This window comes from Triturus cristatus, chromosome 1_1, assembly GCF_964204655.1.
Source record: "Triturus cristatus chromosome 1_1, aTriCri1.1, whole genome shotgun sequence".
Lineage (NCBI taxonomy): Eukaryota > Metazoa > Chordata > Amphibia > Caudata > Salamandridae > Triturus > Triturus cristatus.
In genome coordinates, this window is record NC_140579.1 from 20,671,172 (window position 1) to 20,815,350 (window position 144,179).

The following is a 144,179-nucleotide window of genomic DNA, read 5'->3' on the forward strand; positions in this document are numbered from 1 at the left end:
TAGATGGTGCCAGAGAGGGCACAACTTTGAGTCCAAGCAACTCCGAGCAGACGCTTGGGGCGCTCTCACAATATCAAGCATTCGGCCACAGGCACCTTGAAGCCATGGAGGATTCGGGTCCATGAAGTGGCAACTGTCCCACTTCCCCAGTGGGTCCCAGATTCTAGGCTTGCTCTCTGCCAAGCTGTGTGCGCTGCCATTCTCCATTCACATTACACTCTGGACCTCTCCCTAGCAGTGGCGCGGCATGGCGTGGCGTGGTGTGGCGCGGCATGGCGTGGCGTGGTGTGGCGTGGCGTGGTGCGGCGTGGCGTGGCGTGGTGTGGCGTGGTGTGGCGTGGCGTGGCTTAGTCAGTGAGATTTGGGAAGGGAGGGAAGGGGTGAATCTCAAATTTCCCAGCTGAAAAAGAAGTGGACCACAGGGTAAAGAGGTGAGAGGACCACGGTTTGTGATGAACTGTTCACGTGTGGAGCAGGGTCCGTGCTGGTCTGCAGTAGGCGGGCCCCTGTCTAGAGTGGCGCAGTAGGCACAAACAATGGGTTGGAAGGATAACCGAGTAATTGCCAGTGGTTAGACTATTTGCAAGAATTTGTCAGATTATCTTGTGGGTGTTTGATTGCCAGCAGTATGTCTGAAAATCCGAGACTAGCACAGATTTCCAAGTCTACTCCTGCCAATGTTTATTCATTCCTAAAAATAGTAAATTTGCTTTCATTTAGGGAGAACTTTTATGGAAACGATTTACTACTTTTTTGGTAAACCGGTCACTATATATATTTAAATTCCCGATCTAAAAAATGAACAAGTTAAAACCTCTTAGTGAGATCAAGATAAACCAACACAGACATAGCAGATCGGATTAGCGACCCCCAGACTTAACTACCAAGCCAAGAATGCATTCTATATGGTGGGTGTCACATGCCAAGCACCCCTCTTAAAGCTCCACCCCTCCTCCCCTGAGGTCAGCTGCCGCACATGCAGTTTAAGGTGATTGAGTAGTGCTTTGGAGCAGTGGCATTTTGAGCTAAGGCAGCTGCCCCAGGTCCGCATGCTGCTGGAACTCCCTGTGACGCCTCGACCTGATTCCGTCCCAGAAGGAAAGGCCACAAGCTGCCTCCTTCCATCCAACATCTGTCAGACTCGTCACCTGCAGCTGGATCCACCAGTGTCTCGGTGAAAGGTGAGCTCTTCCGCCCAGCGCTGCCCGCTTCCTTGCAGTGCTCACAAACTACACGAGCAACATCCTACGGAGTACAAAGTTCCAGGGACCATTTCATTCTCTGCTGCCTCAGCCTTAAACCATCCGCCCCACGCGCCTTCCAGTCTAGAATCAAAGGGGCTCCTCCACCAGTCTAAGGGGGCAGCGCCTTGGGCTTGGCAGGTGAAAGGGCAGATACAGGGGCACAGCAACCTTACATACGCCCACCTTTTCTTCATGGCTACCTCCCCTTGTCTTAAAGTGTGTTCTGGCACTGGCCCCCTAGTTCCATAGGGTAACCTTTCAGAAATACTCTTTGGCTACATTTCTAAACACCACCCAATGGGATCAGTCACTGGTACCCAAATCTAATATTGTAGGGCAAGGGTTGGGGGCAACGGGGAGTGTAGTCTTCCCCTGGGCTTTTTGGGCCATTGGTGCAGTCCACAGGGTTTTAGTTAGTTGACAGGTCAGCAGGGACCGGTGGGAGGAGTTTAGGTTCTATTAAAGGTGAGGTTGGGGATGGAGACGACCTCTTATGCTGTTCCCCCACACCCTGGGAGAGCTGTCCAGGCATTTCTGGGAGGTAAGTCAGATGCAGTAGTGTACTAATTGTGCTAATTTAGCTTGATGCTTCCTTTTGGTTACTGTAGTTTACACTCCTTGCCAGTCCCAGTTCCCTTAGCATAAGTAGGAGATGGTGTGCGTGGGGAACGGGCAATTCTATTATGCCATTAGCAGAGCGTGTCCCCGCTAATACTACCATTTTGCTGAATAAACTTCCATAGCTATCCATTCCGTTACTAAACGGACACCACATGGCTCTGCCGGTACTCACCTGTTCTAGCCAGACACACAAAAAAGCACATCTCACTCAGGGGCGGCTACTGCCAAAATGCAGGGTGGGGTGCAAATAACTATTTAAAATAAAAAAAAACTGCCGCTCCCGTCCCACTCGTTGCTCCTCATTTCCTGGAAGACGTCCTAAGGCTCCAAGACACCCCACCCAATCCAGACGCTGCTCTCATGCTATGAGAGCAGCACCAGGATTGGTCGGAGCAGTCTGGTTAGTCGCTCACTCAGGGACTGAGAGCCTGTGCTATTTCTCCACCCGGCTGTACAATACCATGGGTTGGAGAAATCTAAGTGCTCATGTTGGCTTGGCCATCCTATGACGGCTGGCCAAACCGGCATTCACACTTACCGTGCTGCTGTCTTTCCATAGAGGACAGCCTGGCCCCGCCCGACCTAGACTCCGTAGTATCAATCAATCAATCATTTGTAAAGCGCACTACATACCCGCGAGGGTCTCAAGGCGCTTGGGGAGGGGTGTGCGCTACTGGTCAAGCAGCCAGGTCTTGAGTAGCCTCCTGAAGGTCAGCAGGTCTTGGGTCTGTCGTAGGCTCAGTGGGAGGGTGTTCCAGGTCTTGGCGGCGAGGTGGGAGAAGGATCTCCCGCCGGTGGTTGTCCTTCGGATGCGCGGGACGGTGGTGAGTGCGAGGTCAGCGGAGCAGAGCAGCTGACGGTTGGGGACATAGAAGGAGGGTCGTCTGTTGAGGTTGGCTGGTCCAGTCTTGTGGAGTGCCTTGTGTGCGTGGATGAGGAGCTTGAAGGATATCCTCTTGTTGACGGGGAGCCAGGGCAGGTTTCTCGGCTGTCTGTGAAAAATAGAACGATAATATAATTCTTTTATTGTTGCTTCATATTTAGTCTGCAGTGGGGCGACGCTCTTCTGCGACTACGGAGGAGCCCCTGCTGACCTCACTTGCAGCACCTTAATTATTCATGTCTTGAAAACTGTAGGCGAGTCGAAACCTCCCTTCCGGACTGGTGAACCTCATACCATTCTGCAATGTAAGCCCCTGCTCCTCCAGACTGCACTGGCATCAAAACTGCACAATGCAGAGTCGATCTTCTGTGAGCCCATAACCCAAGAGCGAGAAAAGACTGTAATGTTTGAAACTTTAATGTCTATAGCAGATGGGGTAATACATAGGGATGTTTCATAGATGTGCTTGCTTTGATCTCAACAGTCTCGAAAAAGTTCCTTACAAAATGTCACATAAAACTCAGGATTAACAAACAGTTTAAATCCAAAGCTAACCAGCTGGGTTCCCAGCATTTCCTAGAATCTTTTCCAGGATGACAGTTTCAGGAGGCCATGTATTCCAAAGCCATAGCAACAACACAGAGACACACCTGAAGGCGGTGCAACATAACCATAGCTTACCCAATGTAAGTGCACAAGACACCTTTAATAGGACCCGCCCATAAGAAGCTAATTACACAACATAGAAACTCTGCCTCCCAATATAATCAAAAGAAGTATTAATCCCTACCATTAAGCCTCCCTGGGTCCCCCCAAAACCCTCACCCAATCACCCCCTCGAAAGTTATCTTAATCTCTGGAACCATCTGCCCATACTCGTCTATGGGTTTTCTCTTTACCCCTCCCCATCTTGCCCTCAGCCATCTTCCCTCTCAGAGCAGTCGAGTCCAGTTGCAGGTCGGGGCAGGGCTAGTTGCCTCAGGTCAGAGGGGCAGTTGCCGGGAGGCCTCTGGAGCTTGTTGCGTGACTGTAGCTTGGAACAGTAGGTCTGAAAAGGAGAAAGTCTAATCCCATCTTGGTGACAAAAAACGTAAGATACACAAACTTTACTTAATCTTGTAAAAGCTCTCCAGACGCCACCGCATAACACCTCACCCAGAACCACCCGTAATCATTTCCTGACTGATCCATTTTAAACTGCTTAAGCCAAATACTCCGAAAGCCTGCACCCCCATTCATTTACACCAAACCTCATCACCCCCTTAGTGGTATTGTATCATCCGTAGCTCTCTCAGTATATAGAAGAGCGCATGAGGGCAGCTTGACTTCATGCAAAGTACACAATAATCTATCGTCCCAGCTTGCCCAAAACACCTTATTAATTGTTTATCAAAAAAATAATTTAGATTTTGCTTGTAGTCTGTTACATAGATATTTGCAGCCAACATGTTTCATTCAAATTTAAACTTCTTCAGGGCTACATTAAAACATACATATTTCATTCACCCCTTTGAGGTGGGGTTATGTCCTGGAAGTCCAAGCCGCCACACCTCAACCATCACCATTTTCTTGCTTGATGTTGGAAGGCAACCACAACAGAGCGTGTCCGTGGCTGCTTTCGAGCACCCTTCTATCGCACCGCGCCCTGGTAAGGTTTGCGTTTCTTCCTATGAACTGTTGGTGCCACCCATGCAATTGTCATGTCTTCGTTGCTCATGCTGAAGTGTACACCTGTCAGTGAAATCACATTCTGTTTTTCCGTTCAGTGTGCAGTACAAACACTCTCCTGCACATTGGTTTATGAGCGGTTTACATTATTATGCACATGGTACACATCAGTACGGGGCTGATGGCCTGGAAGTTCTCTTTTCCACCACCCATTCTGGGGCATTGTCTGTACCCTTTTCATTCCAATGTAAAGCTTGAATTTACGCCGGGGGGGCGTGGCCAGCCGGGCAACATGGCGGACGCGAGCGACTGAGGCTCCGACCGTTACCTCCTAGCAATCCTGTAAATAATCCTGTGAGGGGGCAGATCGTGGCTGCTGGACACGGGCCTGGTGGGGGGCAGTGACGAGGAGTCTGCGCCGTCCAGCGGGCGGCGATTGCGAGGCGCCGTGACCCGGCGCGGCCCAGGAGGAGAGGACGCGCGCGGTGGCCTGCGAGGCGGGGCCGGCCGCTGGAGCCTGCGATAGCACCGGGAGGCGGTTCGAGGAAGGCGCTGCACGAGAGGTCTCTTCCCCCCCATGGACGGAGTGTCCTGAAGGCTGCGGGCTGACGTCACCTGAGGACGCGGACTGGCGGGAGCCCCTGCCGGGTGCTGCGGTGTTGCGGGTGGCCCAGACGAGGTGGCGCGCAGCGGAGTGCAGCGCCCTGGGCTGCATACTGGGGGCCTGCTGCGCCCTGTGGAGCGATCGGCGGCGGAGCACTGTGGAGCTGCGGCCCAAGGGGACGACGAGATCCGGAGTGAAGGGGGAGTCTGCGGCCTCGAGTGGTGAGGGCCGTCGCCGAGGTCAGGACAGCAAGGTGAGCTGAGGCCTGGGGCCTGCGCAGGTCCCCCTGATGCAGTGAGCCCGCAGTGACTGTGTGCGAGACGTGCGGTGAGGAGGACCCTGAGATCAGGAGGTGATGTATGGTCGCAACCGAGGGGTGCAGAAGCGCGCCTGGAGTGCCCGGAGAGTCCGGAGGCCGCGGCGTGGGCTGCCCGTTGCTGATTCTGAGGCCTGGAATAGACAGAGGCGGACGCCATTCCGTGGGAAGCGCCATTTTGTGCGAGGCCGCGGTGGCGTGTGGTGTGCCGGACACTGCAGGGATCGCCAGGAGACACACAACGGAGCGGTGGGGGCCCCCCCCCCATGAGACTGTGAACCGGGGTGCTGGGCGTAGAGACTGAGGGAGCTTGGCCCCTGCCGCGAAGCTGGCTGGCGGGGCTGCCGCGCTTGGATTGCCTAGCGTTCCAGTGGACGTAAAGCTGAGACGGCACAGAACGAGTGAGCCTTGGCACACAGCGGTCTGCTGGCGGGCACCGGTCGGGTGTACCTGGCAGGGCCGGAGCGGGACTGGATCGGACATCGGCCGGTCGACGCATCGGGGGACAAGTAAGGTGGTGCGATGCCCTGAGGGGAAAGAGGCAAACAGTTCTATGCGCCCCTTGCGGACTGGGGAATCTTACTGGTGTGCTTCCTCTCTGGAGCCTGTTGCTTGTGCGGGCTATCCTCGGTCCTCTTCCTGCTGTTTGCGGCCCAGCAGCTGGGCCCTGGGGACTGAGCAGAGCTCCGGCGCTCGCGCAGAGCAGAGTGCCGGCGGGATTGGAGGGCCCCCGCCCGGTAGTGCATACGACGCCTGGGGACGAGCTGTGAATGCCGACTGCTCAGCAGTACGCGATGGGCCGACTTCACGACAAATCGCAGCAGGGACAGCTACGTGCCGGGAGCCTGGACCCCACGCAGGGCCGGTCAGGGGGAGACACGGAGCCACAAGCGGTGGCCCTCTCAACTAAAATGGACACCTTGCTCGTGGCCGTGGAGAGACTTGGCACTACCCTGGACCAAACAAGGGAGTCCCTCGAAACAAGGATTGACAAGGTCACATCAGACTTCACCCTCCTTCACGCTGATCATCGTAAATTGGCCGAGAGGGTAGCGATGCACGGCCAGACGCTTCAGGAGCTCCAACCTGTTGCCCAGAGTCATAGCGCAGCACTGCAGGATGTGCTGGACCGGGTCCATGCGCTCAAAGATAGGATAGACGATGCGGAAGGACGCTCGCGGCGCAATAATATCCGCACAGTGGGTCTCCCGGAAGGAGTGGAGGGTAGACACCCGAAGCAATACGTGGAAAACTGGTTGCGGGATCTCCTGCCTCAGGGGTGTTATCTCAGCACTTCGTTGGGGAAAGGGCGCACAGGGTGCCGGCGCAGAGGCCCAGGCCGGGGGCCAGGCCCCGACAGTTTCTGTTCAAGCTCCTCAACTACCGGGACAGGGATGCGGTTCTGAGTGAAACCAGAAAGTCCGGCGACATGACAGTGGGCAGTAGCCGAGTCATGCTATTTCCGGACTACACCGCAGCCGTACAGCGGCGCAGAAGCAACTACATGGCGGTGAAGCGACAACTTCGGGTGCTGGCGCTACCTTACTCCCTGCTGTTCCCGGCCCGCCTACGAGTGGTAGCAAAAGAGGGGACCCGCTTCTTCGACTCCCCGGCGGACATGTGGGACTGGCTGTAGGAGTCGGGGCAGTGGGCGGGGGCGAGGCCCACTGGTTCGGATGTTGACGGCCACCCAGGGAGACGATCCAGAAGACGTGGGCGTCGGGGAGCACGACAGCTGGCGCAGCCGGGACCGGTGGCACCTAGCCCGGAGAGAATAAGGATGGAGCGGCAGGAGGCGCTTGAGGCGGTGGCGACGCTTGGAACATCACCTGCCAGTGGTCGAATGGAGATTTGTACGCACAGTGCTCCGGGAACGAGTAGGGCGTCGTCCCCGTCCACAGTGGTCTCGGAAGATTTGATTTTGCCAGTGGTGACCCCACAGACTGCTGACCTGATTGTGTGATAGGATGTTATAATGTTAAAGTTTGGGCAGGGACTACGCATGTTAAGACCAGGCCACGTGCCTGCCGTGGCATAGTGTTGTGTGGTTCTGGGGCCCTGGGACCTACTGGGGGGGATGTAGGACTAGCGCTGGGAGCGCCTGGCCTCGTGGGGGCGGGTTGCACATGGCGCGCGCCACTAGATGCCACACCTGCGGGCTCCTTCCGCTGAGACTTGCACTGGGCCTGCACAGCAGTTCAATTCTTGACACGATGCTGCTCCTCCTTCTTCCAGTGGAGACAAGGGAGGGGAACTAGTACCAACAAGTCGCTACGATCGCACAAACCCCATCAGACACCACACTGCAATAGCCTAATATTACTTAGCATTCCTGAGGTTTGGACGGATGCCCCGTTGGGAATACGCCCTATTTGTTAAACTGTTCATAATAGTTACACTGTTTACATGGCAGCGCATTAACATGCTCCCTCCGGACTGTGGCCCACCCCCCCTCCCCTGGCGCGGACACTTTGCCCCCAGCCCGGCTTGCTCGACTAGCTTTGCGATGACGCACACTAACGTTGTGACCTGGAACATACGGGGCATGCACACGCCGTCCAAGCGTTACTCCATCTTTTCCTATCTGCAGCGACACTCCGTTGGGATTGCCCTCCTACAGGAGACGCATATGACCCAGACGGAACTGGGCAGGCTCTCTACGTGCTGGAGAGGGCAAACTTACGGCACCGTTTACTCGGCGCACGTGCGGGGCACGCTGATCTGGGTGCGAGCAGTCGTCCCTTTCGATTGCAAAGAGGTGGTGGTGGATCGGGAAGGCAGGTACACGTTAGTGCGGGGGAAGCTGAATGGTCAAGAGATGTTGCTGGGCTCGTTATATGCGCCTAATGTGGATCAGGCCTCCTTTTTAGTGCGATTGACGCAGCTTCTACACCCTTATGCTGGGAGGAGACTTTAATATGGTGTTGGATGTCCAGTTGGACAGATCCTTCCCTCTCCTCCGTGCCACGGTAGCAGAGTCCAGCGACCGGGCACTGGGGGATTGGCTCACGCACTGGTCGCTGCAGGACTTGTGGCGCATACTCCACCCGAAGGATAGGATATACTCTTACTATTCAGCAGTTCACCATCTGCACGTACGGTTGGACAGGATAGTGGGCTCCCGGTCATTGCTCCCGCTTATCGAGCAGTCGGAATACCTGGGGCGGACAATCAATCAATCAAAGCATTTATAGAGCGCACTACTCACCTGGAGGGTCTCAAGGCGCAAGGGGAGGGGGGTCAGCTACTGCTCGAACAGCCAGGTCTTGAGCTGCTTCCTGAAGGCGAGGTGGTCCTGGGTCAGGCGGAGGTGAGTCGGGAGGAAGTTCCAAGTCTTGGCAGCGAGGTAGGAGAAGGACCTTCCCCCTGTGGTGGCTCTTCGGATGCGGGGGACGGCGGCGAGGGCATGGCCGGTCGATCGAAGCTGGCGTTTGGGAGCGTAGAAGTTGAGACGGCTTTTGAGGTATCATCGCCTTGGTTGTGTAGGGCTTTGTGTGCGTGGGTGAGGAGACGGAAGGTGATTCTTTTGTTGACCGGGAGCCAGTGCAGGTTTCTCAGGTGTCCGGAGATGTGGTTGCGACGGGGGATGTCCAGGATGAGTCGTGCTGAGGCGTTCTGGATCCGCTGGAGCCTCTTCTGGAGTTTGGCGGTGGTTCCGTCGTAGAGGGAGTTGCCGTAGTCCAGGCGGCTGGTGACGAGGGCCTGGGTGACCGTCTTCCTGGTCTCGGTGGGGATCCACCGGAAGATCTTTCGTAGCATGCGCAGGATGTTGAAGCACGTCGAGGAGACGGCGTTGACTTGTCTGGTCATGGAGAGGAAGGAGTCCAGGATGATGCCCAGGTTGCGTGCGTGGTCTGTAAGGAACTTTTTCGAGACTGTTGGGATCAAAGCAAGCACATCTATGAAACATCCCTATGTATTACCCCATCTGCTGTAGACATTAAAGTTTCAAACATTACTCTCTTTTCTCTCTCTTGGGTTATGGGCTCACAGAAGATCAACTCTGCATTGTCCAGTTTTGATGCCAGTGCAGTCTGGAGGAGCGGGGCTTACATTGCTGAATGGTGTGAGGTTCAGCAGCCCGGAAGGGAGGTTTCGACTCACCTACAGTTTTCAAGACAGGAATAAGTAAGGTGCTGCAAGTGAGGTCAGCAGGGGCTCCTCCGTAGTCGCAGAAGAGCGTCGCCCCACTGCAGACTAAATATGAAGCAACAATAAAATAATTATATTATCGTTCTATTTTTCACAGACAGCGGTTACTGCGGAGTCTAGGTCGGGCGGGGCCAGGCCAGGGCCGGACTCAGAACCAAAACTGGCCCTGGCAAAGTCCTCGGCCGCCCCCCTTCGCCCCCTACATGTGGTTGGGGGTGCCGTTGAGCTCTTTGCCAGCGCCGGTTTTCGGCCGATTTTGTTACAGGGACGATTTTGCATCTATGCTGCAAAAACGGCCCTGTAACAAAAACGGCCCCCAGGGGCCCAAAACCTGCCCCCACCCATGTGGCACACCGGGGGATTGCCTGGTGCCCGCTACGGCCAGTCCGGCCCTGGGCCAAGCTGTCCTCTATGAATAGACAGGAGCACGGTAAGTGCGCATGCCGGTTTGGCCGGCCGTCATAGGATGGCCAAACCAACATGAGCACTTAGATTTCTCCAACCCATGGTATTGTACAGCCGGGTGGAGAAATAGCACAGGCTCTCAGTCCCTGAGTGAGCACCTAAGCAGACTGCTCGGACCAATCCTGGTGCTGCTCTCATAGCATGAGAGCAGCGTCTGGATTGGGTGGGGAGTCTGGGAGCCTGTGCTGGTCCTTGGGACGTCTTCCGGGAAGAGAGGAGCAACGAGAGGAGTGGGAGCGGCAGGTGTTTTTTTTTATTTATGTAATTATTTGCCCCACCACCCCCCTGCATTTTGGCAGGAGCCGCCCCTGGGTGAGATGTGCTTTTTTGTGTGTCTGGCTAGAACAGGTGAGTACCGGCAGAGCCATATGGTGTCTGTTTAGTAAGGCAAAGGATAGCTATGGAAGTTTATTCAGCAAAATGGTAGTATTAGCAAACACACACTCTGCTAATGACATAATAGAATTGCCCGTTCCCCACGCACACCATCTCCTACTTATGTTAAGGGAACTGGGACTGGCAAGGAGTGTAAACTACAGTAACCAAAAGGGCGCATCGAGCTCTCGTTCCTTTCTTTCGTCTGTGAATATCTTCGCGACCCCAGACATGGGGTAACAAGGATAGTCCAGTGATACTAAAAGAGAAAGCTGCAATACAGTCCATGTGGCACTGTAGACGAAGATTAAAGGAAGGGGATTTGTTCTTGTGTCGATTCATTACAACTTCACATATTAAATGTAATGCAAGACATGTTCTTGTTGCAAACTGAATGTTCACCCCTGTATTCAAAGTCAAAAGTGTTTCTTTTTTAATAATCTAACCATCTTGTTAAAGATAATATTTTGCTATAACATTTTTTTCCATTTTGTCCTGCGGTCAAGTACTAGAGCCAGCATGATGTATTACCGCCAATGAGACATATTGATGGCAGCGCCTGCAAAGGGTAGCCATTTTACATTGCTGTTATTTTTCTAATACGTGTTATTTATTAAATGTGCATTGTAAAGCTTGCCAGGGACCCTGAAAAGGATTATGCATTTGGTCCATGTTAAAGATCAGATCGCTGCCAGGTAGGTCATGGAGAGGAACGTCAGGGGAAGCGGACGGAACTCCTAACCAATGCAAATAGCAGACACCGTTGGACCAGTAGGGTTTGAAGACCATCAGTTTGTGTTTTCCATAACAATTCACCTCATTTTCAAATAAAGACACAAGACTGTACAAGACTGGTTTGTTTTTAATAAAAGTTGTGTAGCTTTGCTCCATACAATTGCACATTGTCACAACCACGCATCATGTAGAAAGAAGGGGGTGGGGGGCGGGACTACCAAGAAGGCTGAACATACACACATTTCTCCTCAGCAACAAATTCTCTCCACAAGCCTCAAACTGATACACCTCTAAAAAAAATACATCGCACCCTACAGAGATACAGTGCTCCAAGTATGAGCATGACACACACTCCTGCAGGTGATTTGACGTAACTGTATCGTGGTCAGGGATACCTTAATTTGGGATTTTACCTCTGAAATGAAGGAGGCGCTTTATGTGCTCTGCTTAGATTTTTGACAGTAGAAAACTTTCGAACATTGGATGTAAATTTCTAAAACCGTACGATGATGTGGTGTTGGTCAGTTTCATACCACTTACCACAAACTAGCACAGTGTTGGGGAAACCCCAAAAAGGTCCAGTCTCCTAAATCCCCAACTACCTTCTTTCCAAATATTAGCACTTCTGTTACAGACATCAAGACTCGCCTACTACATGCCTACTGCAGTGCAAGCTACTCACCTTGGGGCTAAATTTTGATTGCTTCATTTGTTGGAGATAAAAATTAATTAAAACACCTGTAAACGTGGGAATCGGAGAGACTTTGAGGCCTTGGGTTGTCCTTCCTCTTTAAATCTTGCAGCAAAGCCAGGTATTTCCAGTTCTGCACATGAAACTGAGAGCAGTGCATGACCAGCACCTCAGATTGTATGACACGTTTGCATACATGTACAGTTTTCCAATGCAAAGAATGTTAAGCAATCTGCATTTCAGCCTCACAACAGGGAAGGATTCAATCATGTGAATCTGTCAAAGATACCAAAGCTGGAGACATGTAGCTACAAATCAGTAACTTTTCTTCTCTGATGTCAACATGCTATGGCCCAGGTGTGGCATATGTCCCTCGTCTCTGTATCCCTGACACTGATAGGCTAAACAGAGAGCCTTTTCAGCACATTGCCTAATTTTCACACTCTTAGGGGAATTCTGTGTTCAGAATGTGGCAGAGTAGCAAAGTAGACATCCTGCCTCAACTATATTTCTCATCTGTGCTGACTCAACCGTCTGCAACAAAGGCGGCTATCCAAGATTTCCATGGCAGTTGTCCCTTAGGTGCTGTTGATGGAGGCGCTGAAGGGCCTTCTCATGGGTAGGTGACTGGGTAACCATGCACCTTGAGCACCAAAAGGGCCACGAAGTACAGAAGTATTGTTTCTAGGCTATGTTTCTCATTTCAACCAGGTTCACCCATTGTTGCACTTTCGAAAAGTGTAGAAGTGCGTGATCTAGGGCACTGCCTGGAAAAAATGCATAACCACATGCTCAGACAGCGTATTTTTGGTCATGTGAGTGGTATAAAAAAAACGAGCATCGCCAGCACTTTACATAGCATTTCATTTTTAATTTTCCAAGAAATTGAATCATTAAGCAAATTTTTCTGGAAATGGGAGATCAGACACTTGGGAGTTTAGGTGGTCTTTTAGGGCAGTGTGTGGCAAGATCATACCTCCTTCTGTAGGTGCACATCTCTCGGATGGGCTGAGGTGGACACGTTTTGGCTCCGGATGGTCACATTTTCCCATGGGGAATGAAAACCTTCCAGATCTGTTCCTTCCTTTGCTGCAACATCCCATTTTGGGATAATGTACCAACCCCCGTGCATTCACTGGAAGGCGATGCATGCCAACACTTTGTCCATGAGCAAACCAGCAATGTTGAGGGCTGGGGCGTATAACTGCTCGGAGACAAACCTGAAAGCATTCAGGCCCTACAGTGGAGCAACAGAGTCTTATCAGTCACAATCGCCAATAACATTAATATTATACCTTGGATTAACTCCATTTATTCTGGACTGAAAGACAGAATCTTGGTAAGAATCTGCACTTAGGGGTATGAGCTTCTAAACTATTCCATTTGACAGCATAAAGAAAGGTGAAAGGATGTGATTTACTGTTCTGTTATATTAGAAGAGTAATTTGTTCTTATTTATCTTGAACCACATTGTCAGCTTGTGGTCCAAGTCAAAGCTGTTTCTCTATAATGAGCTCCGCTATGCACACATATCGTATACGTCAGAGAGGCTTTGGCAATAGTAATTTTCTTCCATTTTGATCTACAGTCGAATGGATCAGCTAACTTTTTGTACTAAAGCCAACGTAGATACGAGATTCTGGTGCCACCCAAGAGCAAGTGTTTTTTTAATCTCTGGGCACTGAAGCACTGTTTCAGGTGCACATGTACTGCATGAAAGGGGTATAACAAATGCCTTATCTGACTTCCTAAAAAATACTTTAAACTTGTTGCATATTAAAATGCACCGCAATGTAGAGGAACTTGTTCCTTATTTAAAAAACAAAAAGAAAATAATTTGCCACCAAGTATGGCAGACAAGCAGAAACTACTTCAATCAGACTGACCACAAGTAGATGTGAACACACCAATCGCACTGGGCAACAAAAACACTTTCTATTAAGTAAGGCACTTAAGGGCTTATTTAAAGTTTGGCGAACAAGGTACCCCGACACCCACTTTGTGAGTACCCTGTCCACCAAACGGATGGTCAGCCCGCTCCATTAAGAATCGGCCATTGCTGGAAACCTTACACCGGTGGACTGACGGCATTTGAGCTGTTAGTCGAACACCTTTTGGCCTATTTGAGCAGACGGCCCAATGTACTTTTCCCCCTGTTTGGGATCGTCTCTATTCTCCTGGCAGTCCTAAACAGAAAAAATTTAAAAAATGTTGACCTCCCCATCCTGGAACAATAGAGTTTTTAATTGCTTGGGCTTATCAGATAATATATTATAATTGAAAACAATTAAGTCGGCTTTGAAATTGCTTTATACTAGGCTGTCCGGGTTATACAGCTTTCTGGAAAATAATTCTATGCCACACGGTAAATTTGTCTGTGAAACACTTTTATGCAAAAGGTTAAATTAAGTTTCTTTTTCCAAATAGTGTGCTAGACTGCTCTATAATGTTAAGAATCAGGTGGCATGTTCCATCACTCCCATTGCCAGGGTGAGTGGTGCTAAATATAAGAATTCTTCTAGGAATAGGTCTACGGCTCTTTCCCATTCACAAAGAGGGAACACTCTTCGCACGCGTTTCGATTACTTATGGAATATTTCTAGTTCTACACATTTGCCCATGGTGGGATTCTGCATTCACATAACATTATCCAAGATAGTCTTTTTTTTTAATAATTCTGTGTGAAGACACCTGTAATAGCTGCTAAACCTATTGTGATTTCAAACAGTAGCAGTGAAAACGACATCTTTTCTCTACAAAAGGCAACCGTGTGGTGCGTGACTTTGAACATACGACTACTTTTCCTCTCTTAGGCGGTTATCCTCACTCTGAAAAAACAGATTAGTTTTCACAACGAATTAAACTCGGCAAAACTGCTCTGAGGAATCGTTTGACTGTTCTAACAGGAGGTGCATCAGGTGGTCCATGTTTGGGCTTATGCCACTATGTGAGGACCATGCAAGAATCTAATTCTGACACTTCTTCTGCGAGATAGCACCATTTTCTCTATATCAGAGTAGGATGGTCAGTCTCCGAACTGACCATCTTCAGGCGTTTGGCATACTCTCTAGTAACGCGACAAGCTATTTAAAAGACGTGCCGTGATTTCTCTTCGTGTCCTCCCAAACCAGTTCTTCGAGGTACCGAATACCCTTCCCTGAGTGGGTCTCCTGCATGGGAAAATCAGTTCTGTGGATTGCTTTACTTCTTTTGTTACTTTTTGGTGGGAAGGACCTTTGGGATATGAAAAAAGTAAGGCACTGCGGTCTCTTGGAAAGGAAAGCTTCGCAGAACGGCGGCCTCAAAGCTCTTCGTGTATCCGCTCCTTGTCTTCGTCGCTCTTCAGCTTCAGCTCCTCAGGAGTGATCTTGCCGTCTTGGTTGCGGTCTTGGTTGCCAAACATGTCTGCGATGGACTTGTTATGGTCGGCTCCAGGCACCAGGCGGCCTTTTCCTTCAGCCACTTGGTTCAGGATAAATGTGGAGAACTGCAAAGGAAGGAAAGCAGGTGTTTAGGACAGGATTCGAGCCAAAGCCGATGCAGCACAATAATAATGTTTTCTTTTGTGGAGGTGAGTGCTGAATGTATCGGCGTTATTAACAGGCGGCGGTCTCACGTCTTCAACAATGCGCATTAAAAGGTTTTTTAAAAGGTATCTCTGAATACTGATTATAGCTTCTGGAGGACTTCTTATGGTCTTTTTATCTTGATTGGAATGTATTGCAATCTATTGTGTTATAAACTCAATAAAAAATATATTTAAAGACAAGTTATAAGGGTTAAAGGTTGTGCAGTCACTTTATATAATAATGCAGAGAAAGGAAAAGGAATAACCCTTCCCAGTCACCTCCTCAATGGGAATCTCTCCATTCTTGTCCAGATCCATGGCCTCGAAAAGGGTGGCGGGGGGATCTTCCAGCCAGACGAACATGTACCCGTCGGGTACACCTGCTTCGGTGTGGAGGAGTTCAACTTCGAAGTGGAGCACAGCGCTGCCGGGCACCCCGCGAGCTGTGGTGGTCAGAGGAGGACACCATGCGATTAGACAGCAGTGCATATTACTTATCCTACGTCGTCTCTTACACTGTACATCATTCCATCCAAACTTCTACTAGTGTTTCTTTGCACTTATTAAGACTTCATTGTCCTTATAAATTATTTTTAAAAAATACAGCACTTCAGTTGAAATTGCATGAATTAAAAACAATATAAATACGAACAATAAAGCAATTAAGATGTACCGAACAGCCTTAAAACATGCACAATGGACACTCCCTCATATCAATGCATTTTACAAATTAATTTAATGGACAGTCCAACTGTAATAAAACAATAAAGAGACCTCACTTAACATAAATATTCAAATACATAATTGACTGTACATAGGCCTGCTTCTTTAAACAATGTTTTTAAAAGTTTTTTTTCCTTTGGTGTAAGAGTAAAGGGGCACAAAGGTGAAACACATACCAATTAATGTAGGGACCTTTTATCACATTATGAAGCCTGGATATGTATTTAACATGTAAACCTTAAGTAAAAGTCCCAATCTAACAAGCATTGGCATAGCCAATAGGTCTCGCCTTTAAGTCCTTATAAGTGTTCAGTTGAGGCTGGAGGCAGTGCGAGTTTCTCACAGCGCCCTTCTGTGGGTCATAAAGGAGTTAAGAATACATGCTCATCCAATCATTGGCCTCTCTGCAGATTGCACACAGGAATGGTCATGTAGCCCAACTGGAATTGTGATACTATGCAAAAGCTGGGGAAAGAGGTACACAGCAGCTGAAACACTGACACTGCGAAAATAAGTGAGTGCCTGTGGTGTGTGGGGACGGTGAGGTGAAGGAGATAAAAGGAAGTACATGCCGGAGAGGGTGAAAAGAGGGTGCTGAAGAAGAAATAGAGGAGGTGTGAGCTATGCAAATAGAGCATTTCTCATAGATGTGGGGTGTAGGCAGGGCTTCAAGTGGGTCGGGTCCTTCTGTGTGTCTAACCCGGTAGTGATTTAAAACGGACATTAAAACTTTGATGATTAATTGGCTTTTTCGAGGCAGACTCAGAAATTAAAGTCAATGAAGTTCGTTGCAGAGGGTTTTTCCCGAGTCAGTGGAAGCTATACAGCTTCTAATTGGGGGAGCCTCCCTACTTTTTTACATTTATAGTGAAAAGGTAGTGATTAGGTATGTCACTATTATCACTTGAGTGTAGAGCTAAGACCATAAGTCTGTGATCTTCAAGACAACTCAGTGATTTTCACTCGGCAAAGCAGTTTGCAAGCCGCGTATCCCATGTGGAGTGCGTCACGTACTAACACTTTTACCAGCTAAGTAACAGCCCACCGCATAGTCTTCCAAGTAACATTCTACTTACGTAGCTAACTAGAAAAGTTTCATGAGTACTTGTATATACCTCTTCTGTAAGCATTCCGGAACGGATTCTCAGTCCAAAGCTGACACAAAAGTAGGCTAAGCTTCAAAGGCCTCTAGAAACAAGGCCCTACTTTCTATTCCAACGAGACATATATGGCTCATCGAAGATATCTTGAAGGAGTTCCATTCCTATAGCACTGGTATATCTTACTTTTAGTCAAATGCAAACTATGTGTTCTGCTCAAAGAAAACTTATCAGCATGATTGGTATCGCAGTGGAACGTCCCAGGCTCTAGCTGGCAGCTCTCGGATAAGACCCCAGCTCACGGTTTAGCATTGCCGAGCTGCAACAAAAAGAACTGTTGTAAACGCAAGTGGCTGAAGATCAGATTCAGCTAGCTTGCAGAGCATGCAAGGAAGCGATGAAGGCAAGCATCGTCCGTTGTATAACGCAATGCTACCACTAGATCACAGCGCTAAACCGCACCCCTACTCTAGTTGAATCTACAAAATCACTGGGAATCACGCTTGATAAGAACCTAGACATGAAAGCCCACATCAAATAATTGGCAAAAAGTGCCCGGTTTCACCTGAACTATATTAGAAAAGTGAAACCACTCATTTCTACGGCGGACCTCAAAAAGGCGGTCCCGTCCTTAGTTATTTCAAGGATTGAATATGGACGTACTACTCTAGCAGGTCTATCAAAAATGTCCACAGCACCACTAAAAGCATGTCTAAATGCGGCCGCAAGACTCATTGCGGGATCAAGAAAATACAACCACATCTCCCCTCACCTGAAAGCATTAAACTGGTTACCTTAGGAAGCCAGAATTCAACTAAAACGAATAGTTTACCTGTCGGTGTAGTTTTGCAGCTTGAATATCTTTCTGGATTCACTATGCTGTGCATTATTCCGCGATCTTGTGGTTGGGTCCGGATTCGTAGTCTTTTCTTTGTTTTTTTTTTTTGTAGCCCAGGTGGGCGGCGACGACCCACCATTTGGTGCACCTCCCGTGACGTCGTCGTGCTTCTTGCGGAAGTCCCACCTTTGGGGCGCCATCTTCGGGTTCTTTCTTCCCTTCCTTTTTCTTTTTTTTTTTTTTTTTTTTTTTAACCCTATGCGATTGATTAATCCTTCTTGTCCATTTTTCTGTACGTTTTCATTCCTTTTGATCTTTTCCATTTTACCCCCTCTTCCTCCAGCCTCATCTTCCTGGCGGAGGTGGGTGGGTTCGCTAGTGAATCCAGAAAGGACTTCAAGCTGCAAAACTACACCGACAGGTAAGAAACTATTCGTTTTGCAGCGTGAATCTTTCTGGATTCACTATGCTGTGCATAGACTTTGTAGCGGTTTTCCTAATTTTGTGGCGGCTGGGTGGTAGATGAGCGTTGGTCGTTGAAACGTTTTGAAGCACCTTCTGTCCAACCTGTGCTTCCTTGTTCATCTGAATGTCCACGCAGTACTGTTTCGTGAACGTGTGCACAGATGCCCAAGTTGCCGCGAGACATATGTCCTGGATGGGCGTGTTCGCCAGGAAGGCAACGGTGGCCCCCTTCTTCCTTGTGGAGTGAGCCTGGGGCCCCTCCGCTAGCTCCTGTCCAGCCTGTTTGTGGCAGAATTGAATAGTGAGGGCAATCCATCTAGCGATGGTGGCCTTAGTCACTGGCCTACCCATGAAGCTAGTGGCAAAGGACACAAACAGCTGCTTCGACTTCCTGAGATCCTTGGTTCTCTCAATGTAGTGCATCACCGCTCTTCTTGCGTCGAGGGTGTGCAGGGCCTTTTCTGCGTTTGAAGTCGGGTTTTGGAAGAAACTTGGTATCTGAATACTCTGATTCATGTGGAACGCCGACACCACCTTGGGCATGAAGTGTGGGTCCGTCCTCAGGACTATTCTATCCTTGTGAATCTGAATGTAGGGTTCCTGTAGTGTTAGTGCTTGAAGCTCGCTCACCCTGCGTAGTGAGGTTATGGCCACCAGAAAGGCCGTTTTCATCGTTAACATTTGCAGTGTGGCCTTGTGAATGGGTTCAAACGGTGTCTTCATGAGCTCCGTCAGAACCACGTTGAGATTCCATGCTGGCGGCGGCAACCTTTTAGGAGGGGCAATTCTTTTGGCTCCTTCCATGAATCTCTTCACAACCTGCGAAGTGAAGAAACTTCCACCCTTCTCACCTCTGGTGTAGGCTACAATCGCCGCTAGGTGTACCCTTAGGGAGCTCGAGCAGAGGTTACTCTTTAGAAGGTGTGTGAGGTACCTCAGTACTGTTGAGTCTCTTGTCATTCTGTTTTGAAGGCCCTTCTTCCTGCACCACACAGTAAATCTCTGCCATTTCGCACTGTAGCATTTGCGTATAGTTGGTTTTCTTGCCTCCCGCAGCACCCGCATAGTGCTAGGAGGCAATCTAAGGTGAGCGAACTCTAGGTCTTCAGGAGCCATGCCGCCAGGTTGAGGCTCTCTAGCTCCGGATGCAGGACCTCTCCGTTTTGCATGGAGAGCAGGTCCCTTCTTCTCTCGAACCTGTGGGGATTTCCCTGTGCCATTTCTTGAATTTGTGAGAACCATGTCTGCCTTGCCCACTGCGGAGCCACTAGGATCAGTCATGTTGCTGGTTCTGCACTTGTCGAGCACTCTGTGCAACAGGGGTATCGGTGGAAAGGCGTAGGCAAATGTCCTCGACCAGCTTATCCATAGGGCATTTCCTTGGGATTGCTGATCTGGTTGCCTGGACGCGAAGCTTTGGCATTTTGCATTTTGGCGTGTTGCAAACCGGTCTATTGTGGGAGTTCCCCATCTCTGGAAAAGCTTCTCCGTTTCCTGGCCATTGAGCTCCCACTCGTGCGATGCCGAGGTCTGCTTGCTTAGCCAGTCTGCCTCCACATTGTCCTTTCCTGGAAGGTGAATTCCCAGTAGATCTATCCTGAGAGGTATGGCCCATCTCCAAATCTCCTGTGCCAGAGAGGGAACGACTGTGTCCCCCCCTGCTTGTTGATATAGAACATTGCCGTGGTGTTGTCTGTTTGAACCAACACCCTCTGGTTGTACAGGTGCCTCTGGAATGCCTTCAGGGCTAGCAGGATGGTTTTCAATTCGAGGTAATTGATATGGCGTACCGCATCTGCTGGAGCCCACAGACCCCTCACTCTGAGGTTGTCCATGTGCGCTCCCCACCCCTTTTGCGATGCGTCCGTGGTAATGGTCATTGTTGGGTTTGGTGGTGTCAGGCTTCTCCCTGCTGTCATGTTGTCTCTGTTCCACCAAGTCATCTCCTCCTGCACTGCGTGCGTAACAACCACTAGATCCTCCCAACTTCCGTTTGCTTGTGACCATTGCTGTTGTAGCCATTCTTGGAATGGTCTCATGTGCAGGCGTACATTCGGCACCAGCTGGATACACGACGCCATCATCCCCATCATCTTGCTCACTGACCTCACTGTCAGAGCTCGCCCCTTCTGGTAGAGCCGCGTCTCCTTCAGTAGGGCATCTGTCCTCCTGTCGCTGGGCACCACTGTGCTGTTCAGGGTGTTGATTTTTGCTCCCAGGAAAATCTTCACCTGCTCTGGTTCCAGCGAGGACTTCCCCCAGTGAATCGAGAACCCCAGGTTCGTCAGAGTGTCTGTCACGCGTTTTGCGTGTCTCTCGCACTTCTCGCGTGTGTTTGCCTTGACCAGCCAGTCGTCTAGGTAGGGGTAGACATGGATCCGCTGCCTTCGTAGGCGGGCCGCGACCGCCGACAGGCATTTTGTAAAAACCCTTGGCGCCGATTTTAGCCCGAAGGCCAGGGTTGTGAACTGGTAGTGTTCCTGGTCGATGTTGAACCTTAGAAGGCCCTTGTTCCTTCTGTTTATTGGGATGTGCAGGTAGGCATCCTTGAGGTCCACCGTGACCATGAAGTCCCCGTCTCTTATTTGGGGCAGCACCTCCTGCAGCGAAGTCATTTTGAACTTCTGCGTTCTGATGAACTTGTTTAGGTATCGCAGGTCCAGGATGGGTCTGAGGTTTCCGTCTACTTTCGGGACCACGAAGTAGTTCGAGTAGACCCCCTTGTTGCGTACTGTGAATGGCACTGCCTCTATGGCTCTTTTTTCTAGAAGTTTCAGGGTTTCTTCTCTGAGTAGGGCCAGTTCTTGAGCCGATCTCTGCCTTCCCTTTGGTCTTTTGTTTGGAGGTCTTTTCTCCAAATCCACGCAGTATCCGTACTGCATGACGTTCAGTATCCACTTGTCTGTGGTTATACACCGCCACTCCTGAAGGTAGAACCTCAGTCTTCCGCCTACTGGTGTTGGATGCTCGTAGGCTTTTGATTTTTCTCTCCCCCCTGATGTTACTGTACTGCGCCACACCCTTGGGGGCATGTCGAGGGTAGGCGTCCTCCTGCGTGCTGAGCCACTTTGATGAGGGTTGGTCACCACCTCTCCTCCTCTGGCCACGTACGTTCCCTCTCCCGCGAAAGGACTGGCCCCGAGGTTGGTACTGCCAGTTTTGCTTCTGTTGGCCTTGTTGTCCGTGACTATCACCCTGCTGACCCTGCTGGAACGTCTGGTGCGACGCTCCCTGCTGGCTTCCTCCCCGACCGTAGGGTCTCCTAGAGGGGTTGCCTCTCCTCATCCCCCTTTGCTGTAGGGCCCCCATGGACCTCGCCGTTTCGTTTTCTTTTTTCAGTTGGGTGAGTTTCTCGTCTACTGTTGCTCCGAACAGTGTCTCTCCGTTGAAGGGGGTGCTAAGGATGTTGTTCTGCACCTCCGGTTTGAATCCCGAGATTCTTAGCCATGCATGTCTTCTCTCGGTGACCCCTATTGCCATTAGTCTTGCCGAAGTCTCTGCCCCGTCCAACGCCGTCTTTATACAAGAGTTGGCGATGTTTTTACCTTCATCCACCAGGTGGGAGTCTCTTTGGCGGTATTCTTCGGGGAGGTGCTTTACTAGCTCCCCCATTTCGTCCCAGTGCTGGTACTGGTGCCTATTGAGAAGTGCATTGGAATTCGCCATGCGCCAGTGCATTGCGGCGTTCCTCTCGACCTTTCTTCCTGTGAGGTCTATCCTCCTGCTTTCTTTATCAGGTGGTGGCCCCGAAGTTGCTGGCACGTTGGCCCTTCTCCTGGCCGTGGAAGCTATGATGGAGTCGGCAGTGATACTACCCTTGATGTAAGGGGGGTCCAGAGAAGAGTGCTTATACTTTTTCTCCGTCCTGGGCGTGATCGAACGGCAAGTCGCTGGTTCCTTAAAGGCCTCTCTCCCCTGATTCATCACACTTTGTAGCATGGGAAGGAATTGGCTCCTCGTCTGGATGGGGAGCAGGGTCTCGAGGAGGAAATCGGCTTTCGGCCTCTCCTCGTCCAGTTTCATGCCGAAGGCTGTCGCTGCGCTCCTGACCACCATATTGTACACCCCGATGTCGTCGGGTGGCGAAGGCCTCGAAGGGTACGTGTCTACGGGCTCCTCGGGGTTTTCGGTGTCGAGATCCTGCCATTCGATGTCGTGGCTGGTTGATGGCGCCGAGCTGTAGAACGACTGCTGTTCTTCTTCCTCGGCTTCGCCTTCATAATAGGTCTCGTCTTCCTCGTCGAGATCTCTCGGCAGCCCCTCGGTGTCGAATTCGTCCTCGATTTCGACGACGTTCGTCAGTGTAGCCGTTGGAATTTTGAATTCCTTCATCTTGGCGTCGAACTCCTTCTTCCTTTGAAGGATGTTCTCCATTTCGGCCTCGAGCCGCCTCTTCTTCTTCTCCATCTCGGAGATGCTTTCGGCGTCGACCGCGGGCCTCTTCGACGAAACTTGCGTCGACGCCGACCGGTCCTTTTGCGTCGAGCGCCCCGTTTCATGGGTTGTCTTCGACGATCCTTGCCTTTCGGCGTCTCTCGGCTCCAGGGAGTCCTTTTCGAAGGATCCGCTCGGCCTCTTGTCCATGGTTCCCCCCTTGGTCGTCGAAGTTTTCGGCGCCGGGGCTCCCTTCGTGGACTTTGACTCAGATTTTCTCGAGTCACCCTCGGGTTTTCGAGGTATTTCCGGGTGTTTTGAGCTCGACGATTCTCTTACCTAGTCTTCATTTTTCTTGTCGGTCTCTACGACCGTGAAGTTTTCGGGTCCCTCGGCGACGTTGTCTTCATCGTCTGTGGAGAGGCCCAGATCGTAGAGCGACGGGGCCTTACCCTTGCCATCCATGCTGGCGTTGGCTCTTCTCTGTCGTTCTCTCACCCGGAGCGTCTTCGGCGCGAAGGCTGAGCAGGCGTTGCAGTCCTTGCTCTGGTGGTCGACCGGTAGGCAGAGGTTGCAGACCGGATGCTGGTCCTTCTGCGCGAACTTGTGGTGGCAGTTAGGGCAGAACTTGAATGGCGTCTTGTCCATTGCGCTCAGGGCCTCTGAGTGCGCATTCTCCAAGGGCGTCGAAGAAACAGGCGCAAAACTTCCTTCTTCGCGCTCCTGATGTAATATATTCTTTTCCTGTGATGTCTTCGTAGTTAGTTATCGACGAAACTCGCTTTTCCTTCTTCTTCCTTCGATTGTAATTCTGGAGCTTCCCGATGACGATCCAGACCCAACGGCGGAAAAAAGAATCTGAAGATGGCGCCCCAAAGGTGGGACTTCCGCAGGAAGCACGACGACGTCACGGGAGGTGCACCAAATGGTGGGTCGTCGCCACCCACCTGGGCTACAAAAAAAAAAAGGAAAAACAAAGAAAAGACTACGAATCCGGACCCAACCACAAGATCGCGGAATAATGCACAGCATAGTGAATCCAGAAAGATTCACGCTGCAAAAGTATATTTTAATTCCAATTGTTGGTTCTAAAATAAAACAAGCATATATTTTTATATATAAACCATTGGCCTAGAGTTCAGTTATTGAGTGTGTGAGACCATTTGCTGACTGAGTGTGTGCAACAAATGCTTTACACTGTCCTCTGATACTGCCTCACTGCTCGACCAAGCTACCACTTTAGAGAGTAAGGTTATATCTAACTTTAGCCTCTGCCAAGCCTCTGGGGACTGTGGACTCTGTACACCCTGTACCTATTTGGGAACAGTATATACAGAGCCACTTTCTCACAGTGCGTCCCCAGAGGTTTGTGAGTTGGCGCGCTTTTTAGCATTTGAAACTACTAGAGAATCCAAAGGCACTTGTCCCTTAATGTAAACATGGTCTTCAGGGGCAGGTCTATATATGTTGTCATTTCTAGGGTTAAGAATCCTGGCACGTACGGGGTCTTTGAACACTTCAGGGGCATGCTTAATGACTCCCTTGATCATCGGTAATATTTGCACTGTCTTTTGGGACTGTTTGAATGTATCTAAAAGGAAGTCCTCCTCTGCTGTGTCTGAGTGCATTGTCACGCCGTGATAAACGGCAGCCCTATTAAGCAATTGTCCAAAACAAATATTATCGTCTGGGGGAGATGGTTTTGAGGGGTATGGCTGGGGGCTTGGGAGGTCTGGTAGATCTGTTGGGACAAGGTACTCCCAATCATCTGGTGGTGGGTCGTCTGGGTCTGTGAACGTGTCATTAGGGTCCCCCCCCACCCCTAGGTCATCATCATCATCATCATCATCATCTGGAGGTGGTGTATGTGGTGGAGAAGTCACAGGCAGAGGTGGTGTAACAGATTTAGGGAGAGGAAGTGGGTTAGATGGAAGTACAGGAGAAGGAGGCATAGGAGATATAGCAGAGTCCTTCTTCTTCACAGGCACTGGAGGGGCATGTGCTGTGTCTAACTTCCTCTTCTTGCATGGCACAGCTGTGACATGTCCTGTTTCAGGATTAATATAGACCTTTTTCTGCCTAGGATCGATAGGATCCGGATGAAAAAGTTCCTCTTCCTCGGTAACTGCTTTCGGTGTCGATTTTTTCGGTTCCGAGCGGGGCTGGTGTTGAGTTTTATGGTCTTTGGCCTTGGGAGGCGTGGTAGAGTCCTTAGGCCTGACTTTCAGTTCCGAGGATCTTGGTTTCGGAGCCGAAGCGGGATCTTTAGGCTTAGAAGGATTCAAAGACGGTTTATCCACGGGCCTCGAGGTTTTCGGGGCCATTTGTCTTTCGATGTGGAAGGCGTCGGAACCGATTTCGGAGCCGAGTGTTCCTTTGGCTTCGGTGCCGAAGGCGCCGGCGGGACGATTATGTGAGGTTTGCTCAGTCCTGAGCTACCGGAAGGCTTATCTTTTTTCTCTGGAGGCGGGGCTTCTGAAGTGTGTTTTCGGTCGCGACTGGGGCCAACAGGTGAAGTCTTGACCAGTGCCTTCGGTTTTGGTGGTGGGGTTGGGGTAGGGGCAGTAGTACTCACTCGTTGACCAGGAGTGAAGGGGTCATCCGGGCCTTCGTCGAAGATGTCCTCTGGTTCCAGAGCTGATCTCTGCGCCATGATGTGTCGTTGAGCCCTTCGATCTCGAATAGTCTTCTTCGATCGAAAGGATGCGCAGGCTGGACAGCTGGACTCGTTGTGTTCTGGTGAGGCACAGGTTGCAGACCTTATGATGGTCACTGTGCGGGAGCTTTGCTCCACACTGGGGGCATTTCTTGAATGGTGTCCTTTCCATGAGCCGTAGACCTTACAGCGTGGATAGGCCCAGCGGCCCACGTCGACGACCGGAATTGAGCCGATGAAAGGCGTGTCGAAAATAAAGATGTTCGAAGTCAATCCAAAGAGTTTGTGGAAGTTTTGGCTGTCAAAAAAGTTTGAAATGGAAATTTTGAACCGGAGCGCAAAAGCTGCATCCGAGCCCAATGGCGAAAAAAACAATCTAAGGATGGAGTCGATACCCATGCACACTATTGTCCAAGGGAGGAGTCACCTATCTCGTGACTACAAAGACTTCTTCCAAGACAACAACAAGGTGCAAGCATCCGAGCCCAACACCAGACGGCGATCTAATGCAAGTGTGTGATCTGCAGCACATATGCCTCGAACAGTTGATTTTCATACTACACACAGACCCCCAAAACAAAGTTGTAGCTCACGGGATGATAAGTAAACAGTACCCACGTGTGCAGTGAGGCAAATCACAGGCTGAACCCAGATGCGTGTAACAGACTGCTATGGGAGCAGCAAATTAATTTATAGGGCGGTAGCCATTCACAAAAACAACAAGCCGTGCCGAGTGCAACTGAGTTCATAAACTGAAGAAGGTGGGGCAAGGTTTGTAGGGCATGAGCTCAAAATGTACAACCAGATTCGAGATATTCTGTAGCATTACGGGCCAGGATCTCAAGCGGACGAGCACATAAAGGCAAAACCCGATTGTTGGACCCGGCCTCGTGGCGTGGTCCCGAACCCTCCTACCAGACTAAACGGGGCTACCCGAACCCTTCGGGGTCCCCCTGGATTGTACCCCGCTACCCTCCAGCTGTCACGACGCGACTCGCCCCCGGCCTCAGTCCCCGTGAAGCCCTGACCTCAAGGTGCCAAGACCTGACCGGAGGGGGTCGAGTGGCCACTCCACAGATTCCGGAGGAGGAGAGTTTCGATGGGACCTCCAGCCGTCCCCCCGACGCCTGGTTGCGATCGCCCTCCGGCCTCCCTGGGCGCTGGCTCCACCCCCCGCTGGGTGTCTGGACGCTCTTCTCCCGGTCCCTCCGACCTCCCCAGGCGCGAGGGTCCGGACATCAAAGGGCTCCAGACCTATATCTGGGGCAGCCCAAAACCAGGACGGCAGTTGTATCCTGGAGTCGAGAGCCCTGCTGATCGGATCGCGGCTGACCCTACGGAGAGAGACTCATTGCCTGGAACTTGGAACTCGAGCCCTGCTGACTGCGTCGCGGCTCCCCCTTGCTGAGAAGAAGACCCTCACGGAACCATCGGAGCCCTGCTGACCTCGTCGCGGCTCGACCTCGAAGAAGTAACCATCGGAGCCCTGCTGACCTCGTCGCGGCTCGACCTCGCAGAAGTAACCATCGGAGCCCTGCTGACCTCGTCGCGGCTCGACCTCATCGAGGCAACCCTCCGAGCCCTGCGGACGACGTCTCGGCTCCCGGAACCCCCCCCCAGCTCGAGGATTGAGAGCTGAGCGCAGGGTGTTCCCGTACCAGGCTGGTACTGAGACTGTCCCGCTACCCCGTCCCTGAACGACCCCGAGACTCTTTGGGATCCCTCGATCCGCCTGTAAATATTGCCACAGAAACCTGCCTTTTACTACCGATAAAGACTTGTGAGAATTGATACCCTTGTTGTGTCCATTTTTGGTGGTGGGGGTGCTTGGCTGATACGATCCTAGGGGAAGGACCTTGCCCAGGAGGCCTCTCAGTGGCGCTCGGCTACTTTCCTACGGAACGGTGGCTGTCGAGGTGGTCAGTCCGACACCCTCTGACTCCCCGGAGAGCGCCCTTCTAACACCGATGCAGAGTCTCGTGAGGGTTACACAGGAGGACTAGTGCCAGAGTGTGGGGTAAGGGAGTTGCAAATGTGAAGGTGGGCCGAGATGAGAACCTGTGGCTTGCAGGTAAGACACCACACATACTTCTATGCCGTTGGCACACCCACTAACTGAACTCCACTGCCACTGCTGACAGACTGAGACGAGGGCCTGCGACAACTTCCACTTACCCCCATACTCGTCTCTGCAGCAGGCGCAGTTCTCGACCAAGCCATTTTACTGAAATGGGAACCGATCATTGATGGGAAACAAACTCTCGCTCACTACATACATGTATGCAGGTGCTGTCACCCTCCAAGCTGTCTTGCTGACAGGTGGCACCTTCGGCCACCACTCGGAAGCCCATCGCCCACCACACAATAGTATGCACGCACACCACAAAGGAATGCTAGTCCAATTCATGCTTTTGCTGAGATGTGAATGCCTGGCCAGCAGACTACACAGATTCGGGGCAGGCGCAGTAACGGGCATGCCCTGTGACGCCACCAGTATGATCTGTAGTGCTACACGCAAGCACATAAATACATCAATCCATTAATTAAAAATAATTACTATTATCAGGATAATAATGGAGGGGTGACAGATTGTAGGTATAGGGAGTGAGCGATCAAGGGATCAAAAAGAACAGGAGGAAACGAGGGAGTGAAAAAGAGGCAGGGGAGGTGGGGGCATAGGAGAGTGCATGTACACCGCTTCCGCCGCCTCAGCAGAGCTCCAGATGCTGTTACTGGTCCCTTCAACATGCCTGCGAGAGATGGCCGTGACAGCGCTGAGCTAGGGCTTGGCGGCGCAGGTGGGACCTATATCTGGACGGCGGACCCGAAGGGGCACCTCGGAGAAGTGTGTCAGGCGTGATGATGAATTATAAAAAGTGGACTCCTGAGCGCTAGAGTCAAGCGTCAAGCGCCTCGACGCAGGACAGCTCCTAGAGCACGCACAGGGACTCCAAACTACGTGCGGGTGAGTATGACAGTCTGTAAAGAACCTACATATCATTTGGAGGAGCAGTTTGGGATCACCGCGTGGTTGTACAAGCTCCTGACATATACCTGTTCGGCGCCTCGTCATCGGTATGAGCGCTAAACACAACAACGTCATCCAATAAATAACACCAAGAGAACGGTGTGTCTGAGAGCGTCGCTGCAGAAATCTGGGGGGCACCTCTTTCCTAGGGAACCTGGGCTGCAAGCACCCCGCAGTGGAAGTTTGGGACAGAGTTCTGTCAGTACTCGCCTTGGAGACAGAGAGCGGGGAAAGGGAAGGAAAGTTTTAACTGCTTAAGGAAAAAGTGCTGCCACGCGAAAGGAATGTGAGCTATGCAGCTGGCACCCGTGTCTTATGTACAGAATGATGCCTATGAGTAGTATGGATCCAGCGTTTAGGTGTCTTTGGGTTTGATGTATCGAAGGGTTTTACCCATTCCGTCTGTGTGAAGAAATGCGTTGAGACACTGGTCTGTTAATCAAATGATGAACTTCTTTCTTCCGTTTGTGAAATTCTTTGAATTTGTGATTGCCTTTTTAACAACAACAAACGCTCAATTAAAAAAAAGAAATTCTGCAATCTTTGGATAGATTCCCATCTTAGAATGCAGTCTCAGGCCTGGCTGCTTTCCATATCTCACAGCTGGTGACCCAGTTGGTACATTGCTTCTAGACAAAGGTACCCGCCTAGCTGGTGTATAGACTGTAATTCAGCCTAACGTCCTGAATGATTGTGTGTAAATAAAAATAACTGTGTTCCAAAAAGATCAAACTGTGGACCTACAAGCCCCTGAAAATCCCCATGAGAGAAGGATCCTCCAACAAGTTCCTTTAGAACATCTCTTTTCTTGAACTGTTTCTTCATAAATTGTTAGTTCTCTACAGCACTACCCCTTATCTCACAAAATATAGCCTCCAGTTACCACCGTAATGGTCCGCCGGTGCAGCGTTATCTTACGCAAGCACCTGAGCAAACTTTAGTGAATCTAGGCACAAGTTTATCTACTGGACATTTGTAACCGTAAACCAAAATGAACCTGAAAGATCTTACCTCCATTCTCGCCATGGCCCAGATGTGGCGGGATGATGGCGGTGCGTCGCTCCCCTACACACATGTCCATCAATGCGGTGTCCAGGCCTTCAATCACTTTATTTGCCCCTAGAGTCACTTCTTGAGCGTTTTCATAATCGTGACTGCAACCAAAAGAAGGAATACGTTTAAGACCATTCTTCCACCCACTTTTATCCAATTATTTTTCTATCACTGTCTCCCAAATTACGTGTTCGGAATGGAATAGTGAATTGGATTAAAACAAATGTGGCAAAGAAGGCTGTCTGGCGCATTCTCTATAATCTCGGCAGGAAGTATTTGTTTTGTTTTTTTAAAGGAGTGTGTGGTGATTCAAGACTACATTAGTCGAAGCAATGCACCAAATGTGCTCTGAACTGAGATGTTGCAGTTCAAACCTCCTGCATTGGCTTGGACTGCACTATAAACCTTTCGTAACTCAACAAATTCGCGACAAGAAGTGCAGGGACACTGCCCGTGATAAATACTTATTCTTCAGAGATAGGAACATATTGGTACAAAGATTTGTGTGGCTAAAACGTATAGTTTGAGAATGTTTCAAACTGTGTGCGAAAACTAACTTCATATAAAGTCAGTCTATGTGAGCCATCATTTGACTGTATTTTTGCAACTCAAACAGCCCCAGCATATCATTGTTATATATGGCGGTGGATTCTTGTTCCTTGACAAAGGCTTCCCTGGACCACCGCAAAGGGCTGAGGGAGAGCAACAAGGATGTAAAGAAAGAAAGAGCCTGGAGGGAGAAAAGAAAGAGCCTGGAGGGAGTAAAGAAAGAGCCTGGAGGGAGAAAAGAAAGAGCCTGGAGGGAGTAAAGAAAGAGCCTGGAGGGAGTAAAGAAAGAGCCTGGAGGGAGTAAAGAAAGAGCCTGGAGGGAGTAAAGAAAGAGCCTGGAGGGAGTAAAGAAAGAGCCTGGAGGGAGAAAAGAAAGAGCCTGGAGGGAGTAAAGAAAGAGCCTGGAGGGAGAAAAGAAAGAGCCTGGAGGGAGTAAAGAAAGAGCCTGGAGGGAGTAAAGAAAGAGCCTGGAGGGAGTAAAGAAAGAGCCTGGAGGGAGTAAAGAAAGAGCCTGGAGGGAGTAAAGAACAAGCGAGAGGGAATGAGGAAGCGGGTGGGACTGGCCTTTACGGCAGCCAGACAGTGCCCGCCGGACTGGTCTCAGAGGTTAGTGTTAAGCCTGTTTTTTTGGCTGTTTATGATCCGCTGGGCCGGTTTTTACTAGTGCTTTTCCTGATATTTGAACAAGCATTGCCTGCAACAGGCTCAAATCCTAGTGGTATTTAACACCTTGCTCAACCCCTACACAGCGCGTCTTTACAAGTTCAAAACAGCACTGACTTACAGACATTTAGCTGTCTAATTCACTAATGGGGACCACTTTTATTTTGGTGTCAGGGCCTTTTTTCTGTCCTCCCAGTCTGACCCTGTGAGGAAGGAACCTTGTGAATCACACCATCCTCTTCAGAAGGTTTGATGTCATCCTTCCGGGCAGCAGTGTCTTGTGGCTAGCTATAGCTAACTTCAGGCATCTGGTTGGCGGTTGTCAAATGGGGAGCAGGATAATTCCATTTTTGGGGACAAACTCCAGACCAGCCTAGGAGAACAGAGCCCCTCGACACCCGCAGATTGTAGGAGGCCAAACACACCTTGGACGGCCAACTTACGAAGAGAAGAGCCGCGTGCCGTCCAGCAGGCTGCAGTTGTAATGGTACTTGACGAAGTCGCCCTTCCGGCTGGTGACGTTGCAGTCCTCCGGTTTGTGGGTGACGGTGATCTCAACTGCGTCCGTTGGGTTGTGGAAATCGATGACATGAATGTCGAAAATGAGGACGGCGGAGTGGGGGATCTTCTCGCCTAATACAGGATGAAGAAAAGTTAATAGATGCACGTTCCATGTTTGTTTTCCTATGAAGATTTATGCATGGCTGTTTATTCGCTAGTCCCAGCAGTACACACACAACAATGTGCCATGAAAACAACAAGGCCCTCCCTCTACGTGCACATGAGCGTGCACCAAGGAAACAAGCATTGGCATTGCCAATAGGTCTCAGCTTTGGGACCTTATAAGTATATAGCCATGCAGCATATTATCCTGGGTGCTAAACTAAGAAGTTGTGAATTTCCATTTGGTTTAAGAAATAATAAAACTTGCTTAGAACAGGGGGAGCGGACCAGTCACATGCATGTGGTTTATAAAGCATTAATAGCATTTAGCAGAATCACTAGTACCACCAGGTTCAGACCCTAGTTTCACCGAATGTAGCACACCCGTTTGATGACCTTTACAGAAAGGCGCGTGTTTGTATAGTACATTAAAAGCAACGTTATAAAAAATGTTTGTCACATTGTAGCACTGTGGTTTTTCTTTTTTTTAGAACAGCAAATACTGTAAAAAAAATAGAACAGATTGGGCCTAGTTTAATCGCTATAACTATATTCATTCTGGTATGTTTGAATATCAGCTAAGTAGTTCATTTAAAAAGCATTTGCCCTTTGACCACCTAAGCCATGCCAGCTGTTCAAGGGGTGACGGGTATGTGGGGGGGGGGGGGGGTGCGAACAGCAGTGGTCCACTGTAAAGGAACACAAGGATGGTTTGATAATGATAATTTTTTTTTATGTTGTGCTAGTGTGCTAGGAATCGCACTTGAGTCGCTTCTGAGCGCTGTAAAGTTACATTTGCCCAATTTATGGCGCCCACTTCAGAAGCATGAAATTGCATTGTTGGGATTCGAACACAGCAGGTAGTCAACTGCGATGGTTCCTACAAGTACATAATATAACTGCACCTTCTACACAAAATCATAGCTATGCCCCTCCCTTCTGTGCTATGATTACTTGGAGAGAAGAGTTAAGCGGCTGCCAGAAACCAGGCCAGGTAAAAAGGGTGCAGCATCATTTTGGATCACGATACAGCGTTCGGGAAAGACTCCATGACAAAAGGCTTCAATCAAAGATGTGGCATTGGAAGGAAGGGATTAGATTCAGCAGAAACTGCTCATCATATAAGCGAAACTCACAACTGATATAAAGAAAATATTTTCAAAGATAAAGAAGAGTAAAGCTTGGGTGCAGTGAACCAGCAAGACGGCAGTTACAAAAGAAATAAGCGCGGGTGCCTCGCGCAAGTCAGGGGTGGGTGGGGAGGAGTGCGGCTGAGAGCAAGCAGCGTTTCCCTTGCGGGAGCGAGCGCGATAATTGCTACCATATGGTGCTGCTCGCTCCCGCAATGGAATCGCCAAACGTGCACGTGTTGCCATTCTAAGCAATGCAACGTGTGCACGTTTTTGGGGCAAAAACGGAATCGATTACATGAGGTCCCCTCCTATGCAGCGCATGCGCGCTGCGTAGGCGAGACCTAAAAACATGCTTCTCGATAGATCAGGGGTGTCCAAAGTTCACACAGGAGCAGGCTCGGCAGAAATGTTTGAGGGGTCCCGAGCACAAACTGTCACGGGGCTCCTTTCCAATTTACAATCCAAGAAACACCTAATTACATAAAACGGATCACTTGGGAAGGACACAAGACGCGCCACCTGGTGATGTGGCTGCATGAAGACACAGAGAAGGAATAGGTGAAGTGTCACTTTTTTGTAATTATTATTAATAAATGTGTGTTGGAACAGAAGCACGCAGGTCACAACTGAAGGGGGGCGGAGTAAAGAGCCCGGCTGCCCTGTGCCCTCCCTTGTGACTGTCTAGTCCAGGAGGACCGCGGCTATGACAGAAATTCAGGATACCCACAAAAGATATATTCACCTACAATTAATCTAACAGTGATTGTGCTTAAATAGTGGCACAGCGCCGGTCTTTTGGGCTAAGAGTGACACGTCTGCTGTCAACTGCCAGATTTCCCACCTCTCCCGCATACATAGTTACAACGAAAACAGCTCAGGACGGATGGCCACGGTGTGTCGCTGCTGCACCATATCTTTCAGCTCTCTCGAAGGACCAAGGGACAGAGACGGAGCAAAAACTCTCTCAAATTCAGGAAACAATGTGGCCCTGGTGATCGGAAGCACTCTCGGCTTTACTCATAATGTAGCATTTACTCCAGCAGTTTCATTAAATTTTAGCAGTGTTAATGTCAGGTGCTGCCGTTTCCAAATCCAGTGGTACTCAAGACTGGGGATATGCAGTGGAGTGCGGCCATGGCAAAAATCCCACCAGTGACCAGTAGTTCTCATAGATGTCAGCAGCGAGCGCTTATCCAGCTGTGACATCTAACTGGCTAACACAGTACAGACAGAAGAAACTGATTTTGGTATTGTACGTATTAGTGGCAGCCAGACCAAAAGGTCTGACATCATAGCGCTAATACTGGCACGAGAGGCTGGCAGCCAGTGCAGAGCCTAAAGGTTTGTGACCAGACAACGAGGCCCCAGGGCGAATGAACCACAGCTCTGAGCATGCTCTTTACTGGGCCTCCATCCTGCCCATCACTATGTCCCTGGACACCTTTACCTCTGAAGGACACTGTAGGAAGGTGGATATCTGACTATGGTTACCCCCAACTTTTTGCCTAGTGTCTAGCTGGTTTTTCGACTTAGTTGGCCTGAGATCCTGCCATTCAGGGTCTCAGGCTGTCTGCTCTCTCTTTAAAATGGATTCCATGTACCCTAGGTACATTCCCAATTGGTAAGGATCACCTTATTGGACCCTGTACAGTGTACCCTAGGTACCCAGGGCATAGGTGTACCCTAGGCCTCCCAGGGGCTGCAGCATGTATTATGCCACCCCTGGTCTGGCCTTCCAATCAGACACAACTGGCTGATCCCTCAGCTGGGGCAAGGTCGTGTAATCACCCCTTGCTTAGGTGTAGTATTCCTATACCTAACTTACATATAGACACATGTGTACCTATCAGTCACTCCTATGGCAGGCCTTGACAATCCTGGAGGCAGAGTGCTTGGTAACATGTGAGATGGTGCTCTAGCATGAGCTGAGCCTGTCTGCAGCTTTCGGAACCATGTCCTTATAGCTGTTCTATGATATAGCCTACCATATACTCTTAAAGTGCCTTATAATCTTAGACGGTTATGGTAACTATGGTTGGGCTGTATCAAAACATGTCGTGTAAGGTGTCTAACACTTTGGAATAATACCCCCATACCATTTCTGGTGATGAGGATATTATTCCTCCCTTCTAGAGGGAGAGACATGTTAAAATCATACTTTGCTGTGTAACCTCTGACCAAAGCCTCAGCATCACAAAATGGATGCTGCTGCCACGACACAAGTCTGACCTCCTGCAGCTGGGAGTGATCCCAGCCAGGGAGGCCTGGACAATAGGTTTCCTGCTTGGGGAGGTGCTAGCACCTCCCCAGACAGCCTTTAGTGTATTGGGGCAGGGTGGGCTGAAAGGAATGAGACATGCCTGGGGCACACAAGGTGTTCCTTGCATAGTCCAGTTCAAACCGGTGCTGGGGCACTCCAGCCCCAGCTCTGGCGCGAAACTGGACAAAGGGAAGTGGGTGTAACCACCCCCTCCCAGGTCCCACCCATAAGGCGTGACCTAGCAGGTATCCCAGCCCCCCAGATTAGTATAAGAGTGGGAGTTGGGCCTCAAGACTTGAGATTATCCTGAACCTGCAAAACTGAACAGAAACTCTGGACCTTCGACATTCGACGAAAGAAGAAGACTGAAGAATCTCCCTTGTAGCCAAGGAGTGGCTACCCTGTGCAAACAGGCACCATCAAGTGACTACCCTTTGCTTTGTGAAACGTTCGACGAGGAACCGACTGCAGAGCCCGACCAGAGCCTTGATTTCCAGACTTCTCCGACCCTCATCCACATCTGCAGCAGAGCTGAGATCCGTGGAGGCGACGAGCGACGTGGGACCGGCTACCTGGGAAAAGTGGCTAGTAACTTACAGCGCAGCTTCTGAGGTACCCTCGAAGTTGTGCACCGGGGATTGAGAAGCCCCAACCCCAAGCACCATCTGCACCGAAGACCAGCCCCCCACACTCCACGAGTCCTGCGTGGGGCCCTTCAGCATTTTCCTGCTTGCCGCGTCTGTCCGGTTGCTTGCCCGCTGGCTAGTGGCCTTTGTGACGACGCTCCCTAAAATCTTCTGCGCTGGTTTGGCTCCTCCAGACTGGCTCCCGCTTCTCTGCAAAGAAGAAGCACCCCAGACCTTCCTGGTCTGCACCAGAAGCAAGTCCCTTGTTCTTCGTGGGTTCCGCTTGCCAAGGCTTGGTGAGTCCTAGTCCAACTTCGACGCCGCCGACAGCCAGAGCCTTCGTGGGACAGCTCGCCTCCTGGTCCTGGTCGTCCTCGACGCTTCCTGGTCCTCCTGGCTCCAGCGACAAGCTTCACCTTCCCCTGCAACTCTTCACGACATCGCCTGGTTCCTTCCTGGTTCCACGTGGTCACTGGCTAGTGACCGTGACTCTGTCCCCTCTGCTTGCAGGTTTCTTCTCTTCTTGATCCCAGGCTTGGGATCCACCGGACACTCTCCCCTGACTGCCTGTCAGCATCTTTCTTCAGGCATCCATAGGAGTCGACGACGAAAACGACGCATCTTCACCCCTATGCACCCGCAGCCTGTGGGCTAGGTAACTTGGGTACTCCGGTGCTCATCAGGATAGTGACTATCCTAGTGTCTAGTTTTCAAGTCTCAACTTCCTAGCTACTCCGGAAGCGTCCTAAATCTATCTATTTCTAAACTGTAACATTGCTATTGACTTTTACGCATTACGCGTGAGTGTTTCCACTCTGCACACGAATCCCGTGGGCCTCCCACTCCCTAACTAACGCTAGTGTAGTGTAGCCCCAGCGATTCCCTAGGCCTAGGCCTATTCTATTTCCGTGACAGTGGTTCTTATACCACTTATTTAGTATATGGTTTGCGTGGCCCCTAGGGCCTAACTGTATTACTTACCTGTGTGACTTACTGTATGCATTAATAAGACTGTGTTGTACTTACCTCTAAACTCATAAAGAGTGCTGAGGGTTTGCTTAGAATAAATACACTTTATTTTATATATATATATCTGTTGTGGTGTCCTTTCATTTGGTATTCAAGGGATTATATATGGTATCACAGCTGGCTTCACATGCCATTCAGAGTTTAGCCTAAGACTGCTCTTGTCCATGCTACCACTAGGATAGCTGGTCTATAAGGTTGACTTTACAACCAATCACCATAAGGGTATTTGGACTGATATAAGGTGTACACTATAACTAGTGACATCATACATCAGGCCAACTTCTCACATTGGTGAGCAGCGGTTGGGATCTGAGCTTGCTGTTGTAATACCATTATAATCTTGAGATACTAAATTGGAAGATCACACAGATATTGTCTAGGTACATATAACATAGTTTAGTATACTTAAGTCCTACTGGACTTAGTGGTTGTAGGTTGAAGGGAGTAACACACCCTGACTACAACTACTAGAGAGGTTTAGTAGAAACAACTAGTGTAGGTAGGTGCACACACCACACCCTCACTAGAATCATGCCCCTGGATGGAGATCACACTGATGCTCCCTCAGGAGAGGAGAATCCTAGACAGGTTCCCTCTAGGTATGATGCATTCACATTCCAGGAGATGAGACACTTGTGTACCTCCAGAGGAATAAAACAGGGTGCAAACCCTACCCTTAGACAGCTAGTGGAGCTTCTGGAGGCCTATGATGCTGAAAGAGCTGCCAGGGATGGTGCCATAGCTGTAGATAGGGGTCTACCCACCACAGAGGAGTCAGATGGGCCTTCAGATGGGGAGGTAGACAGCCAGGGCCAAGTAAGGAGACTTAGCCAGGCTAACCTAAGCTTACATGGGAGTTTGCATGGGGTCCCCCCATACAGACCCCCAAGTAGGTTTTCACAGAGAAACAGGAGGGACAGATCCCCTTCAGTGGAATCCATCCACTCCCATGTTTCTAGCATCTCTAATGTTTCCTCTCACAGGGGAATGAGTTCACCTGAGAGAAAGGAGCATAAAGCCAGAATGAGGGAAGCTAATCTGAGGATTCAGAGGGAAGAAATTGCCCTTGCCAAAGAGAAGCTTGCTCTGGCTAGAGAGCAAAAATTGTGTGGGTCAGAACCCACTGGTGGCAGCAACATTCCTAGAGATAGGGATAGGTCTTATGACCATAGAAACCTAAGCAAGATAGTCCCCCCATATCAGAATGGGGATGACATCCACAAATGGATGACTGCTTTGGAGAGGGCCTGCAAAGTACAGCAGGTACCCCAAAGTCAGTGGGCAGCTATCTTGTGGCTCTCCTTTTCTGACAAAGGTAGAGACAAGCTCCTCACAGTCAGTGATGAGGATGCAAACAATTACAAAGTCCTGAAGAGTGCTCTGATAGATGGGTTTGGCTTAACCACTGAGCAATATAGGTTGTTGTTCAGAGACACCCAGAAGACACAGACACAGGACTGGTCTGATTTTGTGGATTGTGCCACTAAGGCTTTGGAAGGTTGGTTGACTGGCAGCAAGGTGCAGGACTATACAGGATTGTACAACTTGATTATGAGGGAGCAGATCCTTAGTAATTGTCAGAACCAGCTTCTCCATCAACACCTGGTAGACTCAGATTTGACCTCTCCCCAAGAATTGGGAAAGAGGGCAGATAAATGGGTCAGGACCAGGATTAGGCCTAAAAATCAGGGTGGTGACCAAAAGAAAGATACCACCAAGCCTCAAGAGAAGGGTGGGGATAAAGCAAAAGAGAAATCTTCCTCAGGGCCCCAAAACTCCACACAGGGTGGTGGGTCCCAAGCTCCCTCCTCTACCACTGTTAAAAAGCCTTACTGCCATGTGTGTAAAACACCTGGGCATTGGAAAACTGACAGCAGTTGTCCACAGGCTAAAAACAAAACTGTTCCTTCAACTACTCCTGTCACACCACCTATTACTGTCAGCAGTAATCCCCCAGGTGGTGGGAGTGCCCCCAAAAATTTGGTTGGGTTTTCTTGGGGAACACAGGGGGATCCTGGCTTAGCCAATTCCCCTGCAGCAGCTACTCTTGTCTGTGATGGTGGCATGGGGTTTGCCAACTTCACTGCCTGTCCCAACACTTTGGGTAGGTACAGACAGGAACCCTACATCAATGGTAGAAAAGCTGAGGCCTACAGAGACACTGGAGCTAGCATCACTATGGTGGCCCATAGGCTAGTTCCCTCTGAGCAGCTTTTGCCTGGTTTCTCATACCAGGTAACTAACATTGATGGCAAACAGAACAGTCATCCCATGGCAGAGGTATGTCTCAGCTGGGGAGGTGTCACTGGCCCTAAAAGGGTGGCAGTGTCTCCAACCTTGCCTGTGGACTGCTTACTGGGGAATGACTTAGAACTCTCAGCTTGGGCTGGAGTTGAACAAGACACCCATTCCAAAATGGTAGGCCTTTCCAAAAAGGGTAGTGGGGTTGTGCCAGTCACAACCCCTGTCCAAGTAGCTTTCCTCCCTGAAAGGGTTGGAAGGGCAGTGGTAGCCACAGCCCAGGCACAGACAGACTTCCCTGTAGAAATTGGCAGAGCTGTGACAGTCACAGCTCAAACACAAACTGAGTGCCTTCCTGAAAAGGTTGGCAAGGCTGTAATGGTCTCAGCCCACACTCAGACTGATATAGGTGTAGTGAAGCCTGAAACTATGGATCACTCCACACAAACAGAGAGTAGTGGGGAGGAAGAAAAGTCTCCCTCTCCCCAGACATTAGGAAAAGGTCAGCCTCCTCAGGGATCTGACCTCACCCCTTGTGAAGGAACTGCCCCAGAGGTAGCCAGGCCTGGCCTGGCAGAGCCTCTGATGTCAGTGGCCCCTTCCAAGGTGGGACCCAGTCTGGTGCAGGTAGCCTGCCTCTCTCTACCCTGCCTCAGTCAGCCCAGGGCTGCAGAGGTCAGGGAGGCCAGTGGACCCCAAGAGGGCCCCTGTCCCCAAGAACCCCCCCTTCAAAAGAATGAGGATTGCCTGGTTAGTTGCCCTAGCCAGGTGATGGGTAAAAACATTCCTGAGGGATCCCCTTCACAGGTAGTTAGGGACCTCCCCCAGAGGGATTCTGTTGGGCACAGGCAAACCTGGGACCTTAGGGCCCCAAACCTGACCTGTCCCTCCAGTAAGCCCACAAAAGGGACCCAGCCTCCAGCTTTAGGTAGCCAGAGGCTGACCCTGAGAGCACAGTGCAACTCAGTTAGAGAAAGAAAGGCATCCATGGTGGAGGATGATTGGAGGAAGCTGAGGCCTCACTTTGAGGACACTCACTTCAGTACTCCATCTCAACACCAGCCTTTTTCTTTGCAAAGACACACCAAAGGTAGAGATTCCCTATGGTGGAGACCCTATGATATCTTTAGGATGAGGGATTGCTTAGTGGACCATGAGACAGGGGGTAACCATGCCAGTGCTGGTTCTTCCTTATATGGCCACTCAGGCAATAGAGGCTTACCTTGTAAAGGCCAGCCTTATCTCCTTTCGTTTGGGGGGGGGTTGTGTAGGAAGGTGGATATCTGACTATGGTTACCCCCAACTTTTTGCCTAGTGTCTAGCTGGTTTTTCGACTTAGTTGGCCTGAGATCCTGCCATTCAGGGTCTCAGGCTGTCTGCTCTCTCTTTAAAATGGATTCCATGTACCCTAGGTACATTCCCAATTGGTAAGGATCACCTTATTGGACCCTGTACAGTGTACCCTAGGTACCCAGGGCATAGGTGTACCCTAGGCCTCCCAGGGGCTGCAGCATGTATTATGCCACCCCTGGTCTGGCCTTCCAATCAGACACAACTGGCTGATCCCTCAGCTGGGGCAAGGTCGTGTAATCACCCCTTGCTTAGGTGTAGTATTCCTATACCTAACTTACATATAGACACATGTGTACCTATCAGTCACTCCTATGGCAGGCCTTGACAATCCTGGAGGCAGAGTGCTTGGTAACATGTGAGATGGTGCTCTAGCATGAGCTGAGCCTGTCTGCAGCTTTCGGAACCATGTCCTTATAGCTGTTCTATGATATAGCCTACCATATACTCTTAAAGTGCCTTATAATCTTAGACGGTTATGGTAACTATGGTTGGGCTGTATCAAAACATGTCGTGTAAGGTGTCTAACACTTTGGAATAATACCCCCATACCATTTCTGGTGATGAGGATATTATTCCTCCCTTCTAGAGGGAGAGACATGTTAAAATCATACTTTGCTGTGTAACCTCTGACCAAAGCCTCAGCATCACAAAATGGATGCTGCTGCCACGACACAAGTCTGACCTCCTGCAGCTGGGAGTGATCCCAGCCAGGGAGGCCTGGACAATAGGTTTCCTGCTTGGGGAGGTGCTAGCACCTCCCCAGACAGCCTTTAGTGTATTGGGGCAGGGTGGGCTGAAAGGAATGAGACATGCCTGGGGCACACAAGGTGTTCCTTGCATAGTCCAGTTCAAACCGGTGCTGGGGCACTCCAGCCCCAGCTCTGGCGCGAAACTGGACAAAGGGAAGTGGGTGTAACCACCCCCTCCCAGGTCCCACCCATAAGGCGTGACCTAGCAGGTATCCCAGCCCCCCAGATTAGTATAAGAGTGGGAGTTGGGCCTCAAGACTTGAGATTATCCTGAACCTGCAAAACTGAACAGAAACTCTGGACCTTCGACATTCGACGAAAGAAGAAGACTGAAGAATCTCCCTTGTAGCCAAGGAGTGGCTACCCTGTGCAAACAGGCACCATCAAGTGACTACCCTTTGCTTTGTGAAACGTTCGACGAGGAACCGACTGCAGAGCCCGACCAGAGCCTTGATTTCCAGACTTCTCCGACCCTCATCCACATCTGCAGCAGAGCTGAGATCCGTGGAGGCGACGAGCGACGTGGGACCGGCTACCTGGGAAAAGTGGCTAGTAACTTACAGCGCAGCTTCTGAGGTACCCTCGAAGTTGTGCACCGGGGATTGAGAAGCCCCAACCCCAAGCACCATCTGCACCGAAGACCAGCCCCCCACACTCCACGAGTCCTGCGTGGGGCCCTTCAGCATTTTCCTGCTTGCCGCGTCTGTCCGGTTGCTTGCCCGCTGGCTAGTGGCCTTTGTGACGACGCTCCCTAAAATCTTCTGCGCTGGTTTGGCTCCTCCAGACTGGCTCCCGCTTCTCTGCAAAGAAGAAGCACCCCAGACCTTCCTGGTCTGCACCAGAAGCAAGTCCCTTGTTCTTCGTGGGTTCCGCTTGCCAAGGCTTGGTGAGTCCTAGTCCAACTTCGACGCCGCCGACAGCCAGAGCCTTCGTGGGACAGCTCGCCTCCTGGTCCTGGTCGTCCTCGACGCTTCCTGGTCCTCCTGGCTCCAGCGACAAGCTTCACCTTCCCCTGCAACTCTTCACGACATCGCCTGGTTCCTTCCTGGTTCCACGTGGTCACTGGCTAGTGACCGTGACTCTGTCCCCTCTGCTTGCAGGTTTCTTCTCTTCTTGATCCCAGGCTTGGGATCCACCGGACACTCTCCCCTGACTGCCTGTCAGCATCTTTCTTCAGGCATCCATAGGAGTCGACGACGAAAACGACGCATCTTCACCCCTATGCACCCGCAGCCTGTGGGCTAGGTAACTTGGGTACTCCGGTGCTCATCAGGATAGTGACTATCCTAGTGTCTAGTTTTCAAGTCTCAACTTCCTAGCTACTCCGGAAGCGTCCTAAATCTATCTATTTCTAAACTGTAACATTGCTATTGACTTTTACGCATTACGCGTGAGTGTTTCCACTCTGCACACGAATCCCGTGGGCCTCCCACTCCCTAACTAACGCTAGTGTAGTGTAGCCCCAGCGATTCCCTAGGCCTAGGCCTATTCTATTTCCGTGACAGTGGTTCTTATACCACTTATTTAGTATATGGTTTGCGTGGCCCCTAGGGCCTAACTGTATTACTTACCTGTGTGACTTACTGTATGCATTAATAAGACTGTGTTGTACTTACCTCTAAACTCATAAAGAGTGCTGAGGGTTTGCTTAGAATAAATACACTTTATTTTATATATATATATCTGTTGTGGTGTCCTTTCATTTGGTATTCAAGGGATTATATATGGTATCACAGCTGGCTTCACATGCCATTCAGAGTTTAGCCTAAGACTGCTCTTGTCCATGCTACCACTAGGATAGCTGGTCTATAAGGTTGACTTTACAACCAATCACCATAAGGGTATTTGGACTGATATAAGGTGTACACTATAACTAGTGACATCATACATCAGGCCAACTTCTCACAGACACTGGGGCAACATGCACTAATATAGCACTTCTGGGCACTCTGGTGCCCATCCCTGTGAGTTTTGGTGATGTCCTGTTGCACAGCCTTGGAGTCCTCGTGGGGTAATGCTCTAAAGCCCTTTGACTCTCCGGTCATGGTGGCAACAAGCTGCCCATCCCTCAGGGTGATGGAGGCAACAAGCTGTCCATCCCACAGGATGATGGAGGCCACAAGCTGCCCATCCCACAGGGTCATGGAGGCAACAAGCTGCCCATCCCTCAGGGTCATGGAGGCAATAAGCTGCCCATCCCACAGGGTCATGGAGGCAACAAGCTGCCCATCCCTCAGGGTCATGGAGGCAATAAGCTGCCCATCGCACAGGGTTATGGTGGCAACATGGAAGCAACAAGCTGCCCATCCCACAGGGTCACTGGTGGGTTCATGCTGCCAAGTGCTCGTGGTTATACTGGCGTCACGCTCTCCAGTCAGCTGGGTATTTCCATGTTGGCCATATCTATCAACTACAGACAAACTCCAACCCCAGCTGGCCACCAGTCCGTCCGAGCTACTTTCTCTTACTACCTGTGTTGGCGATGAGCGGAAACATTGAGCGCTAATAAGGGTCGCAAGGGTACCATGCTGCCCAGTCCCTGGGACACAGTGGTACGATGCCGCCTTGAGCTCTAGGTTTGGCAACAGGCTGCCTACCCTTCTAGGGAATGTCATCCATTCTGAACATGGGCCACCAAAGGGGCCAGCCCTGTGGAAGTTGGTGAACCTTGCTGTTCAGCTAGTCATGATAGCAAACCCATGCTACTGCTTCTTTAGAAGGAATGGACCAACCAACCGACCAACCCGACCCACCCCACCCACCCACCCACCCAACCCAACCTACCTACACACACACCCATGCACCCATCCATCCCACCCTTACCTGCGCCTTCCTCTCCGTAGCCAAGATGTGGAGGGATAACGATCCGCCTCTTCTCGCCTATGCACACGCCCTGCAGACCTTGGTCCATGCCTGGGATAATGTACCCCATTCCGATGTAGGTGTTGTACGTGGTGTTCCTCGAGTAGCTGTGGAGTACAACAGATGTCATCACATTAGATCACTTACTGCAGATTAAGGACACTATTACTTACCTGTAACCAGCCTTAAGCCAGGTTCCCTCCAGACCAGTTGCGGCATGGTGGGTAAAAAAGAAAATGCTCTGGAATGTAGCCCTAATTGACTACCTTTGGCAGCGTTTAATTGAAGCAGTCCATCCATTACTTTTGTTTTTTAAGTGCGGCACCTTAAGTGCAATTGGGTGTCCAGGGCAGTATTATACATTGTGCCTCAGGGGCGCACCAGGCATGTGCGCTCGCTTTGTGCGTCCCTAGGACACAATGGTATTACAGAAGGGGCCGCAGACACTTGTATGTCCCCTTCTGCAATACTCATAGCTCTTGTGCACATGAACCTCAGAGCTATCATGAGAGGGCGTTGCCTCATTTGCATGGGGGCGTGGCCCCGTGTAAATGAGGGAATCACTTTTCCTCTGAGTCCGTGCTGTATTACAGACGTGGGCGCAGATGCAAAGATACCTGTAGGAGACGCACTGAAAGTGTGCCACAAAAAGGTGGCACACTTTCAGTGCGCCTCCTATAGGCAGCCCTCCTGGAGGATAATAGGTCCCATGCCCCCCCAGATATTCCCCTGCATGGGGGTGCAGTCACTCACTGCATCTGCCTGCAAGGGGATTTCTCTCCCCTCTTGAAAGCACGGGCGGCGGGCTGCCTGCACTGTGAGGCACAGAGCGGCTGTGACGCAGCGGCCCCGTATGTCACTTGGAGGTGCTGCGTCCAGGGCAGCTCAAGTTCGCTGCTGCCCTGAGGGCAGCGCGTGATCCATAATAGGAACACTTTCCCTGCTTGCGCCAGGTGCATCTTTTGAAAGGTGCGCCACGGCACAAACAGAGAAAGTGCACCATACATATATATATATATATATATATACTGCCCCAGATGTGGGCCTCCCTGTTTGCTTGACCTCCTTGAGGTGGTCGAAGTCGGCTGGGGCCGGGCTCGAGCTGCCCGTTTATCCAGTCTGGGCAGATCCGGGGCTACCTTCTCGGTCTATACTATTCCCATTGGAGCATGACTTAAGCGAAGTTGCATATGGCTGGTCTCTGAATAGAGTGCCACCGTGGGCAAAGAGCGAAGGCCTGCAATGTGGGCCTCAGTGATCCAGTGGCAGAGATTAATCCATGCCTTTGTTCCTTCCACTGACCTGATTTACACCCCTCTCGCCCTCACTCCTGGACAATTGTAAAAAACGTAAAGAAGAAGAGAAATTGCTGTGATGACCAGATATCTGTAGTGGTCACACTGCTAGACCAGAACTGTGACTGGAAAATTTTTTCATTTTTATTTGCATTTTCTTTGGGGGCATTTACTGCAGGCTGCCGTGCTTTGAGAAAGCACTTTTCAACTGTACCTGGTGAGGTTGTTTGGGTACAGAGGTTCCCATGAAGGGTTTATTTTTGACGAGTAAAGCTCTACTCTGTTTCTATGCATAAGTTTGTCAAGTTGTGTTGCTCAGCAGCAGTTTTCCCACAATGATGTCTGTTCCTGCTCAGATTGAGTGTTGCTAAAATTCGAATTGCAGAAGTACAACAAAGGAAAGAACGGCCAAGAAATGTGAAATCATTTTGAAAGCACAAGACACTGAAAACAATATTGCCTCAAAAACCTCAAACACTGGGAACCACTAAACAAGGGCCTTGATGACCATTTATAGAAATGGGTATACCTGTGGAGAGGGGTGCATATTTATACAGGAACACACTTCCAGTTTACACATTTGTTCTAAACATATACTTAAATAATGCACATTGTATGTGTGAGAAGCTGGGATATCCCATCACCATTTTATATTCTTAGAAATGGGTCTCCATTACAGAAGTGCGTCCCTGCTCCGAGCATCTATACCGGCGACACCTCATCCCTGCACTGAGCATTATGATGTCGACACTTCATCCCTGCGCCAAGCATCTATACCGTCTACACTTCGTCCCTGCGCCAAACATCTATACCGTCGACACTTCATCCCTGCGCCGAGCATCTATACCGTCGACACTTCGTCCCTGCGCCGAGCATCTATACCGTCGACACTTCGTCCCTGCGCCAAGCATCTATACCGGCGACACCTCATCCCTGCGCCAAGCATCTATACCGTCGACACTTCATTCCTGCGCCAAACATCTATACCGTCCACACTTCATCCCTGCGCCAAGCATCTATACCGTCTACACTTCATCCCTGCGCCAAACATCTATACCGTCGACACTTCGTCCCTGCGCCGAGCATCTATACCGGCGACACTTCATTCCTGCGCCAAGCATCTATACCGTCGACACTTCATCCCTGCGCCGAGCATCTATACCGGCGACACCTCATCCCTGCGCCAAGCATCTATACCGTCTACACTTCTTCATCCCTGCGCCGAGCATCTATACCGGCGACACCTCATCCCTGCACTGAGCATTATCATGTCGACACTTCATTCCTGCGCCAAGTATCTATACCGTCTACACTTCATCCCTGCGCCAAGCATCTATACCGTCTACACTTCATCCCTGCGCCAAGCATCTATACCGTCGACACTTCATCCCTGCGCCGAGCATCTATACCGTCTACACTTCATCCCTGCGCCAAGCATCTATACCGTCTACACTTCTTCATCCCTGCGCCAAGCATCTATACCGTCGACACTTCATCCCTGCGCCAAGCATCTATACCGTCGACACTTCATCCCTGCGCCAAGCATCTATACTGTCTACACTTCATCCCTGCGCCAAGCATCTATACCGTCTACACTTCTTCATCCCTGCGCCAAGCATCTATACCGGCGACACCTCATCCTTGCGCCAAGCATCTATACCGTCGACACTTCATCCCTGCGCCGAGCATCTATACCGGCGACACCTCATCCCTGCGCCAAGCATCTATACCGGCGACACCTCATCCCTGCGCCGAGCATCTATACCGTCGACACTTCATCCCTGCGCCGAGCATCTATACCGGCGACACCTCATCCCTGCGCCAAGCATCTATACCGTCGACACTTCATCCCTGCGCCGAGCATCTATACCGGCGACACCTCATCCCTGCGCCAAGCATCTATACCGTCTACACTTCTTCATCCCTGCGCCGAGCATCTATACCGGCGACACCTCATCCCTGCACTGAGCATTATCATGTCGACACTTCATCCCTGCGCCAAGTATCTATACCGTCTACACTTCATCCCTGCGCCAAGCATCTATACCGTCTACACTTCTTCATCCCTGCGCCAAGCATCTATACCGTCGACACTTCATCCCTGCGCCAAGCATCTATACCGTCGACACTTCATCCCTGCGCCAAGCATCTATACCGTCTACACTTCATCCCTGCGCCAAGCATCTATACCGTCTACACTTCTTCATCCCTGCGCCAAGCATCTATACCGTCGACACTTCATCCCTGCGCCAAGCATCTATACCGGCGACACCTCATCCCTGCGCCAAGCATCTATACCGTCGACACTTCATCACTGCGCCAAGCATCTATACCGTCGACACTTCATCACTGCGCCAAGCATCTATACCGTCTACACTTCTTCATCCCTGCGCCAAGCATCTATACCGGCGACACCTCATCCCTGCGCCAAGCATCTATACCGTCGACACTTCATCACTGCGCCAAACATCTATACCGTCGACACTTCGTCCCTGCGCCGAGCATCTATACCGTCGACACTTCATCCCTGCGCCAAGCATCTATACCGTCGACACTTCATCCCTGCGCCAAGCATCTATACCGGCGACACCTCATCCCTGCACTGAGCACTATAATGACGACACTTCATCCCTGCGCCAAACATCTATACCATTGACATTTAATCCCTGAGTGGAACATCTATACAGTCAACACTCCGTCCCTGCGCCGAGCATCTCTACTGTCAACATATCATACCTGCACCAAGCGTCATACTGTCGATCCTTCATCCCTGCATCGAGCATCTATACCGTCGATCCTTCATCCCTGCACCGAGCATCTATACCGTCGACACTTCATCCCTGCACGGAGCATCTCTACTGTCGATCCTTCATCCCTGCATCGAGCATCTATACCGTCGATCCTTCATCCCTGCACCGAGCATCTATACCGTCGACACTTCATCCCTGCACGGAGCATCTCAACTGTCGATCCTTCATCCCTGCACCGAGCGTCATACTGTCGATCCTTCATCCATGCACGAGCATCTATACCATCCACACTTCATCCCTGCACCGAGCGTTATGATGTCGAAACTTCATCCCTGCGCCAAACATCTATACCGTTGACACTTAATCCCTGCACCGAGCATCTATACTGTCAACATATCATACCTGCACTGAGTGTCATACTGTTGATCCTTCATCCCTGTACCGAGCATCTCTACTGTCTATCCTTCATCCCTGCACCGAGCATCATACTGTCAACATATCATACCTGCACTGAGCATCATACGCTCGAGCTTTCATCCCTGTACCGAGCATCTCTACTGTCGACAGTTCAAGCCTGCACCGAGCGTCATACTGTCGATCCTTCATCCCTGCACTGAGCATCATATAGTCAAGCCTTCATCCCTGTACCGAGCATCTCTACTGTCAACACTTCATCCCTACACCGAGCGTCACACTGTCGATCCTTCATCCCTGTACCGAGCATCTCTACCGTCGACACTTCATCCCTGCACCGAGCATCTATACTGTCAACATATCATACCTGCACTGAGCATCATACAGTCGAGCCTTCATCCCTGTACCGAGCATCTCTACTGTCAACACTTCATCCCTACACCGAGCGTCATACTGTCGATCCTTCATCCCTGTACCGAGCATCTCTACTGTCAACACTTCATCCCTACACCGAGCGTCATACTGTCGATCCTACATCCTTGCACCGAGCATCTATACCATCCACACTTCATCCCTGCGCCGAGCATCTATACCGTCGACACTTCATCCCTGCACCGAGCATCTATACTGTCAACATATCATACCTGCACTGAGCATCATACGCTCAAGCTTTCATCCCTGTACCGAGCATCTCTACTGTCGACAGTTCAAGCCTGCACCGAGCGTCATACTGTCGATCCTTCATCCCTGCACCGAGCATCTATACCGTCGACACTTCATCCCTGCACCGAGCATCTATACTGTCAACATATCATACCTGCACTGAGCATCATACGGTCGAGCTTTCATCCCTGTACCGAGCATCTCTACTGTCAACAGTTCATCCCTGCACCGAGCGTCATACTGTCGATCCTTCATCCCTGCACCGAGCATCTATACCGTCGACACTTCATCCCTGCACCGAGCATCTATACTGTCAACATATCATACCTGCACTGAGCATCATACAGTCGAGCCTTCATCCCTGTACCGAGCATCTCTACTGTCAACACTTCATCCCTACACCGAGCGTCATACTGTCGATCCTTCATCCCTGTACCGAGCATCTCTACTGTCAACACTTCATCCCTACACCGAGCGTCATACTGTCGATCCTACATCCTTGCACCGAGCATCTATACCATCCACACTTCATCCCTGCGCCGAGCATCTATACCGTCGACACTTCATCCCTGCACCGAGCATCTATACTGTCAACATATCATACCTGCACTGAGCATCATACAGTCGAGCTTTCATCCCTTTACCGAGCATCTCTACTGTCGATCCTTCATCCCTGCACCGAGCGTCATACTGTCGATCCTTCATCCATGCACAAGCATCTATACCGTTGACACTTCATCCCTGCACCAAGCATCTATACTGTCAACATATCATACCTGCACTGAGCATCATACGGTCGAGCTTTCGTCCCTGTACCGAGCATCTCTACTGTCGATCCTTCATCCCTGCACCGAGCGTCATACTGTCGATCCTTCATCCATGCACGAGCATCTATACCGTCGACACTTCATCCCAGCACCGAGCATCTATACTGTCAACATATCCTACCTGCACTGAGCATCATATAGTCGAGCCTTCATCCCTGTACCGAGCATCTCTACTGTCAACACTTCATCCCTGCACCGAGCATCTATACTGTCAACATATCCTACCTGCACTGAGCATCATATAGTCGAGCCTTCATCCCTGTACCGAGCATCTCTACTGTCAACACTTCATCCCTACACCGAGCGTCATACTGTCGATCCTTCATCCCTGCACCGAGCATCTATACCATCGACACTTCATCCCTGCACTGAGCATCTATACTGTCAACATATCCTACCTGCACGGAGCATCATATAGTCGAGCCTCCATCCCTGTACCGAGCATCTCTACTGTCTATCCTTCATCCCTGCACCGAGCATCTATACCGTCGACACTTCATTCCTGCACTGAGCAACTATACCATGAGTACTCAAAAACATTTCCAGGGGGCCAAAGAGTTTGGCCTGTTGTGTGAGCAAGGGCCACAGTGATGCCAACAGGATGGCAGGTGGGGGCAGGGGGGGGAGTGGTAATGTAAGGCGAGCATAGGGGAAGCAAAGCATGTACATATAAAGGATGAATTGGACATTGTGAAATCAGAAAACCTGGATAAATTGCGGCTTCCCCAGTTGACCAAATTGTGAATAGGCAAATGTTTTATTTCACTTTGCCTACTTTTTCTTCATTATCATGTATAAGAGGACCTCAAAATATGACTTCAGGATGTGCGGTGCATAAAACCTTCTCTTGTGTTTAATTTGATCAACTATAATGTTGTCCATTTATAACAGCAACCCAGGTCACTCACAGGGTGAACATAACTGACATGCCTCTCAGTTCACAATTTGCATTGTTACCAGGGTTGGAGGGAAGCACGAATGTTTTTAAAGTCATGTTTGCAAACCATCAGTTTAAAAAGAAAATACTTCTCAATGCACTGGTATAATCTGGTGTTCTAAGGGGAAACTCTTCGGCAGGTTAATGAAATACACTTTTAACATTTTGCAGAAAAGTTATCATATTTTTTTTACACGTTTGTTGCTAGAAGTCTTTGAAAATGATGTTGTTCCTTAGGTTAAGCTGTAAAAAAATGCTTGTCCATTTATTTAACATCTTTGTAATGTTAGGGCTGATTAGAGTGAACAGCAGCCCAGTGCTTCTGTTGACCAGGGGGCCGCACCTAAAAGGTCAGGAGGGACACAAGCGGCCCCGGGCAGTACTTTGAGTATCAGTGATCTATACTGTTGACACTTCTTCCCTGTGCTGATCATTTATACTGTCAACACTTCATCCCTGCGCCGAGCAGCTACACTGTCAAGGATTCATCCCTGGGCCGAGCAGATACACTGTCAAGGATTCATCCCTGCGCCGAGCAGATACACTGTCAAGGATTCATCCCTGGGCCGAGTAGATACACTGTCGAGGATTCATCCCTGGGCCGAGCAGATACACTGTCAAGGATTCATCCCCTGCGCCGAGCAGCTACACTGTCAAGGATTCATCCCTGGGCCGAGCAGATACACTGTCAAGGATTCATCCCTGGGCCGAGCAGATACACTGTCAAGGATTCATCCCTGGGCCGAGCAGATACACTGTCAAGGATTCATCCCTGGGCCGAGCAGATACACTGTCAAGGATTCATCCCTGGGCCGAGCAGCTACACTGTCAAGGATTCATCCCTGGGCCGAGCAGATACACTGTCAATCCTTGCGTCGAGCATTTATACTGTCGACGCTTCATCCCTGCACTGAGCATCTTTACTGTCGACGCTTCATCCCTGCGCTGAGGATCTTTACTGTTGACGCTTCATCCCTGCGCTGAGGATCTATACTGTCGACGCTTCATCCCTGCGCTGAGGATCTATACTGTCGACACTTCATCTCTGCGCTGAGGATCTATACTGTCGACACTTCATCCCTGCGCTGAGGATCTATACTGTCGACACTTCATCCCTGCGCTGAGGATCTATACTGTCGACGCTTCGTCCCTGCGCTGAGGATCTATACTGTCGACGCTTCATCCCTGTGCTGAGCATTTATACGGTCAACACTTCATCCCTGCGCTGAGCAGCTACACTGTCAAGGATTCATCCCTGGGCCGAGCAGATCCACTGTCAAGGATTCATCCCTGCGCAGAGCAGATACACTGTCAAGGATTCATCCCTGGGCCGAGTAGATACACTGTCAAGGATTCATCCCTGGGCCGAGCAGATACACTGTCAAGGATTCATCCCTGGGCCGAGCAGATACACTGTCAAGGATTCATCCCCTGCGCCGAGCAGCTACACTGTCAAGGATTCATCCCTGGGCCGAGCAGATACACTGTCAAGGATTCATCCCTGGGCCGAGCAGATACACTGTCAAGGATTCATCCCTGGGCCGAGCAGATACACTGTCAAGGATTCATCCCTGGGCCGAGCAGATACACTGTCAAGGATTCATCCCTGGGCCGAGCAGATACACTGTCAAGGATTCATCCCTGGGCCGAGCAGATACACTGTCAAGGATTCATCCCTGGGCCGAGCAGATACACTGTCAAGGATTCATCCCTGGGCCGAGCAGATACACTGTCAATCCTTGCGTCGAGCATTTATACTGTCGACGCTTCATCCCTGCACTGAGCATCTTTACTGTCGACGCTTCATCCCTGCGCTGAGGATCTATACTGTCGACGCTTCATCCCTGCGCTGAGGATCTATACTGTCAACGCTTCATCCCTGCGCTGAGGATCTATACTGTCGACACTTCATCCCTGCGCTGAGGATCTATACTGTCGACGCTTCATCCCTGCGCTGAGGATCTATACTGTCGACACTTCATCCCTGTGCTGAGGATCTATACTGTCGATGCTTCATCCCTGTGCTGAGCATTTATACTGTCAACACTTCATCCCTGCGCTGAGCAGCTACACTGTCAAGGATTCATCCCTGGGCCGAGCAGATACACTGTCAAGGATTCATCCCTGCGCAGAGCAGATACACTGTCAAGGATTCATCCCTGGGCCGAGTAGATACACTGTCAAGGATTCATCCCTGGGCCGAGCAGATACACTGTCAAGGATTCATCCCTGGGCCGAGCAGATACACTGTCAAGGATTCATCCCCTGCGCCGAGCAGCTACACTGTCAAGGATTCATCCCTGGGCCGAGCAGATACACTGTCAAGGATTCATCCCTGGGCTGAGCAGATACACTGTCAAGGATTCATCCCTGGGCCGAGCAGATACACTGTCAAGGATTCATCCCTGGGCCGAGCAGATACACTGTCAAGGATTCATCCCTGGGCCGAGCAGATACACTGTCAAGGATTCATCCCTGCGCAGAGCAGATACACTGTCAAGGATTCATCCCTGGGCCGAGTAGATACACTGTCAAGGATTCATCCCTGGGCCGAGCAGATACACTGTCAAGGATTCATCCCTGGGCCGAGCAGATACACTGTCAAGGATTCATCCCCTGCGCCGAGCAGCTACACTGTCAAGGATTCATCCCCTGCGCCGAGCAGATACACTGTCAAGGATTCATCCCTGGGCTGAGCAGATACACTGTCAAGGATTCATCCCTGGGCCGAGCAGATACACTGTCAAGGATTCATCCCTGGGCCGAGCAGATACACTGTCAAGGATTCATCCCTGGGCCGAGCAGCTACACTGTCAAGGATTCATCCCTGGGCCGAGCAGATACACTGTCAATCCTTGCGTCGAGCATTTATACTGTCGACGCTTCATCCCTGCACTGAGCATCTTTACTGTCGACGCTTCATCCCTGCGCTGAGGATCTATACTGTCGACGCTTCATCCCTGCGCTGAGGATCTATACTGTCAACGCTTCATCCCTGCGCTGAGGATCTATACTGTCGACACTTCATCCCTGCGCTGAGGATCTATACTGTCGACACTTCATCCCTGCGCTGAGGATCTATACTGTCGACGCTTCATCCCTGCGCTGAGGATCTATACTGTCGACACTTCATCCCTGCGCTGAGGATCTATACTGTCGACACTTCATCCCTGCGCTGAGGATCTATACTGTCGACACTTCATCCCTGCGCTGAGGATCTATACTGTCGACACTTCATCCCTGCGCTGAGGATCTATACTGTTGCCGCTTCCTCCTTGCACCGAGCATCTATACTGTCGACGCTTCATCCCTGCGCTGAGGATCTATACTGTCGCTGCTTCATCCCTGCGCTGAGCATCTATACTGTCGACGCTTCATCCCTGCACAGAGTATTTATACTGTAAACACTTCACAACTTTCCACGAATGATAATCAAGCTGAACCATAGCATGCATTTTCCCTTCTAGTGGATATTCCGTTCTCATCACCCTGTAGTGGTAAAGCAATTACAACCAACGTATTTGTGCATCTCTGATGTGAAGGCATTCCGGGAAAGTGTGTTCAAAATAGATGGCATGACCAACCTTCTATGAGATAATGGCATGACCACCCTTCTATGAGATAATGGCATGACCAACCTTCTATGAGATAATGGCATGACCACCCTTCTATGAGATAATGGCATGACCAACCTTCTATGAGATAACGGCATGACCAACCTTCTATGAGATAACGGCATGACCAAACTTCAATGAGATAACGGCATGACCAACCTTCTATGAGATAACGGCATGACCACCCTTCTATGAGATAACGGCATGACCAACTTTCTATGAGATAACGGCATGACCAACCTTCTATGAGATAATGGCATGACCACCCTTCTATGAGATAATGGCATGACCAACCTTCTATGAGATAACGGCATGACCAAACTTCTATGAGATAACGGCATGACCAAACTTCTATGAGATAACGGCATGACCAAACTTCTATGAGATAACGGCATGACCAACCTTCTATGAGATAACGGCATGACCACCCTTCTATGAGATAACGGCATGACCACCCTTCTATGAGATAACGGCATGATCAACTTTCTATGAGATAATGGCATGACCAACCTTCTATGAGATAATGGCATGACCACCCTTCTATGAGATAATGGCATGACCAACCTTCTATGAGATAACGGCATGACCAACCTTCTGTGAGATAACGGCATGACCAACCTTCTATGAGATACAGAAGCATTTAAAACAAGCATTTGCAATGCAATAGGTCTCGCAATTACGCAAGTTTGAGCTATTGGCACTGTAAATGACAATGCCTCTTATTTATGTTTTTGTTTGTAAAACATAAATAAAACGCATTGTCAATTACAATGCCAATAGCTCAAACTCCCGTAAATGCGAGACCTATTGCATTGCAAATGCTTGTTCTGGTTTGCACCGGAGATTACCAGTACCTCCCACAAGGAGTAGCTGTGGAAGCCCCCAGACAGCGTAAAAGTCTTAAGATTGTAGTGACAGAAAATTCCGGGTCAGAGGACTCGAGTGGCGCCAGTTACCTCATGAGGCCGAGTGGACAGATTGTATTCTGGAATCGTCTCGCAGATTGGTCCTGATTTTAATAAAATACACCGAAAGTGACCGTGTTGCCCTACAGGTCAAAATTGATAATTTAAATGAAGAAAATCGGTAAATTGGAAGTAAGGCCGTGATTCAACAGTACCGTGAAGATATGCTGAACCGTTTGCAGAAAGAGGAGGAAATTTACAAAAATGCAAATCCTTTAAATTTCAGCGAAAATACGATGCGCTAAAAGCAGCAGACAAGACTGGTTCCCTCTCTACTGTACAACCCAGCACAAGCGGCAACGCACTGGTATCCACTTCCACATCGGACCTTAGTTCAGCAGTGAAGAGTGAATCAGAGAATGAACAAATAAGGTCCGTCAGGGGGTTGGGGTTTCCAAAACCTTCCCTGGCCCAGGAATTGGATTACCTGCGGCAGGACAAAAAAATGACAATGCCTTTTATTTATGTTTTAAAAACCAAAACATAAATAAAATGCATTGGCATTTATAATGTCAATTGCTCAAACTTGCGTAAATGCGAGACCTATTGCATTGCAAATGCTTGTTATTAATTAAATGAAAAGCCCATAGGCCTCCCTTATTTAAAATGACATCCTTTTATACTGTGTCTGGTATAGGTAGGAGATATTGTGACCATGGGATCCAGGACCCACTAGTAGTGTAGTGCCATAATGGCGTCATGGGGGCAGGGGGGTGGGTATGTGCGCGTAATGTCCTGTTTATTTTTAAAAGCAATGAATATACAATGTTTTACTGAGTTTTTCCATGCCCACAAACTGCGATTTCCAGCCCACGCCACCTCCCACTGATGCGCTCATGCACGCACCCACAACTCCACACACACTGACTCATGCTTGCACATATGCTGACTCACCTACATTTTTCACACACATGGACTCCTGGTTGTACACACACATACACACACACAGACACACCTACAGCTTGGCACAGCCAGGGCTCTCACACGCTGCTCCGCACACACACACTCACAGGCAGGCGAGCACACGCACAGCCAGGCATTGCACACATATGACACTCACACCGGCAAACGCATCCCAACAACAGGTCTCACAAACTGACACATTCAAACACACAGACGCCCCGGAGGGCACTCACTCACAACCGAGCACAGCAAGCCGCATCCAGACACACCGACCTACCAGAGACTTGACCGGCATGCCACAGACTCACCCACCTATCACAGATCCCTCTAGACACACCGACCTACCATACACTGGGGGCTCGAAATCCTCTTCCACACCATGTCAATTCAGCGCAGCATAACACGCGCACAGCATTGGTTTGGGAATCACTGAATTAGAAGTACTGGGAACCAAACGGAAACTGCTATGCGCCAGACGTGCAGAGTAGTCAGCTGTTTTAAGCCTCATGCAGTTTTACTTTCTCAATGTGCCCGCGCAGTTTTCTGTAGAATTTACTTACGTACGTGACGTCTCTCAGCTCAACTCCTATCACTACGCACGCGTGATAACTGAAAGTTAAATGCTTTTATCCGGGCAGTGACCGGCTTGCGAGACATTTCACCCAGATACAGCTGGAACAGTTGGGTGAGACCGGCAGGTGAGTGATTCTGTGTGTGCGTACCGGGCAGATGTGAAGATCGGCCGAGCGCAGTAATGGTGGCTCGCTGGTTGGTATGGGGGCGGGGGTCCTGTTCTGATGAACATGAGCGCTCAGCTCCGGATGTCCTTAATCCCCCAAGAGTCGGGAGCACTGGCACGTGTTCTTCCCTTCCTATGCGACTCCCCCTGGTAGGCTTTGGAACAACGTAGTGAGTATCGCGCGGGGGAGAAATAAAATAGTTGCGTATGTGAACAATCCTTTGTAACCACCCAAACGTGCTCTGGGGAAGATGGACAATGGTAAAGTTCCAGGGGTCAACGTGGGTAGTGAAGACAAAGGAAGGAGTTGGCGTTTGAGCCCATTTGATGGGGTGCGTTAAGATTGCTGATGTGGTTGAGACTGTGATTTGAGGCTATTTGAATGGTTATTGAGCGGTAGTGTCTGGACTGCTACGATGACGTGATGTTGTATAGTCTTGTATCTGCCCTTATCGGGAGCACCATTTCAACCAACAGTGGTTTATTGGCCTAAATTAAGGGATGTGGTTAGGCCAGAGCAGCTTCGGGACGGCTTTTATGTTAAAGCAAACCAAATGCTGCGTCCCGCAAGTGGTGCGAGCGTGTCCGTGTGACGTTGGGCTGTATAGGCGAGCGTGGTGTGAGCGCGCATTGGCAGAGAACAGACGGCGTGAGCGTGCACATGGACTGTCCGGGGGGGAAAGTGCACATCTCCTGTCGGGTGTCCAGGCGAGCACAATGGGAGCACGCATCGGCAGATAAGATGGCGAGCGCTGTCACTTCAGAACCCACCAGTCTCGAGCCACGGGGGCGAGGCACCTGCCTGCAGCGCCCACCGCACAGGCCGTCGGGAGCGGACCCCCCAATGCCCGGCATCCCGCGGGCGGCATGGGCCAGGCGAGGAGGGAGCCAATAGCCAGAGCCCTGCGCGCGGGGCCGAGCGCGAGCCGCCGAGACAGGTGAGCTGCGCCCGTGGCCGGGGGGATGGGGACGGGCGGGGAAATGAGGGGAGACGGGAGTTTGGAGAGAAAGAGAGAGAATGCGTGTGATGGGAAGCGGGCAGAAGACACCGGGGCAATAGTAGCTGTTGTTGGGCCGGGGAGTGAAGGTAAGAAGACAGCAGAAGCTGCGCACCGAGCGGTCCGTGAGGGGGCGGAGGAGACCCAGAGCACACGGGTGGGCAAGAGAGAGTCAGGGCCGGGTGTCGGGGGCGCACAGACGGAGAAAGGAAAGTTATAGAGAACATGAAAACGGACCGGCCCTGAAGCAGGAGCGCCGAAGACAGAGGCTAAGACACCGAGGAGAGGTTTGAGAGAGGCAGGACTGGGGAGGCAGGTGAAGAGAGAGGGCCGGGAACGAGCGGGCAGGAGGAGAGAGAAGGACACACTGATATAAAGGGAGAAGACATACTGAAGAGAGAGGGACCCAGACAACAGACAGGGGATGAGCTGAGATGCAACAACTTCTACAATGAGGACGAAAGTGAAACTGCATACTGGCTTGCTGAGGGAAGGGAGACAGGAGATGTGCACGCCGCGTGGCTGTAGGCGCGTACACCAACTCAAATCCGCCGAGACCATGCGCGTGCCCATCTCCTGTCCCACTTCCGAGGCAAGTCAGCAACAATAGATCTCGCTGGCGACAGCGCTTCGCGCTGCGTTCGCCAGGCGAGACCTAAAAATGACACCTCAATCATTTCTAATCTTCATCCTTCAAAATACGCTTCCCCAGTACTTCTGCTTGTACTTTGACTCTATAAGCGAGGGAGCTGGCTATATGCTCATCGCCCGGTTTTATGTTTCATTCACACTGCATTCATCTGTATTTATGTGCTGCTAATCTTGGCGCGATGGATTCACATTTTTTTTTGGATCCATGTTAAAACAAAGTTGCGACTTGCATTTTTCACACTTGTTTAGCAGGTTGCCATGTAATCTGTATTATCACGCCAGGCCAGAGATACGGGTTACTCGATCTTGCTTCGATTTACTTCCGTTTTACCAGTTTTACAAACAAATGCAGACAGGGAAGAAACTCGCTTCAGCCTTCTCTGTCTGTACTGAACTATAAAAATGGCAACTACAATTGTATTATTTTTCCTTTGACATGAGCAAATTGATCAACGTAGCAGACATTGCATGAAAAGCATTTGTTGTAGCATAAAGTAAAACCTAAGCAGCGCGCATCTTTAACGCCGTCTTGTAAGGCTTAGATACGTGCCTAATGTGCAAGAGACAAAGTTGTGTTGTACATACGGAACTACCAGCTGAGGTGTAATAGGTTTTCCAAATTGGTCGAGCCCTGTACCTGGAGTCAAACAGAGAACCATCCATTAGGGTCCCATTGTAGTGATATCGGACAAAGTCTCCGGTGACTGAGGTGCGCTTGCAGGATTCCGGAATCACCTGGTTCTCGATAGAAATCCCATCTTTGGGGTTGTGAAGATCCACCAGGAGCACGTCAAAGACCAGGGAGGCTTGAGGAGGGATGATAGTACCTGAGAACAACGTGTAAGAGATTAGGATGAAAAAATCAACAAGGTGAAACCAATCTTCTCCCAAGCCCTACCCTTATCAGGACTCCCGTCCCTTCTTATGGGCCTCCACACCACACAACCCTACATCAACTACCTTTTCTGGCAGCAGGTGATTCCACTAAAGAAAGGTTTGTGATCGCGAAAATCCCAAATCAATAATTCCCAATGTTCAAAGGCCAGCACTAAAGCAGTTGTATACAATGAAGGTCACTTGATTTCTGTCTATAAGCAGCTATAGGCTCGCACATTAGACATTGCCATTCCGGCTCAACCAATCTCCTTCAAATCAAATCATAAGAAGGCTTTATTCGATTGTTATATCAGACAATGATAAAAGCAAGTTAAAAAGAAAAAAAATTTCATTACATACAATAAAAATTCAGTTAAGATATTGGTTAAAACAGTATTAAACTAACATAGCCCCCTTTCATATAAAACAATTAAGCAGACATATATTTCCTTTAGCTCACCACTTTCCTCATAACTAACAGTCTTAGAAACACATTGCAGAGAGACAAAATGAGTTTCTTCGTTACACGCAATTCAATACGAATATTAATTAGGACGGGTAAGCTAACAAAGCCTTCTTTCATATAGCATTTTATGAGCAGACATTTCCTTTGACTCAGCACTTTTCTCAGGAAAATTGCTATCCTAAAACACTATGCTCGTTGTCCAAGTGATGTAGTGCCAAGAAAGCCGGTCGACACTGTTGAAGGCCAAACCACTTTAAGACAGGTACTAAGTAAATACTCCTCACGTGGGAATAAAATTTACAAAAAAGAGCAGCATGAATCGTGGATTGGGCAGAAGTGTTACTGCAGGGGCATGGTTGGAGGTCTTGAGCCCAATCCTTCATCTTAGGATGGGTGACTAATCTGTGAAAACCCCCCAACCTGAATCGGGTAAATAGGAACCTGTCATGAGCTCCTGGTACAAAGGTTAAATAGGGTTGGATGTTAAAAGAAGTTAAAATCATTTGGTTGTGCAGGACTGTGGGTTTTAATATCTCAGTTGACATTCTAATGGAGTCCACCAGCAGAATACCCTCTTTTCTTAATTCCTTTCTGGTTATTGACCGAATGGTACTAGGGTTAGTAAAATACTCCAGGTAGCCCAGATCTTTAATAAAATTACGGCCATATCTTATCCATGGGATCCTCGAAGCCCCTTCTAGTTTCAAGGTATCCAGAAAGATAGTTTTGCCTCTTCTTTGGTCCAGAGCCTATGCCATAATAGCAAGGGCTCAAGTTTTAATAAATCAGAGATGAAGGGGAGTCCCAACTCCGCATGGCATATACACGCTGAGGTACCATTAGGGACGGTTAGAATGTATCTTAGGAAAGAATTGTCTGCGCGTTGGATAGGGAGCAGGCCAGTAAACCCCCAGGCTCCTGCCCCGTAAATTACCGCTGAAACACACGTTGCCTTAGAAATAGCGATAAGCTCTTCTGGTGGTCTTTTGCCGTTTCCTAGCAAAGGTAGTGAGGGCGGATGTTGTTCGTAGGAATACTCATTTTTTAGCTGCAACTGTATGAGCTCAGTTATCGTTGTGGGTGACAGAATACCCAGATATGAAAACCTCTTGGTTACCCCAATCTTCTGTCCTGACACGAACATGTCTCTAGGTTTCTTGATGCCAGGGCCACAACGCATAATGAAAGTCTTGGAAGAATTTATTCTTAGACCAAGATCATTGATAAATAGAGAAAAGCTATCCAGCACTCTCTGGAGACCTACTTGTGTGCGGGACATCAGCACCGCGTCATCCGCATACAAAAGTGCAGGTATTGGGCGTCCGGCCACTTGAGGGGAGTGGTGGTTATCTTTAAGAAGGGCCTCCCCCAATCCATTGATATAAAGGTTAAAAAGGAACAGGGCCAGGACACAGCCTTGCCTGACTCCGCTCTTGATCGTGAAAGCAGCCGAGCACTCGCCCTTCAAACCACAACGCACCCGTGCCTTGGCATCGCTATAAAAACGTTTAAAAAAATAAATAAATAATCTGAACATCAACTCCCATATCTTCTAAAATTGACCAGAGCTTACTGTGAACCACGCAATCAAACGTGGCCGTGTGGTCAAGAAACGCTAAAAACAGGTTCCCCTGGTGTATTTCCCCACCAGGATGGACAAATTTAAACACAGCTCCACCGTCCCCAATCCGGCACGAAAGCCATATTGCAGGTCAGATAAAGCAGAGTTCTCCTCGGCCCAATCCTGGAGGCGTTCTAAAATTATTCTGCCCGCTACTTTGGTTATTGCATCTAGTAGGGATATTGGCCTATAGTAGCCTGGATCCTGTCTATCCCCCTTTTTAAAAATGGGCACAATCGTGGATTCAACCCAGGTAGGTAAAAAAGCGGTGCTGCAGCTAGCAGTAAGCACCTGAACTATAATAGGCCCCCACAGAGAAGTATTTGCTTTAAACGAGTCTACAGGGATTCCATCTGGTCCATGGGCCTCGCCCCCCTTGCTAACAGAAAGTGCCCGCTCCACCTCATCCAGAGTAAACAGTAGGTCGTGATGCTGGGGTGAGGACCCCAAACAGTAATCCTCCCATACATATTTATCCGTCTCAACCGAGTTTACCTCGCCATTATATACTCATGAGAAATGGTTAATCCATTGTTCCTCACTAATTGCTATTTCGGGGGAAGGGCCGTCTTCACTATGCAGGAATGGTGCCTTGACTGTTTTCCAAAATGCAGCACGGTCTTTAGCCAAAGAGGCCGCGTGTAATGCCTCCCACGCCTCCTTTTCAGAGTGGTTTTTCTGTCCCCGATTGCTTGCTTATTTATATTCCACTCTGGCCAACCTTACCATAGTCAGATTTCTCAAGGATCTGATGCAGCTCTGTTTTTTAGGTGGGAATAGGCTTGCGTACACCTAGAGTCCAACCATCCCTTGGGATTCCAATTACTACTTTTCCGTCTGAGGAGGGACTCTCTTACTGCGTTGGAAATCAGGGAGAATGAGGCCAAGATGTGGGCTGGAGCGGCTGTTTCACTCAGGCATGTCTGTATAGCAAGCTCACACTTACCCACCACTGGCGTGATTAGTGCTGCTTGATCTATCATAGTCCAGCGCAGAGAAAACCCATTAACGCTCCCAATGGCTAGATTTTCCAACAATTGATGTTTGTTTTTAGACACGTTAATTTTGCTAGAATGTAGTTTGATAGCCAAGCAAAGAGGCAAATGGTTACTAAGCGAATTGTCCGAGACATAGAAGGAGTGTAACCTGTGTGCCTGACAACTAGATATTAAAACATAATCAATAGTGGAAAAAAGACCTCCGCCATTAAATGTCCAGCGCATGAGGATATGTGCTGGGCATAGTTCATTAACAAAGCCCAAGTCAAGGCTAAAGATTAATTCATTAAAATGCTCCCCTAAAGATGAATGCCGGAAGTGTGAAACGCATGCCCCTTCTTCATTTTGGGCTCCGCATAACTTGTACCCGGCATTGGCACATAGAGCACAATTAAAATCCCCTACTAATATTAATGTCATGTCTCTTATCAAATTGCTACCCACAGATTTCAACAATTGCAACATGTTATTAACAACAGTTCCTATTTGCTCCGCAGGGATGTTATTATAAAAGTTAGTCAGGACAATAGAGTGTTTAGCGTCGCTGTCCAGTTTAACTAATTGGAAATAAAGTTCGCTAGCAAGCATCGTCATGTTTTTTACATTCATAGTGCACGATATGTATGTGCTTAATCCACCCTTATCCCTACCACTCAGACCATCAAATGCTGGGGTGTGAAGCGTCCTAAACCCATTTAGAGGAGTGGCGTCCTTAGTCCATGTTTCTTGGAAATCATAAATTTTTTCCTGATCAAATAAGGATGTCCATCTACACAGAATGCCCCTTCTGTCCCAGTGAGTAGGCAGCCAATACCTTACCATTGCTTGTTTCTATCCAATCTTGATCATTTTTTATTTGTATTTTGTCATTCCTGTCTTGGTTAAAGTCTCTTCAGTTTACAGACATTCAAAGCCTAGGATGGCTTTTGTGCCAATAAGAATGATATTTTCCTGTGCAGTCAGGCTAAGAAAAAAAGAATGTCAGGCATCCATATAATAGAGTTGTAGCTATCACAATTGATGGTTATTATTTTTTTGTTATTTATTATGTTTTTGTTTCAAGCATACGGCTGCCACATTTAGGTGATAGCAATGTTTATTTTTTATTTGTATGGCACACGCTTGAAATACACAAATTAAAATTGATGTAACCATCAAACCAGCTTGCCAAGATCAGACCATTTAGCACGGCCAGTGCTTTTTTAAATTTCTACTCAAGTACTTGTAGTCCTGCACTTAGAAAACTACAAATCAAAAAATCGGTGTGAAGAAAAAACAGGATTTGATCGAAATTTGATTTGAAACGACATGAGCTTGTTAGGTAACATCCTGCGATTACGCTAAATATATAACACATGCAATTTTGTGGATTGGCAAAACATATACTCAACTATTCTTAGTGGCCAAGATTTCCATCTATTCTCTGAAGAAGACAAAAAGTCTCTTAAAAGTAGGTTTTATTTGTTTGTTGTCCGGGAGGCCGAATTAATTTTTTTTTTCATGCTCTTTTTAAAGTTTGCATTATTTGTAAAGCCTTCTAATTTTTCATGCTCTTTTTAAAATTTGCATTATTTGTAAAGTATTCTAACATCTGTTGTTGTGATGCTGGAGCAGGCAAGGTTTGCCCAGTGCCAACCCACTCGTATGTCTTACCGTAGCCCTTCTCGCCATAGCCCAGGAAGGGGGGCACGATGATCTTCCGTTGCTCGCCCACGCACATCCCCAGAAGACCTTCATCCATGCCTTTAATCAACCAGCCAGACCCAACATAGGTGTCATAGGTGCTTGAACGGCTGTAGCTGCGAAGAGAGAGCAGAAATGACGCGTCACTGCCAGTCCACTCGATACATTTAAAAGCAAAGCCTGGATTGGGCAGACAATAAATAGAAAGATGGGCCAAAGCTGGAGACCTGTGTGGATGTTATAGTTAGGAAAAAGGGCTGAATTCATAGGCATGCCAGGGTTGGCGTGTCAACCTTTTGAAGAGTGAAACAATTTAACAACGTACCTCCAACGTCTATAGGAAGTCTCAACAATTACATGGCTAAAATTTTGGGACTATATATAGTTTGGTGAGACCGCAGGCGGAATTCTCTTGCTTTGCATTTTTAAAATACAATGAGCAAATCTGGGGCAAACCAGTGAAAAGGAACTGGAAAAGGCCCACAGTGAGAGGAGGCAAAGATATTGTATAGGGAAAGAAAATGTACATTAGCTTCTGATGCTTCAAAGCTCCAAGGGGCATGTTATCGAGCACTGCATTAAAATTATCGCCGCTTTAGCAGCAGAAAACTGCCGCTATAGCGGCGATAATGGGATTGATAATATGCCGCAGAGAATTCCAATAGAAGCCCAGGTTGACACCAGAACATGTGCTTCTATGGGAATTCTCAAGGGCATATTATCAAGCCCATTATCGCCGCTATAGCGATCATTTTAACGCAGTTTCTTGATAATATGCCCCCAAGTCTTTTTTTTTTTTTTTAATGCATCAACTTCCTGGCTTATTTTGCAGGTTTTTTTTCCAGTGTTGAGCCTAAAAGATCCAAAAAAAAGGTTTAGCTGGTGCATGAATCACGTGGCATCAAAGGGCATGTTTCGAGATCCTGTGCTCACCACAAGGTGATTTTGTTTTGCATAGGACAAATGCACACGATTTTAAAATGTAAACTATTGTGAAGAATACATGTGCTGTAAGTGTCAAGTCATAGCATTTCCACCAATCACTAGCCACGTCGTGCTAGATTTATCAAAACTTTGCAGCAGTTGGATTGACTTTTGGCACCTGCGCCGGCTCAAAGTGCTGATTTTACATTTACTTTCCAGAGCGATTGCCCTGAAATATTGCCTAAAAGGAGCACAAAGCAGGGCGGCTCTGCATTATTTTGCTTCATCGGGATGTCCTAAAGGGGGGTATATGGGGGTGTCTAGGCATCCACAAGCCTTTTGAGGCAAAGACCCAGCTACTAACAATGGGACACAGGACTTTGTGTCAAAAAACAACGCCACCTCGGGGCAAACGCTTAGTAGGAAAAATGTTTTTATTTCTCCACACTTGTAAACTGTCCTTGTGTGTTGCATTGTACAATATACATACGAAATAGGAAACGTTTTGAAGTTAGCTTAAGCCTAGTATTTTGTACTAGAAAGCTAACCTTCCAGTACAAAACCTATGTAACACTCGTGCACACACCTTCGGATAATGGTGCAATGGGCTGTGTGTGGTGCTAAACAGCCTGATTGTGTGACACAATTTGGGGAAAGTGTGGGGTTGTCCTGCTCTGTCCCTTTCACACAACAAAGCAACTTTGGTTGCACAAAATAATAGTACATTTGCCCAACAATATCTCCACCTAGAAGTCGATGTCACAGAAGGGCACCAAATGGTACTATGTTGACGCCCACCAGCAACAAACAAAAACAAGCATTGGCATAGCCAATAGGTATCGCCTTTGGGACCTCATAAGTGTTTAGCCATGCAACAGTTGCATAACTAAATACTTATAAGGTCCCAAAAGCGAGACCTATTAGCTATGTCAAGTGGGCGTGTGGCCGCGAATGTGAAAGTGATCGCGATAGCGATCACTATCAAACATCAAAGCGGCCGTGCGGCCGCGAAAGTATTCGCGGAAAAGCACGGCGTGTGTGCCCGCGCACATGCACTGTAGCTCTAGGCTGGCCTGGTAGCACTTTTTGGAGCCCTCTCAATAAGTCTCGCCAGACCAGCGCATGCGCTGGGTCAGGCGAGACCTAAAAAGAGAGAGAACAAATACTACAATTCCGGGCCCAACCACTCGATGGCGGAATAATGCACAACATAGTGAATCCAGAAAAGATCCACGCTGCAAAATTAAGAAGCTCTCCTTTATTAATGGCCTATTTTCAGGCCGGTTCATGGAACGGGACGTGCAATCAGTTCAGGATGGTAAGATGGCTCACAAAGTTAAGTACTCGCAGGTGTGATCCTGAGGTCATAAGTTCGAGCCCAGGCAAGGTCAAGGCAGCATTTAATTATTTTGAGGTTGGTAAATTGAGTGCTAACAAATTTGGCAATATTGAGATGCGTGCTATTTAACCCTTCAAGGCAATGTTCTGCTGGCAGAGAGCAATCAGAAGTGAGGTGGTGAGAATCAACATGCTGGGAGAGCTTTTTCATGAACTAGGAACAACTCCTTTGTCCCACCTCACCCAACCAGAGGAAATCCCCAGGCCATACCTGGAGTCGAAGTAGGTTCCATCGAGCAAGGTGCCGTTGTAATGGTACCGCACGTAGTCACTGTTTTTCACTGTGCGGTTGCAGTTCTCGGGCTTGTGGATTGTTGTGACCTGCACCTTGTCTTCCTTGTTCCAAATGTCAACCAGGATGACGTCAAAATACAGGGTGACATCTGGGGGGATTAGGTCCGCTGGAAGAAGAGACGGAAGGGACAGAGAGGTTACACACTGAGCCCTCACCGTGGTCATAAACAGATGCCATCCCAAAACATAAACGGTGCCTACCCCACTTCTTAAAGAATTGTGTCCACATCTGGAGAACAGAGTCCAGTTCTAGAGGCTCTAAGCGGAGTATCACGCCTAATTCTGAAGGCCACGTATAGAGTATTGTTTCCATTTCTGGATTTCAAGAGGAGGAAAGGGGGATGCAGAACAGACAGGGAAACAAAAGGGCGCCCACTTTTAACTTCTGTCGCTGCTGGGAACAAATTGAAGTAAATAAATGTGTGTACACTGCAAGAAAGGAGGTATACAGCAGATGCAGTAAAACTCTGAGGTTTCCACTTAGAATAACAACAAGTGTCTCTATGTGTATTCCACTGGCCCTAGTCTCCAATTTATAATCCAGCATTTTATACTGGGTATCTACCCCCCTAGTTGTCAAACAGAAAAAAAAGACTCGAAATGATGACGAGATTTTATCCACAGACGGTTGGGTGCAAAGCTTTGCCAGTTTGCATGAGCAATAGGGTGAATTAGGTAAAAAGGATTAACAGCATTGTTACCACCACACCCTCTGTACATTACCAGCTGTTAAGAGAGGCATGTGGTTATCAAATCAAATGTATGATGGACAAGCCATGAACACCAAGAACATGCACAACTAAAAAGTGGCCCCACGACATGGGCGACACTGTTTGCGAGGCCCGAATATCACGCCAATGGCGCCTTGCACACAGGGACTTACAGGTTCACAACGTGCATGGGTAGAAGCATACAATTCCCACTGTGCAATTCATCTAAAAACACAGGGCGAGTCGCTTAACAGCAGCAGTAACAATGAATAGGTTTCTACCAGTCTGGCTTCCTTCCTTATGGTCAAGGTACACCCTCCTCCCAGTCCGCCATCAGTAAATCAACATTAATGATTGCCTCAAAGCAACGAAGGACTTGTGTAGTATCCGTCATAGTTGCATTTCACATTGGTGCACACGCCAAGGCCACTGGGTCTACGTGTGCGACACGCGTGTACTTACTGACTCCAATGCTGCCATAGCCCAGGTGAGGGGGTACAACGAGGCGGCGCCTCTCGTTCACACACATTCCTTGAAGGCCTCGGTCCATGCCGGTGATAAGGCGACCCACTCCCACAAAGCCGGCCACTGCGTTTCCACGGTCATAGCTAGAAGAAAAGACAAGCTTTTAATGCAACAGGTCTCGCACTGACATTATTTTGAGCTATTAACACTGTAAATTACATTGTTTTTTGGTTTTCTTTTGGAAAACAAATAAAATGCATTGTAATTTAATATGATTTAATTTAACAATGCCAATTGCTCAAAGTCTCGATACACGCCTGCCAACTCACAGCATTTCTTCATAGAAGCATAAAAAAATAAAATTTAAAAAATCACCTTAAAGATAATGTGAGCCTGTCAACACGTGCTCACAATTTATTATCCCAATATTAGTATTTATTGAACAAGCAATTGTGAAAGCAGTGGGAGCTATTAAATAAAACCCACACCACCATTATATTTCGCACCTTTGAGACAAGTGGTTTTCGCTGTAGTCTATACCATGAGATTTGGCAGGTCAGTCAGAAGTTAACCTGAGAAAAAGTGACATTTTAAAACGGATTTTCTTTCTGTATTTCTTCATAAATAATATCGGTCTAATCTATTTTAGTATGGCTGTTGCTTAACAGTACAGAGAAAGATCCTGTAAAGAAGCGTCTCCTACTTGAAAATAAAATGTTAACTGAAACCCTAGAGACAAACAACGCTAGACATAGAATACAGGTACAAAAATAGTTCTGTCAAAACCATAGCACCTGAAAGCTAACCTCCGACACTAAAGGCATGAAAAAAACCTCTGACGTTCAAAGTCCATTGCTATGGAGCCCATTTGTCGCTTTGCCGCGCCTCGCAGCCCTAGGGCGCTCTCAGCCCCTACTCACGCTGCGTGCATTAGCACAACCACTGCAGAGAGTCGGCAGCACCGGCCACAGTACGCACTGAGGGCCAGATTTATGAGCCCCTTGCGCCACTTTTGCGTCACTTTTCCCATGTTAAAAGTGACGCAAAAGTGGCGCAAGGGGCTCATAAATCTGCCCCCAAGTGTCCACACAGACACTTCTCACAGTCCAACACCGGCCTCAGCACAGCAGCCGCTCCCAGCACGGCCAGGACTGCCCAGACACCGCTCCCAGCACAGTCCTCTGAGGCCGCCACCTCTGCAGGAGCACAGAGCCCCGCACCTCCACTTTTAATCGCATGTATACTGCTGGAAGCACAGACGATACTCACAGTCCAACACTGGCCTCAGCACAGCAGCCGCTCCCAGCACGGCCAGGACTGCCCAGACACTGCTCCCAGCACAGTCCTCTGAGGCCGCCACCTCTGCAGGAGCACAGAGCCCCGCACCTTCACTTTAATCGCATGTATACTGCTGGAAGCACAGACGATACTCACAGTCCAACACTGGCCTCAGCACAGCAGCCGCTCCCAGCACGGCCAGGACTGCCCAGACACCGCTCTCAGCACAGACCTCTGAGGCCGCCACCTCTGCAGGAGCACAGAGCCCGCACCTCCACTTTTAATCGCATGTATACTGCTGGAAGCACAGACGATACTCACAGTCCAACACTGGCCTCAGCACAGCAGCCGCCCCCAGCACGGCCAGGACTGCCCAGACACTGCTCCCAGCACAGACCTCTGAGGCCGACACCTCTGCAGGAGCACAGAGCCCCGCACCTCCACTTTTAATCGCATGTATACTGCTGGAAGCACAGACGATACTCACAGTCCAACACTGGTCTCAGCACAGCAGCCGCTCCCAGCACGGCCAGGACTGCCCAGACACCGCTCTCAGCACAGTCCTCTGAGGCCGACACCTCTGCAGGAGCACAGAGCCCCGCACCTCCACTTTCAATCGCATGTATACTGCTGGAAGCACAGACGATACTCACAGTCCAACACTGGCCTCAGCACAGCTGCCGCCCCCAGCACGGCCAGGACTGCCCAGACACCGCTCCCAGCACAGTCCTCTGAGGCCGCCACCTCTGCAGGAGCACAGAGCGCCGCACCTCCACTTTTAATCGCATGTATACTGCTGGAAGCACAGACGATACTCACAGTCCAACACTGGCCTCAGCACAGCAGCCGCTTCCAGCACGGCCAGGACTGCCCAGACACCGCTCCCAGCACAGTCCTCTGAGGCCGGTACCTCTGCAGGAGCACAGAGCCCCGCACCTCCACTTTCAATCGCATGTATACTGCTGGAAGCACAGACGATACTCACAGTCCAACACTGGTCTCAGCACAGCAGCCGCTCCAGGCACGGCCAGGACTGCCCAGACACCGCTCTCAGCACAGTCCTCTGAGGCCGACACCTCTGCAGGAGCACAGAGCCCCGCACCTCCACTTTCAATCGCATGTATACTGCTGGAAGCACAGACGATACTCACAGTCCAACACTGGCCTCAGCACAGCTGCCGCCCCCAGCACGGCCAGGACTGCCCAGACACCGCTCCCAGCACAGTCCTCTGAGGCCGCCACCTCTGCAGGAGCACAGAGCCCCGCACCTCCACTTTTAATCGCATGTATACTGCTGGAAGCACAGACGATACTCACAGTCCAACACTGGCCTCAGCACAGCAGCCGCTCCCAGCATGGCCAGGACTGCCCAGACACCGCTCTCAGCACAGTCCTCTGAGGCCGACACCTCTGCAGGAGCACAGAGCCCCGCACCTCCACTTTCAATCGCATGTATACTGCTGGAAGCACAGACGATACTCACAGTCCAACACTGGCCTCAGCACAGCTGCCGCCCCCAGCACGGCCAGGACTGCCCAGACACCGCTCCCAGCACAGTCCTCTGAGGCCGCCACCTCTGCAGGAGCACAGAGCCCCGCACCTCCACTTTTAATCACATGTATACTGCTGGAAGCACAGACGATACTCACAGTCCAACACTGGCCTCAGCACAGCAGCCGCTCCCAGCACGGCCAGGACTGCCCAGACACCGCTCTCAGCACAGTCCTCTGAGGCCGACACCTCTGCAGGAGCACAGAGCCCCGCACCTCCACTTTCAATCGCATGTATACTGCTGGAAGCACAGACGATATTCACAGTCCAACACTGGCCTCAGCACAGCTGCCGCCCCCAGCACGGCCAGGACTGCCCAGACACCGCTCCCAGCACAGTCCTCTGAGGCCGCCACCTCTGCAGGAGCACAGAGCCCCGCACCTCCACTTTTAATCGCATGTATACTGCTGGAAGCACAGACGATACTCACAGTCCAACACTGGCCTCAGCACAGCAGCCGCTCCCAGCACGGCCAGGACTGCCCAGACACCGCTCTCAGCACAGTCCTCTGAGGCCGACACCTCTGCAGGAGCACAGAGCCCCGCACCTCCACTTTCAATCGCATGTATACTGCTGGAAGCACAGACGATACTCACAGTCCAACACTGGCCTCAGCACAGCTGCCGCCCCCAGCACGGCCAGGACTGCCCAGACACCGCTCCCAGCACAGTCCTCTGAGGCCGCCACCTCTGCAGGAGCACAGAGCCCCGCACCTCCACTTTTAATCGCATGTATACTGCTGGAAGCACAGACGATACTCACAGTCCAACACTGGCCTCAGCACAGCAGCCGCTCCCAGCACGGCCAGGACTGCCCAGACACTGCTCCCAGCACAGACCTCTGAGGCCGACACCTCTGCAGGAGCACAGAGCCCCGCACCTCCACTTTCAATCGCATGTATACTGCTGGAAGCACAGACGATACTCACAGTCCAACACCGGCCTCAGCACAGGAGCCGCTCCCAGCACGGCCAGGACTGCCCAGACACCGCTCCCAGCACAGTCCTCTGAGGCCGACACCTCTGCAGGAGCACAGAGCCCCGCACCTCCACTTTCAATCGCATGTATACTGCTGGAAGCACAGAAGATACTCACAGTCCAACACTGGCCTCAGCACAGCAGCCGCTCCCAGCACGGCCAGGACTGCCCAGACACTGCTCCCAGCACAGACCTCTGAGGCCGACACCTCTGCAGGAGCACAGAGCCCCGCACCTCCACTTTCAATCGCATGTATACTGCTGGAAGCACAGACGATACTCACAGTCCAACACTGGCCTCAGCACAGCAGCCGCTCCCAGCACGGCCAGGACTGCCCAGACACCGCTCCCAGCACAGTCCTCTGAGGCCGCCACCTCTGCAGGAGCACAGAGCCCCGCACCTCCACTTTCAATCGCATGTTTACTGCTGGAAGCACAGACGATACTCACAGTCCAACACTGGTCTCAGCACAGCAGCCACCCCCAGCACGGCCAGGACTGCCCAGACACCGCTCCCAGCACAGTCCTCTGAGGCCGACACCTCTGCAGGAGCACAGAGCCCCGCACCTCCACTTTCAATCGCATGTATACTGCTGGAAGCACAGACGATACTCACAGTCCAACACTGGCCTCAGCACAGCTGCCGCCCCCAGCACGGCCAGGACTGCCCAGACACCGCTCCCAGCACAGTCCTCTGAGGCCGCCACCTCTGCAGGAGCACAGAGCCCCGCACCTCCACTTTTAATCGCATGTATACTGCTGGAAGCACAGACGATACTCACAGTCCAACACTGGCCTCAGCACAGCAGCCGCTCCCAGCACGGCCAGGACTGCCCAGACAGTGCTCCCAGCACAGACCTCTGAGGCCGACACCTCTGCAGGAGCACAGAGCCCCGCACCTCCACTTTCAATCGCATGTATACTGCTGGAAGCACAGACGATACTCACAGTCCAACACCGGCCTCAGCACAGGAGCCGCTCCCAGCACGGCCAGGACTGCCCAGACACCGCTCCCAGCACAGTCCTCTGAGGCCGACACCTCTGCAGGAGCACAGAGCCCCGCACCTCCACTTTCAATCGCATGTATACTGCTGGAAGCACAGACGATACTCACAGTCCAACACTGGCCTCAGCACAGCAGCCGCTCCCAGCACGGCCAGGACTGCCCAGACACTGCTCCCAGCACAGACCTCTGAGGCCGACACCTCTGCAGGAGCACAGAGCCCCGCACCTCCACTTTCAATCGCATGTATACTACTGGAAGCACAGACGATACTCACAGTCCAACACTGGCCTCAGCACAGCAGCCGCTCCCAGCACAGCCAGGACTGCCCAGACACCGCTCCCAGCACAGTCCTCTGAGGCCGCCACCTCTGCAGGAGCACAGAGCCCCGCACCTCCACTTTCAATCGCATGTTTACTGCTGGAAGCACAGACGATACTCACAGTCCCAACACTGGTCTCAGCACAGCAGCCGCCCCCAGCACGGCCAGGACTGCCCAGACACCGCTCCCAGCACAGTCCTCTGAGGCCGACACCTCTGCAGGAGCACAGAGCCCCGCACCTCCACTTTTAATCGCATGTATACTGCTGGAAGCACAGACGATACTCACAGTCCAACACTGGCCTCAGCACAGCAGCCGCTCCCAGCACGGCCAGGACTGCCCAGACACTGCTCCCAGCACAGACCTCTGAGGCCGACACCTCTGCAGGAGCACAGAGCCCCGCACCTCCACTTTCAATCGCATGTATACTGCTGGAAGCACAGACGATACTCACAGTCCAACACTGGCCTCAGCACAGCTGCCGCCCCCAGCACGGCCAGGACTGCCCAGACACCGCTCCCAGCACAGTCCTCTGAGGCCGCCACCTCTGCAGGAGCACAGAGCCCCGCACCTCCACTTTTAATCGCATGTATACTGCTGGAAGCACAGACGATACTCACAGTCCAACACTGGCCTCAGCACAGCAGCCGCTCCCAGCACGGCCAGGACTGCCCAGACACTGCTCCCAGCACAGACCTCTGAGGCCGACACCTCTGCAGGAGCACAGAGCCCCGCACCTCCACTTTCAATCGCATGTATACTGCTGGAAGCACAGACGATACTCACAGTCCAACACTGGCCTCAGCACAGCAGCCGCTCCCAGCACGGCCAGGACTGCCCAGACACCGCTCCCAGCACAGTCCTCTGAGGCCGCCACCTCTGCAGGAGCACAGAGCCCCGCACCTCCACTTTCAATCGCATGTATACTGCTGGAAGCACAGACGATACTCACAGTCCAACACAGGCCTCAGCACAGCAGCCGCTCCCAGCACGGCCAGGACTGCCCAGACACCGCTCTCAGCACAGTCCTCTGAGGCCGGTACCTCTGCAGGAGCACAGAGCCCCGCACCTCCACTTTTAATCGCATGTATACTGCTGGAAGCACAGACGATACTCACAGTCCAACACTGGCCTCAGCACAGCAGCCGCTCCCAGCATGGCCAGGACTGCCCAGACACCGCTCTCAGCACAGTCCTCTGAGGCCGACACCTCTGCAGGAGCACAGAGCCCCGCACCTCCACTTTCAATCGCATGTATACTGCTGGAAGCACAGACGATACTCACAGTCCAACACTGGCCTCAGCACAGCTGCCGCCCCCAGCACGGCCAGGACTGCCCAGACACCGCTCCCAGCACAGTCCTCTGAGGCCGCCACCTCTGCAGGAGCACAGAGCCCCGCACCTCCACTTTTAATCACATGTATACTGCTGGAAGCACAGACGATACTCACAGTCCAACACTGGCCTCAGCACAGCAGCCGCTCCCAGCACGGCCAGGACTGCCCAGACACCGCTCTCAGCACAGTCCTCTGAGGCCGACACCTCTGCAGGAGCACAGAGCCCCGCACCTCCACTTTCAATCGCATGTATACTGCTGGAAGCACAGACGATACTCACAGTCCAACACTGGCCTCAGCACAGCTGCCGCCCCCAGCACGGCCAGGACTGCCCAGACACCGCTCCCAGCACAGTCCTCTGAGGCCGCCACCTCTGCAGGAGCACAGAGCCCCGCACCTCCACTTTTAATCGCATGTATACTGCTGGAAGCACAGACGATACTCACAGTCCAACACTGGCCTCAGCACAGCAGCCGCTCCCAGCACGGCCAGGACTGCCCAGACACCGCTCTCAGCACAGTCCTCTGAGGCCGACACCTCTGCAGGAGCACAGAGCCCCGCACCTCCACTTTCAATCGCATGTATACTGCTGGAAGCACAGACGATACTCACAGTCCAACACTGGCCTCAGCACAGCTGCCGCCCCCAGCACGGCCAGGACTGCCCAGACACCGCTCCCAGCACAGTCCTCTGAGGCCGCCACCTCTGCAGGAGCACAGAGCCCCGCACCTCCACTTTTAATCGCATGTATACTGCTGGAAGCACAGACGATACTCACAGTCCAACACTGGCCTCAGCACAGCAGCCGCTCCCAGCACGGCCAGGACTGCCCAGACACTGCTCCCAGCACAGACCTCTGAGGCCAACACCTCTGCAGGAGCACAGAGCCCCGCACCTCCACTTTCAATCGCATGTATACTGCTGGAAGCACAGACGATACTCACAGTCCAACACCGGCCTCAGCACAGGAGCCGCTCCCAGCACGGCCAGGACTGCCCAGACACCGCTCCCAGCACAGTCCTCTGAGGCCGACACCTCTGCAGGAGCACAGAGCCCCGCACCTCCACTTTCAATCGCATGTATACTGCTGGAAGCACAGACGATACTCACAGTCCAACACTGGCCTCAGCACAGCAGCCGCTCCCAGCACGGCCAGGACTGCCCAGACACTGCTCCCAGCACAGACCTCTGAGGCCGACACCTCTGCAGGAGCACAGAGCCCCGCACCTCCACTTTCAATCGCATGTATACTGCTGGAAGCACAGACGATACTCACAGTCCAACACTGGCCTCAGCACAGCAGCCGCTCCCAGCACGGCCAGGACTGCCCAGACACCGCTCCCAGCACAGTCCTCTGAGGCCGCCACCTCTGCAGGAGCACAGAGCCCCGCACCTCCACTTTCAATCGCATGTTTACTGCTGGAAGCACAGACGATACTCACAGTCCAACACTGGTCTCAGCACAGCAGCCGCCCCCAGCACGGCCAGGACTGCCCAGACACCGCTCCCAGCACAGTCCTCTGAGGCCGACACCTCTGCAGGAGCACAGAGCCCCGCACCTCCACTTTCAATCGCATGTATACTGCTGGAAGCACAGACGATACTCACAGTCCAACACTGGCCTCAGCACAGCTGCCGCCCCCAGCACGGCCAGGACTGCCCAGACACCGCTCCCAGCACAGTCCTCTGAGGCCGCCACCTCTGCAGGAGCACAGAGCCCCGCACCTCCACTTTTAATCGCATGTATACTGCTGGAAGCACAGACGATACTCACAGTCCAACACCGGCCTCAGCACAGCAGCCGCCCCCAGCACGGCCAGGACTGCCCAGACACTGCTCCCAGCACAGACCTCTGAGGCCGACACCTCTGCAGGAGCACAGAGCCCCGCACCTCCACTTTTAATCGCATGTATACTGCTAGAAGCACAGACGATACTCACAGTCCAACACTGGTCTCAGCACAGCAGCCGCTCCCAGCACGGCCAGGACTGCCCAGACACCGCTCTCAGCACAGTCCTCTGAGGCCGACACCTCTGCAGGAGCACAGAGCCCCGCACCTCCACTTTCAATCGCATGTATACTGCTGGAAGCACAGACGATACTCACAGTCCAACACTGGCCTCAGCACAGCTGCCGCCCCCAGCACGGCCAGGACTGCCCAGACACCGCTCCCAGCACAGTCCTCTGAGGCCGCCACCTCTGCAGGAGCACAGAGCGCCGCACCTCCACTTTTAATCGCATGTATACTGCTGGAAGCACAGACGATACTCACAGTCCAACACTGGCCTCAGCACAGCAGCCGCTTCCAGCACGGCCAGGACTGCCCAGACACCGCTCCCAGCACAGTCCTCTGAGGCCGGTACCTCTGCAGGAGCACAGAGCCCCGCACCTCCACTTTCAATCGCATGTATACTGCTGGAAGCACAGACGATACTCACAGTCCAACACTGGTCTCAGCACAGCAGCCGCTCCAGGCACGGCCAGGACTGCCTAGACACCGCTCTCAGCACAGTCCTCTGAGGCCGACACCTCTGCAGGAGCACAGAGCCCCGCACCTCCACTTTCAATCGCATGTATACTGCTGGAAGCACAGACGATACTCACAGTCCAACACTGGCCTCAGCACAGCTGCCGCCCCCAGCACGGCCAGGACTGCCCAGACACCGCTCCCAGCACAGTCCTCTGAGGCCGCCACCTCTGCAGGAGCACAGAGCCCCGCACCTCCACTTTTAATCGCATGTATACTGCTGGAAGCACAGACGATACTCACAGTCCAACACTGGCCTCAGCACAGCAGCCGCTCCCAGCATGGCCAGGACTGCCCAGACACCGCTCTCAGCACAGTCCTCTGAGGCCGACACCTCTGCAGGAGCACAGAGCCCCGCACCTCCACTTTCAATCGCATGTATACTGCTGGAAGCACAGACGATACTCACAGTCCAACACTGGCCTCAGCACAGCTGCCGCCCCCAGCACGGCCAGGACTGCCCAGACACCGCTCCCAGCACAGTCCTCTGAGGCCGCCACCTCTGCAGGAGCACAGAGCCCCGCACCTCCACTTTTAATCACATGTATACTGCTGGAAGCACAGACGATACTCACAGTCCAACACTGGCCTCAGCACAGCAGCCGCTCCCAGCACGGCCAGGACTGCCCAGACACCGCTCTCAGCACAGTCCTCTGAGGCCGACACCTCTGCAGGAGCACAGAGCCCCGCACCTCCACTTTCAATCGCATGTATACTGCTGGAAGCACAGACGATACTCACAGTCCAACACTGGCCTCAGCACAGCTGCCGCCCCCAGCACGGCCAGGACTGCCCAGACACCGCTCCCAGCACAGTCCTCTGAGGCCGCCACCTCTGCAGGAGCACAGAGCCCCGCACCTCCACTTTTAATCGCATGTATACTGCTGGAAGCACAGACGATACTCACAGTCCAACACTGGCCTCAGCACAGCAGCCGCTCCCAGCACGGCCAGGACTGCCCAGACACCGCTCTCAGCACAGTCCTCTGAGGCCGACACCTCTGCAGGAGCACAGAGCCCCGCACCTCCACTTTCAATCGCATGTATACTGCTGGAAGCACAGACGATACTCACAGTCCAACACTGGCCTCAGCACAGCTGCCGCCCCCAGCACGGCCAGGACTGCCCAGACACCGCTCCCAGCACAGTCCTCTGAGGCCGCCACCTCTGCAGGAGCACAGAGCCCCGCACCTCCACTTTTAATCGCATGTATACTGCTGGAAGCACAGACGATACTCACAGTCCAACACTGGCCTCAGCACAGCAGCCGCTCCCAGCACGGCCAGGACTGCCCAGACACTACTCCCAGCACAGACCTCTGAGGCCGACACCTCTGCAGGAGCACAGAGCCCCGCACCTCCACTTTCAATCGCATGTATACTGCTGGAAGCACAGACGATACTCACAGTCCAACACCAGCCTCAGCACAGGAGCCGCTCCCAGCACGGCCAGGACTGCCCAGACACCGCTCCCAGCACAGTCCTCTGAGGCCGACACCTCTGCAGGAGCACAGAGCCCCGCACCTCCACTTTCAATCGCATGTATACTGCTGGAAGCACAGACGATACTCACAGTCCAACACTGGCCTCAGCACAGCAGCCGCTCCCAGCACGGCCAGGACTGCCCAGACACTGCTCCCAGCACAGACCTCTGAGGCCGACACCTCTGCAGGAGCACAGAGCCCCGCACCTCCACTTTCAATCGCATGTATACTGCTGGAAGCACAGACGATACTCACAGTCCAACACTGGCCTCAGCACAGCAGCCGCTCCCAGCACGGCCAGGACTGCCCAGACACCGCTCCCAGCACAGTCCTCTGAGGCCGCCACCTCTGCAGGAGCACAGAGCCCCGCACCTCCACTTTCAATCGCATGTTTACTGCTGGAAGCACAGACGATACTCACAGTCCAACACTGGTCTCAGCACAGCAGCCGCCCCCAGCACGGCCAGGACTGCCCAGACACCGCTCCCAGCACAGTCCTCTGAGGCCGACACCTCTGCAGGAGCACAGAGCCCCGCACCTCCACTTTCAATCGCATGTATACTGCTGGAAGCACAGACGATACTCACAGTCCAACACTGGCCTCAGCACAGCTGCCGCCCCCAGCACGGCCAGGACTGCCCAGACACCGCTCCCAGCACAGTCCTCTGAGGCTGCCACCTCTGCAGGAGCACAGAGCCCCGCACCTCCACTTTTAATCGCATGTATACTGCTGGAAGCACAGACGATACTCACAGTCCAACACTGGCCTCAGCACAGCAGCCGCTCCCAGCACGGCCAGGACTGCCCAGACAGTGCTCCCAGCACAGACCTCTGAGGCCGACACCTCTGCAGGAGCACAGAGCCCCGCACCTCCACTTTCAATCGCATGTATACTGCTGGAAGCACAGACGATACTCACAGTCCAACACCGGCCTCAGCACAGGAGCCGCTCCCAGCACGGCCAGGACTGCCCAGACACCGCTCCCAGCACAGTCCTCTGAGGCCGACACCTCTGCAGGAGCACAGAGCCCCGCACCTCCACTTTCAATCGCATGTATACTGCTGGAAGCACAGACGATACTCACAGTCCAACACTGGCCTCAGCACAGCAGCCGCTCCCAGCACGGCCAGGACTGCCCAGACACTGCTCCCAGCACAGACCTCTGAGGCCGACACCTCTGCAGGAGCACAGAGCCCCGCACCTCCACTTTCAATCGCATGTATACTGCTGGAAGCACAGACGATACTCACAGTCCAACACTGGCCTCAGCACAGCAGCCGCTCCCAGCACAGCCAGGACTGCCCAGACACCGCTCCCAGCACAGTCCTCTGAGGCCGCCACCTCTGCAGGAGCACAGAGCCCCGCACCTCCACTTTCAATCGCATGTTTACTGCTGGAAGCACAGACGATACTCACAGTCCAACACTGGTCTCAGCACAGCAGCCGCCCCCAGCACGGCCAGGACTGCCCAGACACCGCTCCCAGCACAGTCCTCTGAGGCCGACACCTCTGCAGGAGCACAGAGCCCCGCACCTCCACTTTCAATCGCATGTATACTGATGGAAGCACAGACGATACTCACAGTCCAACACTGGCCTCAGCACAGCTGCCGCCCCCAGCACGGCCAGGACTGCCCAGACACCGCTCCCAGCACAGTCCTCTGAGGCCGCCACCTCTGCAGGAGCACAGAGCCCCGCACCTCCACTTTTAATCGCATGTATACTGCTGGAAGCACAGACGATACTCACAGTCCAACACTGGCCTCAGCACAGCAGCCGCTCCCAGCACGGCCAGGACTGCCCAGACACTGCTCCCAGCACAGACCTCTGAGGCCGACACCTCTGCAGGAGCACAGAGCCCCGCACCTCCACTTTCAATCGCATGTATACTGCTGGAAGCACAGACGATACTCACAGTCCAACACTGGCCTCAGCACAGCAGCCGCTCCCAGCACGGCCAGGACTGCCCAGACACCGCTCCCAGCACAGTCCTCTGAGGCCGCCACCTCTGCAGGAGCACAGAGCCCCGCACCTCCACTTTCAATCGCATGTATACTGCTGGAAGCACAGACGATACTCACAGTCCAACACAGGCCTCAGCACAGCAGCCGCTCCCAGCACGGCCAGGACTGCCCAGACACCGCTCTCAGCACAGTCCTCTGAGGCCGGTACCTCTGCAGGAGCACAGAGCCCCGCACCTCCACTTTTAATCGCATGTATACTGCTGGAAGCACAGACGATACTCACAGTCCAACACTGGCCTCAGCACAGCAGCCGCTCCCAGCATGGCCAGGACTGCCCAGAAACCGCTCTCAGCACAGTCCTCTGAGGCCGACACCTCTGCAGGAGCACAGAGCCCCGCACCTCCACTTTCAATCGCATGTATACTGCTGGAAGCACAGACGATACTCACAGTCCAACACTGGCCTCAGCACAGCTGCCGCCCCCAGCACGGCCAGGACTGCCCAGACACCGCTCCCAGCACAGTCCTCTGAGGCCGCCACCTCTGCAGGAGCACAGAGCCCCGCACCTCCACTTTTAATCACATGTATACTGCTGGAAGCACAGACGATACTCACAGTCCAACACTGGCCTCAGCACAGCAGCCGCTCCCAGCACGGCCAGGACTGCCCAGACACCGCTCTCAGCACAGTCCTCTGAGGCCGACACCTCTGCAGGAGCACAGAGCCCCGCACCTCCACTTTCAATCGCATGTATACTGCTGGAAGCACAGACGATACTCACAGTCCAACACTGGCCTCAGCACAGCTGCCGCCCCCAGCACGGCCAGGACTGCCCAGACACCGCTCCCAGCACAGTCCTCTGAGGCCGCCACCTCTGCAGGAGCACAGAGCCCCGCACCTCCACTTTTAATCGCATGTATACTGCTGGAAGCACAGACGATACTCACAGTCCAACACTGGCCTCAGCACAGCAGCCGCTCCCAGCACGGCCAGGACTGCCCAGACACCGCTCTCAGCACAGTCCTCTGAGGCCGACACCTCTGCAGGAGCACAGAGCCCCGCACCTCCACTTTCAATCGCATGTATACTGCTGGAAGCACAGACGATACTCACAGTCCAACACTGGCCTCAGCACAGCTGCCGCCCCCAGCACGGCCAGGACTGCCCAGACACCGCTCCCAGCACAGTCCTCTGAGGCCGCCACCTCTGCAGGAGCACAGAGCCCCGCACCTCCACTTTTAATCGCATGTATACTGCTGGAAGCACAGACGATACTCACAGTCCAACACTGGCCTCAGCACAGCAGCCGCTCCCAGCACGGCCAGGACTGCCCAGACAGTGCTCCCAGCACAGATCTCTGAGGCCGACACCTCTGCAGGAGCACAGAGCCCCGCACCTCCACTTTCAATCGCATGTATACTGCTGGAAGCACAGACGATACTCACAGTCCAACACCGGCCTCAGCACAGGAGCCGCTCCCAGCACGGCCAGGACTGCCCAGACACCGCTCCCAGCACAGTCCTCTGAGGCCGACACCTCTGCAGGAGCAGAGAGCCCCGCACCTCCACTTTCAATCGCATGTATACTGATGGAAGCACAGACGATACTCACAGTCCAACACTGGCCTCAGCACAGCTGCCGCCCCCAGCACGGCCAGGACTGCCCAGACACCGCTCCCAGCACAGTCCTCTGAGGCCGCCACCTCTGCAGGAGCACAGAGCGCCGCACCTCCACTTTTAATCGCATGTATACTGCTGGAAGCACAGACGATACTCACAGTCCAACACTGGCCTCAGCACAGCAGCCGCTCCCAGCACGGCCAGGACTGCCCAGACACTGCTCCCAGCACAGACCTCTGAGGCCGACACCTCTGCAGGAGCACAGAGCCCCGCACCTCCACTTTCAATCGCATGTATACTGCTGGAAGCACAGACGATACAGTCCAACACTGGCCTCAGCACAGCAGCCGCTCCCAGCACGGCCAGGACTGCCCAGACACCGCTCCCAGCACAGTCCTCTGAGGCCGCCACCTCTGCAGGAGCACAGAGCCCCGCACCTCCACTTTCAATCGCATGTATACTGCTGGAAGCACAGACGATACTCACAGTCCAACACAGGCCTCAGCACAGCAGCCGCTCCCAGCACGGCCAGGACTGCCCAGACACCGCTCTCAGCACAGTCCTCTGAGGCCGGTACCTCTGCAGGAGCACAGAGCCCCGCACCTCCACTTTTAATCGCATGTATACTGCTGGAAGCACAGACGATACTCACAGTCCAACACTGGTCTCAGCACAGCAGCCGCTCCCAGCACGGCCAGGACTGCCCAGACACCGCTCCCAGCACAGTCCTCTGAGGCCGCCACCTCTGCAGGAGCACAGAGCCCCGCACCTCCACTTTCAATCGCATGTATACTGCTGGAAGCACAGACGATACTCACAGTCCAACACTGGCCTCAGCACAGCTGCCGCCCCCAGCACGGCCAGGACTGCCCAGACACCGCTCCCAGCACAGTCCTCTGAGGCCGCCACCTCTGCAGGAGCACAGAGCCCCGCACCTCCACTTTCAATCGCATGTATACTGCTGGAAGCACAGACGATACTCACAGTCCAACACTGGCCTCAGCACAGCTGCCGCCCCCAGCACGGCCAGGACTGCCCAGACACCGCTCCCAGCACAGTCCTCTGAGGCCGCCACCTCTGCAGGAGCACAGAGCCCCGCACCTCCACTTTCAATCGCATGTATACTGCTGGAAGCACAGACGATACTCACAGTCCAACACTGGCCTCAGCACAGCTGCCGCCCCCAGCACGGCCAGGACTGCCCAGACACCGCTCCCAGCACAGTCCTCTGAGGCCGCCACCTCTGCAGGAGCACAGAGCCCCGCACCTCCACTTTCAATCGCATGTATACTGCTGGAAGCACAGACGATACTCACAGTCCAACACTGGCCTCAGCACAGCTGCCGCCCCCAGCACGGCCAGGACTGCCCAGACACCGCTCCCAGCACAGTCCTCTGAGGCCGCCACCTCTGCAGGAGCACAGAGCCCCGCACCTCCACTTTCAATCGCATGTATACTGCTGGAAGCACAGACGATACTCACAGTCCAACACTGGCCTCAGCACAGCTGCCGCCCCCAGCACGGCCAGGACTGCCCAGACACCGCTCCCAGCACAGTCCTCTGAGGCCGCCACCTCTGCAGGAGCACAGAGCCCCGCACCTCCACTTTCAATCGCATGTATACTGCTGGAAGCACAGACGATACTCACAGTCCAACACTGGCCTCAGCACAGCTGCCGCCCCCAGCACGGCCAGGACTGCCCAGACACCGCTCCCAGCACAGTCCTCTGAGGCCGCCACCTCTGCAGGAGCACAGAGCCCCGCACCTCCACTTTTAATCGCATGTATACTGCTGGAAGCACAGACGATACTCACAGCAGCGACTTACAGCACTTACACATGCACTGATCTCTTGGTGTGCACATACAGAATCTCACCACACACCGCTCTTTCTAGACACTTCCCCACACGAGCATCTTTCCTGGGTGTGTGCCGACTCCTCTGTGTGCACAGACACCTACCTCTGCGGGCACAGACTCGTCTCTCAGCAGAGACGTCTTACTGCGTGGATCCCTCTGTCTCTCTCCCACCCGCCCTCTCTCCAGACGCCTTTATACGCACAGACACCAACCCCATAACAGGATTATGCCCACACCTCTGTCTGCACGGACACCACTGTGCACATATCCTTCTCGCTGCACTAACCCTCCGTGCATGGACGCCGCTCCGTGCACGGATATCTCTCCCACCTCCGGAGCACAGCGCTCTGGTTGGGTCGCAGGTGGCCGGCAGGAAGAAATCGAAACTGAAATCTAATGCGATTTTGAAAAGAGATGATTAACCGACATTGGCCCCTGGTGGCTGCCGAGATTGGCATCACAGAGCCACCCGTGCATGCAGGAATGTGAGGGATTGCATTACTCCCTAGCAAACCAAGGGAGAGCCAGACTACACTCTGGAACATTCCACCCGTCCTAGGGCATGTCAAATGTGGACCGTGCAAAGCTTGCCCTCTGACCAGAGAACTTAAAACATGTACCTATATCAACTACACCCATACTATGCAGCAACACACTAATTGCAATTCGGCTGGGGTAATGTATGCCATCGTCTGCCCCTGTGACTTCATGTACATCGGGCAAACGGTACAAAAACTAAGAGCACGTATCCTACAGCACTGCAGTAGGATACGCTGAAGGTCTGTAATGATGGGCACTAGGCCCTCATGCTGGGTGAAAGGACTGACACAGACACTTAGTTGGGGTAGTGGGAATGGCCACGAGCACGTGCGCTCAGCCTTTTTATTAACAGCGTCACCTGACACAGTGACGTCTGTGGTGGGTGCGTGTATAGAGTATTGCTAGGAGCTGGAACACTAGAACGTGTCCATGCCTGGACACTACAAGGTCCAGGGTGCACCCCATGTGGAACATTTTGAAACCTTCGGGCACTCGGCTGGGAGCCTGAGGTGGCGGGTGATTGAAAAGGTGTCAACTAAGCCACGGGGAGGCAGTTTCACTAATATTCTGAACACTAGGGAGTGTAAATGGATACACATTTTTGATACCCTACACCACAAGGGCCTGAATGAATATGAGGAAATCACTAGGCAAATCGCTGCATTAAACAATGGCCGATTGTGTTTATTCCATGATATATATATACTGGACTGTGTAAGTATTGTATTCCTTTTACAATTGCACCTGGGTCATTATATTGTATTGCATGGACGGATTCCGCCGATGCACCTGCGTATAACCCATAAGAGGATGGCTATGCATCCCATGTGTGCTGCATATTCCAATCGCTCTACAAACTGTATACATATAACACACACGCTGTATTGTGATCACAAGCGCTGGCCATAGATCAAACAGTTTACATGGGTTAGACGGGTTACACCGCAGCAGATGCGTCTGTCCTTTATATCCATTCATGTATACATGTATATATATATATTATGAATCTAATTCACGGTACTGTGTTTCCACCGGACTATGCATTTATTATGTTTTAAGTGTTTCACAATTGTATACGTACATCACTCACGATATAGGAGATCGCGAGCGATAGCAATGTCAGAAATGTGTCATTGCTCATACTACAAACAGATCGTTTTGTTATTGTTATTTTTATTTAAGCATGTTCATATCCTGTGAGTTCTAACTGCACTACTGCGGCATTTGCATATCTCCTACATGTCCCCAGAGTACCCGACTCCACGGCTGTATAACCCCCATCTATGCCCAAAAGTAAGGAGCTACAAGAATGCCGCTGAAAAGGCAATGTTGACTGTACAATACAAAGTAGTCTGAATTTGCGTGAGTGAATGCAGGTTTGCTGGGATAAAATAGAAGCGTGGCCCATTTTATCTCTGTCGTGTGCCTCTTTTTGAGGTCTCTTTGTTATGCCTTAAGCAGCATGCCCTGTGTTAAGAAAGCAAGCCTGTGCTTGTGATTGCAGTTTCATTTTTAGGCCACTAGGGGGCAGCATAGTTCTAATTATGCCCAGTAGCTGCAGCCGGAAGCAACGCCCCCCAGTCCGTCAGTGCCTGGAGACATAGAAAGACCAGTGGGAAAGGAAGGGTTTCGATGGGAATAGAACTGCAGGGGAGGCTTTGGAAGGCTTCCCGCCTATTGAACGTTTCTTTAAGGACATTACTGGCTTACATGTGAAATATGAGAGATTGACAAGTATAAAACTCATTTGAAAAGTACAAAATGGTTGCAAAACGCAGCACCATTTGTTTTGTCTTCGGCTCAGGCCACCTTCCTGAGGAGAGAATGGAAGCGGAAAGCCTCGTCCCCGGGGCCCCGGACAGGTGCAGCTCTACGACGCCTGATTATAAGTATTACAAAAAGGATAACGGACAGTTAGTGAAAAGGATGTGATACGGAGGGACATAGGAAATGGTGGATTCACCGTAACTCTGGATCTGTGAACAGCAAGTCTGAGCAATAGGTGTAAATCCTGGAAGCTCACCTAAATACTCCAGTGGTGACAATACATTTTGTTGTGAAGGGACATCTCACTTACGTGTCCATTGGCAGCCCCCAAACTCCAAGAATCTGAGGGACAATGCCCTCGATGTAGTTGCAATTTGAGGAAAGGAACCAGCAGCAATAGTTTTCAACCCCCTGCGAGAAAGTGAGGGGGGGGGGGGGGGGACTACTCCTTAGAACATGCGTGTAAGACCATGAGCTCACTTCCTTTTGTTGAAGGTACAGGGTTTCAGAAATCCTTCAGAAAGTACAGAGTTTCTCAGACTTGTCGTTGACGTGAAGTGTTCCACATTCTAGGTCAGTTGTTCTGGGCACTCACCGAATCCTCTACTTGGCGACACCGTTGGGTTGCGGCCGATCAGGTTTACAAAACTCTGCCCTATTGAATGCGCAGCCTGTGCCTTTCATGTCGGTACAATGGTGAGTCCCAGAGGAAGGAAGCGGTGGAGAAGAAAGCTAAAGCCATTGGTACTCACATTACTTATTTGTGGCAGACACTTAAAACCAGGGCCTAGCTTGATCTACGTTGTCTATCACATGCTCATAGAGCAATCACCGCATCTGGGTCTGATAACGCAGTGAGCCGGAGGATGATGGGCGATTGACATCGGATGGTGTGAATTAGAGTATGAGGCATAGAGAGGAAAGACGGAAATGTGGGGCCAGTGGTTTATAAGGATAATGCCGCTTGTGGCAAGTACAGAGGGCCTTGAATACAAGGCGTGTGGGCGCTAGCAGCCGACGCAGGGACTTTGAATGGCGAGCCATGTTTACCTGTGCAGTTACCAAAGCCGGAGACAGGCTAGCCTGCGCTGTAATGTAGGGCCCGATTCACAGATCTAACTTAAGACAAAGTCCTAAACTTACTACTTTTGGTATTCACAGAAGGCATTTAGTAGTAGTAAAGGTAGGATTTTGTCTTAAGACAGACTTAAGACAGACTTAAGACAAAATCCTAACTTTACTACTACTAAATGCTTTCTGTGAATACCAAAAGTAGTAAGTTTAGAATTTATCTTGTTAGTTCTGTGAATCGGGCCCGTAGTAATTAAATCTAATCTTTGAGGAAACCAAGGCAGAGTGCATTCCTGTGTTATAGGCAAGGATATATGAGCACAAGTGATGGTCTCTGTATATATTATACGGAGAAGCGACAGTATTGCGGTACCTGTGAGCAGCGATGTGTGGTGCTTAACTGGGGCAAACACCCCTCACAGAAAAGATCGGAGGCGTCCAGGGCCTCCACCTGCAGGTCTGTGAACAGTATTTTGTGGTACGAGAAGTGCACTGCTTTACCTACTACAAAATGCAGCTGTGAACACACCCAATAACATGTGCTCGGATCCTGCCCCTTTCAACGATTGGCTCTCTCTACTCGGCTCCTTTCAGCCCTTGGCTCGAGACTTGTCAATCATGTCTTGGCTCAGCCCACAGGAGTCTCCATCTTTCACCTATGTCTGATGGCTGTCGGGGTGCATCCTTCTGCCCCCTGTCCAGTACCGGCATGGACTTGCATGAGACACTACAGTACAAGTGTAGCCCTCTCCGAGCGCACCTCGCAATGTCTGTGCATGTGCCGAGGCTGCAGACAAATGGGTTGGATGGGATCAGTTTGAGAGTCTGGCAAGAAGATGGCAGTGGCAGACAGCCCCGCGCGCCCACTGCCTGGCCCCCAAGGATGCGCACTGCTGAAGAACCAAGGGAGCGCTCAAACGTCCCATTAAACGTACCTCAGAAAATCATGCAGTCCGCTTTGTTCCTTTGCATTCTGGTACTTGTAGTCCTGATTGTGCCGTCTTCGGGATACAAGTACCAAAACACAAAGAAAAAAAAACTTGGACTGGAAGCTACTTAAGTGGAGATGGGAACCTTGAAAGCTCCGCCCCCTTCTGCATAGACAGACTGCACGGCCAGATGCACGCCATCTTGAAAAGGCGTCTTTGAATGCAAACAAAGATTGCTCGGGCACGCGCCTTGCATACCGGCCAAAGGTCACGGACTGTCATGCATTCTTAGCCGCTGAGAAATCAGCGAGCTATCGAGAGACCGTCCAAACTGGCCGCTTGGAAAAAACAATCTTCCCTCGCCCAGAGGCCGGCTTGCCTCACGGCGGGACTCTGCAGGTCGGGGCGCGCCTACTCCCCGACAGATGTTTGCCTGGGGACAGATGTTTAATCCGGCACTTTCATCAGCGCTCACAAGAGGAAAGGGGGGCTGGGCATGTCTGTGTTTGCATGTGTGGCTGTGAAAGATTCCGGTCTCAACAAGGCTTCATCTGTGAGCTAAAATGGAAGCCTTGAAGCCAGGATACAGGCCCAATCCCAGAGGCCTCTGCGGTGCTATGTTAGGTCTGGCGTTAGCCAAGATCTTTTCATTTTATTAAAAGTGCATATGTATAATATACTCTCCTATAAGGGCGTTAAGCCAGCGCTCTTCATCCATTGGTCGGTTAGTGTGTCACTCACATGTTTCTTCTCCACTCCAGCATAGGACAGTGGGCTTGTCCACTTCAGACATGGACTTCAATGGGGGTGAAGGCCTCTGCCCCAGGAGCACATCTGCCCAAAATATAGTTCCCTGTAGTGCCAGGGATTAGGACTATTATATCACGGTGTGCTTTTTGAAACTCAAAATATTGTTTGATTTTAGCCAATGTTTCGTTTTTTGGAATATTATCGATAGTCAAACAGCTCTCTCAGCAAGAGCATTTTACAAAAACAAACCCCAAAAAAGCATTGGCAAATCCAAATGGCTGGCAGTCAACACCAGACCTGTTAGGTTTTTCAATGGGGTTCAATATATGGGATGCAGCCCACCCACCCAACATTAGAAGAATATTGGTAGCTACCAAGACGTTTCTGACCATTTCGGGAAACAAGGCCACAAGTTCGATTAGACATGGAACTCGCAAGCGTCTTGAACACTGTGCAGTGTATAACATATGAAAAACCTGCCATCTCCCGCACCCACTTTTAAATCGGTTCTCTCTTCATCCTTCTGATGAGAGGAATGCTCCGGTGCAGATGTGTAGAATGAATGTGGATTCTGTGCTGTGAACACAAACACGCCCATATGCAGCTCCTAACTGCTTGTAAACACACATTTGCTTCTTAATGCAAATTTCTGTCAAAGATAACTTTTTGGAATGTATGGTACTGAGCAGGCTGACTCCAGCTCTCCCCTCGACAGTACACCAGCTCTGCAATAAACAAAAATAGTAGAAAAAAAATCTTAATATTGGGATTTGACGATCTTCATGGAAAGAAACTTCTACAGAAAGTGTATCGCAAAGCGAGTCTTCCCTCAATCTGTTGAAGTGACCATTGGTTTTCAACTCAGCGAGCTGCTTTCAGTGTGTTAGCTCCGGTGGGTTGCTAGTGATGCCACAACTAATTTGTAATAACTTATTACAATAGAGTAGTGATGCCACTTTCATATTACAGGTGAGAGTGCTGCAGACAAAGCCCTCTTTCCGAGGTAAGGTGCGGCTTTAAGGTGTGAATACTGCAGTCTGTCCGGACACTTAGGTTACATTTCACTCCCCACTGACCTTTCCTAAAAAAATCTTTAATAGACTCTTGCCAGCCGCACGAGCCTGTCTGGCCACGCCCATACCGTGTCTGGCCACGCCCATACCGTCTCTGGCCACGCCTCCATGCCATCACCTTTGCTCTCTCAAGCCCACAGTCCATCCAGCCAGAGTCTCTCTCTGGCCTATCTTAAATGAGCATTAAGAACAGCTCTGTTAGTGCCGCATATGATGGAAATCTGTGCTTCTAAGCGCTATGAACCTCTCTCTCTGCTGAACCACAGGGACAAGGCAAGGACAAAACATAGGTAGTGGGTAGGCCATCCTATGTAAACTGTGCTGCCAAAGAGAATGACGACACTCCCATGTAACACTATGCACTCCATGTGCCCTGTGAAATTGATAGGCTCTGAAGTCTGCATAGAGCCCTATGCTACTTACAGAGTATCTGCTGCACAGGCCCGTCAATATACTCTGAAGTCTGCATAGAGCCCTATGCTACTTACAGAGTATCTGCTGCACAGGCCCTTCAATAGACTCTGAAGTTTGCATAGAGCCCTATGCTACTTACAGAGTATCTGCTGCACAGCCCTGTCAATAGACTCTGAAGTCTGCATAGAGCCCTATGCTACTTACAGAGTATCTGCTGCACAGGCCCGTCAATAGACTCTGGAGTCTGCATAGAGCCCTATGCTACTTACAGAGTATCTGCTGCACAGGCCCGTCAATAGACTCTGAATTCTGCATAGAGCCCTATGCTACTTACAGAGTATCTGCTGCACAGCCCCGTCAATAGACTCTGAAGTCTGCATAGAGCCCTATGCTACTTACAGAGTATCTGCTGCACAGCCCCGTCAATAGACTCTGGCGTCTGCATAGAGCCCTATGCTACTTACAGAGTATCTGCTGCACAGGCCCTTCAATAGACTCTGAAGTTTGCATAGAGCCCTATGCTACTTACAGAGTATCTGCTGCACAGCCCCGTCAATAGACTCTGAAGTCTGCATAGAGCCCTATGCTACTTACAGAGTATCTGCTGCACAGGCCCGTCAATAGACTCTGAATTCTGCATAGAGCCCTATGCTACTTACAGAGTATCTGCTGCACAGCCCCGTCAATAGACTCTGAAGTCTGCATAGAGCCCTATGCTACTTACAGAGTATTTGCTGCACAGCCCCGTCAATAGACTCTGGCGTCTGCATAGAGCCCTATGCTACTTACAGAGTATCTGCTGCACAGGCCCATCAATAGACTCTGAAGTCTGCATAGAGCCCTATGCTACTTACAGAGTATCTGCTGCACAGGCCCGTCAATAGGCTCTGAAGTCTGCATAGGGCCCTATGCGCATTACAGAGTATCTGCTGCACAGGCCCATCAATAGACTCTGAAGTCTGCATAGAGCCCTATGCTACTTACAGAGTATCTGCTGCACAGGCCCGTCAATAGACTCTGAAGTCTGCATAGAGCCCTATGCTACTTACAGAGTACCTGCTGCACAGGCCCATCAATAGACTCTGAAGTCAGCATAGAGCCCTATGCTACTTACAGAGTATCTGCTGCACAGGTCCTTCAATAGACTCTGAAGTTTGCATAGAGCCCTATGCTACTTACAGAGTATCTGCTGCACAGCCCCGTCAATAGACTCTGAAGTCTGCATAGAGCCCTATGCTACTTACAGAGTATCTGCTGCACAGGCCCGTCAATAGACTCTGAAGTCTGCATAGAGCCCTATGCTACTTACAGAGTATCTGCTGCACAGGCCCGTCAATAGACTCTGGAGTCTGCATAGAGCCCTATGCTACTTACAGAGTATCTGCTGCACAGGCCCGTCAATAGACTCTGAAGTCTGCATGGAGCCCTATGCTACTTACAGAGTATCTGCTGCACAGGCCGTCAATAGACTCTGAAGTCTGCATAGAGCCTTATGCTACTTACAGAGTATCTGCTGCACAGGCCCGTCAATAGACTCTGAAGTCTGCATAGAGCCCTATGCTACTTACAGGGTATCTGCTGCACAGGCCCGTCAATAGATTCTGAAGTCTGCATCTAGCCCTATGCTACTTACAGAGTATCTGCTGCACAGGCCCGTCAATGGACTCTGAATTCTGCATAGAGCCCTATGCTACTTACAGAGTATCTGCTGCACAGGCCCGTCAATAGACTCTGAATTCTGAATAGAGCCCTATGCTACTTACAGAGTATCTGCTGCACAGGCCCGTCAATAGACTCTGAAGTCTGAATAGAGCCCTATGCTACTTACAGAGTATCTGCTGCACAGGCCCGTCAATAGACTCTGAAGTCTGAATAGAGCCCTATGCTACTTACAGAGTATCTGCTGCACAGGCCCGTCAATAGACTCTGAAGTCTGAATAGAGCCCTATGCTACTTACAGAGTATCTGCTGCACAGACCCGTCAATAGACTCTGAATTCTGCATAGAGCCCTATGCTACTTACAGAGTATCTGCTGCACAGGCCCGTCAATAGACTCTGAAGTCTGCATAGAGCCCTATGCTACTTACAGAGTATCTGCTGCACAGGCCAGTCAATAGACTCTGAATTCTGCATAGAGCCCTATGCTACTTACAGAGTATCTGCTGCACAGGCCCGTCAATAGACTCTGAATTCTGCATAGAGCCCTATGCTACTTACAGAGTATCTGCTGCACAGGCCCGTCAATAGACTCTGAAGTCTGAATAGAGCCCTATGCTACTTACAGAGTACCTGCTGCAGAGGCCCGTCAATAGACTCTGAAGTCTGCATAGAGCCCTGTGCTACTTACAGAGTATCTGCTGCACAGGCCCGTCAATAGACTCTGAAGTCTGCATAGAGCCCTATGCTACTTACAGAGTACCTGCTGCACAGGCCCGTCAATAGACTCTGAAGTCGGCATAGAGCCCTATGCTACTTACAGAGTATCTGCTGCACAGGCCCTTCAATAGACTCTGAAGTTTGCATAGAGCCCTATGCTACTTACAGAGTATCTGCTGCACAGCCCCGTCAATAGACTCTGAAGTCTGCATAGAGCCCTATGCTACTTACAGAGTATCTGCTGCACAGGCCCGTCAATAGACTCTGAAGTCTGCATAGAGCCCTATGCTACTTACAGAGTATCTGCTGCACAGACCCGTCAATAGACTCTGGGGTCTGCATAGAGCCCTATGCTACTTACAGAGTATCTGCTGCACAGGCCCGTCAATAGGCTCTGAAGTCTGCATAGGGCCCTATGCGCATTACAGAGTATCTGCTGCACAGGCCCGTCAATAGACTCTGAAGTCTGCATAGAGCCCTATGCTACTTACAGAGTATCTGCTGCACAGGCCCGTCAATAGACTCTGAAGTCTGCATAGAGCCCTATGCTACTTACAGAGTACCTGCTGCACAGGCCCGTCAATAGACTCTGAAGTCGGCATAGAGCCCTATGCTACTTACAGAGTATCTGCTGCACAGGCCCTTCAATAGACTCTGAAGTTTGCATAGAGCCCTATGCTACTTACAGAGTATCTGCTGCACAGCCCCGTCAATAGACTCTGAAGTCTGCATAGAGCCCCATGCTACTTACAGAGTATCTGCTGCACAGGCCCGTCAATAGACTCTGGAGTCTGCATAGAGCCCTATGCTACTTACAGAGTATCTGCTGCACAGGCCCGTCAATAGACTCTGAAGTCTGCATGGAGCCCTATGCTACTTACAGAGTATCTGCTGCACAGGCCGTCAATAGACTCTGAAGTCTGCATAGAGCCCTATGCTACTTACAGAGTATCTGCTGCACAGGCCCGTCAATAGACTCTGAAGTCTGCATAGAGCCCTATGCTACTTACAGGGTATCTGCTGCACAGGCCCGTCAATAGATTCTGAAGTCTGCATCTAGCCCTATGCTACTTACAGAGTATCTGCTGCACAGGCCCGTCAATGGACTCTGAATTCTGCATAGAGCCCTATGCTACTTACAGAGTATCTGCTGCACAGGCCCGTCAATAGACTCTGAATTCTGAATAGAGCCCTATGCTACTTACAGAGTATCTGCTGCACAGGCCCGTCAATAGACTCTGAAGTCTGAATAGAGCCCTATGCTACTTACAGAGTATCTGCTGCAGAGGCCCGTCAATAGACTCTGAAGTCTGAATAGAGCCCTATGCTACTTACAGAGTATCTGCTGCACAGGCCCGTCAATAGGCTCTGAAGTCTGAATAGAGCCATATGCTACTTACAGAGTATCTGCTGCACAGGCCCGTCAATAGACTCTGAATTCTGCATAGAGCCCTATGCTACTTACAGAGTATCTGCTGCACAGGCCCGTCAATAGACTCTGAAGTCTGCATAGAGCCCTATGCTACTTACAGAGTATCTGCTGCACAGGCCCGTCAATAGACTCTGAATTCTGCATAGAGCTCTATGCTACTTACAGAGTATCTGCTGCACAGGCCCGTCAATAGACTCTGAAGTCTGAATAGAGCCCTATGCTACTTACAGAGTACCTGCTGCAGAGGCCCGTCAATAGACTCTGAAGTCTGCATAGAGCCCTATGCTACTTACAGAGTATCTGCTGCACAGGCCCGTCAATAGACTCTGAAGTCTGCATAGAGCCCTATGCTACTTACAGAGTATCTGCCGCACAGGCCCGTCAATAGACTCTGAATTCTGCATAGAGCCCTATGCTACTTACAGAGTATCTGCTGCACAGGCCCTTCAATAGACTGAATTCTTCATAGAGCCCTATGCTACTTACAGAGTATCTGCTGCACAGGCCCGTCAATAGACTCTGAAGTCTGCATAGAGCCCTATGCTACTTACGGAGTATCTGCTGCACAGGCCCGTCAATAGACTCTGGAGTCTGCATAGAGCCCTATGCTACTTACAGAGTATCTGCTGCACAGGCCCGTCAATAGACTCTGAAGTCTGCATGGAGCCCTATGCTACTTACAGAGTATCTGCTGCACAGGCCCGTCAATAGACTCTGGAGTCTGCATAGAGCCCTATGCTACTTAGAGTATCTGCTGCACAGGCCCGTCAATAGACTCTGAAGTCTGCATCGAGCCCTATGCTACTTACAGAGTACCTGCTGCATAGGCCCGTCAATAGACTCTGAAGTCTGCATAGAGCCCTATGCTACTTACAGAGTATCTGCTGCACAGGCCGTCAATAGACTCTGAAGTCTGCATAGAGCCCTATGCTACTTACAGAGTATCTGCCGCACAGGCCTGTCAATAGACTCTGAATTCTGCATAGAGCCCTATGCTACTTACAGAGTATCTGCTGCACAGGCCCGTCAATAGATTGAATTCTTCATAGAGCCCTATGCTACTTACAGAGTATCTGCTGCACAGGCCCGTCAATAGACTCTGAAGTCTGCATAGAGCCCTATGCTACTTACGGAGTATCTGCTGCACAGGCCCGTCAATAGACTCTGGAGTCTGCATAGAGCCCTATGCTACTTACAGAGTATCTGCTGCACAGGCCCGTCAATAGACTCTGGAGTCTGCATAGAGCCCTATGCTACTTACAGAGTATCTGCTGCACAGGCCCGTCAATAGGCTCTGAAGTCTGCATAGGGCCCTATGCGCATTACAGAGTATCTGCTGCACAGGCCCGTCAATAGACTCTGAAGTCTGCATAGAGCCCTATGCTACTTACAGAGTATCTGCTGCACAGGCCCGTCAATAGACTCTGAAGTCTGCATAGAGCCCTATGCTACTTACAGAGTACCTGCTGCACAGGCCCGTCAATAGACTCTGAAGTCGGCATAGAGCCCTATGCTACTTACAGAGTATCTGCTGCACAGGCCCTTCAATAGACTCTGAAGTTTGCATAGAGCCCTATGCTACTTACAGAGTATCTGCTGCACAGCCCCGTCAATAGACTCTGAAGTCTGCATAGAGCCCTATGCTACTTACAGAGTATCTGCTGCACAGGCCCGTCAATAGACTCTGAAGTCTGCATAGAGCCCTATGCTACTTACAGAGTATCTGCTGCACAGGCCCGTCAATAGACTCTGGAGTCTGCATAGAGCCCTATGCTACTTACAGAGTATCTGCTGCACAGGCCCGTCAATAGACTCTGAATTCTGCATAGAGCCCTATGCTACTTACAGAGTATCTGCTGCACAGGCCGTCAATAGACTCTGAAGTCTGCATAGAGCCCTATGCTACTTACAGAGTATCTGCTGCACAGGCCCGTCAATAGACTCTGAAGTCTGCATAGAGCCCTATGCTACTTACAGGGTATCTGCTGCACAGGCCCGTCAATAGATTCTGAAGTCTGCATCTAGCCCTATGCTACTTACAGAGTATCTGCTGCACAGGCCCGTCAATGGACTCTGAATTCTGCATAGAGCCCTATGCTACTTACAGAGTATCTGCTGCACAGGCCCGTCAATAGACTCTGAATTCTGAATAGAGCCCTATGCTACTTACAGAGTATCTGCTGCACAGGCCCGCCAATAGACTCTGAAGTCTGAATAGAGCCCTATGCTACTTACAGAGTCCCTGCTGCAGAGGCCCGTCAATAGACTCTGAAGTCTGAATAGAGCCCTATTCTACTTACAGAGTATCTGCTGCACAGGCCCGTCAATAGACTCTGAAGTCTGAATAGAGCCCTATGCTACTTACAGAGTATCTGCTGCACAGGCCCGTCAATAGACTCTGAATTCTGCATAGAGCCCTATGCTACTTACAGAGTATCTGCTGCACAGGCCCGTCAATAGACTCTGAAGTCTGCATAGAGCCCTATGCTACTTACAGAGTATCTGCTGCACAGGCCCGTCAATAGACTCTGAATTCTGCATAGAGCCCTATGCTACTTACAGAGTATCTGCTGCACAGGCCTGTCAATAGACTCTGAATTCTGCATAGAGCTCTATGCTACTTACAGAGTATCTGCTGCACAGGCCCGTCAATAGACTCTGAAGTCTGAATAGAGCCCTATGCTACTTACAGAGTACCTGCTGCAGAGGCCCGTCAATAGACTCTGAAGTCTGCATAGAGCCCTATGCTACTTACAGAGTATCTGCTGCACAGGCCCGTCAATAGACTCTGAAGTCTGCATAGAGCCCTATGCTACTTACAGGGTATCTGCTGCACAGGCCCGTCAATAGATTCTGAAGTCTGCATCTAGCCCTATGCTACTTACAGAGTATCTGCTGCACAGGCCCGTCAATAGACTGAATTCTTCATAGAGCCCTATGCTACTTACAGAGTATCTGCTGCACAGGCCCGTCAATAGACTCTGAAGTCTGCATAGAGCCCTATGCTACTTACAGAGTATCTGCTGCACAGGCCCGTCAAACCTAAAGATTCCACTCCTGCATTGGCCATTATGTTTCTGCAAAAGACTTCAGTTCTGCATAGGACCCTATGTCACCGAGGGTGTAGGTACTTCATAGATAGGTCCTGTGACCCACCCAGACACGGTTTCGGCATAAGTCCTTAGGTTACTGAGGGACTGTCTACTGCATAGACCCCGTGAGAGTGGAAAAACCTCCACTACTGCATAGGGTCTTTTCCCTGAAAGACATTATTTCTGCACAAACCGTGTGACACCCTTTCACTTCTGCACAGGGCTCTAGGTCACTGAGAGACTATGCACTGCATTGACCCCACGAAGCTGACGAACTCCACTTCGGCACAGTGCCCTATGTCACTTAGGACCCATCACAGCCCCTTTGAAAACGAACTCCCTTCTGCATAGGCTCCTATAACACTGAGAGACTACCTAGTGCAGGGACACCATGACACTGAAAAACACATATTCTACATAGAACCCCTATGCCACTAAGAGACTTTATCTCTGCATAGACCCGTGACACAGAAAGTCTCCATTTCTGCATAGAGTACCATGTCACCTCGCGGCATCTACTGCATGGCCACCTCGCCCCGGACACAAATTAGCATAATGCAGAGTTCCGTTATACGGAGACAAACCTACACAATGCTGTGGTCATCAACAGAAACCAAAAAAATAGCTGATACCTTAGATATTCTGATAAAATATGTATTTGCAAGCAGATTGTAAAAGCTTAAAATTAAATGGTCCAGCTATTCTAATAAACGTGCACGTTCTCCCAAAGATGTAGCTTGACGCACACAGCTGATGAGTGTACCATCCAATCAAAAATGGCGCTTTTGATTCAGGGAAATAAAAAGGTGTTCTGTGACATCGCTTCGAAAAGATCCATATAACACCCCTTTCTTAGTTCAACGCTTATCTACGGGTCCTTTTGGTATTTCAAGACACAGCTGCTGGCGGCGTCAAGCTGCAACTTCCGAGCCCATCATTAAATTCAAAACTTGGAAGGAAATCACTGGCTATAAAACATAGAAGCGCCCGCCCACTGCAGAAACAGGCCTTCGGAAGAGGTGGGATTTGTTCAGCAGTCGGAGCCGCCTCCGGGCCTGGGTCCCCGAGGCTTAACGCCATGGAGGCTGCTGGGGTGACACGTCTACAGATCTGGCCCCATAGCAACTCGAACCCCACGCGCCCCATCCCCTCCTCCTGCAAACCGGAAACTGTTGTGCAGCCGGAACAGAGCCCGCAGAAGGCGTGCAACACCCCATGTACTGCAGGCGACGTGTAGCGCTGTATTGTACACATCACATTTAGAGCATATATATCTCTTTACAGAAGGGAGACCGAGCGAACTATTTCACATTGTGGCATTGACCTGGCAAAAAAAATCAATGCATTGGAACGCAGATCGAACGTCACAAGTTTCAGCAACTTCGAAGTGAGAAACCGAAGGTAAAGCTGGGGGCCAGGTCCCAGAGTTAGGCCTGAGAGCCTGGGCATGCCTGGCACCTCTGCCAGGCCGACGAAGGGAGGTTCATCCCCTGATAACAGATTTAGTGGCTATACAGAAACTTTGACGGTTTCTCTTCCCAAGCTCGCGTGAATTCCTGCAGAAGGCCTTTTCTTGCACCAGTCGGATATCTCACGGTGCCATTTTATTTGAGGGGGTGCCGTGCCACGCTCCTCCGCCTCGTCTATAAACCGTCACCGTGCCATTTTATTTGAGGGGGTGCCGTGCCACGCTCCTCCGCCTCGCCTATAACCCCTTGAGCGGCCAATGGTGCCCTTTTCTTGAATTGGTCGCCTTGTCTGTCCTGGCATCCCACATGCGATGTCTGTGCGGGTCTAGCTCCATCAACAACGTCGGCTGCCGTGCCCTAAGGCGCCGGAGGGGTCGGGTTTAGCTGCCACGCGTGGTGTCTCAGTGTGTTTTGTTTATCAAACCGCAGGGATGCCCTGAAGAGGACGCCCTTTCCATATAACCCTTTAGTAGCCATACACCAAGTCCGCAGCACTTTTATACACTGCTTTATCCTAAAAGTCCCATCCCCTATAAACTGCTACATCTGGTCTCATACACATTGCATCTGCCATCTGTAACCCCGTAGTTTCCCATTATTAAGCCTCCTTTTACAAGTCGCATGCCTGCGGTTGTCTAAGATATGCTTTCGTATTAGAAACCGCTGTCACCCGTTTTGCGTGAAGTTTGCCCGCTTGGAGACCCTTTTGCATCCGTGCGGCGTTTGCTTTTCTCTGAATTGCTCTGGTCGCCATCGCGTATATCCTCCATGGCTATAAAGCGCTTTGCAGGCGCGCACTAGGAGCTTTCCTATACCCCGCGGCGGGGCGCCTGGCTTAGAGCGCTCCTACCTGGAGTCGAACTTCTTGCCGTCCTGGAGGGTGCCGTTGTAGTGGTAGCGGATGAAGTCTCCGATCTGCACCTCCCGCGGGCAGACCTTGGGCACGTCGTAGCGGTCTATGAGCACGTCGTCCGGGGCTCCGGGGTCCCCCAGCGCGTGCAGGGCGGCCAGGCTGAGGAGCAGCGGCAGCAGCAGCGGGGCGCACAGCATGGGGGCACTGGTGGGTGACGGTGGGTGCCTGGGGGGAGGGTCTGGAGAGAGTGGGAGGGTGACCTGTGCGCTGGTCCCTTGTGGAGAGTGGGAGGGTGGCCTGTGCGCCGGTCCCTTGTGGAGAGTGGGAGGGTGGCCTGCGCGATGCTCCCTTGTGGAGAGTGGGAGGGTGGCCTGTGCGCTGCTCCCTTGTGGAGAGTGGGAGGGTGGCCTGTGCGCCGGTCCCTTGTGGAGAGTGGGAGGGTGGCCTGCGCGATGCTCCCTTGTGGAGGGTGGGAGGGTGGCCTGCGCGCTGGTCCCTTGTGGAGAGTCGGAGGGTGGCCTGCGCGCTGGTCCCTTGTGGAGAGTGGGAGGGTGGCCTGCGCGATGCTCCCTTGTGGAGAGTGGGAGGGTGGCCTGTGGAGAGTGGGAGGGTGGCCTGCGCGCTGTTTCCTTCTGGAGAGTGGGAGGGTGGCCTGCGCGATGCTCCCTTGTGGAGAGTGGGAGGGTGGCCTGGGGAGGGTGGCCTGTGGAGAGTGGGAGGGTGGCCTGCGCGCTGTTTCCTTCTGGAGAGTGGGAGGGTGGCCTGCGCGATGCTCCCTTGTGGAGAGTGGGAGGGTGGCCTGTGCGCTGGTCCCTTGTGGAGAGTGGGAGGGTGGCCTGCGCGATGCTCCCTTGTGGAGAGTGGGAGGGTGGCCTGTGCGCTGCTCCTCCGCCCTGCTGCTGTGGCTCCCCCGTCTCACTCCCACCCTGGAGCATATCCTAGAATTCTGCATACGTGTAAAGTGGGCGTGGGGCTGCCGGTGATGCAGCCATTTAGCTGCCCAGCGTATTTGGAGGGGGAGGGGCGGGGAGGACCAGAAAAGCAAACACAGTCTGTAAAGTTCAGCCCATCTCGTCTCGCGCGGGTCGAGAGCCTTAAAAATTCCAAGATGTCCAGCTTAGACATTTTTATTTTTTGCAACAATTAAAGAAAGGATTTGTTGTAGCAAACTATGACAGCCTGAGAGGTGCTCTCGAGCTGGAAGGGGGTTTTAAATTGGTCTGCTCCCGGGTCCTAAATCCCCAAAAATGTAGGTTATTCGCTGATTCATTTTGGAGAAACCTTAAATAGTTCACCATCCTTTGAATGAAGCCCAGACCTCACCCTTTTGTGTGACTCGAGCTTTGAAACGCAGACTCACTCTTGAGACGCCTCAATGCGCCCTTTAGTGTCGCAGACATACAAATCGTACTGTTTCGCCAAATGGAACATATTTTATCGCCAAAATCTCAAATATCGTCACATATGTTAGGATATGGCCAGTTAGCGCCCTCCTCTAACCGTATTAAAAATACAACCTCACAAAAATGACAGTGATTTTGCAGAGGCGCCCACAAAGCGCCCACAAAGCGCTAAGCGGCGCAAACAGAGGTGTCCGTCACCTGTCTGGAGCTGAGCCGCTGTTTATAGAGCGCAAAGCGAATGCAAGCGCAGCTTCAAAACTCAGCATCACACGATCCGCAAACAGGGGGCACACAGATACGGCACGATATTCTGAGGAGTAATACACATAATTACTACAGATTTACACCTTGTGCGTGACTCACTCTCTTCCTGTTGTCATCACGCTGAAGTTTGTACCAGAGGCTGAAAGTTAAGCACATGTCGCTCGTTAGACACCACTGGCTCACCCTGGTAAATCGTTTAATGTATGTGTAAGGACACGCCTCTTTTTTATGGTCACCCCCAGTTTTTCCACTGAAGCGGATGGTTTTTCGACTCTGAGAGTGCACAGAAGCCTGTTAACCAGACCCCAGTGCCCTGACCCCGAAGTGTATGTCTTATTGGCTGTATATAATTGGAAATAGATGACTTACCTATAAGTCTCTAGTAAAGGGTACCCTGGTACTCCGGGCATGTAAGTTAAAGGGGTACCCCAAGGCTTGTAGCACTGATTGTGCCACCTTGGACCCCTAGTCTGCCAGTGCAGATTGGTCGAGCAGTTCTAGCCCGACTCTGCCATTCACAGCAATAGAAAAGCTGGCCCTTTCCCTGCACATACGTGTAAGTCACCCCTCTGGCGGTCCTGAACCCTAAGGGCAGGGGACACCAAATGACACAGGCAGGACATGTACTTTACATGTTCTGACTGTAAAACTCGCAAAACCTTATTGTGGAACTGCGTAGTCACCCAATTGATGAGTACAGGGCTACGTGCTGACCCCATCGCTGTGCTAACTCCTGTGGGACCAACGTGGGTACTCCAAGGTACCAAACAACTTAATACATTAATCTCGACTTGTATCGCAAGGCGGAACTAATGTAACTTGCTGCAGTGTGCAGCGTTAGCCAAGCTGTCCCTTTGTTGCCATTGCAAACACAAGGAGATGATGGACAGAGCGCTGACACTGTGCAGACACTCGGATCCAGCCATAGGCAAATCAGTCTTGACTCCGTTCCTCATGGGAACAGAAAAATAGCAAAATATCCTTTGGTTGGCAAATACTGAGAGAACTCTTACTCATTCACTCACCGAAATCACACACATTCAATCATGGGGGATACAGTTCCAACTGAAAAAGCAGTGTGCCAGTACACAAAAAAAATATTGGACATGGTATGTAGCAATTTATTAAAAGCATATAAAACAATTGTAACAAATTAAAAAACAGTTATTCATACATAGTATATTTATGTTCAAATTAAAAAAAAATCACACTATAAAAAAACAAATGAACAAACTCAATAAAAAATACAATGAACAAAGCAAAACCAAAGGGGATGATGGACGGAGTGTTGAACATTGCAAGCACTCACCCCCAGTCAACTGATCTGGGTTTAATCCATCACCGTTCTTTAGCCCACTCTGCCACCCCAGTTTAGACATGGCCATATGCAAATCAGTCTGACCCTGTGCCTCATGGCACCAGCCCAGCCTGAACAGCCAAGCCATGCCTTCCCTGGACCGTAAACAAGTATCTTTGGACCGGTTTCGGGTTATCACCCCCCATCAGACAGGCTAGCTTGAATCCAGTGGCACAGTGAGCAAGGGACCCACGTCTGGGCATACCCTGCCAACTTAGGGTGAACAAAGCAAACCAAAGGAGATGATGGACGGAGCTCTGAAACTTTTCAGACACTCACCCAGCTCACTACGCCACCCCAGTTTAGACCCAGCCATATGCAAATCAGTCTTGACCCTGTTTCTCATGGGAACACTCCAGCCCGAACTGCCAGGCCAGGCCTTCACTGGACCGGAAACAAGCATCCTGGGACCAGTTTCGGGGGTAGCACCCCCCAACAGCCATGCCAGCTTGAATCCAGTGGAACAGTGAGCAAGGGACCCACGTCTGGGCATACCCTGCCAACTTGGGGTGAACAAAGCAAACACAAGGAGATGGCTGAAACGTTTCAGACACTCACCCCCAGTCACAGATCTGGGTTGAATCCATCATTGTTCTTTAGCTCACTTCGCCACCCCAGTTCAGACACAGCTATATACAAATCAGTCTTGACCCTGTTCCTCATGAGAACAGTTCAGCCTGAACTGCCATTAACACCCCTGCGCCTTTCCAGGCACACATGGAGCCTGTTCCATGAGAGAGCTTGCTGCCCTCCTGGAGAGACATCCTAACACCTAAAAGGAAGGAGAACAGTGAGGGATTACAGGCCAGGGAGGTGTCACCTCCTTCTTGTAGGAAGCCACTTAGGTGTTAGCCCCAAAAAGCTGGCTTTAAAGGTGAAGACGCCTTTGGAGAGCAGATGTGCGACACCAAGTGGGAGGTCTGGCCCATTGTTGGCTCGGGAGCAGAGAGTGAATACAAGTTGCCAAACCGGTTTACCCAAGGGCATGTAGCCCTGAGATAGCTACACCCCAAGGGTGGGCTTAAAAGGTCTGTAGACCAGGAAAGGGTCTTGTCATCCTGGGAGTGAAAAGAATGATGCATCTTGGGATAGGCAGATACCACACTCCCCAGGAAGTGGGCACCAGGTGGGACAGAACCTGGTAGCCCATTGGCTACCAACTTGATCCTGCCCTGAGGGGACCTTCTGAGCATAAAGGGGGCACCCCTGGCACCCAGACCTCAGATTTCGACTGACTTGGAAGAAGGAACGAAGAAGGACTGCCATGCTGCACCAAAGGACCAACAAAGAGAGGCAGCACTGGCGAGGACTGCACCTGCTGCACCTGTTGGCTAGTGAATAGAGACTGTCTGCCGTGTCCTGCTTAAGGATAACTCATCTCCAGAACTCAGTCAAGCCAAGAGAACACCAAGGGCCAGCTGACTGGCCTCCTATTTGCAGCACAGGAACACAGCAGTTGCTACCGCCACTGCCGTGCAGCACCAGGGATCAAGACCCGATGCACAGAGTTGCACCCAAGTTCGTTGAATGCAAAAATGCTGTCGGAGAGCTGCTGGGACCCTCAGAAGGTGAGTTATCAACACAGAAAGGATTGGCCTGTGACCGGGACAACAGGTCACCGGTAGTACAGTGGCGACTGGATTTCGACCAGACCATCGATTACTTTTTGGGACGATGAGCCTATAAACAGGATTCCCTCACCATCTTCATGGACTGAGTAATCCCTGCAGGGAGACCACCTGTCTACCGCGTCGCATCAGCAAACATCCTTAGAGCATCTTCAGCATCCTTCATCCCTTGCATCAGGACCACTCCATAAGAATCCATTCTAAAACAGATAAAGTGCCTGAGACTACTGAAGGACCGCTTCACATGTGAAGGTAACTGTTCTTGAGGACTTTGCTGGTCCTCCTGTCCAGCTCCCTGCTGGAATTACTTCTAACTGTCCGCAGTTACACTTGCCTAAGTTTTCTTTGAAAACATTTCTATGTGTCCAATTAGTTGACTTTGCGGTTGAGAGAAATTGCACTGAATTATTACTGCTTGTAAAATCTGTTGGCCAGATTTATCAAGCTTTTGAGTCACCCTTGAGCCATGCAATGGGGCGCAAGAGTGAAGCAAAACCAAAGAGACATTTATCAAGCCACGCAAGCCCACCTAGTGTGGTCCTGCGTTGCGTGATACATCTAGAATAATGCAAGTCAGCGCAAATCGCAGTCTAGCATTACTCTGCCCCAGAAAGGCTTTACATGGGTGAAGTGCGGGTGTTCTCATGCATTCATCCATTTATTTTGGAGCAATCCCAGATTTACCATTAGGGGTAGACCTGGGAATGCGTCAAAATTCTATGCCTCCCCAGGTGAGGCGTAATGAGGAGAAATATCTTTATTTTTCCTTGTTTTCTCCTCTTTCCACGTGTGCTGCATTCTGCAGCACACGTAGAAAGAGGAAACTGTCTCTCACGATTTGTTTTTTGTTGGAGAAGTGTCCCTTCCTCCACAAAAACAAACCTACCTACAACGCAGGCACCATTGCACCATGACGTAAGGGTGCCTGTTTTGGCGCTTGGAAGCCAAAAGTGGCCCAGCACTAGGAAAGGACAGGAAAGCACCGTATAATGGTGAATTCGGAGCATTCCTACCCTATCACACGGGGGAACAGCCTTTACAACGCAACTTTTACAACGCACTACCATTACAACAAAACTATTACAACGCAAATGGGGGGGATTGCTGCGGTGACAGGCCGTCGGCGTTGGCGTGGTCGTTGCCGGGCCGATGATCTACAGTGAAGTCCATCCCCTGCAGAGAGATGGACCATCGCAACAACTTCGGGTTCTCGCCTCTCATCTGCATCAACCACCGCAAGGGTCGGTGGTCGGTTTGGACCCGAAAGTGGGTGCCAAAGAGGTAGGGCCGGAGTTTTTTGAGGGCCCACACCACGGCGAAGGCCTCTCGCTCAATGGTGCTCCATCTCTGCTCCCGGGGCAGCAGGCGCCGGCTGATGAAGGCCACCGGCTGGTCAACCCCCTCAGAATTCACTTGGGACAAGACAGCCCCGATTCCGTACTCCGAGGCATCCGTCTGCACCACAAACTCCTTGCTGTAGTCGGGGGCTTGTAGCACGGGAGCGGTACACATCGCTGTCTTGAGGGTCTCGAAGGCCGCCTGACAGCGGGGCGTCCAGTGCACCTTCTTGGGCTGTTTCTTTGACGTGAGCTCCGTGAGGGGGCCCACAATGCTTCCATAGTTCTTAATAAACCGCCTGTAATAGCCCGTGAGTCCCAGGAAGGCCCTCACAGCGGTTTGGGTGGTTGGAGGTTCCCAGGCTACGATGGCGTCGATCTTTGGCTGGAGGGGAGCCACATGGCCGCTCCCCACTTGATGTCCCAGATAGGTTACGGAACCTTGGCCTATCTGACACTTGCTGGCTTTTACGGTAAGTCCGGCCCTTTGGAGGGCGGTCAGGACCTCCTCGAGGTGCCTCAGGTGCTCGGCCCAGTGGCTGCTGAACACCGCAATATCGTCCAGGTAGGCGGCGCTGAACGCTTCTAGGCCGGCCAGTACCTTATTTACCAGCCTCTGGAAGGTCGCCGGGGCATTTTTCATGCCGAAGGGCATCACTCGGAAGTGGTAATGGCCATCGGGGGTGGAGAAAGCTGAACGCTCTTGGGCGCCGGGAGTGAGCCCGATCTGCCAGTATCCGGCGGTGGCGGAGAGGATGACTCCCTCCACGGAGCCGTCCTTTTCGGAGGTTTTCAGGAGGTCGGGTAAGGGCTCGGAGTCGTCCTCGGCCCCATCGTCCGTAGCCATCAACAGGCTAAGTTCTGTTCGGGCAAAGTGTGGTTTGAGCCTGTTGGCGTGGAGGACCCGGAGGGGGTTCCTGGGGGATTCCAGGTCGACCAGGTAGGTGACGGGGCTCTTCTTCTCGACCACCTTGAAGGGCCCGGTCCACTTGTCTTGGAGGGCGCAGGGGTCTACGGGCGACATGACCCAGACCTGCTGGCCGGGCTCGAACTCGATGGAGGAGGCGTTCTGGTCATACCAGCGTTTCATCTCCTCCTGGCTGGCCTCGAGGTTGGCTTCGGCCAGCTCCCTGAATTTCCGTGTCTGGTTTCGCAGGGTCAGGAGGTATCGATAGACGTCGGGGGGGAGCATCTTGGATGGTGGTCTCCCAGCCTTCCTTGACCAGGCTGAGAGGGCCTCGGACAGGGTGTCCGTACAGAAGTTCGAAGGGGCTGAACCCCAGAGATTTTTGCGGGACCTCCCAATAGGCAAACAGGAGGCAGGGCAGCAGGACGTCCCACTTGCGTCTCAGGGGCTCCTCCAGGCCTTTGATCATCCCTTTCAATGTCCGGTTAAATCGTTCGACTAGACCGTTCCCCTGGGGGTGGTATGGGGTGGTGAATTTGTAGGTGACTCCGCACTGTTGCCACAGGGACCGCATATACTTCGAGATAAAGTTGGTGCCTCGGTCGCTCACCACCTCCCGGGGGAAGCCTACTCGGGAGAAGATTCCCATCAAGGCCCGGCCCACCACGGAGGCCGTCACTGTTCGGAGAGGGATGGCCTCGGGGTATCGGGTGGCATGGTCGACCAGGACGAGGATGAATCGATGCCCCTGGGAGGTTCGGGGGTCCAGGGGCCCCACGATGTCGATCCCTACTCGCTCGAACGGGGTGTTGACTATTGGGAAGGGCTGGAGAGGGGCTTTGACCCTTCCCCCGCTCTTCCCGCTGGCTTGGCAGGTCGGGCAGGTCCGGCAATGATTGTCCACGTCTTTCTGCATGCGGGGCCAGTAGAAGTGGGTCACCAGGCGGCTGTATGTTTTGTCCTGTCCCAGGTGCCCGGCGAGGGGCACATCATGCGCCAGATTGAGGAGGAAGTCCCGGAATCTGAGGGGGACCACCAGCACGCGGCTGGCCCCCAATTCTGCGGTCTTCTGCTCGCTGTAGAGGAGGTCATTGTCCCAATAGACCCAGTGGGTCCCCGCCTGGTCTCTGGTGGCCTGGGCGGCTGCTTGCTGTCGGGTCCCTTCGAGGGAGGGGCAGGTCTTTTGTTCTTGGCAGAACTGCTCCCTTGTGGGGCCACCTTCTTGGCGCCATTGGGCGAGTTCGGGGAGGTCGCTGAGCGCGGCGACCTCGTCCGGGGTGAGTTCTGGCGGCCCGGCCTCGGTGTCGGCTTCTCCTTCGACGGAGGGGGCTGGTGGTTCGGGCCATTCCTGCTCTTCGGGGGGCGCCTCGGCGCTCGGTTGGATGGCCCGGGCGGTCGTGGACCGGGTGGTTGCGCAGACCCATTCGGGCAGTCCCAGCATCCCCAGATGCTCTCGGCGCTCAACGTGGGCCCAGGGGGAACTTTCCAGGTCGTTCCCGAGGAGGCAGTCCACGGGGGCGTCGTCGCGGACGGTGACCTTCAGCATGCCCGACACTCCCCCCCACTCGAAGGGGATCCGGGCCATCTGGCACAAGCTCTCAGTGTTGTCTGCCGACCGGACGGGGCACAGTACATTAGGCAAGATCTGTTCGGGGGTCACCAAGTGGCAGCGGACGGCTGTCACGCTGGCTCCGGTGTCTCGGAGGACTTCGGCCCGGCGTCCATTAATGGTGATCCACTGTTGGTACTTCTGGGTGTTGCTCGGGATGGGAGCCCGGGGTACCATCTCCCGACTGCCCAGGCAGACTAATGTCATGGCGGCGGGTTCCCACTCGGTTGGTCCAGCCTCGTAGTTTTCTTCCTCTTCTCCCCCTTCCCCCAGGGCAGCGGCTGCCAACTGGCGGGGGGGGTGGCCCGGTGGTCCCTGCCCGTCGGTTCACGGGGCAGGTAGGGTCACTGGCATAGTGCCCGGGTTGTTGGCAGTTGTAGCATGTCACCGTCGGTCGAGGCCCCGGTCGGTCTGGGGGGGCCCCTCTTCGGGCGAGGGACGGGCGGTTTGAGGGCGGGCCCCGGGGAGGACTCCGGGGTGGCCCCGCTGGAAAGTCTCGGTTTCTATTCGATCCCCCTCCTCCGCCGCGCTGGCGGGGGGGCCCCGTGGTGTTCCGTTGGTACTCCCCCATCGAGTTCCGAGGGACACGGGTGTTCACCCATCGATCGGCCTTGGCGGCGAGCTTCCGCGGCTCGGTCAGCTTGCTGTCGAGGAGGTGCTGTCTCAGCTCGATGAAGCAGTTGTTGGAGAGGTGCTCCCATACAATGAGGTCGAACAGTTGTTCGTAGGAGGCGACCTTGCTGCCCTTGATCCAACCTTCCAGGGCTCTGCTAAAAAAGTCTACGTATTCCACCCAGGTGGTACCGGGGAGCTTCTTGCAGTCCCGGAAGCGTTGGCGGTACATCTCTGGGGTGAGCCCATAGCGGGTGAGCAGGGCCTCCTTCATATGATCATAGGAGGTCATCACTGCGTCTGGGAGCTGTAGCAGGGTGTCTCTGCCTTCGCTGAGGAACCGTCCCCATAGGCCGGCACCCCAATCTTTCTGGGGTACCCGATGGGTGGTCATGGCTACTTCGTAGGCCTTGAACCATTGTTGGATGTCGTCGTTCTTGTAGTACTCTTTGACGACATCCTTGGGGATATGTACTTTCGCCTCTACCGGTGTGGGGGCGTCTCGGTTTCCGGGGGTGCCGGTCTCTCCATTTCTGGACTTTATTTCAAGTTCTTTGAGGCCCCGCTCATGTTCGAGGGTTAGCCTCCTCTCTTCCAGTTCTCGGTGCCGCTTTTTCTCCTCGATCTCTTCTTGCAGCCGCAGTTGCTCCAGGGCCTATTTCTTTTCGGCTAGTAGGAGTTCGCCGTCCAGGCGGAGTCGGGCGAGTTCTAACTCGTGGGTCCTGACCCTTTCCCGTTCTCGTATCTCTTCCGGGGAGAGGCCGGTCTCTAGGCTGGTTGTCCTCCCCTCTGCCGGGGCTGTGGTTGGTTGCCGGTGTACGTTTGGCACCGGGTTCTCTTCGGTTTGGGGGGAGGCCGCTTCGGACTCTACCCAGGTCTTTAGGGCTGTTTGCAGGTCCTCTTTTGTGTTTAATCCGGTGGTTGCGATGCCTTTGTCTTTACAAAACTGTTTTAGTTCCTTATGTGTATATTCTTCCAACCGTTCCTGTCGGAACTCCGCGGTTGGGGTGGTCTCTTGGTTGCTCATGGTTACTCTGTGTCTGGGTAGGTAGTGGGTGAGTTACCCGCTGTACGATCTGCGTCGGGCTCGGACGCACCGCTGGCCACCAATGTTAGAAGGGCGCCCTCCGGGAGCCGGATGGTGTCGGACTGACCACCCCGAGGGCCGCCGTTCCGTAGGCGAGTAGCCGAGCGCCGTTGAGAAGCCTCCGGGGCGAGGTCCTTCTCCTATGATCGTATCAGCCAAGCAACCCCACCACCACAAAGGGACACAGCCAGGGTATTTATTCGTAACGCTTTTATCGGTTATCAGGGCAGGTTTCTGTGGTAATATTTACAGGTGGATCGAGGGATCCCAGAGAGTCTCAAAGTCTGGTTGGGAGGGGGTAGCGGGACAGTCTCAGTCTTAGCCTGGTACTGGACACCCTGCGCCTAGCTCTCAATCCTCGAGCCGGGGGGTTCCGTACGGTTTGGGGGATTGCTGCAGTGAGGTCGAGCCGCGACGAGGTCAGCAGGGCTCCGATGGTTTACTTCTGCGAGGTCGAGCCGCGACGAGGTCAGCAGGGCTCCCATGGTTTACTTCTGCGAGGTCGAGCCGCGACGAGGTCAGCAGGGCACCGATGTTCCGGGAGGGTCTTCTTCTCAGCAAAAGGGGGGAGCCGCGACGCAGTCAGCAGGGCTCAGAGGTCCAAGTTCCAAGTAATGAGTCTTTCTGGCAGGCCGGAGGGCGATCGACACCTGGCGTTGGGGACCGGTTGGGGGTCCCATCGAAACTCCCCTCCTCCGGGATCGGTGGAGTGGCCACTTGGTGCCCCCTGGCCGGATCTTGGTGCCTCAATCTCGGGGCTTCGCTGGGGCCGAGGCCGGGGCGAGCCGTGTCGCGTAGGCTGGTGCGGGTAGCAAGGTACAATCCGGAGGGACCCCGAAGGGTGGGGGCTGCCCCCGTCGGGTCGGGCAGGAGGGTTCGGGACCACGCCACGAGGCCGGGTCCAACACCAAGAGTCCCTCTAGGCTCTAGTCGGCTCCATACATTAAGAATGTGCAAGGTAGGAATCTCTATCCGGATCTCAAACTCTAACCCCCGCGAAGGGAGTCAGAACACTGGAAGCTGGATTCTCTGCGAGCAGGGATGACAGCGTCTGGTCAGTGCGTCAGGCCGGGATATGGTCTCTTCCAAACTTGCCGTGGCGAACCATGCAGTCAAGTCATGCTGAGTCATGCTTTGGTTTGCCATGGTGAGAGAAGCATATTTATATCTGGAGGGGGCTTTGGAATGCAAGCATTGACGTAAAGTCGGGCAGAGGAAGACGTCATGAATGAACCCCTAAGGAATAGCAGTTCATGCATAATAGATGAGTTCTTGGAGAAATCAATAATCCTAGATAGGGAAAGTCCCGTTCGGCTTAAGGGTCTGGTTTCTAAGAACTCGTTGTGACGTTGGGATGGACGGATGTAGGTGACCATGCCTGTATTTGGTTAGCATGGCTAATGCCTAAATAAGGACTGGGATTCTATGCCTAAATAAGGGCAATGCGAATTGTGCCTATACAAGGACATGATTCAGGGAAACCTATCTACAGGTATCTAAATTGAAACACAACACCCACTCCATTGACGAATGATCGATATTATTAAATGCTTATACATGCTAACCACATAAAATTGAGTATAACATGTCTATTAAAAACATTTGTAAAAGCATAATAAAATAATTTGTTAAAAGTTTGCTACACATGAAATGCAAAGGTGCTGTACATATTAAAGCAATGTTGCATTCTAAGCATATATTCACAGTGAATGCTAAGAGAATGAACAGAAATATATATACACATATGTAATGAAATGGACCAGTTGTACAGAAACGAAAAACTAAAAAAAATTCCAGAGCCATTTCACAACATGATTACATAAATGTGGAAAAAAGGTGACAACGTGTCCCTGGAAGTGTTTCAAAGAAGTCTGTTCTCTATGAATAGTTCTACCGTAAGCAGAGTCCTTTTAGCCATAAAAGAACAAGTCAATATTCACAAAAGTGATCTTAGGAAAGTTCCAAATTTAGTCTTTTGTTTTGAAAAAATGAAGGCCAAATTCGTAGATTATGTGGTACACTATGAACCAAATCAAAAGTTATTTGAAGATGCTGGTGAAAACATCAAATCTTCTAATCGTGTTGACAAAAAGTCATCTACCGTTGTTGGTGACAGGTTGATTACCTCGTTTAGAAGACTAACTGCACATAGATGTGATGCATCGTCAGTGTCAGTAATCGTTGATACCTGTGTGCCTGTTGATCCATGTCGTACCTCAGCAGTAGCATGTTGCGTCTGTGAGATCTCAATGAATGCCGTCATCAGGATCAGTAGCCTCTGGGGACAACACAGAGCATGGTCGGTTATCGGGTCCAGCAGAGTATCGATATCCGTTGGCATGACTGATGGGAGTGTTAGACAGATGTCTAGCAAGCATTCTTCACCGCAAAGCAGGCAGCGTAGAACAGGTAAGATGCAATCTTGCCAGATTGGTCTGAACGACAGAAACCATGTGGTATTTAGTTCTCGTAGACGAGGTAAACCCAATAGTTGCACTATGCGCTCACGACATTTCCTTTCCAGGAGAGCTCTCTCCAAGGTGCTGGGACTGACGCCGGTGAATTCGATTGCCATAGCGTAGTAGAAGAATAAAAACAGGATTCCTGCAACGAGTGCTAGAATTAGCGGCAGACCACCAAACACCGAGTGCATGAAGTTTGGAATGATTCCGAGGACTGCTTGAAAAGTTGTTAACAGTCCCGAACATACGGTCTTAAGTACATGCACAATACCGCTCGTATCAGACATGTTTAAGATACGTCCCAACATTTCTGTGAAATGTGTAGGGCAATTTGTCCTTAACAGAGCCTGTATCTCAGCCGAAGTCCTTGCGACTTGTAGATCATAGGTTTCTTTGACTGAGGTCAAAGGCATGGTTTGTTGCAAAAGAATGGCTTTTATTCTGCTTAGAGAATCAATTCGTATAGAAGAGATGTTCAGTGAAGGCCATAGAGGCGACTCCCTGACTGTGTCTATTTGGGGGAACAAGACTTGCATACAGCAAGTGACCCTGGATGTAACCGTAACTAGATATGGGATACCTGGCAGCATGCCACAACAGCTCTGATCATTCAACATGAGGTAACTCCCATTTGAAAGTTGTCCAAACATTGGATTAATCACAGCGGCTAGTGAACCTTGCAAGTGGCAGGATAAATTTGCAGTGGAACCACTACAGGCCCCGTGTAAACTAATATCCCGACATATGAGTGAACCACTCAGTGCATTTTCACAGCGTGTACAGCAAATAAACACCTCATGCCCCCCACTCCATCTGTGTGTGCAAGATAAATCCCAGGATGTCCTGATGTATTCTTTACCCAACCTTTCATATTTGCCTGCTGGCATAGGTTTGAGGCAATACTGAAAATGGAAAGTTGTAACAGGCAGAGTTGTTTTGCCATGAACAATCCATTCTGTAGCTGGTTTTTCTGCTTCCGTAAATGGCAATTTTTCCAGTTTTTCAAAGCTCAGCACTGTATACTTTGCTCCCCTCTGTGCCAGTTTGATCTGTTTATCAGAGAGATTGTATTCTGAAAACAGAGAAGACGTGTTGATGAAACGCCAAGGCACATAGCCTGCCCGCAAGTTTTGTAGCGTCGACAGAATAGAACGTAATTGAGACTGGCCTTGTTGCAGCAGGAGCAAATCTTGTTCCAGTATGTCAATAGCAGAGGATACAATGTTGCCCAATGAATATATCCTGGATGACAGAGCCGTTAACCCATTGTTGACCACAGCGAGAGATTTCTCTAAATTAATACGAGCAATTTCTCGTATTATTTCTGCAGCGTCTGCTTGGGTAACCTTCCATTCTTCATTATAAAGAGCATAGATGCCGGCATATATGAAACGTTTTTGACGCGGTTTCTCGGGCCTAGCAAGAAATCCCCAAGGTCTGCGTCTTCTTTAAGAAAAGATAAGTGTTGTTTCACATCCTCTAGTGTAGATGTCTGTAGCCAATCAAGGCATAGTTTCCCTACACTGTATGTTGTTACTACCCCTGGATGCTGTCTCTGAACATAGCGTGGGTGTGGCCTATTGATTGTTAAAGCTTGTGTTTTGTTCAGGAATCTTTCTTGACAGATGTTTGTGTCTGTGGGCCAGAGCAGCCATTTTTCCCATTCAGGATCTGATCTGTTGTTTTGTAAAATAGTATGTACGTCGACCTTCCCCTGTGTAGTGCTATTACTTGCAGGTGTAGGTATGGACGGTGTGTTCATGTCCTTGATCTTGGCTAACCCAAGGCAAGACGTTTGTTGGACAGTGTCATTCAAATACATTATCTGCTGTGGGATGATGCAGGCTCTAAACAAAGCTTCAATCCCCTGCACTTGCCAATCTTTTGCACCCCAGACAGATTTTGTGTCAATTGTTTGTTTCCAAAAATCAAAACCCTGTCTTGACAGTTGGTCAATAAAGGCTGCAGAATAAATCTGTTTTGTATTTGTTAACATATTTTTCGTTCCTGTTTCGTTCACATTTTTAGAAATAGAACGTTTCTGGATTGGATGTATTGTACCCTGAAAAATATGGAAACTTCATTGCAAACGTTTTTGAGCTACCCCTTGATGGTGTAGGACAATGTTCCCATTGGTTAAACATAAATACATTTCTAGGCGTTGCAGATTTATGCAAGAAATGATGACTATAGTGGTTGTAACAATAAAGCTGTTCATAGTCTGTTGAACCCTCTAAGTATTCGTGATTAGAGAATGCAGCAGACCTTTCTAGATCAGACATCATGTTATTAACAGTCTCAAAGTCCCAATCATCAGAATAGGTACTAGAGGTAATAAAGTCACTTAATGATATCTTGAATAAGTGTGGAATCTTCAAAAGTTCCGACGGACCGACTATATCATAATCCGTTTTGTCCCAAACTATACCATCTTGTATAGGAACGGCTGTGATGTTCACTGCTGACAAGTCTCTTGCTTCATGATGGGATGATTTGTGTGGTTTCGAAAGTAAGTTCACATTTTTACTTCATGTGTCCAAGTGAATAAATCTTCCATTTATCAGCATGCTCAAAGTCATTAATAAAGCTAGCCAAAGCAGAAAGAAAAGTATTCCAGAAATAATCCATAGTTCAATCCATGGTGAAACCAGATAAGTCATTTTCACGTGTTGAAAAAAGGCTTGTGCTTGTTCTTTGAAAGTTCTGTGTGCTGGCGTCGTTTCAGGCTCACTGGGATCCTCAGAAAACGGATCAAAGTTAATGAAATAGCCACAAACAGTTCTGTCAATGGTTGAAATTGCATCGGGATTCGTTGAAATCACTGGAACCAGTGGATCATTTGCTACGTTGGTGTAGACGGGTGTATCAGGACGAACTGTTATTTGGGTTTCAAGAGGAATGAGTTCCATAGCATTGTTGCTTAGTCCTTCATTTTTTATGGGTGGATTCTCAATGGTGATGAGTTTTTCAGTTTGAACCTCTTCGATAGTAGCGAAAGGAGTGCGTCTGCTACTTGGTCGGAGCCCACATGGCCTACTGCTTAGTATTGGCCGCATAGTGTGGATTGATGAGGTCGATGGACAGGTCATTAACCCGTGCACGGTGGCGCGAATTCCACTGTGGTGCGGGTGAAATAATGAATGGGTGGGGTTCGGACGGCCTCTGGCAGTCCTCCGCTCATGCCCACTGTGACGTCGGATGGCCGGGACGCATGGAAAGGGTTAAAAACAGTATATAACACCACCTTAATATTTATTTGTATTTTTAAAGTTTTGTATAGCGTGAACAAGACCCTTGAGGGTATCGGAGCGCTTTACAATAGGGAGAGAAAGAGGAGGCATATAAATCAAACAACAAGGTAATCGAAAAGGTACAGCAGGAGAAAAGCTTTAGGCCAACAGAACTAGGGTTAATCATAAACATAAGTAATATACAAGGGTGAGGGAAAAGTGTCAGAGCGGGCCTGGATATTCGCGGATCAAGAATAAGCGAAGCAATTCACAAATCCTCAGGATCGTACAACATGGCAAGTACGAATAAATACAAGAAGAAGTAACTTTCTGAACCCACATACCTAATTACTATCATAAAAGTCAGGTAATAAACAAGGGTGAGGAGGGTGAGTCTTAGAGTGCTTGTAGGGCGGGGGGTTCTAGGACAAGAATTTGTTCATCAATGGCACTTTCACTTTCTTTTTGAAAGATGCCGTTGAAGGGTTCATCCTCAGGAGGGAGGGAGTTCCAAATTCCCGGGGCGATATCTGAGAAAATTCTCGATTGTAAGTTTTCTTTTTATGGAATTTCTGCTACTTCAACAGTAAAGTGCTGGCACTTCTGGAGGGTCTAGAACCACCAGATAGCACAAGTGTTGTGTTGTGCAAGGTAAAGTGGGGTGTTGAAGTGTAAGGACTTATAGGTCATGCTGGCAAATGTTAGTTGTATCCTTGCTTCATATGGTAGCCAGTTTAGGGATTTCAACTCCGGCATGATATGGTAGTTTCTTTTGGAACCTGTGATGAGTCTTCATACAAAGTTAAGAGAGGCCTTCAGTGGAGCCATCCTAGATCTGGAGAGGCCATAGAAGGTTGCACTTCCATGGTCCAACTTGGAAATCACTAGTGTTTGAACAGCAGTTTTGAAGTCATTGAGGGGGAGAAAAGGTTTAATTTTCCTTAAGATGTTAATTTGGAAGTTTTCACCTTTGGTGAGAGCCCTAATGTTCTTCTGCATGTTCAAACTGATGTCTAGCCTTATGCCTAGTGACCTCATGGAGTCAATGATGTGCAGTATGCAGTTAAGAGCTGTTCGCTCGTTCACCCATTCCTTGATGGCTGGTGACTGTTTAGGTAGAGCGATTAAGAGGACTTCCATTTTAAGAGTGTTTAATTTAAAGTGATTGAGAGTCATCCAGTTTTGAGCTTTCAGTAGAGGGGCGTTGAGGGACCTGATATCTTCGGGGTAGCAGATTTTCGGGTAGAGTTGGGTGTCATTCTGCATCATAATGATTCCTGCCTTCTGACCTATCATCAGCTTTCGAAATGTTTAAACATGACCGCTTACCCGACCTATTGGAACACAGGATGGGGCTCTCAGGGACGTCCAAAACTGGCTCACCTCTTACTCCACAATAGAACCCAAAGGTTGAAGGTTAATCAGTCCCTATCTAATCCCTCACTGGTCACCCAAGGGGTACCACGATGTTCCACGCTCTCACCAACTCTCTTCAACTCGTTCTTGTAGCCATAACTGAAGTTTTCGAAATATCTAACACCCACTATAACATGTTTGCAGCATTTTGAGCGCATCATCCACAATGTGAGCAGGAGTGGATGCGCTACTGTGACTGTAACGAATCCAGACTGAAAATGGTCCAGTAGTTGGAATTGTTCTATGTGGACGTGGACGCATTTCACTATGAGCTTCACCAGAGTCGGAATGTTAGAGAATAACCTCCAGTCAAAAGCCGGTGGTAAAAAATCATTAAAGTGTAGGGGATGAAAAATATGCTGTCCTCGAACTTTTATATAGCGTGAACTTGACCCAAAATCAGGTATCAGAGCGCTTTACATGAGCACCAGTTGACTTACATGAGGACGCATTCATTTTTGTTAGGCACGGGGAGATTAAGTGATTTGCCCAGAATCACAGGATGTTGAGCGTCGTTGCCAAGACTCAAACCCGGTTCCCCAGATTTGAAGTCCACCGCCCTAAAACATTCAAAGACCAATACAATGATGCAAAGAAAAAAACCCACAGTACATGCGCTATTTGAGATGAAAATATTAAAATCTCACACACACCTGCACAAAGGAACAGACCTACATTAACAGCCCTGGACAGGTAAAGCTCTCACAGGTAGATTGCAGCAGCTCACACTCCCATTCTGCAGTACACGACCATGAACGCAGCAATGTTAGCCCACTACATCACGCAAGATCCATGTTCTGCTACAACAAATCATGCAGCATGAGGATGGGAAGCAGGCCACCAACCAATGACCTCAAATGACGCAGCAACACAGGATAAGAGCCTGAATTCACAGAGTAAGGCCGGAACCCATAAACATCGGTCGACTTGAGATCCAGATGATACACAGGCTTGATATGAGTGCCATAGGAACATATCTTCATCGCTATAGATGCCCTGGAGCCCCAAATAGGCATCTGCTGCTATCTCCTCTTCCTGAAAATGCGAGCAGTGCTAGAATCCTTTGCAAGAGGCACTACACAGCAGACAATAGGTGTTCGAACTGGCATGTTCTGGTTGGCTGAGGCGAGGCCCTCACCAGGCAGAACCGCCCACTCCCGTGAGGGGCGGGTGATTACACTCACTGTATAACCTGCGCTCGCCGTTGGTAGCGTGGCACTGAGCAGTCAGGCTTATCGCAGAGGCAATGTGCAAAGCACTGGCACAGCATTCACTCACAATAAGTACACTGAGCGCCACAAAAGAGACTTCACCCGTGGTGTATGTAGCAAATTTAAAAAAAATGTTTTTATTAATATTTCAGACAGCAATACTTCCCCAAATCAGACATTTACAATTGTTACAGTATGCATGATTCAAACAATCTGGATACATGACCTTGTGGCAAAGGCTGTTGTCGCGTTGCAACTTCAATTCGAGAGAAACCACTTAAATTGTTGTGCTGGAATCACTTTATCCCTACAAAGGTAACATTAACTGTAAACTTACCCCCCACCCCTCCGCATCCCTCCCTGCCATTGGTCATGGGTATTAATATTCATTTCGGGCTACTGAGAACAGGGCCGGACTGGGTACCACAACCGGCCCTGGCAAAGTGCTCGGCCGGCCCCCCTCCCCCCCCCCCCCACCCACGGGGGTGGGGGGGCCGCGCTTTTTGCCAGGGCCAGTTTTTGGCAGATTTTGTTACAGGACCAATTTTGCAAAAAAATGTCCCTGTAACGAAAACGGCCCCGAGGGGCCCAAAACCGGCCCTTACTCGTGCGGCGCACCGGGGGATTGCCCGGTGCATGCTACGGCCAGTCCGGCCCTGACGGAGACCGTCTGAACAATTAGGTGCCTCAACCATCTGTACAAACTCTGCTGTGCGAGGGGTTTCCCATGGGGGCAACAAGCCCATCTGTTCCCGAGTGTGGTGTGGAGAGAGCTCCTCTCATACCAGGCGATCCTTTACCTTAGTAAGTCAGAGATCATTAGGTGCCACGCCCTTACGTCGTCCTCCAATCTATCATCCCTCCTGGTGTATGTAACTATAGTTTGTAATCAACATACACATTAATTAACACAACAGAAATATCATATATTTCTGGGCATAAATCACGTTTAGAAATATCACTAGCCGTACTAGGCCCAACCATGTAAAAATGATATCCGCGATATGCACCGCTGAGAAATATCCTACTTTACTCCACAGCACCCTGATGCAGAGCGAAACATTCTCAGAATGAGGCCCACCCTGGCAATTATTATAATTCAATACCACACAGGTATAGGATGCACTCCAGATCACAACGATATCAGAAATGTGTACACACAGACAATCACAACACTTCTAAACAGCACCGTGGGCCAAGGCCACATGGGTAAAAACCCATGTCAAACGTAGTATTCTTTTTGCAGGGCATCAATGTGTAAAGCAACACAACCGTGTTGTGTACTTAATAACAGGAAGTCACTCCCACACACTCACTCGGCAACGATACATGATGGCACGGATATAAGGCAGGTCCCTATGGAGCGCACTCAAACACACACGCACACATGTGGTGCAACTGATATCCGGCAGGTCAGTTGATAATGCACATGGAGACCCCAGGGCCCAAGCCCTCTTGCACCATTCAGCTAATCCTGACTACCCTATACCCACGGGCAGGAGATAAAGAAAACCTTTCCCCTGGAGCTAGGCCAATCGCTGCCGGAGTCACACTTAGTCAGGCTCCCAGGGAAGAAGGTGGGGATAGACAGCAGGGCTAATTAGGGGGGGGTTTGGCCACTACTCGGTAAGTTCAGCCACGGTATACGGAAAAAAAAAAAATCAGACTGCGGACGATATTTGTTCAATCAAAGAATTCCACACTGTGCCTCATGGTTATAGGTTCAAATCCTGGTGGATCCACTCAGCCTTTCAACCTTCTGAGGTCGATAAAATGAGTGCCATTGACTTGGTTAACAATAAACATCTGTTATTCAGCGGTAACATACCCTTGTGGGTAAACGTGTGCTTTACAAATACACGTTATGTTATGTATTAATAAAGGGACACTGGGCGGCTACTAGTAGCATGAGGTATGGATGGAAAAATAGGAAACGCACTCAGTAGGGTGAGGGATGTAGAGACAGCAGTGAGACTGAGATGCATCTTGAACTATAAAGTTCAGCCTACCTTTAGAAGCACAGTGTTAGCAACGGCTGGAGATCGTGAACTCGCATCCGTATTGTTCTTATACCCGTGAGATATCCCAGACTTGGGGGAACCTCATAGGACCGGGGAAGGGAGCTCTAAATGGGATGGACCACCTAGCAGGGACCCATAGGGGTGAATACCGAAAGCCCTACGTTGAACCCTATTTGCTCGTGTAGTATTTCATTTCACTGACATCAGGTAGTTCTCTTTACTTAAGCTCTGGTTTGGGCGATGCATTATTGCGTCTGTTGGTTGGTTGTTGGGTTCTCAGTTATTGACTCCACCCGCACTACCACCCTTTGATGACTTTTTATGTGCTTGCCCTGACCATCCTGAGAGCCAAGGGTGGAAGGTGTGTCCTTGTAGAGCCATAGAAGGACAGACACCAGGACACCTGAGGAAACCGCCCGGAACACCATGGCTGCAGTCCTGTTGACTCTGTGGGCAACCACAATCCCAGTCTGGCAAATGACATGCAAAGACTGGAAATGAGCAGTTACATGGAGAGCCATAAACATGTTCCCATCTTTATTTTAACAAATCAGAACAGTTTCAAAGGAAGTGCTGGGGACGGGATTCAGGAAAACATACCAAGGAAACATACCTGTCGGTCCATTTTGAAACCGTTTTGAGGCTTAAACTGTTAACACACTGTTTCCCATGGAAGTGTTGGCTTTTGTTTTTGGGCATTTTTACGGTATGTTCTGTACTTTGAAAAGGTCCAAAGGGGGTTTAATGAAAGCACTGATTCTGGGTGTAGAGTGGGTGGGTGTAGTACATGATGTGGAGCTGGCATATGTGATGGGCGTGGCTGCGAACCATGGATGAGTAAATTGTGGAAAGGACCAGTAACAGCAGAAACAGGGCTTTGACGGTGCAGAGCGCAGACCGGCCCCTACAGGCATGAGCGCAGACCAGCCCCAACAGGCACGAGCACAGACCGGCCCCAACAGGCACGAGCACAGACCAGCCCCAACAGGCACGAGCACAGACCGGCCCCAACACGCACGAGCGCAGACCGGCCCCAACAGGCACGAGTGCAGACCGGCCCCAACAGGCACGAGCGCAGACCGGCCCCAACAGGCACGAGCACAGACCGGCCCCAACAGGCACGAGCACAGACCGGCCCCAACAGGCATGAGCGCAGACCAGCCCCAACAGGCACGAGCACAGACCGGCCCCAACAGGCACGAGCGCAGACCAGCCCCAACAGGCACGAGCACAGACCGGCCCCAACAGGCACGAGCACAGACCGGCCCCAACAGGCACGAGCACAGACCGGCCCCAACAGGCACGAGCACAGACTGGCCCCAACAGGCACGGACCGGCCCCAACAGGCACGAGCACAGACCGGCCCCAACAGGCACGAACACAGACCGGCTCCAACAGGCACGAGCGCAGACCGGCCCCAACAGGCACGGACCGGCCCCAACAGGCACGAACACAGACCGGCCCCAACAGGCACGAGCGCAGACAGGCCCCAACAGGCACGAGCGCAGACCGGCCCCAACAGGCACAAGCGCAGACCGGCCCCAACAGGCACAAGCACAGACCGGCCCCAACAGGCACGAGCACAAGGTCTGCTTACACGCCTCTGTTCCTCATTTTTTGTCCGACTCTATATAATAATAACAATTATCCAGTGAGAGGGTTTGCTGTGGTTGAGGTGAGGGTTTAGGGCTGCCGACATCGCCAGTTTGGGAACTCGAATTGCGGACCTGACCCGTCCACGGACGTTTGACCTCAAATCTCTCCTCTTCCAAAGACACTTTCAGAACTAATACCTTCATTCTGAGACCCTCTAGGAAAGCCGTTCATCACTGTAAATGTGTAATATTATCTCGTACATTCCCCGCCCTTGCTTGCTGAGTTTGATATTGTGTTCTTGCCTTCTATGGTTTTATCCTGCCTCTTCTAGTCTCCTCTTTATTTTTGGAGCGTTCTAATTTTGTAGCTTTTCGCTCGTGTAACGTAACTGGTTCTATTGTGCGGCGCTCTGACACCTTCGGCTAAAGTCCGCGCTATATAAAAATGCATTAAATAAATAACTAAGTTGTGGGGGCTCCCTAAAGTTTGGCTCGCTCTGACTGGCCCCCTAACCGAGGGTGTCGAGCTGGAGGAGGGGTGGGCGAGTACAACAGATTTCGTTGCGATTGCCCCGGGGAGGGCTCGGCCTCCCCCCCTCGCAGCTGCAGGGACTTCCTGCTGCTCTCCTGCTATGTTTATCTACCACACAACACTCCCATGCTGCCTGTTTGGATAGCTCGCCCCCCCTCCACCCCCCGAGCACACTGCACAGCTGTGTTCACAGAGGATGGGTCAAACTATACCCTGTAGGTGGCACATCGCATGCTGAAGCAGTCCGGGTTTAGGCAGCCAACTCACCCATTTTAGAAGGGGGGGTTTGGAAGCGGGGGGTTGGGGGGGGGGGGTGCTGTCAGATGAAAGGAGCTGAACACTTTAGAAACCGCACTTGCGGCCCCCCTCACCCCCCACGAAAATGTTGAAGTAATGAGAACTATGGTGCACATTGAGACGTCTCATCAGAGGCGCAGGTAGACCTGTCACTGTGTCACCAGTTTACGCTCCATGCTATGTGTGGCTTAAAGGCCAGAGCGATCGACCTCGAAGCTGGGGACGCGGTTCCAGTCCCGGCAGGGACGCTCAACATCCTGTGATTCTGGGCATATCGCTCAACCTCCCTGTGCCCAACAAAATCAATGTGTCTGTCTGTACCCCAACGGGGGCTCTTGTGGAGCCCTATGACACTTTCGGGTCGAGTTCCCGCCATTCAAAAATAAAAAAATAAAAAATAAAAAGCAATGACCAGGAAATTCCTGTTCTGTGCCCTGTGTTTGGTTCCTCCAGCTTGCTAGGTGGCATCGGCACTAAACACTTAGGCCTTATTACGTTTATTGCACCTGACAAATAACACACCATGGGGTACTTTAGTGAGGGCCATAAACTGCACATTGTATCGGTTTCCCCCTAAACGTTGGGCCTTGTATGCAGATCTGGTCCTACAAATACAGCGCATTTCTCTCCCTTTAAATCCAAGCAGATTTAAGCTGCATACATTGAACGAGGGATGGGATTTTTTGGATCACACCAGATATATATCAGATTAAATGAAAAACGAATAAAAAACGCTTAATTCCATTATGTGCAGTAACAGAAAGTAGGGCGCATATAGGTAATTGTCAGTCATCTTGTAGTGAGGGGCACTACATATAGAAGCACCATAAGCTTGAAGAATACATACAAAGCACAGACACAGTGAGCACTGAAAGAGGCAGGTTGCAGAGATATTTGTGCATAGCTGTGTTAGCATCCAAAAGCACATTAAAGCCAGACCTCTTGGTTTTCCAATGCTTGTTGTCACTGGGTCGAAGCGTCACAGGACGCATTTCACTGGATGGGATGACTCTTATAAATTGTGTCACTTGTAGGAGCGTGATGGTCGGTAGTCGTGTTGTTGGTATTACTGGCAGCACTGGCAGGGACGGTACAAGCTGCAGTGGCCTCCTGACAGGAGCCTTGACACTTATAAATTGTCACACTTGTAGGAGGAGTGTGATGGTTGGTAGTCGTGTTGTTGGTATTACTGGCAGCACTGGCAGGGACAGTACAAGCTGCAGTGGCCTCCTGACAGGAGCCTTGACACTTATAAATTGTCACTCCTGTAGGAGTGTGATGGTTGGTAGTTGTGTTGTTGGTATTACTGGCAGCGGTGGCAGGGACAGTACAAGCTGCAGTGGCCTCCTGACAGAATGTATGCTGAAGGCTGTATGATTCCGAAATAATTTTTTTTTAAAAAAGGTGACACATATTGGCATGAAAATATTCTGCTGAAAAGTATTGGATACTGAATCATGGCCAATTAAAGGATTTTACACACTATTTCCTGCTTATTTATATCCAAAACATGATATATTTCTAAATGAAACTTTGCAGCAAACTGCATACCTGAATTTTGTTTCACTAAAAGATTTGAAAGCCTGTGTAACTTCACAGGCTAATTATGCACACTTGTGTATGTTTTTTAGAATGGAAATGGGGAAGGGCATTAGCTAATGATAAAAGGATTCAACTGGAAGATTTAATATGCCATCATATGCTTCAAATGGAATCACTTTATGGCCAGTCCATACTAACCAGTACGCAAAGATGTTTTAAAAAAAACCTTTTTTCCATTTGCTAATAGGCCAGATCATTGGTATTCTGCTTTTGGAAAACTGTGCCCACATTGGTTATCTAAATTCAATCTTAATTTAGTGATAAAAACAGGACCATGTTAATTTGACCACATTTCTTTCAGGTTTAACAAAAGACAGTACTGCCGCTTCTGGAAAAGAAGCTGATATGGGTATTAGAGATATTGATAAAGAACTGCTTTGACAAGACTTCAAAGGAATTGGATTTTAGCAAAAGGCGATGCTGTGCCTTGTTAATGTAAATACAGTTGAATTAGTCACGAAAACAAGTGAAAATGCTATCAAGAGACCCTTTAGTCAGACTGGAACTTGGGTTATGGAAGTGAGAATGATGGTTGATTCAGGCTCGCCATTCACTTTAACAGTTATGAGAAGGTACTCGCGCTTTGCATCGCGCTATGCGCCTCAATACCGCGCTATCATTTTTAAAGCTACCCTTATAACTATTTGTGTTTTTCTTAGTTGTATTTTGCCCTGATTTTAATAGGATTTATTGTAACCCCCTCACCTGCACTCTAATCGGTTCCTTCACCGCTGTTTTGGCGGGTCCGGTCTCTGGGGTGGGATTGGCTTTGGGTGCCATCTTGGAGTGGTGGTCACTTTGGGCGCCATCTTGGAGTGGTGGTCACTTTGGGCGCCATCTTGGAGTGGTGGTCACTCTGGGTGGGTGTTGCTGACGAGCGGTCTAGCGCTCCGGCTGAGTGGAGGGACGCCTATTTAAGGCCACCTGCCCTGTGGACTGCCCTGAGAAGGTACTCGCGCTTTGCATCGCGCTATGCGCCTCAATACCGCGCTATCATTTTTAAAGCTACCCCTATAACTATTTGTGTTTTTCTTAGTTGTATTTTGCCCTGCTTTTAATAGGATTTATTGTAACCCCCTCACCTGATTTTTACCATCAGCTCGAGAAGGTTCCTTTAGGTCCGCTCACCGAGGTCGATTGTGGATACGACTCTTTCTGTGAGTGGATATCTGGTGCCCTCGATTCTCTGATTCCTATGTGTTGGTCCAAGTGTCAACGGAAGGAGCTGAGCCCTTGGTATGACACTTCCTTGGCATCTCTTAAGAGGGCCTGTAGACAGGCCGAAAGATTATGGAGGAAGTCGTACGACCCAGATCTGAAAATATGTTATCTGGCCAAGGTCAAGATTTATCACAGGGCAGTGTGTCAAACTCGCGCTTCCTTTTATGCTCAACAGTTTCAGAACTCTGCCAATCCATCGAAACTTATTTTTAAAGTATTAAAGGACTTGATGGCGAAGAGAGCAACTGCAGTGGAAATATGCTCGGACTCACATTGTGAGGGTTTGGCCTCTTTCTTCCATGAAAAAGTGCAAGCCATCTATCGCACTTTCCCAACGGGCTCCCTGATGCTAGAGCAGGTTGGTCGCACCTTAGGTGAGGGGGAATGTCTTTCCATCTTACCCCCCTTATCTCTGGAAGTGTTTGACTTTCTCAGCGGCAAAATCAAGTCTGGATCTCCGGCAGACCCGCTGAAACCGGCCCAACTCAAGACCCTGGCACCGGTTTGCCGTACCCCGGTGCTGTCCTTGATCAACCTGTCTCTCTCTTCTGGAGTGGTTCCCGTTAGATGGAAGCAGGCAGTAGTCACGCCAATTCTGAAGAAGGCGACCCTTAACCCCCTTAAACCTGAAAGCTACCACCCTATCTCCCTTCTCCCTTGGGCCACGAAAATAGCGGAGGCCCATGTGAATGCCACTCTTACAGACCATCTTGGTAGGCTTAACATTCTCGACCCTACCCAGAACGGGTTCCGTGCGGTCACAGCACGGAGACGGCCCGTCTCTCGATGGTCGAGCATCTGCGTTCCGTGCTGGATTCCGGTCGGACGGCGGCACTACTGTTATTAGATCTTAGTGCCGCCTTCGACACGGTCTCGCACGGGATTCTGATTCGGCGTCTTGAGGAGGTGGGCGTTTCTGGCTCCGCCTTGCACTGGTTTCGTTCCTTCCTTACGGATAGGTCATTCCAGGTGGCAATCCCGCCCGGTAAGTCGTCATCCTACCCGCTAGACCAGGGAGTCCCACAGGGGTCTTCACTGAGTCCCACCCTTTTCAATCTGTATGTGAGACCGTTGGCTGCGGTCGTCAAGCAGTGGGGCCTGACCATGGTCTCTTACGCAGATGACACGCAGCTGGCGGTCACACTGAGTGGGGACTCAGACCTGGAGGCTCCCAGGTTCTGTGATGGTCTGCGGGAAGTGGCTAACTGGATGAATTCCAACTGTCTCCAGTTAAACACCAAGAAGACGGAGATTATGCTGGTTGGTAAACAGGTGGCTTTGTGGGATGACAAATGGTGGCCTTCGGAGTTGGGTGTGACTCCCCTCCCAGCGGCAGAGATAAAAAACTTGGGGGTGTGGCTTGATCCTTCTCTGAGTTTCATCTGTCATACCAAGAAGGTGGCGGCTTCTTGCTATGGCATCATCAGAGGACTTCGACCCATCCTCAAATTCTTTGATGCACCCACAAGACAGCTGGTGGTCCAAGCATCAGTGCTGTCCAGGCTGGATTATGCCAGCTCCCTACTGGCGGGGATAAACCAGTCAGAATTTCTGCGGCTCCAGCGGGTTCAAAACGCTGCGGCCCGACTGGTGACAGGTCTGCCTAGGCGATGCTCGGTGTCCAATACTCTGCGCTCTCTCCACTGGCTCCCTGTGCAGCAGAGGATTAGATTTAAGGTTCTCTGCTTTGCATTTAAAATCCTAAAGGGTACTCCCCCACAAATCTTGGAGAAATTGCTGATCCCCTATGTCCCCTCTCGCACTCTTAGATCGCTAGGCCAGAACTTAGCAGTGGTCCCGCGTTTTAAGTTGAGCAGAATTGGTGGCCACTCCTTTCGAGTTCTGGCAGCGAGTTGGTGGAATTCTCTTCATCCACAAATCCGGGCCATCGATGAGCTCCTTCAGTTTAGACGGGCTATCAAGACCTTTTTATTTGTTTAGTTTATCTGTAGTGTTTCGTCTCCTTTTGTCCGCTTTTAGTGCTGTGTTGTGTTCACCTTCTCAAAGCGCCAGGACGCCCCTTTGCTGGGGCAGCTGTGCGCGGTACAAATAAAAATAACATAACATAACATAACATAACAAAGAATGGGCCATGTTCCAAAATGTGACTTTGATGCAAACTAAAGCGAGGCCTGTTGCTTATGGGAAAAGCCTATTGCCTTATTGTGGAAGTTTGAAGTTAACATTCAAAGGGAATTCTACCCCCGGTCTATGAGGCTGAAGATGGTTTGTGTCTTTTTGGGTGGTTGGAAAAGAAGAACCACTGACTCTGAACACGAGATAATGAAGACAAAATAGCTAGGAAAGGAATGTGCAAAAGTATGCTCTTTGGATGAGTAGGAATTGCAGTGTTTTTCTGATGCATTTATTGACAAACTGGGAAAGCTGAAGGTTTTCCCAAATGAACAGATAAAATCTGATGTGCAACCTGTTGTGCATAAGGTGCAAATAATCCCATTGGTGGTGTGGACAGGGTTGAAGGGTGAATTGGACAACCCGTGCAAGCAGGATATCATTGAGTCAATTGAAGCTTCTGAGTTTGTCTCTTGTGGTTATCTCCAGTTGTTCTTGCCAATAAAACCAATGTGTCACTAAGGATGTGTGTCAACCTTCGAGACTTAAATGTTTGAATGCTGGCATTTTAGTGGACAAACATCCCCTCCCTAATATTATAGAGATGTTAACCCTGTTGAGGAATGCAAAGATACTTACTGGATACGTCATCTGCCTACCACAAGGTAGTTCTCTATAAGGAAACCCACAGTCTTACTTAATTGGATACCACAAAAGAGGCATGTATGCCTTTAGAGTTGGTATAAGCTCCTGCTGTCTTTCAGTCCGTGAGTGAAGCTTTGTTCAACAATATGGAGGGAGCTTCCGGGACTATGATTAGTTTATGCTGAGAGAGAGGACCATGAGCAGAAATTAGCATGTGTTCTTTGTATACTTGCCGAGAAAGGTATTATGTTACAAATCCAGTGTGGAGTATTTGAATCACAACCTTTCTTCTTAAGGGGTTGGACCAGAGTGGAATCTGATTGAGATCATAGCAGAGTCACCTACTCCAGAATGCAGAGGAATAATTCAGGCCATTCTTGAGTTTACTAGAGTTCTATTTTATTTCATTCTGAATTGTGCTAAGAAGATGCAAGCTCATCCTAGCTCACATAAAAAGGAACCTGCCATCCTGCACAGCCCCATCCACATTCCACTGCCACAGCAAAACTAAATAGCCCCCAAACAATTACCACCTGCTCTAAGCATAAAGTAAGTGTTTGCAGATTTGCCCATTATTTCCCCTAGAAGGGGGGGGGGGTGAGTAACATGCAGTACTGGATCCAGTATTCCAGGTTTTACATCTTATTCTTCTTACCAGGGGGAAATAACTTGTAATCCCCGTTATCTCATGGAGTGATGCCAGCTATCATTGTTAATTCCTGTCCTGGTATCTCACTGCTGAGACAATGAGGAACGTGGTGTTCTTTAGAGAAAAGCAAGTAAGGCACTATGGAAATTAGGGATAACTCTGGCACACATTACACCAGGGAAAGCTAAGCCAGTTCAGAAAGTTTTATCAGCAGTTTTATAAAATTAAGGTCTCACAAGAGCAAGGCATTCAAAGCTTTCAGGGGAACACAATACAACTGCTGCAACTTAATGGTGTTGTGGCCATCTAATGTTATATCAGTGAGCTCACACTTTTTCTTCATCTGTTTTGGGGTCAGGTATGTTTGCACTAGCAGTTTTGGGTTCATCTTGGGGGTTCAGGGGGAATGGATGTTACCAGCCTAAAAAGGATGCCCCAATATACCAAAGATTCTACCATTGTATGTTGCAAGACTAGGTGTTGTTGGAAAGGGTGGTGGGGTGGCATATAACCTCAATCCATTGGCATTGCGTAACAGGGTAGTTCATGGTCTGAAGTGCCACAAAGCCTGATCTTTATAACATGTTATGTGTGGGGCACTAAATCACTCCATTAATGCCTGGAATATTGTAGTTAATCTCACCTGAAGAGACTTAAATCACTCCTGCTGTGTCAGCAAAAAGTCACCTGTCCCAACAAGGGCTTGCAGCTGTTGCTAACAAAAAGAGGGCTGTCACAGATACTTATCAACACAGAGTACACACTACCACGGAGGTAATACAATTAAACGAAACCAGATAGCTCTCAGGCCAGGCAAGCTACTTAGTTCTTTGGCTAGAAGTATATTATCGTGCCCAGGAGTTTTGCAGACCAAAACGTGACGTTCATTAACATCTCTGACTGCAATGTTGATACTGCGTTGTTCTATTATGTGGTGGCAGAAAGCTGGGAATTCTCCCAGCCATAGATAATATGTGCAAGAAGCTTTCTTTAATAACATCACCCAATTGGAATATGATAGGTCTACAGAGGGCCTGAGCGAGGCATTTGACCCGGGCTGCTAGGTCTCTTGCTCGCTTCAAGATTTATTTTAGCTGCAAGAGACTTAGGGGCATATTTACAAGCCCCTAATGCCATCGGAGCGTTCGTTTTTCTGACGCTCCGTTGGCGTTGCTCTCTACCCCATATTTACAAGGTTACGATAAGCCACCTAACGTGACTTAATGCCACCTTGTAAATGCCAGCGCTAGGGGAAACAGGGGAGCGCAGTATTTTTGTAAATACGGTGCAGATAGTGTGTCGTAGGTCTCTGGCCTCCAAATCCACAGAGAGTGCATCCCTGGCATTTTTCTTGGCATTGACCACATCCATGCCAGAGACATGACAGTCTTTCTTTTTGTATGCTCAGTGTAAGTAACTCCGTTCCTTTGAAAACTTTTTTCCAAGAAAACCTTGAGCATACCTCAGGCGTCCTCGTTGATGAGGCCAAAGATGCGTGCGCCTCTTATGTGGTGCTCAGGCACCAGATGGCGGCTAAGTGATGCCCTGGATGTTGTCTCATAACACCTTCCTGTGCCTCACTCCTTTGCTGCACACAAACAGTCTTCTCTTCCTCAAATCCAAAGTAAGAGTATGGAGTGGTATTACTTACAGAACTGTGACATATGACTGAGCACACTGTAATCCTGCCAAGAAAGCCCTCCAATCTTTCACCTCTCTTCATCAAAGGGAGAGCCTGGTGCTGTAAATTCACAGAGCTATTAGAATCAGTGTTGTGTTCTGAGGTGGTGTGTAGTGCCAAAGGCACGCCCATGTGTTGGGACCACGTGAAGACCTTTGACTACCATTGTTTTAATTGATTTTAATTGTTTTGATTTATTCTACCTTGAATGTACGACATCCTTTTTCCTGCATGTCCACTCTGCCTTGTGCTTGCATTTCATGTGTCCTTGTAGCTTCAGAGGGGGAGTGTTTGCCTTTTACAACAATGCCAGGAACAGAACGTGTAGGATGTGCATTTGAAAGTATGAGAGAGAGAGATGTGTGGAATGCACTTCTCTGTCTCGGAGTGCAGTGTTATATGTAGTGGTGCTCAAATGTGCATTTATGTTGTACATTGGGAAATGAAGTGTGTGATGCTATAGGCAGTGGTGTACAAATGTGCATTGTCTTGTAGATTGGGAACATTTATGAAGTTTTTACTATTGGCAAGCTATGCTTAGCGTGAAAGGGTTGGGCAAAGAGTGTTGTGGTCGGCGTTCTGCCACAACACCCATTGATTTTGACGCTGCCCCTTATTTACAAGGATGGTGTAAATACGGGGCAGAGCCAAAATTAAGACCTGGTTTTAACATCGAAACGAGGAGAAATGCTTTATTTCTCCTTGTTTTAGCTGTTTCTATGCGTGGTGCATTGTGCAGCACACATAGAAATAGCAAATCGCCATGAATGATTATTTGCAGGAAGGTGTCTATTCCTGCACATGAACAATCATTAAAATAATGTCAACTTGCAACCTCTATGTGTGCTGCACAAAGCAGCACACATAGGAGTTACAAATCGCCATTTGGGATTGTTTATGGGCAGGAGGGGACACCTTCTTGCACATAAACAATCTTCCCCCAACGCAGACACCCTTGCACTCTGGTGCCACCGCTAGGCGAAACACAGTGGTGCGCCGATCTGCTTGAGACCCTCTCGGGGCGCTGCTGTTAAAGGGACACTGTGTGCAGTAGAGTATAAGGTAGAACATGTGGTCCTTTCTCCTTTCTTTCGTTAGGGTCCTGGGTACTCATGTATTCTATGGAGACATTCTTCCACCCCTACCCTGGAGCAAACCTCATGTGAATATTGGGATGTTGTCAATATGAGCGGCCGATCAGATTCCTACCAGGTTACAATAGAGGAGCATTGTCTTGGGCTTTCCCTGGACAGCACACACACTGTTGTATTATTTAATAATTCGAGTTTATTCTGTACTACCCTAATGTGAATCATATGTATTAGAATTATCATCATCGTAAAAGAAAACTCAGCAATAAAACACATGGAGAGAATGAACTGAATAAAAACTCCAAATATCCCAGATGTATTTGGCTCATCGCCCAACTTATCCTTGAATATTAGGTTATTATGTCACCCATCTGCAGAGAAATGTCAGACTTCCTGTCAGACCCTTTTCAGGGAGCAACAGGGGAAGCAGGAGCTCCTGTGCCCAACCGTGGGGGTTGAGGCCTTTGACTCCTGATGTCCCGGGGCCCGACCTCCCATGGATCCCGAGCAACGCGGGCAAGTACCCCATCAGCGCCTGACTCTCAGTGGTGGAACAGGGTCAAGCAATCCAAGGCTTTCCTGGGAGGAGGTAGATATAGGGCGGTAAACACAGGCTCACAATTCAAAATTCATGCAATAGCAGCATTAAATGATTGTCCAGGGAAAAATGTATTTTATGACAAAAGGAGTATTTATATACGAACACAAAGTGAAATACGGCACACACAAACAATACAAACAGCTCCCTGAGGTAAGGGATCTAGTGGCCAATAGGCAGATCCCTGAACCACACTTTCTTCTCACTAGTGGTAGTGGTTATTCCCCATTCACCATAAGCAACATTCAAGTTAGGCCCCACTAGCAGGCCAAGTCTTAGGAGTCCTATTCCGACTGTTTTAAAAGAGTCAAAAGTGTCCCAGCTCTGAAGAGCTACCTGCAGACAGGTTCCCCCAGGACCTTCCAGCCCTTTGAGCAGTCTTACCCGCACCAGCAGAGATTGCACGACGGAGTTTCAGACAGCGTCCCACTCGCGGGTACGGAGGCTGCCTTTGGCAACACTCACAGCTCTTCAGGGGCAGCGGATGGGTGCCCCGGGCGCTCCTCCAGTGCGACAATAAGCTTCCTTTGATCCTTCTCACAGGATGGGGGTGGGGGATTCACGGCCTCTGGTCCTGATCCTCAGCCATAGCTTGGGCTTGCATGGGCCACCACAGTGGCCGCTCCTATCGATGACATCACCAACCAGGCTACGAGCCTTGTCCATTCTATGCATGGGCCACCACAGTGGCCGCTCCTATCGATGACATCACCAACCAGGCTACGAGCCTTGTCCATTCTATGCATGGGTCACCACAGTGGCCGCTCCTATCGATGACATCACCAACCAGGCTACGAGCCTTGTCCATTCTATGCATGGGCCACCACAGTGGCCGCTCCTATCGATGACATCATCAACCAGGCTACGAGCCTTGTCCATTCTATGCATGGGCCACCACAGTGGCCGCTCCTATCGATGACATCATCAACCAGGCTATAAGCCTTGTCCATTCTATGCATGGGTCACCACAGTGCCGCTCCTATCGATGACATCATCAACCAGGCTACGAGCCTTGTCCATTATATGAATGGGTCACCACAGTGGCCGCTCCTATCGATGACATCATCAACCAGGCTACGAGCCTTGTCCATTCTATGCATGGGTCACCACAGTGGCCGCTCCTATCGATGACATCATCAACCAGGCTACGAGCCTTGTCCATTCTATGCATGGGTCACCACAGTGGCCGCTCCTATCGATGACATCATCAACCAGGCTACGAGCCTTGTCCATTCTATGCAGGGGTCACCACAGTGGCCGCTCCTATCGATGACATCATCAACCAGGCTACGAGCCTTGTCCATTCTATGCATGGGTCACCACAGTGCCGCTCCTATCGATGACATCATCAACCAGGCTATAAGCCTTGTCCATTCTATGCATGGGTCACCACAGTGGCCGCTCCTATCGATGACATCATCAACCAGGCTACGAGCCTTGTCCATTCTATGCATGGGTCACCACAGTGCCGCTCCTATCGATGACATCATCAACCAGGCTATAAGCCTTGTCCATTCTATGCATGGGTCACCACAGTGCCGCTCCTATCGATGACATCATCAACCAGGCTATGAGCCTTGTCCATTCTATGCATGGGTCACCACAGTGGCCGCTCCTATTGATGGCTTCATCAACCAGGCTACGAGCCTTGTCCATTATATGAATGGGTCACCACAGTGGCCGCTCCTATCGATGACATCATCAACCAGGCTACGAGCCTTGTCCATTCTATGCATGGGTCACCACAGTGGCCGCTCCTATCGATGACATCATCAACCAGGCTACGAGCCTTGTCCATTCTATGCATGGGTCACCACAGTGCCGCTCCTATCGATGACATCATCAACCAGGCTACGAGCCTTGTCCATTCTATGCATGGGTCACCACAGTGCCGCTCCTATCGATGACATCATCAACCAGGCTACGAGCCTTGTCCATTCTATGCATGGGCCACCACAGTGCCGCTCCTATCGATGACATCATCAACCAGGCTACGAGCCTTGTCCATTCTATGCATGGGTCACCACAGTGGCCGCTCCTATCGATGACATCATCAACCAGGCTATGAGCCTTGTCCATTCTATGCATGGGTCACCACAGTGCCGCTCCTATCGATGACATCACCAACCAGGCTACGAGCCTTGTCCATTCTATGCATGGGTCACCACAGTGGCCGCTCCTATCGATGACATCATCAACCAGGCTACGAGCCTTGTCCATTCTATGCATGGGTCACCACAGTGGCCGCTCCTATCGATGACATCATCAACCAGGCTACGAGCCTTGTCCATTCTATGCATGGGTCACCACAGTGCCGCTCCTATCGATGACATCATCAACCAGGCTACGAGCCTTGTCTATTCTATGCATGGGTCACCACAGTGCCGCTCCTATCGATGACATCACCAACCAGGCTACGAGCCTTGTCCATTATATGCATGGGTCACCACAGTGGCCGCTCCTATCGATGACATCATCAACCAGGCTACGAGCCTTGTCCATTCTATGCATGGGTCACCACAGTGGCCGCTCCTATCGATGACATCATCAACCAGGCTAAGAGCCTTGTCCATTCTATGCATGGGTCACCACAGTGGCCGCTCCTATCGATGACATCATCAACCAGGCTATAAGCCTTGTCCATTCTATGCATGGGTCACCACAGTGGCCGCTCCTATCGATGACATCATCAACCAGGCTATGAGCCTTGTCCATTCTATGCATGGGTCACCACAGTGGCCGCTCCTATCGATGACATCATCAACCAGGCTATAAGCCTTGTCCATTCTAGGCATGGGTCACCACAGTGGCCGCTCCTATCGATGACATCATCAACCAGGCTATAAGCCTTGTCCATTCTATGCATGGGTCACCACAGTGCCGCTCCTATCGATGACATCATCAACCAGGCTATAAGCCTTGTCCATTCTATGCATGGGTCACCACAGTGGCCGCTCCTATCGATGACATCATCAACCAGGCTACGAGCCTTGTCCACTCTATGCATGGGTCACCACAGTGGCCGCTCCTATCGATGGCATCATCAACCAGGCTACGAGCCTTGTCCATTCTATGCATGGGTCACCACAGTGGCCGCTCCTATCGATGACATCATCAACCAGGCTACGAGCCTTGTCCATTCTATGCATGGGTCACCACAGTGGCCGCTCCTATCGATGACATCATCAACCAGGCTACGAGCCTTGTCCATTCTATGCATGGGTCACCACAGTGGCCGCTCCTATCGATGACATCATCAACCAGGCTATGAGCCTTGTCCATTCTATGCATGGGTCACCACAGTGGCCGCTCCTATCGATGACATCATCAACCAGGCTATAAGCCTTGTCCATTCTATGCATGGGTCACCACAGTGGCCGCTCCTATCGATGACATCATCAACCAGGCTACGAGCCTTGTCCATTCTATGCATGGGTCACCACAGTGCCGCTCCTATCGATGACATCATCAACCAGGCTACGAGCCTTGTCCATTCTATGCATGGGTCACCACAGTGGCCGCTCCTATCGATGACATCATCAACCAGGCTACGAGCCTTGTCCATTCTATGCATGGGTCACCACAGTGGCCGCTCCTATCGATGACATCATCAACCAGGCTACGAGCCTTGTCCATTCTATGCATGGGTCACCACAGTGGCCGCTCCTATCGATGACATCATCAACCAGGCTACGAGCCTTGTCCATTATATGAATGGGTCACCACAGTGGCCGCTCCTATCGATGACATCATCAACCAGGCTATAAGCCTTGTCCATTCTATGCATGGGTCACCACAGTGGCCGCTCCTATCGATGACATCATCAACCAGGCTACGAGCCTTGTCCATTCTATGCATGGGTCACCACAGTGCCGCTCCTATCGATGACATCATCAACCAGGCTACGAGCCTTGTCCATTCTATGCATGGGTCACCACAGTGCCGCTCCTATCGATGACATCATCAACCAGGCTATGAGCCTTGTCCATTCTATGCATGGGTCACCACAGTGGCCGCTCCTATCGATGACATCATCAACCAGGCTACGAGCCTTGTCCATTCTATGCATGGGTCACCACAGTGCCGCTCCTATCGATGACATCATCAACCAGGCTACGAGCCTTGTCCATTCTATGCACGGGTCACCACAGTGGCCGCTCCTATCGATGACATCATCAACCAGGCTACGAGCCTTGTCCACTCTATGCATGGGTCACCACAGTGGCCGCTCCTATCGATGACATCATCAACCAGGCTACGAGCCTTGTCCACTCTATGCATGGGTCACCACAGTGGCCGCTCCTATCGATGACATCATCAACCAGGCTACGAGCCTTGTCCATTCTATGCATGGGTCACCACAGTGGCCGCTCCTATCGATGACATCATCAACCAGGCTACGAGCCTTGTCCATTCTATGCATGGGTCACCACAGTGGCCGCTCCTATCGATCACATCATCAACCAGGCTACGAGCCTTGTCCATTCTATGCATGGGTCACCACAGTGGCCGCTCCTATCGATGACATCATCAACCAGGCTATAAGCCTTGTCCATTCTATGCATGGGTCACCACAGTGCCGCTCCTATCGATGACATCATCAACCAGGCTATAAGCCTTGTCCATTCTATGCATGGGTCACCACAGTGGCCGCTCCTATCGATGACATCATCAACCAGGCTACGAGCCTTGTCCATTCTATGCATGGGTCACCACAGTGCCGCTCCTATCGATGACATCATCAACCAGGCTACGAGCCTTGTCCATTCTATGCATGGGTCACCACAGTGGCCGCTCCTATCGATGACATCATCAACCAGGCTACGAGCCTTGTCCATTCTATGCATGGGTCACCACAGTGGCCGCTCCTATCGATGACATCATCAACCAGGCTACGAGCCTTGTCCATTCTATGCATGGGTCACCACAGTGGCCGCTCCTATCGATGACATCATCAACCAGGCTACGAGCCTTGTCCATTATATGAATGGGTCACCACAGTGGCCGCTCCTATCGATGACATCATCAACCAGGCTATAAGCCTTGTCCATTCTATGCATGGGTCACCACAGTGGCCGCTCCTATCGATGACATCATCAACCAGGCTACGAGCCTTGTCCATTCTATGCATGGGTCACCACAGTGCCGCTCCTATCGATGACATCATCAACCAGGCTACGAGCCTTGTCCATTCTATGCATGGGTCACCACAGTGCCGCTCCTATCGATGACATCATCAACCAGGCTACGAGCCTTGTCCATTCTATGCATGGGTCACCACAGTGCCGCTCCTATCGATGACATCATCAACCAGGCTACGAGCCTTGTCCATTCTATGCATGGGTCACCACAGTGGCCGCTCCTATCGATGACATCATCAACCAGGCTATAAGCCTTGTCCATTCTATGCATGGGTCACCACAGTGGCCGCTCCTATCGATGACATCACCAACCAGGCTACGAGCCTTGTCCATTCTATGCATGGGTCACCACAGTGGCCGCTCCTATCGATGACATCATCAACCAGGCTATAAGCCTTGTCCATTCTATGCATGGGTCACCACAGTGGCCGCTCCTACCGATGGCATCATCAGCCAGGCTACGAGCCTTGTCCATTCTATGCATGGGTCACCACAGTGGCCGCTCCTAACGATGACATCATCAACCAGGCTATGAGCCTTGTCCATTCTATGCATGGGTCACCACAGTGCCGCTCCTATCGATGACATCATCAACCAGGCTATAAGCCTTGTCCATTCTATGCATGGGTCACCACAGTGGCCGCTCCTACCGATGGCATCATCAGCCAGGCTACGAGCCTTGTCCATTCTATGCATGGGTCACCACAGTGCCGCTCCTATCGATGACATCATCAACCAGGCTACGAGCCTTGTCCATTCTATGCATGGGTCACCACAGTGCCGCTCCTATCGATGACATCATCAACCAGGCTACGAGCCTTGTCCATTCTATGCATGGGTCACCACAGTGGCCGCTCCTATCGATGACATCATCAACCAGGCTATAAGCCTTGTCCATTCTATGCATGGGTCACCACAGTGGCCGCTCCTATCGATGACATCACCAACCAGGCTACGAGCCTTGTCCATTCTATGCATGGGTCACCACAGTGGCCGCTCCTATCGATGACATCATCAACCAGGCTACGAGCCTTGTCCATTCTATGCATGGGTCACCACAGTGGCCGCTCCTACCGATGGCATCATCAGCCAGGCTACGAGCCTTGTCCATTCTATGCATGGGTCACCACAGTGGCCGCTCCTAACGATGACATCATCAACCAGGCTATGAGCCTTGTCCATTCTATGCATGGGTCACCACAGTGCCGCTCCTATCGATGACATCACCAACCAGGCTACGAGCCTTGTCCATTCTATGCATGGGTCACCACAGTGGCCGCTCCTATCGATGACATCATCAACCAGGCTACGAGCCTTGTCCATTCTATGCATGGGTCACCACAGTGGCCGCTCCTATCGATGACATCATCAACCAGGCTACGAGCCTTGTCCATTCTATGCATGGGTCACCACAGTGCCGCTCCTATCGATGACATCATCAACCAGGCTACGAGCCTTGTCCATTCTATGCATGGGTCACCACAGTGGCCGCTCCTATCGATGACATCATCAACCAGGCTATAAGCCTTGTCCATTCTATGCATGGGTCACCACAGTGGCCGCTCCTATCGATGACATCATCAACCAGGCTACGAGCCTTGTCCATTCTATGCATGGGTCACCACAGTGGCCGCTCCTATCGATGACATCATCAACCAGGCTACGAGCCTTGTCCATTCTATGCATGGGTCACCACAGTGGCCGCTCCTATCGATGACATCATCAACCAGGCTACGAGCCTTGTCCATTCTATGCATGGGTCACCACAGTGCCGCTCCTATCGATGACATCATCAACCAGGCTATGAGCCTTGTCCATTCCATGCATGGGTCACCACAGTGGCCGCTCCTATCGATGACATCATCAACCAGGCTACGAGCCTTGTCCATTCTATGCATGGGTCACCACAGTGCCGCTCCTATCGATGACATCATCAACCAGGCTATAAGCCTTGTCCATTCTATGCATGGGTCACCACAGTGCCGCTCCTATCGATGACATCATCAACCAGGCTATAAGCCTTGTCCATTCTATGCATGGGTCACCACAGTGGCCGCTCCTATCGATGACATCATCAACCAGGCTACGAGCCTTGTCCATTCTATGCATGGGTCACCACAGTGCCGCTCCTATCGATGACATCATCAACCAGGCTACGAGCCTTGTCCATTCTATGCATGGGTCACCACAGTGGCCGCTCCTATCGATGACATCATCAACCAGGCTACGAGCCTTGTCCATTCTATGCATGGGTCACCACAGTGGCCGCTCCTATCGATGACATCATCAACCAGGCTACGAGCCTTGTCCATTCTATGCATGGGTCACCACAGTGGCCGCTCCTATCGATGACATCATCAACCAGGCTACGAGCCTTGTCCATTATATGAATGGGTCACCACAGTGGCCGCTCCTATCGATGACATCATCAACCAGGCTATAAGCCTTGTCCATTCTATGCATGGGTCACCACAGTGGCCGCTCCTATCGATGACATCATCAACCAGGCTACGAGCCTTGTCCATTCTATGCATGGGTCACCACAGTGCCGCTCCTATCGATGACATCATCAACCAGGCTACGAGCCTTGTCCATTCTATGCATGGGTCACCACAGTGCCGCTCCTATCGATGACATCATCAACCAGGCTACGAGCCTTGTCCATTCTATGCATGGGTCACCACAGTGCCGCTCCTATCGATGACATCATCAACCAGGCTACGAGCCTTGTCCATTCTATGCATGGGTCACCACAGTGGCCGCTCCTATCGATGACATCATCAACCAGGCTATAAGCCTTGTCCATTCTATGCATGGGTCACCACAGTGGCCGCTCCTATCGATGACATCACCAACCAGGCTACGAGCCTTGTCCATTCTATGCATGGGTCACCACAGTGGCCGCTCCTATCGATGACATCATCAACCAGGCTATAAGCCTTGTCCATTCTATGCATGGGTCACCACAGTGGCCGCTCCTACCGATGGCATCATCAGCCAGGCTACGAGCCTTGTCCATTCTATGCATGGGTCACCACAGTGGCCGCTCCAATCGATGCCATCACCAACCAGGCTACGAGCCTTGTCCATTCTATGCATGGGTCACCACAGTGGCCGCTCCTAACGATGACATCATCAACCAGGCTATGAGCCTTGTCCATTCTATGCATGGGTCACCACAGTGCCGCTCCTATCGATGACATCATCAACCAGGCTACGAGCCTTGTCCATTCTATGCATGGGTCACCACAGTGCCGCTCCTATCGATGACATCATCAACCAGGCTACGAGCCTTGTCCATTCTATGCATGGGTCACCACAGTGCCGCTCCTATCGATGACATCATCAACCAGGCTACGAGCCTTGTCCATTCTATGCATGGGTCACCACAGTGCCGCTCCTATCGATGACATCATCAACCAGGCTACGAGCCTTGTCCATTCTATGCATGGGTCACCACAGTGGCCGCTCCTATCGATGACATCATCAACCAGGCTATAAGCCTTGTCCATTCTATGCATGGGTCACCACAGTGGCCGCTCCTATCGATGACATCATCAACCAGGCTATAAGCCTTGTCCATTCTATGCATGGGTCACCACAGTGGCCGCTCCTATCGATGACATCACCAACCAGGCTACGAGCCTTGTCCATTCTATGCATGGGTCACCACAGTGGCCGCTCCTATCGATGACATCATCAACCAGGCTATAAGCCTTGTCCATTCTATGCATGGGTCACCACAGTGGCCGCTCCTACCGATGGCATCATCAGCCAGGCTACGAGCCTTGTCCATTCTATGCATGGGTCACCACAGTGGCCGCTCCAATCGATGCCATCACCAACCAGGCTACGAGCCTTGTCCATTCTATGCATGGGTCACCACAGTGGCCGCTCCTAACGATGACATCATCAACCAGGCTATGAGCCTTGTCCATTCTATGCATGGGTCACCACAGTGCCGCTCCTATCGATGACATCATCAACCAGGCTACGAGCCTTGTCCATTCTATGCATGGGTCACCACAGTGCCGCTCCTATCGATGACATCATCAACCAGGCTACGAGCCTTGTCCATTCTATGCATGGGTCACCACAGTGCCGCTCCTATCGATGACATCATCAACCAGGCTACGAGCCTTGTCCATTCTATGCATGGGTCACCACAGTGCCGCTCCTATCGATGACATCATCAACCAGGCTACGAGCCTTGTCCATTCTATGCATGGGTCACCACAGTGGCCGCTCCTATCGATGACATCATCAACCAGGCTATAAGCCTTGTCCATTCTATGCATGGGTCACCACAGTGGCCGCTCCTATCGATGACATCACCAACCAGGCTACGAGCCTTGTCCATTCTATGCATGGGTCACCACAGTGGCCGCTCCTATCGATGACATCATCAACCAGGCTACGAGCCTTGTCCATTCTATGCATGGGTCACCACAGTGGCCGCTCCAATCGATGACATCATCAACCAGGCTATGAGCCTTGTCCATTCTATGCATGGGTCATCACAGTGGCCGCTCCTATCGATGGCATAATCAACCAGGCTACGAGCCTTGTCCATTCTATGCATGGGTCACCACAGTGGCCTCTCCTATCGATGACATCATCAACCAGGCTACGAGCCTTGTCCATTCTATGCATGGGTCACCACAGTGCCGCTCCTATCGATGACATCATCAACCAGGCTATAAGCCTTGTCCATTCTATGCATGGGTCACCACAGTGCCGCTCCTATCGATGACATCATCAACCAGGCTATAAGCCTTGTCCATTCTATGCATGGGTCACCACAGTGGCCGCTCCTATCGATGACATCATCAACCAGGCTACGAGCCTTGTCCATTCTATGCATGGGTCACCACAGTGGCCGCTCCTATCGATGACATCATCAACCAGGCTACGAGCCTTGTCCATTCTATGCATGGGTCACCACAGTGGCCGCTCCTATCGATGACATCATCAACCAGGCTACGAGCCTTGTCCATTCTATGCATGGGTCACCACAGTGGCCGCTCCTATCGATGACATCATCAACCAGGCTACGAGCCTTGTCCATTCTATGCATGGGTCACCACAGTGGCCGCTCCTATCGATGACATCATCAACCAGGCTACGAGCCTTGTCCATTATATGAATGGGTCACCACAGTGGCCGCTCCTATCGATGACATCATCAACCAGGCTATAAGCCTTGTCCATTCTATGCATGGGTCACCACAGTGGCCGCTCCTATCGATGACATCATCAACCAGGCTATAAGCCTTGTCCATTCTATGCATGGGTCACCACAGTGGCCGCTCCTATCGATGACATCATCAACCAGGCTACGAGCCTTGTCCATTCTATGCATGGGTCACCACAGTGCCGCTCCTATCGATGACATCATCAACCAGGCTACGAGCCTTGTCCATTCTATGCATGGGTCACCACAGTGGCCGCTCCTATCGATGACATCATCAACCAGGCTACGAGCCTTGTCCATTCTATGCATGGGTCACCACAGTGGCCGCTCCTATCGATGACATCATCAACCAGGCTACGAGCCTTGTCCATTCTATGCATGGGTCACCACAGTGGCCGCTCCTATCGATGACATCATCAACCAGGCTACGAGCCTTGTCCATTCTATGCATGGGTCACCACAGTGGCCGCTCCTATCGATGACATCATCAACCAGGCTACGAGCCTTGTCCATTCTATGCATGGGTCACCACAGTGCCGCTCCTATCGATGACATCATCAACCAGGCTATGAGCCTTGTCTATTCTATGCATGGGTCACCACAGTGCCGCTCCTATCGATGACATCATCAACCAGGCTATAAGCCTTGTCCATTCTATGCATGGGTCACCACAGTGGCCGCTCCTATCGATGACATCACCAACCAGGCTACGAGCCTTGTCCATTCTATGCATGGGTCACCACAGTGGCCGCTCCTATCGATGACATCATCAACCAGGCTACGAGCCTTGTCCATTCTATGCATGGGTCACCACAGTGGCCGCTCCTATCGATGACATCATCAACCAGGCTACGAGCCTTGTCCATTCTATGCATGGGTCACCACAGTGCCGCTCCTATCGATGACATCATCAACCAGGCTATGAGCCTTGTCCATTCTATGCATGGGTCACCACAGTGGCCGCTCCTATCGATGACATCATCAACCAGGCTACGAGCCTTGTCCATTCTATGCATGGGTCACCACAGTGGCCGCTCCTATCGATGACATCATCAACCAGGCTATAAGCCTTGTCCATTATATGCATGGGTCACCACAGTGGCCGCTCCTATCGATGACATCATCAACCAGGCTATGAGCCTTGTCCATTCTATGCATGGGTCACCACAGTGGCCGCTCCTATCGATGACATCATCAACCAGGCTAAGAGCCTTGTCCATTCTGGTGACTCCTCTGGCATACAGGGTCACCACTCTTACTCTGCACTCGGGCAACAGTCCGATTGGCACAGCACCAAGTTGCTCTTCATGGCAGCCTCCTCTGGCATACTGGGTCACTGACTCTCGAACCGCACACAGGCAAGGGTCCTCTTGTCAAGGCTAACTTCATGGCGGCCCCCTCTAACATATGGGGCTTCCGACTTTCACACCGCACATGGGCAAGTGCAAGGAGCATGGCTACCTTCATAGCGGCCCTCTCTGGCATACTGGGTCACCAATGTTTACACTGCACATAGGCAACATCCAAGTCAGTACAGTTAACTTCACAGTTGGCATTTGGGGTTGCTGATTTTCTCAATGTACACGGGCAGTGGCCTAATTGGCAAGAAAATCTTCTGCTTACACCTAGCTACAGGGATCCACCCAGCAGGATCCCTCACCGGACCTTGCTCCGTCCAGAGATCTCCTCTTCTTCATGGGGCACAGTATTCTCAGCAAGCAGGCAGACACTGTGCTCCTGGTTACAGGGGCTGGTG

At 50.8% G+C, this 144,179-nt stretch overlaps 1 protein-coding gene across 1 annotated transcript; it reads right to left on the reverse strand.

Annotated features, from left to right (window-relative positions):
* Window positions 1-11,172: 11,172 nt before the first annotated feature.
* LOC146869177 (peptidyl-prolyl cis-trans isomerase FKBP10-like) lies at window positions 11,173-100,489 on the reverse strand. The gene is made up of 10 exons (XM_085642034.1): window positions 99,559-100,489; window positions 67,876-68,021; window positions 66,621-66,810; window positions 64,058-64,203; window positions 59,081-59,270; window positions 43,649-43,794; window positions 31,215-31,404; window positions 29,518-29,660; window positions 15,602-15,765; window positions 11,173-15,241 (listed from the first exon to the last, which is right to left on the reverse strand). Exons 1-10 carry the CDS (start codon window positions 99,756-99,758, stop codon window positions 15,056-15,058), a joined length of 1,701 nt encoding a protein of 566 aa, XP_085498160.1. The 5' UTR covers window positions 99,759-100,489; the 3' UTR covers window positions 11,173-15,055.
* Window positions 100,490-144,179: the final 43,690 nt, after the last annotated feature.

What these genes read in the sequence shown, in the direction of transcription:
- LOC146869177 (XM_085642034.1), bottom strand. Translation starts at nt 99,758, where the DNA reads ATGCTGTGCGCCCCGCTGCTGCTGCCGCTGCTCCTCAGCCTGGCCGCC. An exon ending in GGAACCTACTTCGACTCCAG is followed by an intron (nt 64,204 to 66,620) that starts GTATGGCCTGGG and finishes CTCTCTTCGCAG; the next exon opens with CTACAGCCGTTCAAGCACCT. An exon ending in GGCACGCGGCTCTTCTCTTC is followed by an intron (nt 29,661 to 31,214) that starts GTAAGTTGGCCG and finishes TTTTGGTTGCAG; the next exon opens with TCACGATTATGAAAACGCTC.